This window comes from Mesoplodon mirus (assembly GCF_964341445.2).
Source record: "Mesoplodon mirus genome assembly, chromosome: 6".
Taxonomy (NCBI): Eukaryota; Metazoa; Chordata; class Mammalia; order Artiodactyla; family Ziphiidae; genus Mesoplodon; species Mesoplodon mirus.
Genome location: NC_138982.1, coordinates 20,378,445 through 20,522,623, shown reverse-complemented (window position 1 = coordinate 20,522,623; position 144,179 = coordinate 20,378,445). Strand labels below are relative to the sequence as shown.

The window sequence follows — 144,179 nt, the reverse complement described above, 5'->3', positions numbered from 1 at the left end:
ATAAATGCCATTAATACATCTCAGAATTTAAACAGAGAATTTGTGCAGGGAAAGTGAAAGGAGGAGAAGGCTCTTGTTGTGCCAAAGTTGCCTAATTATTTAAAAATAAATGTTAATTTCTGCCTAGGATTCAGTAACTGTTTTTTCTTTTTTAAAGAATGCTTTTAATTTTTTAAATTGTCTTTCTTTAAAAAAAATTTATTGAAGTATAGTTGATGTACAATATTATATAAGCTATAGGTATACAATATAGTGATTCACAATTTTTAAAGGTTATACTCCCAGTAACATTAAATGATAGAGCTTTATAAAGAAGTTTAGTGTAAGTGATATGGATCCTTGAACTCTTTCATGAGCTTTCTTTAAAAAGGGAATTTGAGTTGCCAACTATGGATAAGGGCCACCTGGTGCACAAACAAGCCAATGGAAAGAACCTGTACCAGGGGAGACCATGACCATCACTGTGACTTGCTAGGAGATAAGTCCACTCTCACACGGCCATGGGGCAACATCAGGAGTCCCGTAGCAGATGTGTGTGCACTGTGTAGAGTTAAAAGATGTCTTTCCCTATGAAAGACTTCAAAGTTTATCCAGTAGGTATAATTCTTCCATGCCACAAAGACTAAACAACAGCTAAAACCAATGGCAGGGAACAAATTTAGCCAGTCAGTTTTAGCAAATGTAATAGATTTATGAGTTTAAATACATAAGTAAATAGTTCTTTTAAGCCACTACATTTTGGACTGATTGGTTACACAATAATAGATAATAGAGCAGCTGCTAATTATCTATCCATAGCAAACAATTAGTTTAATATGCAATGGTGTGAAATAAGAGCTTGGGATCAGAAGTGTACCTTCCAGAATTACTGAAAACATGTTAAAAGACAACCATAGGTTACATCTCCTCCGGAAGTCATCCTTATTCACAACATTGAGAAAGCCAGTGAAATTCCACCTTCAAGTCTAACTCTACTGAGTGTACTTGACAGTTAAAATGCTCACATGCACATTCAAACACACATAGACATGATTTTAGTGTCTTGATGCTCTATGATTATGATTCTAAGTCTATTTTTCATGAGTCTAGGAATAAAAATTTAAGAATAAACAATAGAAGATTCAAATTACAAAATCAATGGACATCACTCCATAGGCCAATAACCAATTCATTTTCTACAAGTCACAGAACGATTGGCCCATTGTAATGATCCTGCATTCTGGCCGCCCTGTGTTAAATTTCCTCTCATGAGAGGCAGGAAGAAACACCTGTGATTTCATCTCAACCTCTCCTCCACCCTGAAGAAGGCTAGTTTGTTTAATGAACACCATTAAGATATCACTTCTTCTCTAAAAATTCTATTGTGGCTTTCATTTTTTTTTACCAGTTTCTTCTTTTTTATAGATTTTTATAAATATGTTTAAATGAAGTTTGCTTGCAGTAGATATTAACTCAGAAAATTAGAAGTCAGAGTCACAATATTAAGAAATTTGTAGAGTCAGGAAGATTATTTCCAAGATGAGGTCACTGCAGCCCAAAGTTTCTAAGGACATGCAACTACTCACCAGTGGAAGTGAAACTAGAACCCAGGTCTTAGAGAATGTATCAGAATTGCTAATATCTTTTTACACAACTATCTACACAATAGAAGAGCAGTCAGTGGAAAAGTGGAAAGATTGCTTTTTATCCACTAGTACTTTTGTCTACACATTATATAAGTAATGGCTGTAAGTTACAGTGTTATCTGTGTAGATGAAATACAAGTTACAGATGTTATCTGTGAAGTCTGGTCATCTCCTCCAGGCAGAAGATGGTAGGGGGATTTATGGTTCCCTGTTTCCCACTCTTGCACTACAAAATTTGTAAGAAACTCCTATGACATAAACCTACAGCAACCTTCAGAGATTTCAACAATAACTAACCTGTCCATTAACTGCAAACTTGTGCAAACTTTATTTTTTTTTACTTAGAAAGTCTGAGATATTTTAATTAAAGACCAGAATATACAACATTCACATATAATTTACTTTTTTAATTAAAAATTTTCTTTATTCTAAAATAAAGTTTTAAAGTAATGTGAGTAGTGTAAAATATTCACATACAGAAATGTGTAAAGTTGAAAGTCTGATGTAATCTACACAGTTAAAAGAAAGCCATTAATAGAATTTTCTGTGCATTATGAACATAAACACATACATTTTTAAATGAGTTCATACTACACATATTTCTAGCAATGGTTTGTTTCACTTAATAAAGCATGGCCACTCTTCCATGCCCATACACAATGAATGTATTTTATTCATTTTAACAGACATGTAGATTTTCTTGTATGGCTGAACCATGTGTTATGTAACCAATTCTTTGCTGATAAACATTTAGGATTTTTTTTCTTTATTTTTCTACCATGTAATTAATTTTTATTCTTAGGTAGTAACTTAACCATTGTCAGTTCCTGTTGCATTTTATCTTCTGAATTGAAAATAATTTCAGTGTGGCCTTGACCTCTAGTTTAATATTTGGATCTGTCAAATGTTGATATTGGTAGATAGTATATTAGGACTCAATTTCAAGTAATAGAAACCCAATCAGAGTAACTTAAACAAAGAAGGGTATTTATTGGTTCACTTAACTGAAAAGTCAATAATTTACTTTTTGAAACATAATTAACTTACAACATTATATATAGTTTCAAGTGTATAACATAATGATTCCTTATTGTATATATTGTGAAATGATTACCACAGTAAGTCTAGTTAACATCTATCATCATACAAATTTTTTTCTTGTGATGAGAAGTTTTAAGATTAACTCTTTTAGCAACTTTCAGATGTGCAATATAGTATTGTTGATTATAGTCACCATGCTGTACATTATATTCCCATGACTTATAACTGGAATTTTGTACCTTTTGTTCCCCTTCACACATTTTGCTCACCCACCTACCTTCTTTCTATGGCAATCACTAACCTGTTCCCTCTACCTATGAGTTTGGGGTTTTTCTGTTTGCTTTTTTTTTTTTTTTTTTGCGGTACGTGGGCCTCTCACTGTTGTGGCCTCTCCCGTTGCGGAGCACAGGCTCCGGACGCGCAGGCTCAGCGGCCATGGCTCACGGGCCCAGCCGCTCCACGGCATGTGGGATCTTCCCAGACTGGGGCACGAACCTGTGTCCCCTGCATCGGCAGGCGGACTCTCAACCACTGCACCACCAGGGAAGCCCATGTTTGCTTTTTTGTTTTTGTTTTATTAGATTCCATATATAAATGAGATCAAACAGTATTTGTCTTTCTCTGTCTGATTATTTCACTTAGCATAAATCTCTCAAGGTTCATCCATGTTGTCATGCAAAATTTTATAAACATCTACCATAATATCAGACAACCTAATTCTAATATTTCTGTTAAAAATCATGTGTTAGAAGTGATACCTTAGAAATCATTCACTTCCTTAGTGATACATGAAGAAACAGCCCTAGAGAGGTGAAGTGACTGGATCATTGACTAGAATCCAAACCCTTTGATTCTCATTCCAGGGTCCATTTGTCATTATGGGGTGAAGGATGCAACTTGGGGGTAGCTATTCAACTTTTTGTTCCTCCACTAAACTATTTTTGATTCAAATGCTTTTGAAATAGTCCTTCTGAAGACAAAAACACCAGCAGAAATGTTTACAACAGAGAGAAACAATTCATTCATTTTACTCATTCATTGAATAAGTGACATGTGCTGTTTCTGGTAGTGGACATGGATCTCTTGCCTTTATGGAACTTGTATTTTAGTGGGGAAGGACAGGATGGAGACAGACAGTCTAAAGAAAATAGATAGAATGAAGAAGTTTATAGAATGATCCATCCTAAGAGGAAAATAGAATGAAAAGAAGAAGCCAACTCTTTGACCCAGCAATCCCACTCCCGGGCATATATCCGGAGAAAACCATAATTCGAAAAGACACATGCACCCCAATGTTCATAGCAGCACTATTTACAATAGCCAAGACATGGAAGCAACCTAAATGTCCATCGATGGAGGAATGGGTAAAGAAGATGTGGTACATACATACAGTAGAATACTATTCGGCCATGAAAAAGAATGAAATAATGCCATTTGCAGCAACATGGATGAACCTAGAGACTATCATACTGAGTGAAGTAAGTCAGACAGAGAAAGACAAATATCATATGATATCACTTATATGTGGAATCTTAAAAAATGATACAAATGAACTTATTTACGAAATAGAAACAGACTCACAGACTTCAAAAACAAACTTATGGTTACCAAAGGGAAAAGGTAATGGGGGAGGGATAAATTAGGAGGTTGGGATTAACATATACACACTACTTTATGTAAAATAGATAATCAATAGAGACCTACTGTATAGCACAGGGAACTCTACTCAGTATTATGTAATAACCTATAAGGGAAAAGAATCTGAAAAAGAATAGATATATGAATATGTATAACTGAATCACTTTGCTGTACACCTGAAACTAACACAATATGGTAAATCAACTATAATATAAAATTTAAAAATTAAGAAAAAAGAAGAGAGTGGCTATGTTCATTTTAAAAAGTTCCTTCTAAGGCATAAATCTTTGCACTAGAAGCTGAATGAATGCAAGGAGCCAGCCATGTGAGGCTCCAGGGCAGCTCAGTCTATATCGTGGAGGTGAAGGGCCTGAGGCCAGAACAAAGCTGGCAAATAATCCAGGAGGAGAAAAGCCAGAGTGGCTGGAAGGTGCTGACTGAAGGAGATGTGGGAGGGGATGAGGTCAGGGGGAGGTAGGAGCCCCGTCCTGTCCATGACGAGAAGCTCGGATTTTATTCCCAGTGTAAAGGAATCCATTCAAAGGCTTTACACAGGGAAACACAATTTCTCAATTGATTTTCAGTTTTTTAAATCACCATGACTGCATAGGTGGAGAAAGATTACAGTGATGCCACGATAATTTGGTCTATGTTTTGCAACATGCAGTGGAGGGTAAAACAACCTAATCAAATAAGACAAGGCAAAATATAACTGAATCATGTGAACTTTATTTTATCCAAACACTGGGGAAAGAAAGTCACAGAAAAAGACAGCTGAAACCCACTACAGTTTAAGAATCTAGAACTTTGAAGATGCTTATTAAAACTCATGGTACAAATTATGTGGTCAAAGTTAGTTTTGTGAAAGTCACAGTAATGAATCTTAATGAGAACATGAATGTGTTATATTCTAAATCTAGCTTATTTTCACATTATTTTGTCTTTGATCATTTATTCTACTTTATCATGACCTGTCCTTGAGGGAACAGAGATGCTCCATAAGCCATTTGCCTCCTTCTCTGGGGACCAAAGCACAGAAGTGTCCTTATAGTATTTTATATATGCCATCTCATTTATCTTAACTGAAAAATTACAAGATAGATTTTTTTTCCATTTTCCAAATAAGAAAGTTGAGACTCAAAGTGTTTGGCAAACTGTCCTGGGTCACACAGCCTGTAAATGGCAGAGTTGAGATTTTAATCCAGAGAGTAAGGCTCCAAAGACCAAAATCTCCTTCTTGGGGTATTCCAGAAAGACTTCTTCATGCTGTAAGAGAACCTCAGATAGACTTCTCCCTTGCCTTGTGGGATGTGGAGTATGTATTAATTTTCAATCATTAATAATCACCTTCCTAATCACTAACAGGAATATTCTTACACATTAAAAAAAATTGAATGATAATTAATTGGATACTAATGGTGATCCAGGAAATTAGGATTAATGTAGCATTGTAATAGCTTTAAAATTGTCTTCTATTAAAAAATTTTTTTAAAGGTTGGATGCCATGTAATAGCTTCCTCCAGTAATATTTATTGATACAAATTATTTTCCTTTTTGTAGTAATTTAATGCTCCCCAGAACTGGCTCCTCTGATTTCAGAAGCTGGCCTCTGAATAGTCATGCACACTGATATGGACTCCCAAGATGAGAAATTCATTTTCTGCTTGACTTTGTAACTGAAATTACATTCTGACACCACTCCTTTCTGCTGTCACTGAAAGGTATTAATGAAACATGGCATCAGAACTTTATTTGCAAGATTGTCTTCTATTATATCCTTTGGTCTGGAAATGCATTTTTAGATCCCTGTAACAAGAGAAGGTGGGGAAAAGAAATGTCTCATGTGTCCTATAATCAAACTTATTGTCTGGTCTCCAGATTGAGAGGAAGTCAACATTTTCAGAGAAGTCTTAAAGCCATGCAGGAGAGCTATTCTCAAATGAAAATTATATCTATATTTACACTCTACCATTGGATTCCATGCCTCAGGTTGTCTTTAAACAGGATGTCCTAATTATCAATAAGTCAGAAATCATTGGAAAGCCTATACCACCCTTCAGAAATGGAAGTTATCTAGATGATGAAACCCATTGTTCAGGGTATGGTTGCAGAAGCAAGATGTTTAGTGTCAAGATGAAGTTTCTTGGAGTATTTCCCTGCTGAATGACTCCTTGTTCTCCCCACTCAGAGACCAAAAATAATCATACTTAAGCAGCAGCAGCCTGTTCAGATGTTCTGATCCAAAGACAAGTCACCCAATACTCCTCGAACAACCTGTCCATATCCTTGCCAATTCACCACAATTTATTAATTACACCGACTTAACCAAGGTCAGCCAGTTTTCTATCCACTCTGCACTCAAGGGTCACCTACATGTGCCCATGAGCTATCCTCCAGTGCCTTACTTCCACATCCAAAGTAAGTAATGTACACCCACATTCTTGTATCGCTATGTTAACACAATAGAGTGAGTGGTTTGTTGTCCTGGGTAACCTTAGTTGGCCATTGAGTGTACCCTTCTTGACTACTGCTGTATCCCCAGCAAAAGCACTTAGCACACAGTAGAGAAACAGAAGATATTTGTTGAGTAAATAAATGAGCAAATAATTCTAAGGTGGTTGTGAAAATCCTTCCAAAGTTGTGCAAACCATATTATGCTTCTAGAATCAAAATTATGGACAGAACCAGACTTAATTTCCATAAAATTTTCTAGGTACTCTTGGGCTTTGAATTAATCCATTTTTCATTATCCTTGTATGTTTGATTTTGCCATTTGGTGGTTGCAGTTTTTACCAAAAATTGTTCACTACTTATTTTTAAAGCAGTATCTGAACTCAAACATGGGTTAATGTTTGGTTCTCTGTAGACTTGATACATTTTGATCTTTCACTTTTACCAATGGCAACACTTATAGACCAACTGGACTTTGATAGTTCATTAAAAATCATTTATTTTTCTGGAATCCTTGAGGGGTGATTGTTTTCCCAGTAGCTCTAACATAACTTCTTCCAATTAACTTTCCTTCATCCCCAGGGCTGAGTTAGATGGTCCTCCCCTGGTTTTCATAACATCCCTTATCTCTGTATTTACTACTACCTTCTGTTATAATTGACTACCAGTCCCTCCCAAACTTGACAGTGTGTGTACAGAGACCCTGTTAACTTATTCACTATTTTTCTTTTTCTCTGGAACTTAGCCCAGTGCTTAATATATAGTAAAGTCTTAATGTAAGTTTGGTGAATAAATGGATAAAGAAAGAAAAAATACATGATAGAGAGATAGAGGTAGAGAGAGAGAGAGATGGAATTTGAGGAGACAAGCAGGTCTCCCTTTGGACTCTGCTATAAACCCTTGACAGGCTTTTGTACACAGTGAATAATTTGATTTTGGAGTCTACTCTAAAAATTGATACCAATGGTCATGGGCAGAGTGGTGTCGAAAGCAAGCATCCGAGGACTTTTTAAGCAACTTCTCATACACTGAGACATTTTTCTCTAAGACTCAAAATTTCACATGGTTTTTGCCCAAGTTGTAAAGATGAGAAAGCATCCCAGATAGTAGTAGTCCCTCAGTGAGGAATCTGAAGAGTCTGATGTAGTTGATAAGTTTGCCCTAATTTTCTGAAACACCTACTGACATGGGGATGGGTAGGCGACAATGATCAAATTCCTCCCTTATGTTCCTAAACAAACCAGTTTTGTGCTAGAAGAGAAAAAGATAGTCAGTTATTAGGTGAATTATTGCAAGATATAATTGGGAAACAGTAATTTTCTCTATCCCAAGTACCCAGTTTCAGTTCTCACTACTTGGAAATTGTTATTATTATTATTATTATTTTAACTGGACTGAAGTATAGTGGATTTACAACATTGTGTTAATTTCTTCTGTACAGCAAAGTGACTCAGTTCTACATATATATATATATATATATTCTTTTCCATAATAGTTTGTCACAGGATATTGAATGTAGTTCCCTGAGCTCTACAGTAGGACCTTGTTGTTTATCCATTCTATATGTCATAGTTTGCATCCACTAATCCCAAACTCCCAATTCTTCCCTACCCTCCCTCTGCCCTTGGTAACCACAAGTCTGTTCTCTATGTCTGTAAGTCTATTTTCGTTTTGTAGGTATGTTGATTTGTATTGTATTTTAGATTCCACATATAAGTGATATCATACAGTATTTGCCTTCTACCTTCTGACTTACTTCACTTAGTATGATAATCTGTAGGTCCATCTATGTTGCTGCAAATGGCATTAGTTCATTCTTTTTGATGGCTGAGTAGTATTCCATTGTCTATATGTACCACATCTTCTTTATCTGTAAATGGTTATTATTAATAACCCCAGGCCCTGGCTGGGCTATGTCAGACTAGTGTCCATCAGCATATTTAATGCTCATGAAAACCCAGTAAGATCTAGGGCTAGTAACATTTTGTGCCTATTGGAATCATGCAAAATTTAATTTTGCAAATCTGAAAAAAATTAATATAAAGTTATCAACACATTATAATTTTATTTACAAAATTTCAAACATAGCAAATGTCTCCTAATTTTAAAAAGCATGAACAGTTGCCACATTTCAATGACAAGCCTAGAGAACTTTAAATAATATTTATGCTTTGGTCACATGTGGATATGTCACAGTTGCTGGAAAAAATAATTGTTAGAATGAAGGCTTATACTTATTAAAAACTAACTAAGCACTTCATAGTTATTTTCCCCTTTATTTTTTACACAAAAAAATTTTATGTGGTAAGACCACTATAATCCTTATTTTGCAGATGAGGAAAAAGTAAATAGCAGTAGAATTTAAATTCAGGGATGCTGGCTCCAGGCTTAATTAATGCCTGACTCACTTTCCAGGATTATTCTTGAATTGTGTGCACTTTGAAGTAATATAACATTTATGAACTCTCTTCTTACATAAAGTGTACTTGCATTTTATGTACTAAAGCTTCAAACTGGTAAAGGAACTTGGCCAAGGCCTCAAAGCTAATAGAAGCCAAACTCATCTGTCAGGAACATTAACTATTATGTCTAGATAAAGTCACAGACATACCCTGCAGACAAATCTGAGACTCTAAGTCCTCCAGTTTTGTGCCTTCGTGTACTCTCAGCTTTGGGCATAATGGGTAAATTAAGGTCATGCAACCCTTCATATTCAATTCCTAAGCATCTTTCCTTCCCCAAGGCCATTCAGATACTAACATTGTCCTAAGAAAAATACACATGCCCCAAATTCCTGACAACCTTACCTTATCTTCCAACTAAATTCCAGACAGGAGGAGCCTCTGGGCACTTTCTCTACACATCTAACAATGTCTGTTCTGTAACACTATCTTGTCAAACAGCAACTGGGATCAATATATGTTCCACCCAGGCAACCATCAGGGGAGGTGGAGAGAGTTAGTCACAGATAACCCCACCTCATGTTCCTGTTATCAAATTCAGATAGATTTTGGCAGTGCTTGTATTCTTTCTAGGTTGGAATCAGAATCAACAAAAACTATGTTGTAAATTGGAAGTTGGAAATTGAGGACATGTCCTTTTGCTATTCTCCAAATGTAGCTCCACAGCTGTTAAAGCAAAGCTTTTGTTTGAGAACAAGCTTACAAAGATGCGTTATGCTGGATAACAACGGGTGACTTTTGCATAGAAGGTGCTGAAGTTTTCTGCCTTTTGCATTGGTGATAGATTTATGTTATATTAACCCAGGTGTGTGTGTGTGTGTGTGTACATGTATACACACATGTGCAACAGAATATGAGGAAGGAACAGTTTTCTCAAGCAAGATGACCATGGCCTGTAAATTGTAAATCCTCTTCGGCACAAAATAAATCCCTTTTCTTTGAAGAACCATAAAATAAGAAAGTCCTTAGCAATACACAGCTCTGTGTCCTGACTACTTCCTAGTGTGTGTGTGTGGGCACTGAACATTGATTTTAAAAAAGCATTTGCTTCCAGGCCATCTGACATAGCTACTGGAGTCAATTGAAACAAAAGAAAACAAAACAAAATATTTTTTGAATGAAGTACACAGCCCAGTTTCTTCTTTCTTATCATCAGCATCATTATTCAACATTTAAAATTTTCTGTTATCTATAAAGTCCTTAACTTATAACACTCATAACTTTTTAATACAATAATCTTATGAATTTCATTTACAGATGTTGGAGTTGGAACCCAGAGAGTTTAAATTACTTGTCCAAGGTCACAAAACAATGGATCTAAGACTAGAAACTGGAGCCCACTGATTACTCTATCACCTCTGCAGCCTCTCTTCCTCAATTGAATGCCAAGAAAGCTCCTGATTTCTCCTGATCTCTGCTTCCAAGAGATCATTATCTCTCTAGGTGGGCACTTTTAAGAAGAGGGCGCAGGGCCAATTGCTTGAAGAAGCCCATGAAAAATAAAGAAATGAAGACAAGTCAGATCAGCCAGCGGGCATGATGTGGGGCAGAACAGCCATCCCTCCCTGTCCTTCTCAGTCTGCTTGAGTCTGCAGGAAACACTGGTCTTTGAAGAAATGTCAAGGAAGTGAGCTATTTGTTAAAGGTCAAGGCTGAATCATTTCAGTTTAGTTTAATTAATGCCTGTTAACTAAAGGACAGTAGTTGCAATTACATATTGATGAAAAGAAGGCAGAGTGTGAAGCTAGGAAATGCAGAGGCACTGGGGCATCTCTACAGACTGAGGAGCAAGACCTCGACAAGGACCTCAGGGAAGAGAGATGAGATTCCACAACCAGGACTGGATGGAAACCCAGCCACAGAAACACTCCGGTTTTCTAGGAAAGGACCCTCTGACTGGCCTGGTGTGGGTCACATGTGGAAGTGAGGTCTGGCTTCCTGCTTATAGTCCTGAGGTGGAATAGATGGCAGGTAGTTAAAAGGAACAAATGGTCACCTCGGCACATTTTTTTAATATCTGAATTTCCACACTTATTTTCAAATAGGACATGTATTACATTTTAAAATGTACTTTCAAAGTATTTTAAAAGCTATTATTTTGTTTGATTCCCACAAACAAACTCATGCTTGAAGAACAAGTAAATATTGGTATTCTTGTTTTTAAGGTGAAAAAAGGAAGACTCAGAGATGATAAGAGAGAAGGTGGCAGTGTCTGCAGTAAAAGCCAAGTGTTTGCAGTTCTGTCTTAAGTGTACCCTTCCACCCCACCAACTCCATGATGTTGTATTGATGATGGTTGATCACGCCAGAGAAATAAAAATGGAATTGGGTCACACCCCCAGATCAACTAATGAGAGTCTCTGCGGGGAAGAATTCAGGCATTTGTATTTCTTTAAAAAGTGCCCCAGGTAATTTTAAAATGCAAGCATAGTAGAGAACCACTGTTCTAAAAAAAAAAAAAATTACTTCATTTGAATGTCAGCAGATCAGAATCAAAATGTAATTCTTGAAACTTGAAATGTTAAAGGTATGCTTATACTTTTGTGGTGCTTTCCATTTAAATGCTGTCCTGTTCCAATAGGAACTTGGATTTATAACTGCCAACTCTGCAAAAGACAATGGTTTGAAAGATGTCGAGGTTGCTAGGGCTATCAAATTACCAAGGAATCCACAGAGCTGTGGAACAACAGTGAATAGAGCAGCCCACAGCTAGAACACTCACTGTAGGAGGGCACACTCTCTTTGTTTCTTTAAGCAGAAATTGAAACATTATTCCTTTACCACTGGAAAAGAGCATTTCACTCTTTGCTGAAAGATGCATTTGTGGGTGACGTTGGTTTTGTATGTATGGGAGAAGTAAAGACATTCTAAATAGAACAAGATGCAACCACAATCCTCTCTTCTTGGAACGATTTGACTTCTGTACTCTTTCCCTCTCTTGTGAAGCTTGTTGCAGGGAGGCTGCCAGTGGCACATGTGCCTACCCACCTCCTGCTGCCCATAGGCCAAAAATAAAACAACACAAAACAAGAATACTCAAAAAAAGGGGAGCACAGAACTTCTAGTACCAAATAGTGGCTTTTGAGTTTTGCCATGGTCAAGCTCCCATCAGATCTGATGAAGATTTGGGGCTGAAGCAATAAAGAGTGAGAGTTTTCCTAGAGTATGCTTTTGCATGTAACCCTAGCTGTGGTTGAAGTGACCTTGGTGTCTTCTGGTCTAGCCTTCAAAGTCAGGATGCTAGCTGTGTATTTACCCATAACACAGTTTGTATATGTTACTAGAGACCTGGCCCACTTATTACCAAAAAAAATGCTTCTATACAATTAACACCCAATGACTGTTAGTGATTATTTTGAGGGGAAAGGAAGATCAGCTGGGTGTGTTTCATGGCAGAAAATAGAATTATCATATACAGTTACTACAAGGTGCCACAGTGCTAGCATATTTGAAATAGAATCTCATTTAACCCTTATAACTATAATCATGATCCCATCTCAATGATGTCTCAATAGCTGATGAACTAAATGTATCCATGTGCAAGTTAGTTATTACTCTCATTTATCAGATAAAATGAAAATTAAAAAGTGTGACTTGTATGAGGTTATACTTTAATGTCTTCATGAACTTGGCCAGTGATATCTGTATTATGTGAAAAATTCTGTCAAGATTTACTTTGTCCATGTATTATTTCTTCAACAATTTGTCCAGTGAGGTGACCAAGGTATAGAAGAAACAACCAATTGATAGTGTAAATGCTTACTTATTGTGGTATTATATATACAAGCGATACATGATACACACAGATGATAAATACATAATTATTATTAACAATAAATAGAATATACATCTACAAAGACTTGTCTGGATTTGTCTGATAAGTCATAAAGAGTTCCCCCACCTATATAATAGTCTTATGATTCTTAGTTTGTATATGTTTTACCTTAAAAATGTAGACTGTTTCTCTGGTATCTGAATGTTGAGGTAGCTCAAAGCTTGTCAATACTTTGAAAGAAAAAGTGAATAAATAATCTTGAATTTTCCATGAGATGACATGGAAGTTTGTGACCTACTTTCTCCTTTTCTTGAACTCCCTGATGTTTATATGTAAACTGTAGTCATTGACCACAAAGCAGGGTGCATTAGACATACACTGAGATGCTCAATGACAGTGAATTCAATTCAGGGTATAAACAAGATGGTATAGACTACCCTGAAATACAAGGCAGTGAGTCTGAAGAATTTGAAAATATTTTGGTATGTACTGGCTAATATTTCTTTAATATTTTATCTCATAACTTTGTCTCTGCCAATTAATAATGTCCAATTATACTTGTTTTGTACTCCACAGTTTACATGACTCATATATAATTACCAGATTTTATCCTTAAAACATCTAGTGAAATATTGACTATATTAATTATTCTCATATTATAAATAAAGGCACTGAGACTCAAACTGGTGAATGATCTGCCCAAGACTACAGGGTCAATAAGATCTGAAGCTGGGATTCAACTCTAGGTCCTGCTAGTCTGATGACCTGTCCAGGAGAGCTTGCAAAGTATGGTTCTCATATCAGAGATTTTGTCTCTTGTCTCCACAGGTAGCAAACTCGAGTGCCAACATCAAGAAGCTCACAAAGGCAATTCTCATTCATTGAACTTGTACAAACCGTGCAAGACCCATTTCTAAGGGACCTGATACAAAGTAAATGGAAAAGCGTGGCATGTGCTCTTAAGATATGCATCAACAAAAAAGATCAATTCTACCTGAAAGTCTCTTCTTGTGCCCAGCAACTTCAGGATGCCCCAGAGAGATAGTCATCAGACATTCACTTTTTAAAAAAAAATTATATTTGGCTGTGTTGGGTCTTCACTGCTGTGCGTGGGCTTTCTCTAGTTGCGGCGAGTGGGATCTACTCTTCATTGCAGTGTGCGGCCTTCTCTTTGCAGTGGCTTCTCTTGTGAAGCACAAGCTCTAGGTGCTTGGGCTTCAGCAGTTGTGGCACGCGAGCTCAGTTGTTGTGGCTCACAGGCTGTAGAGCGCAGGCTCAGTAGTTGTGGATCACGGACTTAGTTGCTGCACAGCATGTGGAATCTTTGTGGACCAGGGCTCGAACCCTTGTCCCCTGCACTGGCAGGCGGATTCTTAACCACTGCACCACCAGGGAAGTCCAACATTCATTTTTAAGGCTCCTGATTCTTACAGTGAGTGGTCAGGCATTACAGGACTTAGGTATTCAAGTAGAAAATACCCATTAATCCTAAAAGTCTTTCCTAAAAGACAGTCGCACTCATATTTCAAATGGCATTTATGTCTAAATCTTAGGTATTGCACTATAACTAATTTCCATAACCTGTTTTTTTCTTTCATGTTTATTTTATTTTAGTTTTTAATTTTTCTTTTATATTGGAGTATATTTGTTAACAATGTTGTGTTAGTTTCAAGGGTATAGCAAAGTGATTCAATTATACATATACATGTATCTATTCTTTTTCAAATTCTTTTCCCATTTAGGTTATCACAGAGTACTCAGCAGAGTTCCCTGTGCTATAAGTGGTCCTTATTGGTTATCTATTCTAAACGTAACAGTGTATATGTGTCCATTGCAAACTCCCAATTTCAGGACAACAGAGGGATTTTCTGATCACCAAAGGGAGAAAATCATATTGCAAAGTGATGCGCACAAAATGTCTGGCCCTGAAAAGCAGGTCAGAGTGCTCTAGGAAAGCTTGGGAAAATGAACAACATCAGAGGTAACCATTGGTTATGCCCACCCAAGCTCTTTACGAGGATGCCAGGCTTGAGAAAGGCTAAGGTAGTGGGGATAGGCAAAGAAGAGACAGAGCACACAAAAACAATTTTAATGTTGGTTTAAACAAGACAAAAACAAGAAGATACATTTTTAGTCTAAGTAGGATGGAAATTATTGTTTACCAAGAGCCTACTACGCTAAACACTTTATATAAAGTTCCTTGAATACCATTCTCCTTAGTTCACCACAAATAATGAGAACCCTTTTGCATTAATAATTACTTGCAGCTTCCAGTAATTAAACTCTAATTTATTTGTTTATCGAACTGAATTTAATGTATTCCTTATGCTATGAGGAAAAGGTAAGAACAGGATTGCCTTGAAGCATTGATGAGAAAGAAGAAACTAAAAACAGTGCGCAAAATTTAAGTTATTTACAACTATTTACTCATTTCAGCATATTCCAGTGGCCTTGGGTATTTGTGACATATCAAACAGTGAATGCTTTTCTATCATACGTAATGAGAATTGTTTTTTTCGTATATTCCTTTAGCGGTATGGTGTTGCTTACTTTCCTAAAAGAAAATAGCACTCATATTTCACATGTCATTTATGTCTAAATCTTAGCTATTGCAGATAGAACTTAAAGATCTTGGTAACCCACCAAATTTCTATCTCCCCTTTTGCATTCAATGAAGAGAAGAAACCCTCCGGGGGCGTACAGATGACGTCACGCTTTTCCTTCTTCCCGTCTCTGCTACGAAGCAGGGAGAGGGATATTCAGCTAACACAGAGCTACTTCCTTTACTCTTAGTGGTTGAGATTCTGAGGAATTCTGAAGCTGTAGAGAATTTTGTCCCCTGTGGGATTCCCCAGAGAAAATAAGAGCTAGCCTGAAGGATAAGGTTTATCTTAGATTACATTTCGGCTATCCAGAGACGGTCTATACCAGTCAGGGTCCAACAAGGAAAAGAGAAATGACTAAGTATTTTAAATAGAGAGATTTAATTCATGTATTTGGTGGCATAGGAGAGAGAACAGCTGGGTGAAAATAGGAGGTGATGGGAAAACTGGAGATCAGGAAAATTAGGGAGCCACATGCACCCCTAGGATAGTGTGGGCTGGTGGTAACGCCGGAACCCAAGGACGAGGTCACTCAAGGCAAACTGGGGCTATGGTGGGCTTGTCCAGCTTGAGCTGGAGCCATGGAGAAGGTAAAACCTGATGTAGAAAAGGTAGAGAATTATCCTGCCTTCTTCTTCCCATGCTCTGGTCTCTGGGAAATGCAGGAATGGATCTAAGGACAAAAAGGTCTGAATCAGCCAAATGCCTTAGTAAGAGAACTATTTCATCATAACATACTTCACATCTTACCTACCAGTGTTGGGCTGTATGAGATGCACCCATGAAGTGCAACACCATCTCACAAGCTCAGGCCACCCCCTCTCTGGCATGAGAAGCAGCTATAGGCCTGAAGTGAAAAGATCTGTAAGAATTGTTTCTGAACTCATATTTGGCACCTGCAATGTCCCCCTTCCAATGGGGATTCCAGAAATCTCTGGGTGAGTTTAGGCAGGGGTGGGGAAGGGGGAGTGCTAGAGGCCCCCCAATACTCAAAGAGGTGAAGTCAGTGAAACTTCAATCATTACCATGATAATAAGACCTAGCGTTACCTCTAGACTGCTGATACCTGGGAAAAGTCAGATCATTCATGCATATGAGATTACTAAAAACATACATCAAAGTACAGTGATCATCATGTCTGTATGTTCTGAAAATTCTCCAATGAGTGTATTTTACTTTTATTACTTTCTAACTTTTTAAAAATAAGGTATCATAGTCCATTCCATTTAGAATACTTGCTGCTTTCTGTTTTCCTGGTTGGACCTTGACTCACAAGACCCTTTCTGGGTGGCTCACAGCTGATTATCCATCTCAAGGCAGTTCAGCAAGGACCCATCTTCCAGAGTGCTGCTTGCTGTCAGCAGATTTTATTGACCTGACTTGTCAAAACCAGGCATTCATGCTCTGATTCTTGAACACTTCTGAAAACCTCTGACCAAGGCATCTTTAATGTTTCCCTTAGCATGACTAAACTTTGGGAAAGTTTCTTCCTGATTAGAGGCCCCTGACCTCCTTTTCTTAGAGCATTTACTTTAGAAAACTAATATTTGCTAATTTTTTTCTCTGCCTCCTTTGAAATATATGTATATATATAAATCTCCTTAGAAGCCTCTCACCAGTTTTAGGATCCAGGAACTGTCTTTGTCAACGACCTGGGAATCATCTCTTTACAATGTAAAAATCTAAGGTGAGAGCTTCCCACCTTCCCACAGTCTCTGGGGGGCGGGGGTGGTAGGAACCTAACTTCTGTGGGTGTCTCACTTCACATTGTAAAACCACCTACTGTCATGAAGATTGGAGAAAGTTTACTTTTCCTTTGGGTAAAGCCAGTTAGCAAACACAAGCGGCTATGATGTCCCCATCCCAGCTGTTACACCCAGCAGAGAAATGTCTGTGAACTCATGTTTGACACCTGCAACATCCCTCTTTCCCCTACTGCAGTAGTCTTGCATGAAGTCTTCCTTTCCTATTTAATTTTTTTCCTGTGCAGTTCTTACTTTGACACCTCCCTGCTCCCTCCTTGGCTCTTCCTATATTTATGAAGCTTTTTTTTTTTTTTTTAACAGAGAGAATTAGGATTCGCAGGTTGACTCCTTCATCTCCTTGGGAAGCTGAGGAAGATGACTTAGGTGCATGCATTTCTTTCCTAAAGCAAGTTGCACTTTGTAAAACAAGTTTCCTTTATTCTCAAAAGGCTTCCAATTAAGAAAATGGTGTTAAGGGGACTTTCCTGTGGCCTAATGGCTCAGGCTTTACCTTCCAGAAAAGGGGCTGAGGTCTTGACAGGGAGCTAAGATCCCACATGTCTCGCGGCCAAAAAACCAAAACAGAATCAATATTGTAACAGGTTCAATAAAGACTTAAAAAAAAAAACCCAGAAAACGGTGTTAGGTTTCAATCTTTTCTTACTCCTCTTTCTACAAACACTACACACACACACGTGCACACTTCTTTCTATCTCATTTGAAATAAGTATGTGCCCTTCTCATTTATTTAGGAAAGAAGCTCCAAGCCAGGAGTATGTGGCAACAACTAGATCTCCCTGCAGCAAAGGACTTGTCACCCAGCAGCTGGAAGGACTGTTGGTGGAAAGCCTTCAGCTGTCATTTTCTTCAACAACTGCCTCACTGCAGACAGTGCCCATGCCTAAGATCACTTGCCCATCAGACACAAAGCACCCTCACTCAGTGATGGAGAGATGCAGGGGTAGAAAGACCTGGGCCTTTGGCCCAACTCAGGACAATTCTTCAACATCCCCTTCCAGCTCCACAGCATGCATGGAATTGACCAAAACTGTCATAGAGCCTGCATCATATTTCAACTTCTCCCTTTGCCACATCCTGCTTTCTTTTCCCTCTTTCTTCCCTCAGTGTTGACCCCAAGAATACTTCATAATAGATATCCTGCCCACTAGACCATCTCAGAATCTGCTCCCAGGAAATGCAACCTGCAACAGGGTTGTTATGAGAACCAAATCAAATGTATGTGATATTCCTGCAGAATCTCGGACAGGGATCCAACTCAAAGGTAAAAGTAATGATGACCACTGATTGAGTACTGTGCTAGACACTTTAATAAACTTTATATAATTCTCACAAAAACTGCAAGATAGATATTTTCTCCTTTATTTTCAAGTGAGAAAGTGAAACCTCAGAGAGGTGCACATTTTTGGCCTAGACCGGGATTGGCCCTGTGGTCTTGGTGCTTCCCCTTCATCCATCTCATCACCTACAACAGCCTCATCTTGGTCAAGACAGCTTCTTGGTTGCATGCCATCTATGGACTTGAGAGCCAGACTTTGAGGAATAAGAGTAATGAGATGGGAATAAAAAAGTGCCTCCAGGTAGGGGGAGTGAAAAGTTCAGCTATCTCCTCCCCAGCAGCTCAAGGATGTGCTTCCTGCTGAGAACAGAGAAAGGTTATCAGCTCTATGAACCTCAGGGAAGAAATGGGGACCCAGCTGCTCTCCTTGAAAATAAAATCCTCCCCAACAGATGGTCGGGTTTAACAAGTCAGTATTGAGACTGAAGCTTCCAAACAGCTCATCTGTATGAAAGCAGAATCAAATAGAACCAAAAAACTGCAGCTAACCCACGTTCTGGGGCTTAGACGTTGGTACCAGGAGTGACCAGCAAGTAAAAGGAGCACTTCTCAGCAATGCCAGCGTCCACAAGGCAGACCGGATGGTTTCACTACTTGATCAAAGGAGGCCTGATCTGGTGACCAGAGACTGTCTAATGTGAGACGATCCTGCAGGAAGACATGATTCACTCTTGAACAATGTTTAGTGGGCGACTATCGTGTGCCAAACACTGGCTCTGGGTCGGAAGTATGCCAGGTAAGGAAGAGGCAGTACTTGTCCTTAAGGAGGCCATGGGTCACTGAGGATCAACAACCAAGAAATAGAAGAGCCATTTCTATGCAGGAGCTTCAAAAAGGCACCAGGAAGAAACACCGGTTCAGTGAGAGAAGGTCGGGGTCATCTTCTGAGCCACTTCTCAGTCAAGGCCTGATTGCCTGAGAGCAAGCAGAGGCTGAGACTTGGAGGATGAGTAGAAGTTAGCCAGGAGGTGTTTGGAAGGGAAGGAGAATGAATGAGAGGCAGAGGCAATTATTTTGCAAAGTCTCAAAAGAAGATTCACATATCTGGGACAGTCTGAGCTCATTTGGGACAAAGTTTTTGGCTGTTCTGTGAAAAATGTAAAATACTAAATACCACAATGTATTATTTTATCTACTTTATGAAGCACGAAGAGTCAATGTAACACTCATTCAACAGGCAGTTATTGAGCTCCTACTAAGTTCCAGGTACTGTTCTAACCCCGGGGGTTACAGTCACCAGTAACAAGAGCTGCCCCCCCTCACTAACAAGGTTTGTACTGAGTGTCTGTCATAAAGCAGAAACTGTAAATGTTACGTAGGACAGAGCCATGGTTCATTTGGAATGGAATATTTGAATCACCTGGGGAGATTTTTAAAGATTTCAGGGGCTTCCCTGGTGGCGCAGTGGTTGAGAGCCTGCCTGCCAGTGTAGGGGACACAAGCTCGAGCCCTGGTCTGGGAGGATCCCATACGCCACAGAGCAACTGGGCCCGTGAGCCACAACTACTGAGCCTGCGCGTCTGGAGCCTGTGCTCCACAACAAGAGAGGCCACGATAGTGAGAGGCCCACGTACCGCGATGAAGAGTGGCCCACACTTGCCTCAACTAGAGAAAGCCCTCGCACAGAAACGAAGACCCAACACAGCCAAAAAATTTAAAAAAAAATTACTTTGGCATTGAAGCTGGAAGTCAGCCTCACTGTGTTAAATATTTTAAAATTTATTTAGGTTTAAATGTTTTCCACTTTAAATGACATTATTGGGTTTTTTTTCTAATTTTACAAGCAATACATATTCACCGCATACAACTGAACATACATAAAAGCGTAAAAAATAAAAATCACCCATAATCCTTGCCCCACAGATAACCACCATTAGCATTTTGATGCATTGCCTTCCAGTTCCTACATTTTTTAATCGAAGTATAATTGACCTACAATGCTGTGTTAGTTCCAGGTGCACAACACACTGCTTCAATATTTCTATACATTACAAAATGATCACCAGGATATGTCTACTTACCATCTGTCTCAAGGTGTTACATTTTTGTAAATTAGGTTCTGGTACTTTTCCAAAGCAAATCTTAATTGTTTTTCATCTCTCCTGATTGCATATTTAGCATATTGACAGAAAGTACTGAGGCTGACGGACCATGAGGCTTTCTAATGCTTGGCCATTTAGAAATTATGACATGGTGGGGATAAAAGTAATGACTGTCGCATCCCATACATTACATTTCCTGGTGCTTCCCAGCCCAAGTGCATTGTCCAGGGCTGATAGAATCTAGCTGTGTGAAAAAAAGAGGGTTGTATAATATCATGAATCTTTCACCACTCTGCCCAGAATCTGGACCAGAGAGTCTTACACAGGCCACTGTTTGTGAGAGATGAGAGATGGGAGGTGGTCAGAGGAAGGTCTGGGAAAGGTCAAGAAGGGCAGGGGATTATCTGAATTAACAAAATTCAGGATCTCCCCCATCTTGTGATTTCTGATTCTTTCCTCTCTCTCTCCCTCTCTCTCTGTCTCCGATCACCAGCACACTTACTTCTGTTTTATTCTATTTGTTAAAAATTAGTTACTAAGTCTAGTCCACATGCAAGCTAAGGGTAACTGTGCACTGTTTCTTAAAAGGAAGATTATCAAAGAATCTGTGGACATTTAAAAACCATAATTCAAAAAGATACATGCACCCCAATGTTCATTACAGCACTATTTACAATAGCCAGGACATGGAAGCAACCTAAATGTCCATCGACAGAGGAAAGGATAAAGAAGATGTGGTACATATACACAATGGAATATTATTCAGCAATAAAAAAGAATGAAATAATGCCATTTGTAGCAACATGGATGGACCTAGAGATTGTCATACTGAGTGAAGTAAGTCAGACAGAGAAAGAAAAACATCATATGATATTGCCTATATGTGGAATCTAAAAAAAAAAGGTACAAATGAACCTATTTACAAAACAGAAATAGAGTCATGTATGTCCAAAACAAACTTATGGCTACCAAGGGGGAAAAGGGGGAGAGGGATAAATTGGGAGATTGGGATTGACATATACACACTACTATATATAAAATAGATAACTAATAAGGACCTACTGTATAGCACAGGGAACTCTACTCAATACTCCACAATGACCTATATGGGAAAAATCTAAAAAAGAGTGGATATATGTATATGTATAACTGATTCACTTTGCTGCACACCTGAAACTAGCATTGTAAAGAACATTGTAAACATTGTAAAGAAACTATACAATAAAAATTTTAAAAATACAAGAATTAAAAATACATACATACATACATACATACCACTACACCACTTTTGCCTTGTTAACAATTTCACATAGACAGAATCTTGTGTGTCTGGCTTCTTTCACTCAACATAATGTTGTTTAAATTCATTGTGCTTTTACCTGTGTCAGTGACTTGTAGTGTTTTTTATTAACAAGAAGTCATCCATTATACAAAAGTGCCACATTTTGTTTACGTATTCACTGATTGTGCTTATATTTTCAGGCACTTTTTAAGAAATACATGTTTTGGATAAGAAAATTATTTTGTATTATGTAACAAACAATAAACATTTTATTATAACTTTACTGCTAGGGCAATTACCTTAGAGTCCGTGCTCTGGAATGTGTAATATGACTGATATTTGGGCAATCAGATGACAAAACATGTCACCTAATCAGAAATCTGTAATTCCATTATTATATGTGGATTGCCTATACAGAGGTTACTTCAAGTAGCAGAATTTTCTAACTTTATACTCAACAAAATGTATTAAGAAAAAAAGGAGAGATTTGAGTTACACATTTTTACAATGTCAGGGTTGGGAACAATTCAGATCAAGTCAGCAAATTTACTTTCTATCATTAAATGTCTGCAGTTTGTTGAATGAATGGACACTCTCTCCAAACCAAATTTCTTTCCAGAATTTAACTTAAACTAAGGGACTTACAACGTGAAGCTTTTCCTCAGGAGCTTGGTTGGAGTATTGGAAGTTTGTTTGGTATGCAGGAAATACTTTTATTTCTCTCTTGCATCTGCCAGAGGAATGGGTTGACTACTCACAGGCCTTCATAGATATGTCAAAGCTCATCTTGCCCAGGCTTAGAGACACCCTTCTGTATGATCTTGGTCAGTCAGAGGTGGCCACCTAAAGGCTATCAAAGCATCAATGCAGCCAGCAGAGGCGACAGGGTAGGAACTCAGCCACAGTCTCAGACAGTCCTAGACTGGAGCCCAGTGGTCTCTGAAGCTCCTCCCAGGATTTAACATGGGTTGAAACATCTGCAGCTGTTGAATAATAATGGTTATCTCAGCAGTTGTTGTCACAAAGTATCAATATATAACACAGAGATAAATAACTCAATAGTTCTCAATGTCCGGTGGAAAACTTGAGAAAGTTACCCTCATATATACATTTTAAAAATTTTAGTGTAGTATAGTTGATTTACAATATTGTGTTAGTTTCAGATGTAAAGCAAAGTGAATCAGTTATACATATACATATATCCATTCTTTTTTAGATTCTTTTCCCATATAGGCCATTGCAGAGTATTGAGTAGAGTTCCCTGTGCTATACAGTAGGTCCTTATTAGTTATCTACTTTATATATAGTAGTATGTATATGTGAACCCCAATCTCCCAATTTACCCTCCCCCTTTCCCCCCTTGGTAACCATAAGTTTGTTTTGTACATATGTGACTCTATTTCTGTTTTGTAAATAGGTTAATTTGTACCACTTTTTAGAGTCCACGTATAAGTGATATCATATGACTTTGGTCTTTGTGACTTACTTCACTCAGTATGACAATCTCTAGGTCCATCCATGTTGCTGCAAATGGCATTATTTCATTCTTTTTTATGGCTGGGTAATATTCCACTGTATATACATACCACCTCTACTTTATCCATTCATCTGACGATGGACATTTAGGTTGGTTCCATGTCTGGCTATTGTAAATAGTGCTGCAGTGAACATTGGGGTACATGACTTTTTGAATTATGGTTTTCTCAGGGTATACGCCCAGTAGTGGGATTGCTGGGTTGTTTGGTAGTTCTATTTTTAGTTTTTTAAGGAACCTCCATACTGTTCTCCATAGTGGCTGTATCAATTTACATTCCCACCAACAGTGCAAGAGGGTTCCCTTTCCTCCACACCCTCTCCAGCACTTATTGTTTGTAGATTTTTAATGATGGCCATTCTGACCAGTATGAGTTGATACCTCATTGTAGTTTTGATTTGCATTTCTCTAGTAATTAGCAATAATGAATATCTTTCCATGTACTTTTTGGCCACCTGTATGTCTTCTTTTGAGAAATGTCTATTTAGGTCTTCTGACCATTTTTTGATTGGGTTGTTTGTTTTTTGATATTGAGCTGCATGAGCTGTTTGTATATTTTGGAGATTAATCCCTTGTCAGTTGCTTCCTTTGCAAGTATTTTCTCCCATTCTGTACCCACATGTATTTTTAAACACTCAGCCTCCAGAGCATGAAACTCAAAGTCAAGGATAGGAAGCACGGCCACAGGCCTCTTTACCCATCTGATAAAGGACAGGGGGTCAGAATTACTTGGTAGTCTCTTGCAAGCTACCACAGGATTACCAAATCCTCCTGTAAAGCTCCTGTTGGGGTGAGGATTACTACCATGTTTAGTCACCTTTATCAATAGGAATGTGTTCTAGGCTTCACACAAATGGGACATGGGGGAAACGTGAGCCTCTTTTCCAAACCTACTTCGATTTACTTTAAGTCATTATTTATTTTACTTTTGTGTTAACTAATATTGAAAGATGCTCCTTTTTATTTTATTTTTTGCATGGGATGAAAAATGTTGAGAACCATAGTGTTTAATAATAACACATGAGCTATGAGAGAAGGGATGGAAAAGTTTAAAAGTGTTAACTTGGGAGTGTTGGAGATTCCTCAAATAGGGAGAATTGGGCAATTCTGGATACCAGTCCAGAAATCATCCTTCCTTCTGTATGCATGCAATATGCCTTCTGGCTGCCTCTTTTAAATTTCACTTGAGACCTGGGCTTCCTCCTTCTAAAAGCTTCCCTTTATAAATATCTGTGTATTTGCTCCTCTCTCTGTTCCAGAACTTCCCTTCCAGGAGAGCTGCCCACCAGACTTTGCCTTGCCTATATGAGCAATGGATATTGCTTTGATCCTCCCAAAGGATTGATGTCATGAGTTTGCATCCGAAACCAAACTTGAGAGACAACATCTCCCATCCCAGGGAGGTTACCGTAATACTTCTCCAGCTGTTATTATATTAAGAAAGGAACTGATTGAACAAATATTCGCTGAGTGCCTAGTATGTGTCAGGTATAGTCCTAAGCACTGGGGTTGTAGCACAAGCATAAAGACAAAGCCCCTGACTTCACGGAGCTTACATTCTGTCATCTGTGTCAGTGCTAGGACTATGTGGGGCCTACCTGATGGACACAGACAACCTATGAGATTTGCATACATGTTTTGGCCCTCATCTCCTCCTCCACTCACTGGCCAGACCTGGTGCTCACATACGGATCAAGACTAAACTCCACAGGGAGCAGTTCTCTGTGGTATGTGCTGTAAACATCAGTCCCAGTTGATGTGACCCAGCCTTACTCTCTGAACCTGGCTGCAGAATTCATCCTAACATTACAGGGCCCTCTGAAGTCTCTCCCTCTCTCTTTTTACAAACACTTAAGTTTCCAGGAAGCATAAGAATCAAATACTCAAGGAGTATTTCCATAGTTGTTATCTTTAAGGGAAGCTCTAAAACAATGGGAAAGTAGTTGAAATGAGGAGGTTTCCTGGTAGAGGTAGCTGAAAGTGCAGAAATCTAAAGAAATTACCAATTAGGGAAATCCAAGCATTAGATACCAAAAGATGTAATCTCCTTGCGTGAGCCTAGATCCAGAGAGAAGAATCGAGCTCTAACCAGAAAGCCAGAAAGAAAGAGTGAGAGAGGGATGGGGTTTAAATGAGAGCAAATTGGTAACAGTGAATAAGAGCCGGGACTCCAAGGCCACCCCCTTAACCCTGGGGGATCCATGATCTACTCCATGTAGGTCTGTGCAGTTGGGATGAAAACAAAATACAGGATATAAAAGAAACTCTCTCCATAATGAGGAGAAGGAACAATTTTCAGCCTGAAATAGAGAAGAAGGTAGAGATTTGAGCCATATAAACTTGGGTTTGAATCCCAGCTCCCATATTTACTAGTTTTATGGCTTTGGGTAAGTCACTGAATCCTTCTGACCTCATAGTCCTTATCAGTAAAATGGGATCCTTTCATATTTGCTTTGCAGAAAAAAATAATAATGTATTTCATGCCGTACATTACATGCAAGGCAATATATTGCACAGAGCAATTCTTCAGTCAATGGCAGCTTTGAGCACTGTAGTGCTGGATTTATAACACAAGATAACACTGCTATCTTCCAAGCTAAGCACTTTACTCATGTTTTTAATTCTGTCAGGAACTCTATAAAGAAATGCTGTTAATATCAGTTTACAGATGAGAAAACTCAGGCTTACAGGGTATAGTAACTTAGCAAATGTCACAGAAATGAGAACAAGTATACTCAGGCAGATTTTCTGCTGAGTACCTTAAAACAGTGCTTGTCAAACACTGATGAACACATGAATCTCCTGAAGATTTTATTTCAATGCTCATTCTGGTTCAGTAGGCCTGGGGTGAGGCTGAAGGTCTATCTGTCCAGGAAGGACCCAGCTGGTGCCAGTGTGGCTGACCTGTGGTGACAGCAAGGATGTGAAAGTGGTCACGGTGTTGCCAAAATTCAGCCTTTGTACACCAGGGCCAGGTTAAATCCCAGAGACAGAGTTTTGAGTGAAGTAGAAAGAGCTTGATTGCTTTGCCCGGCAAAGTGGGCCACAGTGGGCTCCTGCCCTCAGGACTGTGTGCCCTGCCCTGGACGGGGTCGTGAGGAGTCTTAAGCTGTTCAAGGAGCAGGGCGTGGTCAGCTCGTGGACATTCTTCTGATTGGTTGGTGGTGAGGTAATGGGGAGTCGGCATCATCAGCCTTCTGGTTCCAACCGGTCTGAGGTCTACATGTCTGTGGGCAGCAGACAGTTAACTTCCTCCACCTGGTGGGGTTTTCAGTATCTGCAAAACGGCTCAAAGGATGTGGCTCAGAATATTCTCTATAGTCCTGGAGGAAGAACTAAAAGTCCTTGACTCTGTTTAATGGCTAAAGTATTGTTATTTTGTCTTGCTTGACTGTTTTCCTTTCTTTCTGCATTTTCTCACTTCTCTGATTAAATTTATTCGTTGACACAAGTTTTTCTACAGACAAAAGGCAGGCGGAGGACATGGGTGGGGAGGGTCTATTCTGGGAAGGCCTCCTGGGGTCCTGCTAGGTTACTCTGGAGAAGTAAGAAATAATTGTTTCTCTCTGCCCCACAATTGGCCTTAGAGGGAGTGAAGATGACCTGAACAAATAAACAGTCTCACAGGTGCTGAGATTAACTGGCCCTCACCCCAACCCACCAACCACATGTACAATAAGGCCAATCAAAATGCCAACATTTGGAACTTCAGTGAGATAATGATGATTCATATTCCCAGCTGGTAAAATATGTAAAGGCTACAAGTTTTCACAAACTTAGATGCTTATAACTTCTCAGTAAAACCCGCAAAGACTGAGTTGACTAACCGTTCTACTTTCAACTAGGTAAACATACCTCCCTCAGATGCTACAGCATCCTGCTCGGTTACATCTCCAAAGATCACAGAATTAGTAAGAAACAGAGATAAGATTTGAACTCAGGTCTATTTCTCTTCAAAGCCCTCATATTCCAGGTGGTGCCACACATGGTGACTATTAATGTAGAATCTAGAAGTAGATTCATTCTCTACTCTGGTGACAAGGACCAGGGTAAATAGGTGGGAGCATATACACGATTCAAATTAAAGATTTTGATCTATGTTCCTCAGGAGTATTGGCCTGTAATTTTCTTTTCTTGTAGTGTTCTTCTCTGGCTGTCATATCAGGGTAGTGCTGGACTTGAAAAATGAGTTTGGAAATGTTCCCTCCTCTTCAATTTTTGGAAGAGTTTGAGAAGCATTGGCATTAATTCTTTAAATATTTGGTAAAATTCACCAGTGAAACCATCTGGTCCTGGTCTTTTATTTACTGGGAGATTTTTTATGACTCCTTCAATCTCCCTACTCCTTGTTGGTCTGTTCAGATTCTCCATTTCTTCATGATTCAATCTGGGGAGGAGCTGGGGGAGGTGGGAATGGGGAGATGTTGGTCAAAAGGTATAAAGCTTCAGTTATGCAGGATATGTAAGCTCTGGAGATCTAATATACAGCATAATATTATAATTCATAATATTGTATTGTATATTTACATTCATTATGCCAATTAATAAGCCAGGAATATCACCAGTGGAAACCCATATGTTAGTTGGCAATGCCTCTTGTGTTGCTCAGCAATAAAGACAGTGAAGTCCTGAGTGTGAACTTTCTGATAACTTTCTGCTCACCCTGCCTTGAGTAGAATTCCTCTTTAGGGACCTGACAGTACTGATGATGTAACTAAAGTGCATACATGACATTTGGCCCATCCTGAAGTATCTTAAAATAATAAAAGTGTTCAGTAAAAATTTTGGTTTAAATTAAAGGTGTTAAATAAAAAGTGTATAACACATTAAACAATTCTGAGTATCAACATATCATCATTGAGTTACAAAAAATTCACGCAGAAAGTTGTTTTGAACATATAACCATGATTCAAAACCTAGATTTGGTTTGTTGCCATTTCTGAATTTTAGAAAGCTTTTTCATTTATTCTATTTCATTTGTCCTCAAGTGGTTCATTGTTGTTAATTTGCCCACACATTACTGACTTCTAAGTGTTTGTGTTTGGGAATTTTTGTTGATTTTCAATTTGACATTATCCTCCTTGATTTCTGCTCTACTAAGCTACAACTTCATTGGAGCAAATAAGAAATGTGTAATGGTGTTGAAAATATTTCTTAATCTGGCTGTTCTCATGTTATCATTAATCAAGTGTTATGTGCCTCAAAAATCATTGTGTGTTCCTCAATTATCTCTTTAAATCAGTATGAATTTCTTCCTATAGTAGAGAAGGATATCATTGCTGATTTACCACTAAGGAAAATGAGGCATAGATATATATTAAGTGACTCCATTTCTCCCCTGAAGATGGAGGAATGAACATCTTGTTCCATGTATTATGGAATGTCACATCAGGTATGTGGTTTTGTCAAACATTAGGACAAAGACTGAGAATATCCTCTTAGTAATTTTAGTACATAGTAGAATCTTCTCCCCCGTTTCCCACATTTAATGTTCTCCTGTACTTAAACGTCTAGGAAGTACGTCAGAAAAGACAAAGATAATTAATCTCAAAGAATTTCACATCTAGTCCATGAGCTACAGCACTTTTTTTGAGGGCAGGACACAAGCTACTGAATTGTACAGGCAGTAAAATAATAATAATTCTCATTTATGGTGGGTTTCTTGTTACAACTCTAATTCTAAAGAAATATGCCTCTCAGATGATTCTCAAACACAGGGGAAATGAAAATGTGAGAAAATTTTAAATTTCTACTTTATTCTTTACTGAGACACTATTTCAGAGGCCCAAGGCTACCATAAGATTGCGAGGACTTACATGCTTTCTTTTACGTTAGCAACTTTTCGAAGAAAGTAATCACCAGTTTCCATTGTCATCATTAGAAATGAGATATTGAGAATGAAGATGAGTGGTAGGAGAGCTGATAAAAGGGTTGAACAATGGCCTAATTCTGAAGCTGCTAAATAATTTATTGTGGTATGTCCTTATTAGAGGCCGGCATCAAAAATAGCTTCCAGAAATGGGATGAGAATATTGTCAGAATTGAATTAATTTCCCAAAGAGAGAAGAACCCTATTTGGTCAAAGTACAGCAATTTTCTCTTCTCATAAAAATTTTACCTCAATAAAAAGCATGTGTATCATTGCTAATGTTCAAATTTTGCCCAACAGCTGAATGGATATTTTCCATTTTACACAGTATTTCCTATGCAGAATGCCCCAGGCAACTTGTCACTGTACTGAAATTTTCCCTTCCCCTATATTTTAACACTGTATAAATTATGTATTTCATGGGTACTGTTCACTATTTGAGAACTACATAGATATTTCCCAAATTATGCAATTGTTCCATTTCAGAAGATTACTTGTAACTCAAATTTTGCAAGGTCAAAAATATATATATTTTATGCATTCCAGGTACATAATGAGCCTATGGCGCAGAATGGATGCTAAGAGTTAAGTGATATAAATTCTTCAGAGATCTTGGGAAGCACAGAAAAAAATGTTTTTAACATCTTTATTGGAGAATAATTGCTTTACAATGGTGTGTTAGTTTCTGCTCTATAACAAAGTGAATCAGCTATATAACAAAGTGAATCAGCAATATATATACATATATCCCCATATCTCCTCCCTCTTGCGTTTCCCTCCCACCCACTCTATCCCACTCCTCTAGGTGGTCACAAAGCACCGAGCTGATCTCCCTGAGCTATGCGGCTGCTTCCCACTAGCTATATTACATTTGGTAGTGTATATATGTCAGTGCTACTCTTTTGCTACTCTTTAGCTCGTCGCAGCTTACCCTTCCCCCTCGCTGTGTCCTCAAGTCCATTCTCTATGTCTACGTCTTTATTCCTGTCCTGCCCCTAGGTTCTTCAGAACCATGTTTATTTTTTGTTTTGTTTTGTTTTTTTAGATTCCATATATATGTGTTAGCATACGGTATTTATTTTTCTCTTTCTCACTTACCTCACTCTGTAGGACAGTCTCTACATCCATCCACCTCACTACAAATAATTCAATTTCGTTTCTTTTTATGGCTGAGTAATATTCCATTGTATATATGTGCCACATCTTCTTTATCCATTCATCTGTCTATGGACACTTAGGTTGCTTCCATGTCCTGGCTATTGTAAATAGAGCTGCAATGAACATTGTGATACATGACTCTTTTAGAATTATGGTTTTCTCAGGGTATATGCTGTGTAGTGGGATTCCTGGGTCGTATGATAGTTCTATTTTTAGTTTTGTAAGGAACTCCATACTGTTCTCCATAGTGGCTGTATCAATATACATTCCCACCAACCATGCAAGAGGGTTCACTTTTCTCCACATCCTCTCCAGTATTTATTGTTTTTTTTTTGTTTTTGTTGGTTTTTTTTTGCGGTATGTGAGCCTCTCACTGTTGTGGCCTCTCCCGTTGCGGAGCACAGGCTCCGGACGCACAGGCCCAGCGGCCATGGCTCACGGGCCCAGCCGCTCCACGGCACGTGGGATCCTCCCAGACCGGGGCACGAACCCGTGTCCCCTGCATCGGCAGGCGGACTCTCAACCACTGCGCCACCAGGGAAGCCCCAGTATTTATTGTTTGTAGGTTTTTTGTTTTTTGTTTTTGCAGTATGCAGGCCTCTCACTGTTGTGGCCTCTCCCGTTGTGGAGCACATGCTCCGGATGCGCAGGCTCAGCGACCATGGCTCATGGCCCTAGCCGCTCCGCGGCATGTGGGATCTTCCCGGACCAGGGCACGAACCTGTGTCCCCTGCATCGGCAGGCAGACTCTCAACCACTGCGCCACCAGGGAAGCCTGTTTGTAGATTTTTTGATGATGTCCATTCTGACTGGTGTGAGGTGATACCTCATTGTACTTTTGATTTGCATTTCTCTAATGATTAGTGATGTTGAGCATCCTTTCATGTGTTTGTTGGCAATCTGTATAACTTCTTTGGAGAAATGTCTATTTAGGTCTTCTGCCCATTTTTGGATAGGGTTGTTTGTTTTCTTGATACTGAGCTGCATGAGCTGCTTGTAAATTTTGGAGGTTAATCCTTTGTCAACTGCTTGGTTTGCAAATATTTTCTCCCATTCTGAGGGTTGTCTTTTCGTCTTGTTTGTGGTTTTCTTTACTGAGAAAAAGCTTTTAAGTTTCATTAGGTCCCATTTGTTTATTTTTGTTTTTATTTCCCTTTCTCTAGGAGGTGGGTCAAAAAGGATCTTGCTGTGATTTATGTCATAGAGTGTTCTGCTTATGCTTTCCTCTAAGAGTTTTATAGTGTCTGGCCTTACATTTAGGTCTTTAAACCATTTTGAGTTTATTGTTGTGTATGGTGTTAGGGAGTGTTCTAATGTCATTCTTTTCCATGTAGCTGTCCAGTTTTCCCAGCACCACTTATTGAAGAGGCTGTCTTTTCTCCACTGTATATTCTTGCCTCTTTTATCAAAAATAAGGTGACCATAGTTGCGTGGGTTTATCTCTGGGCTTTCTATCCTGTTCCATTGATCTATATTTCTGTTTTTGTGCCAGTAACATACTGTCTTGATTACTGTAGCTTTGTAGTATATTCTGAAGTCTAGGATCCTGATTCCTCCAGCTCCGTTTCTCTTTCTCAAGATTGCTTTGGCTATTTGGGGTCATTTGTGTTTCCATACAAATTGTGAAATTTTTTATTCTAGGTCTGTGAAAAATGCCATTGATAGTTTGATAGGGGTTGCATTGAATCTGTACATTGCTTTGGGTAGTAGAGTCATTTTTACAATGTTGATTCTTCCAATCCAGGAGCATGGTATATCTCTCCATCCATTTGTACCACCTTTAATTTCTTTCATTAGTGTCTTATAGTTTTCTGCATACAGGTCTTTTGTCTCCTTAGGTAGGTTTATTCCTAGGTATTTTATTCTTTTTGTTGCAGTGGTAAATGGGAGTGTTTCCTTAATTTCTCTTTAAGATTTTACATCATTAGTGTGTAGGAATGCAAGAGATTTTGGTGTATTAATTTTGTATCCTGCTACTCTACCAAATTCATTGATTAGCTCTAGTAGTTTTCTGGTAGCATCTTGGGATTCTCTATGTATAGTATCATGTCATCTGCAAACAGTGACAAGCTCAGAGAATCTCAGGGAGGAGCCTGTGGTCTGATTACCCCAGGAGGGCTCCTTTAACAAGTAAGGCTTTTTTGTTGTTGTTGTTGTTATTGTTTTTACAAGAACATGAGAGAAGCCATAGTATGCCATCTTTATTTAAACTGTTCTTGACTTCTCTCCTAACTTGCAGTGTACCATCTCCACAGTCCTAAATTACAAAGATCACCAAGGATTGGGACTGCAATGCCTGCTTGTGCTATCTGGTCATCATTTGACATCTCACTTTAAGGCCTTGATTCAAGCACCTGACAACTTTGATGTTCTGTAGCACATAACACAGTATTGTCTGTCTCTAAAATAATGTCTTATGGAATAAATTGTGTAAGATTTAATTCCTATATGTCAAGAGTTTCATGACTGAAGTAGCACCCTTTTAACTTCCAGAGTAATACGTATAGCTCAACACACACACACACACACACACACACACACACATTACAATATGACATATGAGCCCACCTTCAGTTTTAGATTTGTGCCTGATATATTTTTATATTTGTTATTTGGTGGATTTTTAAATCCATCTGTGCAAAACATGAAAAGAAGAGCCTATTTTGAAAACTCTGTTGATAATTTAAATTGTTGAATTGTGTCAACCAATGTTTAGCAATTGGCAAATATTTTTCTAGAAAATATTTATTGAATGATAGACCAGCTAACATTAGATTTATTCATATTATTTTTACTTGCCAGGTTAATCAAGAAAGATATAGTCAATGAATTAAACATATGTTCATGTCTCAACTAGGTGCTTTACTTTCTTCTAAATAGTAAAATTATCCAGGTTTTTTTTTGTTTTTTTTTTGCTAACTGCACTGATATTCCTGAAAACATAGCAGTAACTGATATCATAAACATAGCAATAACCCCTTCACTGTATTTTTAGATCTCTATGTTGGGGATATATGTCTATCAAAATTTGGTAGCACTTTGACGTCACCCATGTAGAATCATGATCAAAACCAGAATTGTTCACCACCCATGTGTATGAATCAGCGTATCCTTGTTTACGCTGGGCTTGTAATCTGTCCGAGGCAATACAGGTACATATGCATCTCCACTCTCCTAAACATGCTTAGAAATGAGACTGAGAACAGTGAATGCTACAGTATGAACACTGACACCGACTTTAGTACCAAATTTAATAATTTAATACCAATTTAATAATTTAGTACCAAATTTAATTCAGTACCAATACTGAGTCTACTCCTAGTACTAATATTTACTGCATGTCCGGCAACTGATTACACGAAGAATCCCCTTCTCTGTGGGGAAATTTCCCTGTGGGGGAAATAGGTCTTATTATTTTCATTTTTCAGATGAAGAAACAAAAATAAAGAGGACAAATTCCCATCACCAGTTGGAATGGAAGCTCATTTTGAATCCATATTTGTCAGACAAAAGTAAGCAATCTGTCACTTGTCATTTTCCACTACATACTATTGGAAATATCCTCATTATTTTCATTTTAACAAGTTTCCTTAAACTCTTGATTTCTTCTTGCAGTTGCACTCTCCTTATATCAAGGATTTGTAGTTTAAAATATTTCTGCCTCAAAAAAAGAAACACCTACAATGTTTCATTATATTCTGTAAATGTTTGCTGGTTTATATTCCCTGTGTTCATTTCCTGGTCTTTCATTCAAGATTTTTTCTGTCACTTGACCACCTTGCTATCTTCAGTTTGTCAGTCTCTGACTGTCACAGTCCTGGTCATCCTCCTCATTGCCTTGACTCCAATCCACCTTTAAATCATTACTGAAGTTCACACTTTTTTTTTTTTTTTTTTGGTGGTACGCGGGCCTCTCACTGTTGTGGCCTCTCCCGTTGTGGAGCACAGGCTCTGGATGCGCAGGCTCAGCGGCCATGGCTCATGGGCCCAGCCGCTCCGTGGCATGTAGGATCTTCCCAAACCAGGGCACGAACCCGTGTCGCCTGCATCGGCAGGCGGACTTTCAACCACTGCGCCACCAGGGAAGCCTGGGGGGTAATGTTTTATATAGCTTTTTTTTATTGGAGTATCATTGCTTTACAATGTTGTGTTAGTTTCTGTTGTACAACAAAGTAAATCAGCTGTATGTATACCTATATCCCGTCCCTCTTGAGCCTCCCTCCCACCCACCCCCAAATCCCACCCATCGAGGTCATCACAGAGCACCGGGCTGAGCTCCCTGTGCTATACAACAAGTAGCTTTTTATTTTGTTTTACTAGTACCTCACTTTTATGGTAATTTATAAATGTATCAGTCTGCAACAGATTGGGGAGGGAAAAGTGTGGGCCCTTCATTGATATTTTTAAAAATATATGAAAAAACAATCTTAAATTTCAGAAGATAGGAATTGTAGCTCTACTTCAAGGTGAAAAATGAATGCTAAATGAAGGACCTGGCCTATTGAAGGAGTCTTGGAGGATGGCTAGGCTTTAAGAGGTGGAATAGAGTAACAAAATATCAATATAGTTTAGGAAAGAAAAATAACTTGAATGTACAATGTGCTCAAAAAGCAGCAAATACATAACCTTGGTAGCAATGGAACAACCATAAAGAAAACGGGGAATGTGGGTAAGGGTTTCAGGCTAGAAGACATAGAAAGTTCAGAAAGGAATCTGGATGTATTCTTCAGCTATTTAGCAACTGAGATATGTAGATAACAGAGTATTCAAAGAGGTGTGTCTTTTAGCATGCAAAATGGATTAGAAATGTCAGTCCTAGAAACCAGAAGACCAGTTAGAGAACTATTGTCATAGCATGGACATAGGTTACAGGGCTTCATTTGAGGGCTGGCAGGAAGACTATGGCAACAGTTGATTGATACAAGCTTTTGGCAGACATAAACTGTAATTCCCATTCAGCACCATGCACAGTAATTGAGCCCTGGGAGACATTTACTATTGTTGCTTTGTTGAGCTAGAATTGGAATTTCCTCAAAGATCGGGATATGAGAAAAATAAAAAGTGCCCAAAGTCTTATTAGAAATCCGAAAATTTCAGGTCTGAAATGAGGAAAAAATGGGCTCCTTTTTAGACACGGTCCAGGTCACACCTATTTGAAATATGGCATTAAGACAAGGGATGGGGATGGAAAGACCAAGAGTCAACCATTGAGGTTACAGTGTTTAGGACACACCATTTCTAAGAGGAAGAATGGAGGGGAAGGAATAATGCTAAGAAGGACAGATGCCAACTGGAGAGGTGAGAAGAGGGCAAGGAGTCCAGCAGGGAGTCTGCCAAGCATGATGGCAATAACAGAGCCGCAGGATCCACATAGGAAACGTTTCCGGAACATCGACCACAGTTCGTGGAGATCCTGAAGCCTCTGGCTGGGGTGGCCAGAAGATAATTGGCGAGTTTTATTTTTTAATTTAGAAATGACTTGGCATTTATTTCACACATAGTTCCTTTTGGATATTCACCCTTTTAGAGTTTTTTTTTTTAATTTTTACTTTATATTGGAGTAGAGTTGATTAACAATGTTGTGTTAGTTTCAGGGCTACAACATAGTGATTCAGTTATACATATGCATGTACCTATTCTTTTTCAAATTCTTTTCCCATTTAAGTTATCACAGAATACTGAGTAGCATTCCCTGGGCTATAGAGCAGGTCCTTGTAGTTATCTATTTTAAATATAGTTGTGTGTATACGTCAATGGTGAGTTTTCAGGGAGATATTTCCTCAGTGTAGCAAGGGTTGAAACTGAGTTGGAGCAGGTCAGGGCAAGACTGAATAGTGAGAAAGGATAAGCAGAGGATAACGGTCAGTATATATTTTTTTCAGTTATGAAAAATGTGGTAGAAATCTACCTGGGGTGGAGGAAGTGGCAGGACTGCGTGAAGGTTTGGGGATGGAAGTGAGGAGGTGGATAAGGAGGGAGCTATTCGGGAAGGGAAGCTAACTGAGGAACAACCATTTGGAAGAAGCGAGAAGGGGAAGAATTAGAAGCTGGGAAGAGAGGATGAGATGTGTCTTCTGGGGAAGGAGGAGGGTAGAAGAGACAGGTGCCCTACAACCTGAAAAGTACAGAGGAAAACAGGAGGTATTGACCTTTTTTTTTTTTAGAACTTAAGTTTATTTTTAAATTTTTATTCTATTTTTGGCTGCGTTGGGTCTTCATTGCTTAGCACGGGCTTTCTCTATTGTGGTCAGCGGCGGCTACCCTTTGTTGTGGTGCGCGGGCTTCTCAATGTCGTGGCTTCTCTTGTTGCAGAGCACGGGCTCTAGGCATAAGGGATTCAGTAGTTGTGGCACACAGGCTCAGTAGTTGTGGTGCACAGGCTTAGTTGCTCCTCAGCATGTGGGATCTTCCCGGACCAGGGCTCCAACCCGTGTCCCCTGCATTGGCAGGCGGATTCTTAACCACCGCGCCACCAGGGAAGCCCTTGATCATTTTTTTTCTCCTTGATCATTTTTAAGAGAAAATTATTTAAGTGATTCAGCTGAGGTTAAAGGCTTCATTCAGTCAGGATGCTCCTGACTGGAGCCTGGTCAGAGGTTATAGGATAGAAAGGGCCAGCTGAGTAGCTGTCCTTGCAGTGGGGTCATAGGCAGCAGTTTAATTTCATCAAAACTTGGGGTTGGGAGGCTCATTCCTGCTTTTGTGCTCCTTGCTCAAGCTCCCATAAAACACAAGAAGAGTATTTGCCGAGAACTCTTTCTGGGAGCCTTGCAGCTTATCAGCTACTCAAAATTCATGGAGCAGGGGAGCCAGATAGCAAAAAAGAAGGAAAAGGGAGCAATGTGGAGGGGTGCAGGGTATGCAACCCCAACATATGCCTCTGTGGCATATTGATTATTTTAAGCTGGTTATTTTTAAGAAGCAGCAGACCCAGGAGAAGCTCTGAAACCTGGGTAGAAGATCCCCTTTTGTAAGAGATATTTACATCTATAAGGGAAATCTCCACTTGTAAGGGTATCTCCCTCTCGGTACCAGAAATAGAAGGATGACTCTAAATCTCTAGACATTTTTATCAATGGAGAAGGTAACACTTAGATCTGCATAACACCCTTACCCTTGTTTCCTGTGCTTTTCCAGATCACCAGCTCACCTCCTAGAACTGGCTCCCTCCCCCCAGTCCAACATCATCTTGTGCCTTTAGGTGGAGATGCTATTTAAGGTGGTGGACATTTCAAGGAGTTACTCATCTTTCCTGGGTATCTCCCATGTATACAGGAGGAATACATGTTATTAAACTTGTTTGTTTTTCTCTTGTTATTGTCTTTTATTACAAGGAATGTCTCAGCCAAGAATGTAAGAGTAAAGGGAAAATTCCTCCCCCCAGAGAAGTTAGAAAGCAAAGGGAGACCTAGAGGCCTTGTTGTCTGTTTATCCTAGTGCTCTTACAGCTTTCTCTTTCTCTTTCTTTCTTTCTTTCCTTCTTTCTTTTTCTTCCTTCCTTCCTTCCTTTCTTTTTCTTTAGAACAGTTTTAGATTTACAGAAAAATTAGGGAGATAGTACAGAGAATTCCCCATACCCTCCAAACACACACTGTTTCCCCTATAGTGTCTTGCATTAGTATACATTTGTTAGTTAATGAACAAGTATTAATACATTATTATTAACTCAAGTCCATAGTTTACATTAAAGTTCACTCTATGTTGTACCTCCTGTGCATTTTGACAATTGCATAATGTAATATATCTAACAGTCCAATACCATATGGAAGGCTTTCACTGCCCTGAAAATTCCCTTTCCGCCACCCCCATTCATCTCCTCCCTCCCCCCTGAACCCCTGGCAACCACTGATCTTTTTACTCTCTCCCGAGTTTTGCCTTTTCCTGAATGTCACATATTTGGAATCCTACAGCATCTTCAGACTGGCTTCTTTCACTTAGCCATGTGCATTTAAGGGTCCTCCATGTTTCTGTGTGGCTTGACAGCTCATTTCTTTTTATCTCTGAGTTCATTGAATGGATGTGCCACCGTTTGTTACTCTATTCATCTATCAAAAGGCGTCTTTTTTGCTTCCAATTTTTGACAATTATGAATATAGCAGCTATAAATCATTCTGTGCAGGTTTTGTGTGGACATACAAAATTTTCAAAACAATTGGGCAAATACCTAGGAGTGTGATTGCTGGATCCTATGATGAAGCCTATGTTTAGCTTTTCAAGGAACTTTCCAACTGTCTTTCATCATCACATCATCATCATCACATCATTATTTCTTGTACTGCTTTTCTTGTCCTCTCAGCTACCAACTTTATCCTGAATGACTGGCATGAGTAAGTTGAAGTCATCTTTTCCTTGAACTATCTCTCTTCTCACCTTTCAGTCCTCACCTTTCCCTGCTGGGCAGGCAGCACATAACCCTGTGTGGGCTCCTGGACTTACAAGTTGATCTTTTCTCTCTCTGTGCTCCCTTTTCAATGATTGAAAATCTTCATCCTTTCCTAGCTTCACCCGTACTGCCTTTAGTGAGGAGAGCATCATAAAAAGAAGAACATTCATTATTCGTTACCTTTGGAGCCAAAATGGAACTTAAAGCTTGGCTCTCTGCCATTTACACGTTGTGTGACTTTCAACTAGTATGTTAATTTCTCTGATATTCAACTTTTTTCATCTTCAAAGTGAGGAAAACAATTCCTTCCTTAAATGTATTTCAAAGATTAAATTAGATGAAAGCATAGTGGTAAGCTCCTTGTTACATTGTAGAGAACGCTTTATTCTTACTGTGGGCATATGGCTTATTTTACACGGGTCAGTCTCTGCTTCTGCAGCCCTGCCAGAGCTATAATATTCACTGGACATGTGCAGGCAGAATTCTGTCCAGTCTTGAAATTAACTCATGTCTAACTAGGGTCGACCACGAAACACAGAAGGTTGCAAATAAGAAAAGCATTTTTTTGCGGCCTTAGGAATTGCAATTTGGGATTTGGGTAAAACCCAAAGACTATCCTGGGAAAGAGAAAGGGTCAGGGGCTTATTTAGAAAGGCAAAAGCCAAAACGTTGTTAAAGTCATCTGGTAAGAATTATGATTGACTGTGGTGCAAGAAGGGAAATGTCTATCTTTAAGGGATGGGTTGTGATGAGTCACTTAGCATAAATGTCCAATAAGTAGCTATGCTGTCATGAGTTATTTTAGAGGAAGGGTCTGATAAATATCTTGAGTTTCTGGAACATTGGGCAGAGGTTCTGGATGCCTATGTAATGACAGTAAGGGGTCAAAGTTCAGATTCCATCCAGGCTGAGATGTGCCTAAGTCATGCTTCCTCAATGTCTTCCTGGCTCCATTTTGGAGAGCTCTCTTAGCAATACTGACTTCCTTCTGATCTTTTTTCACACTAGAGACAAGCCTAAAAAGCCACTAGTGGCGTCCCTTCGCCTAGAAGGTAGACTCTGGAAAGAGTTGACAACCTTCCTCAGAGTCCTGGCACCTGGAGGCAAACAGACGTGAATGTCCCCTTCACGGACACCCTTCCAACATTCCTTTTTCCCCAGGACATGGCCACTTGAGTTTCCAGTTAGTTCCACCCCCTCTCAGTGCAGAAACTGGCCTTTTTCTGCAAACATGCCCCCTTTAAAATTTTTCTCCCTTTTTCTAGATATGTTCCCACACTCCCAGACTCGCATGGAAGCCTTTAACACATCCACATGGCTGGTGCTTAACTTAGTAGCAGCTCCTCAAGGACAATAAACATTTATTGAGCACCTACGATATACTCAGAACCCCTCTTCAGTGTTTCCTTTTAGAAGGTTGAGGTCACACTTAGCTACTCAGGAAACATCCTCCAGTCCCTTTCATTACTCCCCTGCATTCTTCAAACATATGTTTGTTTCCTCTGGGGGATCCTGCTGTACATGTGCATGTACACAGACACACACATACCACAGAGCAGTGGACACAAATCGGTATCATCAGCGAGAAATCCCGCAAGTGGAGACACACAACAGCATCCCACTCACTTCCATCCCAAAGGTCCTCAAGTCCGCATGGGTGACCCCACGTGTACAGAACAGAAGGAACCTTTTCTATGGCATCAATACTTGACCTAGAACAAGAATGACCACACACAAGCTGCTCCTGATGGGGAAGCTGAGACACTAGTTCATTGGTGCCTGACAGCCTGGAGGCTCAGGCTCAGCCATATGGATCTCTGACTCCCATCCCTCTGTCTCTTTATAATTCTCCCTCTCTTCACATTATTGAACCCAGAAGTTGCAAATTAAACTGGCGGCTCAGATGTTAAATCTAGCCAGCAGATGGCCAGAAGGGTGTAATCATAGGTTTTGGATTAGTTGCTAAAAAAGAGGAGGATTAAACATGAAACTCTGAAATTCCAGATTCCCTCCTCAGTCCTTTCAACCTGCCTAGCCCTGAAATGCATGGGACTTTGAAACCTCAATGTCACACCAGGCTGCTTCTTTTTTTTTTTTTTTTGCGGTACGCAGGCCTCTCACTGTTGTGGCCTCTCCCGTTGCGGAGCACAGGCTCCGGACGCGCAGGCTCAGCGGCCATGGCTCACGGGCCCAGCCGCTCCGCGGCATGTGGGATCTTCCCGGACCGGGGCACGAACCCGTGTCCCCTGCATCGGCAGGCGGACTCTCAACCACTGTGCCACCAGGGAAGCCCCAGGTGGTTTCTTAAAGATTCTTTTATGTACGCTTATTGCAAGCATCTCCAACCCCCCGCCCCCCGCCCCAGCAACCCTCTTATTGACACAGCCTTCCTCTGGCTGACCACGCACTACAAAACGTTTATCACACACAATTCCCCACTTTCTACACATCACATGGATCTGCCTGGCCCTTTTGTCAGAGCAGGACAAGGAGGGTAGGAAACAGCCACCCGGGGTTTTTACAGGAAGCAGGAGCCAGAGGTAGCCAGGTCCACCTGCTCCAAACTGCTTCAATAAATTATTCATTTAAAAATTTCTGCCAAGACCTTGCTGCTGCTTAATTACTTGCTTGCTTTCTTCTTTCTCTTTTCAACTTTCTTTTAATTGAAAAGCCAAGCCAGCCTTGTTGCAACCTGGGAAGTTGGATCACTTGGAGATATGTTCTGACTCTGTCTTGTTAGGTGTCCAGCCACTGAAAAATGTATGATGCTTGGAGAAAAGGATGTAGGAGGAAACAAATGCAAAAAAAAAAAAAAAAAAGCAGACTTATCAGCAACCTCTAATGAGGGAAACAGTGCTTTGAAAAACAACTCGGTTTTCTATTTAACAAGCAAAGTGACAAACTGCACTCACACAAATGAGCTGGGAATCTAAGAGTGACTTCTGGAAAATGATAGTTGGAATCACTAATGGAGAAAACAAACAGCAGGGGCAGACACAGCTGGTACCTCACTGTTGTCTGAAAGGGACTTGAGACCAAACGAGGGCTCTAAAATCTGTGCCTGAAGAACTGGGAAATGGAGCCCATCTGAGCCATCAGATCAGAAATAGGAACTTAGTGTTTAGTACTGGGAAAAAGACTTTGCATTTTACCCAAGCTCATGGGTTTCAGGCTGGGTTCTCAAGATGCCCAGAGCTGGTGGGAGGGCCAGAAGGGGCCAAACAGGTGCTCTTTGATCCTACAGCCATATATCACACTTTCCATATTGAGTGCCAGAAAAGATTTTCTTCAAAATATTTCATTTAATATCAATAGTATTTTATTATAAATTAATGTTAAATATTAGTACTTTCATATTATATTTTACTTATGTTTCTATATAAAACTATTTCAAAATTTAATCAACATAAAAATATTACTGAGCTATCTTATCTTATTTTGTATTAAGTCTTCAAAATCTGGTGTGTATTTAATAATTACAGCACTTTGGACTAGCCACATTTTGAGCACTCAATAGCCACATGGAGCTAATGGCTACCATATTTGAAAGTACAGATCTAGAGCATTTATCTTTTCTTTCATATTTTCTCTACATTATGGCAATGAACCTCAATTTTATCTTCCATCTCTCCTCCTAAACGTTTTATTTCTGCAGTCACTTAGAACTTCCCAGAATGTTTCTGTTCTCATTATTTTTAAGTGAAAAAAAAAATAGTAGAAGGTATCTAGTTCTTATTTAATAAATCCAATAGTTTCTCCCATCTATGGACCCCAATAAAAGATTTTGTTGTATTGTTTTGCTTTACGTCTCTTCTGTTCCATTCCCTTTCCTCTGGTATCAATTTTTGCCTTCGTTTACTTTGGCCTCCCTATGCCTGGTGAGCTCTGTATAATCCTATTTGAAAATCAAGGATTCTGTTGGTGTATCTAGGGAGAAGACGCGGGTTTATTCTGGGGCAGGGGGCTGGCTGTGAGGCTAAGGAGGATGGGGGATCTTTAAGGGGATGCTACCATGGTACTGGCAACCCTAATTGCCCATGGGGTTGGTAGTTTGTTTAGAGATGAGTGCTAGGGGTTTTAGCTGGGGCAAAATGCTACACTGCTGAACTCTGTGATGGGGGATATGTGTTGGGGTAGCTTTTCTAAATTAAGACTTCCTAGTAACCACACTCCCCCAGCACACACACACACACACTTCTCTCTCCTCTCCTGCTCATTTCGAGCCTCGGAGTCTTTCTACAGAGATGACTTCCGCTTGCCCACTGATGACCTAGTCAACATGCCCCTCACACACTGTTCACTATTACCAGCTGCTGTGGTTTGGGGTCCCTAGAAGGAGCATCTGAGATGGGAGTTCTTATGCAAGTGACTTATTGGGAGAGGGTTTTCCGGAGAGGGGGATTAGGGGAGGACAGGAGCTAAGTAGAGTGTGGTCTCAGCTAGAGCCTAGTACCAGCCTGACCCCCTGGGTGCTCTGGAACAGGAATTCCCTGGAACACTTATGAGCCTTTAGCACACTCACAGCACCTGGGGGAAGGATGCACCTACACTTAAAGTGAACTGGGAGGGTCATCAACATCTTCCATACCATGCGATTGCTCCATTAAAAAAATCTTTTTGTTATTTTAATGTATTCTTAGGAGCAATGGGAGAGAGACACAGTGTTCAGTATTCCATCTTGAAACAATAGTCCCTTGATATTGTTTTGGAAAGCTTTGTTCTAACCAAGAAAGGAAAAAGTTCCCTCAATACTATACACAAAACTGTTATTCAGGGAAAAAGGTCTAAATTTCAAAATATCCCAATTTTTCTAGAAAAGAAAGTAATTGTGGTGCAGAATCAACAAATATTTATTGACCACTTACAGCAGCTTTGGCCCTTTTCCAATATATGATGTCATTTAATACTACACCACTATTGTCACTTATTCTTAACAGATGAGCAAACTGAGATTCAGTAAGTATCTGGCTCAAATTCTGTGGTATGTAATGGAACTGGAACTTTTTTTTTTTTTTTTTTTTTTTTTTTTGGTACGCGGGCCTCTCACTGTTGTGGCCTCTCCCGTTGTGGAGCACAGGCTCCGGATGCTCAGGCTCAGTGGCCATGGCTCATGGGCCCAGCTGCTCCACGGCACGTGGGATCTTCCCGGACCGGGGCATGAACCCATATCCCCTGCATCGGCAGGCGGCCTCTCAACCACTGCGCCACCAGGGAAACCCGGAACTGGAGCTTTTATCCTTTACATTTTATCCTATTAGATGCCGTACAATCAGCCTCTCTGAAATGAGCAACTGCCTTGACTGAGTAACAGGTGTGTTAGCTGAAATTCCCATCAAGGAGAAGGTGTCTTGCTGACCAAGGAATTGTACATTTCCACGATCCCATTTTATTTAAAAAGGAAAACAGGTAGAATCCTCATCCTGGGTCACATGCTATTCATTTACTTATAATCTTTCAGTTAATTGTCTATACATATTTATGTTACAATATTTCAAATTCTGAAACATTAAGTATCTTACCTAGAGTAGAACAGGTAGTGAATGTTGCAGCTAACATTTAAATTCCAGTCTTTCTAACCCCACCCCAATGCTGTTTACTAACAATCAAGTAGGTACTAATGCAAGAGCTTGAAAAATCCCCTCAGTGTTTGATGGGTCAAATGAAACCCAGACACGGCACCAAATTCAATCAGTTCATTAATTTTTTTTTAAATTTCAAGTTTTGTAGTTGACGGAATAATGCCTAATCACAATTAATGAAATCTAAGCAGTTTAATGATTCATATTTGTCAGGAGGGTACTGTTCTTGGAAGTTACCTATAGTCTGTTAGTGAAACAGAAACAAATCCTACAACCGTCATCTATTTTCCAGGGGACGGGCAATGGGGATAGAAGTAAGATTTTCTGTTTACTTTCTGCACCCATTTTCCTATTAGCAAACCCAATTTATCTACCCTCACAATGCTTCACTCTGTCCATGTAGATCAATCCATCAGCCATTCCCATTAATCTCCCATCCAACTTGGAGAGATCACCACTGGTAGATGATGATATTGTTTCTGACATAGTCTTATTCTGGGCATATCTCTGATAAGATATTCTCCCCCAGGAATTACCTGGGTAGATGGTTACCCAAACCCTCTTATTTGCACATTTCTTCTAAATAAATTCCATGCAGAAAATGAACAAACATAAACCTTTGCATCTTTCCCAGACTTTAGACATGGAAGTACTTCAATGTGTATCAATGACGCTTTTCACAAGCCCATGAGGATCTAACCCTCCTTGTAGTCTTCATGATTAATATGTTTGCAGCAGAATCAGGTCTCTAAGTGGTTTTTAAATCCCAGAAGAAGATAAGAGACTCCTAAAATAAAATAATAGTTCCTGAGCTTTAGTAGAGCAGAACACTTTTTCCCAGGAATGACATCAAACACGACAAAATGATATCTCTCAACACATCTCAGTGATGGCATCTGGAGAAGAACAAAGGTTGACTCAAGTCTGTTGAAGTGCCAAGTGCAATTTGATCTAATTGAGAGATTACTACTTTCTGTAGGCAGGGGAGTTCAGAAACTGGTATGGATTGCATATTTCAGTAGCAGAACATAGGAGTGACTGAACTAAGAGATGTTTGGGGGTTTCCAGAGGATCCTGTTGTCATTTTCTTTCATAAGAAAGTTCCAAGGATACAGATAAGTAATGTTAGTAAGTTTTCTGAGGGGAAAAGCCATCAGAAACAAACTGTATTAGAACAGACAGCATGATCACAAAGTACTATTCGCATAAAGTCCCCTGACACTCTGCAAGGACTCTTTCTACAGCCATGCACACTTCACAGAGTAAAAAGTAAGGCTGAACCAATAATAAGAGGAATGATAACTGAAACCATCACATACACAATACTGGGATACAGTGGACGTACTTCCCTAACACTGTAATAAAAAACACCGGTACCAAACCATAACTTAACTGCTTGTTCCAGGAAACTGTTGCACCTGGAAGTAAAGGCTGTTAGCCAACCCAACAGTTAACTCATCCAAACAGATGGCTTGCTCATCGAGCCTTACTTCAATACCTCCATCTCTCTGTTACCACCAATCTACAGCGACTACGTCATAAACTCTGTTCAGCCCTAAACAGTTCTCGCCTGCAAGGCCTACCTTAAAGTCTCCCCTCTCAGACCCTAAAGCCCTAAACTCCCAGGACTCTCTCAAGGAACTGTTCTCCCTTGATGCAATCAATCCGATCAATTTAGCTTTGCTGATCAATAGGGTTTGGGGGTAGTCAGTAGTCAACAGTAGCTAGAGCTTTGTTGATTGGGAGCCTGTGATGTACCAGGTACCATGCACTCTGCTTTATGTACCATATTTCTAATCTTTACTACAGCTCTGCAAGGTAATGTTGTTTTTCCTAAGGTATAAAGAGGAAATGGAGACTCAGGGAGGTTGGTAAATTGCCCCATGACACAAATAGGAAGTGGCCAGATCCAATGTCAATCCAAGTCGGTCTGGCTCCAAACCCTTGTGACCCACTGGGTGGTTCACTACTCATTTGATAACATAGCATAGAAAGTCACATTCCTACCTCATTCCTTAAGCTAAAATTGACTCCAAATGTACAAATTACAATGTCAAAAATTACCCTATTATTCCATTCCTCCATTAAATTTTAGTTATACATTCTTTGACAATTTTAGTGGTAGTTACAGATAATAACACCATGTATTGTTGACTTAGATGAAATCATATAATTTTCAATTTCCTAGAAAAACACAAAAGCTCCAGAACTCTTTAACTGCACTTACTTCTTCCTACTTTATGCACCATTATTGTCATGAGTTTTCATTCTATTAACTGTTTAGACTACATGAGATATAATATTACTGGTATATACAGCCAGTATTTATTTTTATTCACCCACATATTTAAACTTATTGGTAACTGTTCTTTCCTGCAATTTTAAGCTTCCATCTGGGATAATTTTTGTTTTTGAAAATTCCTTTATTTTGCCCATATTTGAAGAAAATTGTTACTTGCCAAACAATTCAAGGCTAGCAGCTATATTCTTTTAGCTATATTCTTTTATTCTTTTATGTTTATTTGAAAACATACTTTCATTGCTTTATCTTTATCTCTGTAGAGAAGTCAGCAGAAATCCAAAGTCAGTCTTATTTTTGTTATTTTGGAGACAGTCTGTCCTTTTCCTTCAGCTATTTTTAAATATTTCCTCTTTGTCTTTGATTTCCAACAGTTTTACTATGATGTCTTTAGTTGTGGTTTACTTCTCATTTATTTATTTATTTATTTATTTATTTATTTGCAGTACACGGGCCTCTCACTGTTGTGGCCTCTCCCGTTGCGGAGCAACAGGCTCCGGACGCACAGGCTCAGCGGCCATGGCTCACAGGCCTAGCCGCTCCACGGCATGTGGAATCTTCCCGGACCGGGGCACGAACCCGTGTCCCCTGCATTGGTAGGCAGACTCTCAACCACTGCGCCACCAGGAAAGCCCCCACTTCTCATTTATTTTTGCTTGGGGTTCATTGTTCCTCTTGAATCTGAGGCTTAATTTTTTTTTTTTTTTTTTTTTGCCTTGGGAACATTTTGACCATTATCTCTTCAGCTGTTGCTCTGACCTCTCTCTCTCCATCACTGTTGGTATTCCAACTGCATGCTCCATGAGCTTCATATACAGTTTTCTATACTTTCCTTCACTTCACTTCTTTGCGAAGAGATGCAGATGTGGACCCCTGGGATTCGGCTGAAGAGCACTGCAGTGGAAAAGCGCAAGATGCATGAGCAGAGCACAGACAGCCACTGCCCTATGTCCTAAAACAGGAATTCCCTCGTTCCTTGGCTTTGGGTGGTTGCAGACTTTCCTGAGCCCTGTCTGGATTGGAAAAGGAAAGCTCTAGCTAAAGGGCAACTTGAGGGAAACTACAGACTCCATTTTAATGAGCACCTCTTCAGGTGACTCTGCACACATTTTTCCTAATGACATCCATGGAGTTGTTTCATTCCCAAGGCTTTGTGCACGGGGGAAAGATGAAAGGAAGAGGCCGACCACAGCATAATAGACATTTTGTATGGGGTCCTTACTATGGGTCAAACATTGGGTTAACTGCTTTCTATGCATTATTATCCTTTAACAACACTTCAAGCTAGGTATGAGGCAAGGAAACTAAGACTTAGACAGGTTAAGTAAATGGAAGACCTGGGACTTGAATCCAGTTAGTTATAATCCAGAGAAAACACTCTTCACCCCCATGTTAGGTTGGGCTGTTTTGGAAGGAATGAGCTTAGACCTCTCATTTCAGCCTTGTTCTCTTCCTACGTCACTGATCCAAAGGTACAGGCTGCCATCCAGGGGAAGACAGAGCCTGAAAACCTGGCACAGAAGACAGCATTGGAGCAGGAAGAAGTGAACAAACACAAGGCTTCCTTCCAAAAGGAGAGATACCCCCAAGAAGGGGGACTTTCTGCTCAACGCGGCCCCTCCTCTGAATCTTGGCACCTGCAGCTTCAACATCGTGGAAATAACAGAAGCCTGAACACACCTCTGTGGGCCGGGAGGGGCTACTTAAAGTCCCCCTCCTCTTCCTTCATCTTCCCCCTTGACACGCCTTCTCTCTTCAGGGGAATGCCTAATAAGCATTCTTTTTTCCCAGGCTGAGTTTAGACATCTATAACAGGTGATGTGACAGGAGCACTTTGCAATTAATGGCCTTTTCCAGAACCCAGAGGGAGCCAACATTTTTCTCAAAGGCCATAACAGCTATGGAGCTCTGCCTATGTGCCAACCCTGCAAGCATCATCTGCACAGCTACTCTTTACAGTAGCCCGGAAGCTTCTATGAGTCCCACTTTTCAGATGAGGCACATGGGCTTTCTCTGACCGTGAAGTTTGAGTTTGCTTATTTTTGAAGTTTTTCTAAGATGCCTCGCAAAATCTCCATTCAGGAAGAATGGAATCTATGTTCAGGAATATAGCTCTCGAGACCTCTCCCACAGGGCAGACAAAGGACTATCTGACCTTTGGAGAAGAGAAATAAGATCCAATATCCTGGGTAAAATTATAAACTTTATAAATCCCTTCTGTGGATGAAAATAGATCAGAGGATGAAGTCCTGGGTGTGAAACTTTCTAGGTTAATTGCTTTGATTTTCAGTAGGCACATTTAGGTGGTTTCATCTGAGTGCATCCCTTGGAGAGAGTACGTGCTTAGATTATTAATCAAGGCTGTGTTACGCTGGGGCAACATCTAATTCCATTCAGAAGGTGCAGTGGGAGTATCGTAGCAAGGGGAGCCTGGGGAGATGTGTGCCTCACGTTGAGTCCTAAATGCTCTTTTTTGTGAGCCTAGAATTTAAAGAGAAAGTGGGAAGCCTTCCTTGTTCCCTGGGAGTTCCCCCCTCTTCCCAGGAACAGCATTAAGACTCTTTGGTGTCCCGCGGTGACAGGAAGGACAGCCTGATCCCAGACTACGGCTCACAGCAGCTACTTCCCTGCAAAAACAAACAAACAAACAAACAAAAAATTGGCTGCACATGCATACACCCTTGATGGTTAAGCACCACCCAACACTAAAATAAAAAACATGTCCCTTTCCTGTTTCCTGACCTTTATTTCCAGATAGAAGTATATGTGAATCTTTTGTTGCCTCTCATGGTGCCTGATGTATAATTAATGTCCCAATAATGGATGTATGGCTGGCCAGATGGATTAATGACTAAATGGAAATATGAATAAATGAATGAAACACTAAGCTCTCTTCTTCTCAAGTCATACAAAATGCACAGAGTCAGATACCTGGTCCTAGAGTCTAGCCCCTTAGCAGCTTGGCATGGCTCCTGGAATATTTTAGTTTACTGAACAAACTCAGAATGGCAACGCTTGTCATGGTTCCAGCAGCAGCATAAAACTTGATTAAACAGCCTGAGCTACCAAGGAAAATGTCAGTCTACATAGGAGGAAGGTCTTAGATGTTTGCTTATGACTCAAAATGTGAAGTAATTGATTGTGGTTGCTCTGCCATTTTCCCCTAACTCACTTGTCCATAGAAACCCCTTTGAACAATTCCTGGGACTTCTACTGGTAAGGAATTAGCATGCTAATTAATCTAGACAACCATCAGATTCCTAAGCAATATATTTAGAGACTGGGCTTTCCAAGTTCATGCCCAACTTTCTAAATAATAGTGCAAGAGCAATTTGGTATCATAAATCCATTAAGCCATGGTCATATAGGTTACAAGTTGCCATTCATTCCCTTCCGTGCCTTGGAGTCTAAAAGTTTGAATAGATCCAGAGCTTATAGAGGCTAAGATTTTCTCCATGGAATTAGTGGTACCAGAAGGAAAAGGAACATTCTATTGCTCTTGGCTTTTGATTCATAGGATGTTAGAGCTAGAAATTAGAGATTACCCAATCTAGCCTTTAGATTGTCGCTAGTTCTGATAGTTTAAATATGGAAACTTAACTGTTCTGCTTTCTTCCTTTTCTTTGCAGAATGGAAAGCTCAGGTTTCCCCACACCTCCAAGGAAGATTTGAAAATTAAGCCTGACCTACTGGCTGAGAACAGAGCAACAAGTCCTTCTGTTATCATGGTTCTAGGCCTGCTTTATTTCTCAAGTTTTATCAGAAAAAGGGAGATGATCCTAAGGAAGTTTCCATAGCAGGAGAGGCCAGCCACATAGTAAGAGCTGGGTGAGTGAAACTTACCAAGTTCACTGCATGAATCAGGTGTCTAGGGGCTAAATGGGAGCCGATCTATCACTGCCAACTACCAAATCTTATATGGAGGCGAATATTGCACCAACCAGTTTGGGTGCCTTTACCAAGTGTGCCTCCCCAGGGGTGGCCAGTGAGTATATAACTTTGTCACTATGCATCACTGCCTTAAGGACTGGCCATTGGCAGGGACATTTGATCATGAACCACAGTCCGCTTTTAATTACTCCCTGTGGATACTCCCTATAATATGCAGGGGACTCAGAAGAAGGAAATGGAACCCTATAACTGGGAGGGGCTAAAATAAAAATCTCAAGGACCCCTGAGCTGTGTGACAAATGTCACTTCGGTACTGTTTTATTTTACAAATGAAAAACAAGAGTTCAGAGAGGATTTTAGGATTTGCTTGAGTCATAGAATATAGTAAAAACCAAGCCAAACCTAGGATCCAATTTGCCTGGGTCCATGGTCCTCAAGGCTTCTTTGCTGAACATAAGTCATATGCACATAACTGTTATAACTGGTAGAACTCATCCTAAAACATTTTTTAATAAACAAGGAAATAATCTACAAAGGTCAAGGTAAGAAATCCCAAAGTCTAACTGACTTATTGGTGGACAGACTCTCTGGAAACATTTGACTCTGCCTCACATGAAACCCAGGGTGAATTCTCTTTTGTTCCTTGGATCTTGTGGTCTTTCATCTTGGACTCTGCCCACAGATTTAATAAGCCTCACCTAACAATTATCTCTGTGAGGTGACACCTACCGTTTGTAAATTGTAAATGAGGACCCGCAGTTTTACTATTTAAGTTAAAAGCCTGGGTACCATGCTCAAACAGGGAGAGACATCACTTTTGTATTTGTGATGTCTGTTCCTTTCCTGCTTTTTCGGGTTGAAGCGTTCTCTCTAATTTCTCCTCCAGGTTGCCTCACTCCTGGTCTTTGGAAAAACACGTTCTTTTTTTTTTATCCTTTGTCGTTAATTTTCCATTTGGGATTTCCAACAGCTCTCTCCTTTACTAATTATGAATAAAATGATATTCATGCAGAGACCTTCTCATTGCAAAAAAAAAAAAAAAGCAGAGAAGAGCGGTGCAGAGTCAGAGGTTAAAGTAGCTCCTTTTCCTGGCTCTGGTAGATGGACAGCAGTGCAGGGCAGTGACTTTCGTCATTGTAGTTGATGCCACAGATCTTTGCCACTTGAAGGGCATATTCTTGATGCTTTTTTTAAAGCACTCCTAGCAGAGTTATCTTGAGCTTCCTATGTTCCTTTCCTCCAAAATCTTCATATAACCAAGGACACACTGTTGTAGGGTATCAAAGTCCACAGAGCATGGTCATGCAGAAGAGCATGGTCATGGACACCAACTAGTCCAGAAAAAGAATAAAACTATGACTTTGGGAGGCAAAGAAGGTTGACAGTTATGGTGAAACCTATTCCCATTCCCATTCTTTTCAGGTTTATAAACAGAAAGTCAAAAATATGTTCAAAAGAGTTGAGGCAGTCTTCCAACCCATATGTTTCTGATCCAGAGCCTGTGTTCCATCCTTCACAGCATCTTGCACCTTAACCTAAGAAATAGAGCCAGACATCATCAAGTTAGGCATTTCCTTGAAAATAAGGAGGGGATGTGAAATGGTGGAGTATCTGCATTGACCTACAACCTAGTCGGCTATTTACAGGGGATTTCTGTGTTGATCAGTCAGAACTCCCTGAAGATATGAGCTGACTCTGCTTTTTCTTTAGGTCCTTCAGGTGACTGCCGAGACTACCCTTCAAGGTTTAAAGAAAATTGGCTCAAGACCAGCATTGCGTATCTTGTGAGAAGTCAAGAGTCTTCTCTGAGACAAATTACCATCTCTCCTTTATCCTTCTTCTCCTTTGCCCTCCCTCTCTGTGGCTGGACTGCTCACTCCTTTTTGTTTCAGCTTTACCCAGACAGGGACTCAATCCCCTTTCCTTAATTGTACTCCAAACCTATAATATGATGGTTTGTGTGTTGACATCCTGAGGGGGGTGGGGGTGATGAATATTTACATTCAGAGAGAGGGAGAGAATTAAAGTGGGACATTAGAGCTCTCAGTCCTCGGGTGCCCTTCAAGGGCCCCCCTGACTGCCATCTTCCTCCCGGCTGCCCTCCCAGTGTATTGCCAGATTCCCTCTCTCCCTCATGTATACTCTTTCCCAAATTCTTGTTTATTTCTTATGCAAAATATTTACATAAGAGCTTTATTCTTCATAATACCATTGCCTTCCTAATCATTCCCTCTGGGTTTCATCTTCCACATCTGAAGTGTTCTATAAGGGCTCTTGTCTAAATTGAGATTGCTCTTTCCCTAAGAGAATCTCTGCTGCCAGATATTCAAAGAGTGCTTTTTTATTCACCCTGCTACATTTGTTTGGACATCCCAAATATAGCACCAAATGTGAGCAAAGTGTTCAGCAAGAGAATTTGAAGTCACTTTGTATTTGAAGAGAACAAAGTAAAGAAAAACAGAATCACAACCCATTACTCCCAACATTCTTAAATGCAGGCTTTGTGTATGTCAGTTAAAAAAACTAAGTAAAAGATTTTCTCCCCACCCTCTCCCCGTCTCCCCGTGGGTGTCAAGCTAACAATCACTTTAGAGAGGGAGCAAAAGGCAGGACAAATGGCATTCACACCTCTTAATTGGTGTCATTCCACCCTTGTTTCCAGAGCAGCAGCAGTTGAGAACCAGCCTCCAGCCTGGCACTGTCCTCTCAGGGCCATACCATATGAGAAAGCAGCAGACACTGAATGGCTTCTTAGAAAGCATTGTTCTTCCATGGAAATGGACTTCTCACTGCCCCCCATGCCCCCAATTCTTTGGATCCATCATGCAGATTGAGCAGCTTCACTGAGGAATTTGGCATCTCATTGTGCACATCACACATTCATTGGGCAGACGCAATAACCATCTATCCTGCTTCAGTTTGCCTGATAAATTAGTAGGCATCTAATCTGTATATGAGCCAGCTGTAACCTCAGAAATGAGTGACTGGATAGACCATTTGGCTGCAGCTCTCTGGCCAAAGGTCAGCATTAAAAGCATATGTTTCAGGGAATATCTCACTGACTTGAGGAATGGGGCGAAATCCAAGATTCTTCAGTGCATCGCACACATTTCCCCAGGTGGTTTGGTAAAGTGATTAAGGACCAGGATCTAGAATCAGACCATGGCTAAGCATCCTGTCTTTGCCATTCAAAGCCTAAGTGATGCTGGACCACTTATCTAGAAGTTGCAAGCTTCATTTTCTCTACTGCAATCACAGTAGAATTACAGCAGCTGCGATACCTCATAGCGTTGTTGCGAATACACGTACTACATGCAGGACAGTGTCTGCCACACAGTGCTGATAAATATGAGTGATTAGCATCATATGGACAAGCAGATTTCTACTAGTCTGTGGACAGAAGATCTGACCTCCATATACTTGGGTTTCTAAGTGAGCTAATGTGATACTGGGGTTGTGCAGCCAACCAGGAGCACTCAGACCCACAAGATAAATGTCCATCTTCCTGGAGTAACAATTTGACTCCTAGGAAGGAATTTAAAAGGATAAACTCACCTATCTGTAGCAACATGGATAGATGTAGAAACCATCATTTTTGAGTGAAGAAGGCAAGCTGCAAATATGTACAGTGTAATCCTATTTATTTTAAAACACAAAAACATGGTAAATGTTCTTAGTGTATATAAATGATTGCAAGTTTGTAAAGATAAACCACAGATAAGTAGTGATTACATTTAGTGGATGAGAGGAGGGAGACAGGGGTTATTGGTTGTGGTCAAGGGGGGCTTCAGCCTATAGGGTTCTAAATGGTTTTGAGGTGGGAGACTAGATCTGCAAATTACTTGTTTAATCAACATTTTTGTTTAAAACATTATTTCATTTTGCAACAATACCAGATATATAATGGAATAGAAAATGAAATTTGCATAGATTTTCAAATTAAAACGTACCTTGAAGAAGTTTTCCAGTTGCAGGATGAACTACCTACTGGAGCCTCCCAGTATACACGTATTTATCTTATTGTGCTATTAAAGGAATTTTGAAAGAAAAGCTTGAGAAAAGATTGAATGAGATCCTACTCCTTTTTCCTCAAACTTGGTTGGTAACACAACATACACCCACTTACCCAGGCCAGAATGTCAGCTAGACATTGTTTTCCATTCTCTTCATATTCAACTACTTCCCAAGGCCAGCTTCTTAAATCCCTTGAAAACTTGTCTATTTCTCTTAATTCTCATTTATCTAGGGTATCCTCATCTCTTGCCTGAATTACGGCAAAAGCCTCCATACTGGCTCCCTTGCCTTCATTCTCATGATCCCCTCCAATCCACCAACACAAAGGTGTCCTCATGATCTTTAAAATGCAAATACCATCAGGTCATTGTGCTGCTTAGAATTCTTTGCTGGCTCTGCACCATCTATAACTCATTGAAGCATCTTAGTAGCAAAGGCAATTCATGACATGAAAGAGGGGCTCACTGACCACCAGGCTGTCCTTGTCTTCATTAGCATAGTTTCAACTTGCAGGCAGACGTCCAGAGGAAGCTGATTTGGTAGATCCCCTTGCACCTACATAGGGCCAGGTGACAGGTTCTGACCATTGGAAAGTGAGCTAAAGTGATGGAATCCTCTATGGTCCACAGCCTCCTTGCTTTCTTTCCTCTTCCGCCAACTGGATGAATATCACAGGGCTCTGGGGAAGGAAGGGGCCTGGGTACCTGAATCACCACGTGGAGGCCTACTACCTGCTGATCAAGAACACTTATCAAATTGTTACATGTGTAAGAAATCAATTTCTATTACAGTTGAGCTATATGAAATAATAAGAAATATATTGGTCCCTTCCTCCAGTTCCTGGCACAGAGCTCCTAAAACCCTTATAATTTCCTATGCATCTAGAACACTAAGAGCCTCTCTTGTTCTAATATTTGGTCTTTGGCCTGTCCTTGACACAGGGCTTCTAAATCCCTTGTAATTTCCTAAGTGACAAGAGCACTAGGAGCATCTTTTGACTCTGGGTGACTCTGGGTGGCTCCTGGTTGTGGGGGGGCTGGTCATCAGAAAGATTAAGCCATGATGATAAGATTAGAATCTTCACTCCCCCAATACTCCAGAGAGGGGAGAGAGAAGGAAATGAAGTTAATAACTGATCATGCCTATGTGAGGAAACTGCCATAAACTCACAGCAGTACAGCATTCAAAGAACATCCAGGCTGGTGAACACATCCACACCAGGAGGGCAATGCATCCCAACTCCATGGGGAGAGAAGCTTCTGCCCTCAGGACCTTGTCCGAGCTATCTCTTCATCTGGCTGCTCCTCTGTATCCTTTATCTTATCTTTTAATAAACTGTAAGCATAAGTAAGTATTTCCCTGAGTTCTGTGAGCCACTGTAATAAATTAATTGAACCTCAGTAGGGGTCATGGGAACCTCTGATTTGTAGCCAAATTGGACAGAAGTTGATGAAGGTACCAGTTTAATAAGACCCATCCTGTCTGCTTAATCTCCACTCACCACCTTCCTTCTTATCTCACCTACCCCTACTGGATTCCCAAAGAGTGGCTGGAGAGGAAAAAGGTGAAGTACAGGGCGGAGAAGTATAGGTGGAGCTATCACACCTCACTTCCTCACTCACAGACCTGCCACCTGAAGCCGCCAATGATGGGGTGGGGGGAGAAGAGTCTCCATTACAGTCAGTTCAGAGTTTTGAATAGTATCTTTGGGCACTGTAATCACTCAAACAACCTATTTTCACTTGTCTACTAGTTAAAGTGAACAGAAAATTCTTAGACTTGTCAGAGTTTTCCCTTGGAAAAGAAAATGATCTCCCCTGAATAAATTTTTAAAAGATGGTGGAAAATGAAAATAAATGTGTGCTTTGATTTGTGAACTTGAGTTTCAGAAGTTCTGCATGTATGGAGGTTCCTTAAAAAATGAAAAATAGAACTACCCTATGACCCAGGAATCCCACTACTGGGCATACACCCTGAGAAAACCATAATTCAAAGAGTCATGTACCACAATGTTCATTGCAGTTCTATTTACAATAGCCAAGACATGGAAGCAACCTAAGTGTTCACTGACAGATGAATGGATAAAGAAGATGTGACACATATATACAATGGAATAGTACTCAGCCATAAAAGGAAACAAAATTGAGTTATTTGTAGTGAGGTGGATGGCCTAGAGTCTGTCACACAGAGTGAAGTAAGTCAGAAAGAGAAAAACAAATACCGTATGCTAACACATATATATGGAATCTAAAAAAAAAATGGTTCTGAAGAACCTAGGGGCAGGACAGGAATAAAAATGCAGATGTAGAGAACGGACTTGAGGACACGGGAGTGGGGGGAAGCTGAGACAAGGTGAGAGAGTAACATTGATATATATATACTACCACATGTAAAATAACTAGCTAGTGGGAAGCAGCTGCATAGCACAGGGAGATCAGCTCGGTGCTTTGTGACCACGTAGAGGGGGGGATAGGGAGGGTGGGAGGGAGACACAAGAGGGAGGGGATATGGGGATATATGTATACATATAGCTGATTCACTTTGTTATACAGCAGAGACTAACACAACATTGTAAAGCAATTATACTCCAATGAAGATGGTAAAAAAAAAAGTTCTGCATATTCCAAACAAGGTCCTACTGTATAGCACAGAGAACTATATTCAATATCCTATGATAAACCATAATAGAAAAGAATATAAAAAAGAATATATGTATATATGTATAACTGAGTCACGTTGCTGTACAGCAGAAATAAACACAAAATTGTAAATCAACTATACTTTGATTCAAAAATAATAATAATAAAAAGAAGTTCTGCATATTCCATAAACCTGTTCCATCACTGTCAGCACCACTAGGATAATCATAATTCATAGTCAAGGGTAGACTGTGGAAAAATAGGTTTTCCAGAAAATAGGAGTATAAAGGTGAAGATATTATCCAGGCCCACTTAGGCCTGACTATACTTTCTGGATGAAGAGCTAGTCTTTATAGTACTGAGGATGAGTCAGAAGCCCAACGTTTTTGAACATCCTCGTAAATGAGGATGTCTAAAATTTTAGCGTAGGGCAATGGTTCTCAAACTGTGACCTTTAAACCAAACCATTGTCAGCATCACCTGGGAAGTGATTAGAAACAAATTCTTAGGCCCCATCCCAGGCTCACTGAATGAAATTCATGGAGTGGGCCCGGCAGTCTGCGTTTAACAAGCCTTCCCGGTGATGCCGACACAGCGAACGCATGAGAACCACAGGTGGAGGATATTTCAGAATATTGAACTATCTGAAGTCCTCATATCAAAAGGCAGTGATTGAACAAAATTTCAGGTTAAAAAAAAAAAAAAGATTCAGGTAGCAGGGAGGACAGTACCAGAACTAGGAGAAGGTTGTACCAAAATACAGATGGGGGCATCTAGACACAGCTGACCGGAAGAGGCCTGCAGCAGCTGGAGACCATTCAGGAAATTATGCCAGCCATTTGACAAATGTTTTCTAAGCCAATAAGCAGTCAGGTGGGAATAAAACTGAGTACAAAAATGTATTTATTCATACAAGTCACATAAATATCATGACCATGACTGTTATGCATGTGCAGCTGATTTTAAAAATTAGTTAGATTCTTCACTGGACACTTGAGAATCCAGGTAAAGAGTTTTCTATATATGAGCCATACAACTGCACTATTTATTAAATGAGCTGGAAGCTTGTGGTGTGTTACATGTGTAAGTAGCTGAATTGTGTCCTTCTCTCTCCCACGCCCTACTCACACAACACACATCTATTTATTAAAACCTGCAGCAGAAGAGGGAGAGGTGGAGGAGGGAAGAATTGGGAGCTTGAGATTAGCAGATGCAAACTACTATATTTATGATGGATAAACAGCAAGGTCCTACTGTACAGCACAGGGAACTATATTCAACATCCCGTGATAAACCATAATGGAAAGGAATATGAAAAAGAATGCATATATGTATACCTGAGTCACTTTGCTGTACAGCAGAAATTAACACAATATTGTAAATTAACTATACTTCAATAAAATAAAAATTTTTTAAAACCTGCACCAGTATATAAGCAAGTGCAAAGCTACAGCTAGGATCAACCTGATGGGGATGAAACAAGTCAAGAGTCTCAGGTTCCTCAAAGAACAAGACGCCCAGTAGCATTCATTTATTCAACTTGCATTTATCGGGCACCTAACTACTTGCACCAGCATCATTACAACATTACTATAGCTCATATGTAATATACCTCTTTACAAGTCAGGCATATCATGCTTCTAGGGATTTTCTCATTTAACCCTCATGATAATTCATCATGGGGATACCATTATCATTCCCATTTCAGAGGGGTAACTGACACTAATTGACACCCACAGTCACCTAGCTGGGAAGTGGTAGGCAGTGTATTGTCTGATCTCTTCAGCACTACACTATAGTGTTCCCTACAACACTGAGTGTTTTATACATTAGTCTGTAATAACATATAGTCTCTGCTTTTTGCACATAGATTGTCCATTTTCTGCCTAAAATGTATCAAGCTCTGGATATGCCATTTACTACTTGTAGGAACTGGGGCAAGGGACCTAATCTCACTGAGCCAAAGGATTCTCTTCTAGCTTGTAAGGCTGTTATAAAGATGATATGACGTATGTACAGCACTTGGCACATAGAAGGTTAATAACATTCTTAGGAACCCTTTGAAGAACAAGGGTCCACCTCCACCATGAAAGCCAGCTCCCTGCTGGCTTTCCCCAAACTGTAAACATTAAAACAGTGAATTATGTATTGGAGAAATAACAAGTAATTACAAATAAGACTACTTGATAAGAGACAGTTCTCTGTTGATTCGTCTTACTATAGTCAGGGAGATGTTCCCAGATATGCAAATACTGGTGATTTTCAAATAAAAATGTCTCTTCTGTTTCTAATTGCCCTCCTGGGAAATTTCCTTTGAAAAATTCATTAGATACAATACACGAATCAGTCCTGATTCAATCAAGGCAGACCTGTAAAGTCTAAGTCAGGGGAGGGTCATCCTCTATATCTCCTCTATATCACTATTAAACTGATCGACTTAACAGTGTCTCCTGTGAAAAATGTGGCGTTGTATATATAACTGAAAGAATCTAAGTCTATCAACACCCCCCCAATCACACGAAGGTGCATGCCAGGGCCAGAGGGCCACAAGCTTCTATGGCCCAGCTCAGGAATTCAACCAGGCCCTATAACGACGGCTTGTTTACACTACCTTATTTAATCCTCATGACACTGAGCTTGGCAACATTCTCGACACATTCTAGATGAGAAAATTAAGGCACAGACCACAACTTGCCCGTATGGTACATCGGAAGAACTGGCATTCCAACCCAGGCCAGTCTTAGTATAAAAGTCCAAACTATTGCCTGTAAATGACACTGACTCCCTAGTACAAGGACACACGTGGGTTATGCATCATATGAAAATTAGACAAGCTTCTGTTCTTTACCATTAGTGTAAATGATTAAGTAAATGACTAGTATCACATTAAGTTTCCTCTGTAGGAGGTAATACATCCTTGTCACGAGAAATGGGTTTCCTGACTGGGCAGTGGACCCTTCAAATGTATGGGATTAGATTAGTGCTTTCCAGTTCTCACGCACTTGTGTGCCACCTTCATGGCTTTTGCTATTTCCAAGTGTTACTTGTAAGGGACCACCATTATTACCTACCACAGATAGAAGGAAATCATAGAAATAAATACAAAGAAAATAAACAATGACATTACACCCTAGCTACATCATATTTCCTCTCTTTTTGTGAAAATAGATTTAAAACATTAGAAAAGTGGCAAACACTTACTAGCATCAACCTGAAACTTTCTGCTTAACATAATCAGAACAATACTATAGTATTGAAAAATAAACACCATTCAGTAGGTGATTTAGTATCATTTAGTGCCTTGCCCAGTTGCCAAGTCATCTCATATGTCACCGAAAAGCATTCATTGTGGCCCCAATGGTAACTAACACACTTTAGGAAATAATGAACCTAAAATATTTTCAGAGCTCTTTCTGATCCTTCGACTTTATGGAAAATTTTCCTACTTATGCCTCTGGCAATCCACCTACTACCTAAATTAAGGTACATTCAAGCAGTGCTCAGCCATGCATATGTGTGTGTCATAAATACTGGTAATGGATAAGTAATACAATCCTCACACTGACACTCAAAAGTACACTGACAATCAGAACACAAGAAAGCAAATTATCCAATTCACCTGGAATTTTAACAGTTCCCTGAAGCTGAGTCTATACTCAGTGACTGGAAACAAAGGCTGGAAAAAAAAAATCTGCCTGTCAAAACAACACAGCTCACATCAGCTCAGAACAGTGTGAGGAAATTGTGCTGGCTATTCTCCACGAGCAAAGAGCACTATCAAGTCACATCTGGAGTTTATCTGTAATGAAGAATTGCCTTCCAAACGTTCCGTTCTGGCTCCCATGAATATTTTATTTTTATACAAGAGATAAGATAGACAATTCTTAGGAAGAAGGAAGAAGCTATGCAGAAAAAGAATTCACCTATCTGCTTGCTCCCTGCTGGCTTTCCCCAAACTGTAAACATTAAAACAGTGAATAATGTATTGGGGAAATAACAAGTAATTACAAATAAGACTACTTGATAAGAGACAGTTCTCTGTTGATTCGTCTTACTATAGTCAGGGAGATGTTCCCAGATATGCAAAAATGTCTCTTCTGTTTCTAATTGCCCTCCTGGGAAATTTCCTTTGAAAAATTCATTAGATACAATTATCACCTCCATAAATTTTTCTGTCCCTTTCATAGACTTGAGAGTCAGTGGAGATCAAGTATAAATGATTTAGTAAAGCAAGTGACCAAATGTTATGCTTAGTTTTAAGCTATATCTGAGAACACCATGCCAAGTAACCTGAAGATGCTAATGGAAAAGTCAAGGAGAAAAATCTTGCAAGGGGATCCCTCATGTCTACTGTGATTATATCTTTATCATCCAAACAGGGATGGAGTTATGAAATGAAGAAAGAATGTATCAGTTAGATACTACTGTGTTACAAACCACACCAAAATTCACTGGTTTAATAGAACTATTATTTATTATTTCTCTTGAGTCTTTGCATTGGCTAGGGGTCAACTGATCTAAGCTGGGCTTTGCTGGGTGTAGCTCTGCCCCATGCGTCTCTCCTCCACCTCTGGGTCGAACTGGCTGGCCTGGACATATATCCTCATGTCCATGGGGGAAATTCTCTTCATGGTCTTTCTACATGGTCTTTCCTTAAGCATTTGTGCTTAAGGGTAGTCAGACTTCTTACACAGCTGTTCAAGGCTGCAATGCAAGTGTCCCCAAAGAGAGCTAGACAGCACCTATATTACCTTTTCTCATCTGGCCTTGGGAGTCACCCCCTATTACTTATTACTACATTCTGTTTGTTAAGGAACTCACGCTGTCCCACCAGTTTTAAGGGGAAAGACAGACTCCTGCCTCTTGATGGGGGTTTGGCAAGGTTCTAAAAGGGCATGTGGGAGAAGAAATATTGTTGTGCTTATTTTGGGAAAATACAATTTGCTAGAAAGGAATAATGTCATGGAGTATCTCATCATTTTGTTGGCTACTCTCTTCTTTCCCATTCCTGTCCTCTTACTGCATTCTTCACACATTCTCTTTGAGCTCAAAGTTTTTCTTCTTCTGCTATGCAGAAAGTTCAGTTCTCTCCCAAATCCTATTTCCTGTCCTAGTGAGAACAAAGGCACTCCATTCCCCAGGAATTTTAACCTCTACCTTCTTTAGAAAGCACTTTGTGTGTGGGGGGCGGGGGTGGGCCTTCAAGATGGTGGAGGAGTAAGATGTGGAGATCAACTTCCTCCCCCCAGATACACCAGAAATACATCTACATGTGGAACAACTCCTACAGAACACCTACTGAACGCTGGCAGAAGACCTCAGACCTCCCAAAAGGCAAGAAACTCCCCACGTACCTGGGTAGGGCAAAAGAAAAAAGAATAAACACAGACTAAAGGATAGGGACGGGACCTCCACCAGTGGGAGGGAGCCGTGAAGGAGGAAAGGTTTCCACACACTAGAAGCCCCTTCGCGGGCGGAGACTGCGGGTGGCGGAGGGGGAAGCTTCGGAGCCGCGGAGGAGAGCGCAGCAACAGGGGTGCAGAGGGCAAAGCTGAGAGATTCCCGCACAGAGGATCGGTGCCAACCAGCACTCACCAGCCCAAGAGGCTTGTCTGCTCACCCGCTGGGGTGGGCGGGGGCTGGGAGCTGAGGCTCCGGTTTCGGTCGGAGTGTAGGGAGAGGACTGAGGTTGGCGGTGTGAACACAGCCTGCAGGGGGTTAGTGCACCATGGCTAGCCAGAAGGGAGTCCGGGCAAAAGTCTGGACCTGCCCAAGAGGCAAGAGACAATTGTTTCGGAGTGCACGAGGAGAGGAGATTCAGAGCACCGCCTAAATGAGCTCCAGAGATGGGCGCGAGCCGCAGCCATCAGCGCGGACCCCAGAGACGCTAAGGCTGCTGCTGCCGCCACCAAGAAGACTGTGTGCGAGCGCAGGTCACTGTCCATGCCCCGCTTCCAGGGAGCCTGTGCAGCCCGCCACTGCCAGGGTCCCGGGATCCAGGGACAACTTTCCCGGGAGAGCACACGGCCCGCCTCGGGCTGGTGCAACGTCACGCCAGTCTCTGTCGCTGCAGGCTCGCCCCGCACTCCGTACCCCTCCCTACCCCCGGCCTGAGTGAGCCAGAGCCCCCGAATCAGTGGCTCCTTTAACCCCGTCCTGTCTGAGCGAAGAACAGACGCCCTCCGGCGACCTACACGTAGAGGCGGGGCCAAATCCAAAGCTGAGCACCGGGGAGCTGTGCGAACAAAGAAGAGAAAGGGAAATCTCTCCCAGCAGCCTCAGGAGCAGCGGATTAAATCTCCACAATCAACTTGATGTACCCTGCATCTGTGGAATACCTGAATAGACAGTGAACCATCCCAAAACTGAGACAGTGAAATTTGGGAGCAACTGTAGACTTGGGGTTTGCTGTATGTGACTGACTAGTTTATGATTTATATGTTTATATTAGTTTAGTTTTCAGCACTTGTTATCATTGGTGGATTTGTTTACTGGTTTCGTGAATCTTTTTTTTTTTCAATTATATGTTTTACTTTTTAAAATATTTTTATAAAAATTTTATTTTAATAACTTTATTTTATTTTTCTTTCTTTCTTCTTTTCCTTACTTTTCTTCTGAGCCATGTGGCTGACAGGGTCTTAGTGCTCCAGCTGGGTGTCAGGCCTGAGCCTCTGAGGTGGGAGAGCGGAGTTCAAGACATTGGTCCACCAGAGACTTCCTGGTCCCACGTACTACCAATCAGCGAGAGCTCTCCCAGAGATCTCTGTCTCAATGCTAAGACGCAGTTCCACTCAACGACCAGCAAGCTACAGTGCAGGACACCCCATGCCAAACAACTAGCAAGACAGGAACACAACCCAACACATTAGCAGAGAGGCTGCCTAAAATCACACTAAGTTTACAGAAACCTCAAAACACACCACCGGATGTGGTCCTCCCACCAGAAGGACAATATCCAGCCTCATCCACTGGAACACAGGAACCAGTCCCCTCCACCAGGAAGCCTACACAACCCACTGAACCAACCTTACCCACTGGGGGCAGACACCAAAAGCAACACAAACTACAAACCTTCAGTCTGCAAAAAGGAGACACTAAACACAGTAAGTTAAGCAAAATTAGAAGACAGAGAAACACACAGCAGATGAAGGAGCAAGGTAAAAACCCACCAGACCAAACAAATGAAGAGGAAATAGGCAGTCTACCTGAAAAAGAATTCAGAGTAATGATAGTAAAGATGATCCAAATTCTTGGAAATAGAATAGACAAAATGCAAGAAACGTTTAACAAGGACCTAGAAGAACTAAAGAGCAAACAAACAATGATGAACAACACAATAAATTAAATTAAAAATTCTCTAGAAGGAATCAATAGCACAATAACTGAGGCAGAAGAAAGGATAAGTGACCTGGAAGATAAAAGAATGGAAATAATTACTGGAGAGCAGATTAAAGAAAAAAGAATGAACAGAATTGAGGACAGTCTCAGAGAACTCTGGGACAACATTAAATGCACCAACATTTGAATTATAGGGGTCTCAGAAGAAGAGAAAAAGAAAGGGATGAGAAAATGTTTGAAGAGATTATAGATGAAAACTTCCCTAATATAGGAAAGGAAATAGTCAATCAAGTCCAGGAAGTACAGAGAGTCCCATACAGGAAAAATCCAAGGAGAAACAAGCCAAGACACGTATTAATCAAACTATCAAAGATTAAATACAAAGAAAAAAATATTAAAAGCAGCAAGGGAAAAGCAACAAATAACATACAAGAGAATCCCCATAAGGTTAAAAGCTGTTCTTTCAGCAGAAACTCTGCAAGCCAGAAGGGAGTGGCAGGAAGGACATATTTAAAGTGATGAAAGGGAAAAACCTGCAACCAAGATGACTCTACCCAGCAAGGATCTCATTCAGATTTGATGAAGAATTTAAAACCTTTACAGACAAGGAAAAGCTAAGAGAATTCAGCACCACCAAACCAGCTTTACAACAAATGCTAAAGGAACTTCTCTAGGCAGGAAACACAAGAAAAGGAAAGAGACCTATAATAACAAACACAGAACCTTCTGTGACTGAATTAGGAAGAAATAGAAAATATAAAAAGACCAATCACAAGCACTGAAATTGAAACTGTGATTTGAAATCTTCCAGCAAACAAAAGCCCAGGACCACATGCATTCACAGGTAAATTCTATCAAACATTTGGAGAAGAGCTAACACCTATGCTTCTCAAACTCTTCCAAAATATAGCAGAGGGAGGAACACTCTCAAACTAATTCTAGGAGGCCACCATCACCAAAACCAGACAAAGATGTCAAAAGATGTCAAAAGAAAAGAAAACTACAGGCCAATATCACTGATGAACATAGATGCAAAAATCCTCAACAAAATACTAAAAAACAGAATCCAATAGCACATTAAAGGGATCATACACCATGATCAAGTGGGGTTTATACCAGGGATGCAAGGATTCTTCAATATATGCAAATCAATCAATGTGATAAACCATATTAACAAATTGAAGGATAAAAACCATATGATCACCTCAATAGATGAAGAAAAAGCTTTTGACAAAATTCAACAACGATTTATGGTAAAAACTCTCCAGAAAGTAGGCATAGAGGGAACTTACCTCAACATAATAAAGGCCACATATGACAAAGCCACAGCCAACATCGTTCTCAGTGGTGAAAAACTGAAACCATTTCCTCTACAATCAGGAACAGGACATGGTTGCCCACTCTCACCACAATTATTTAACATAGTTCTGGAAGTTTTAGCCAAAGCAATCAGAGATGAAAAAGAAATAAAAGGAATCCAAAGAAGAAGTAAAACTGTCACTATTTGCAGATGACATGATACTATAGATAGAGAATCCTAAAGATGCTCTAGAAAACTACTAGAGCTAATCAATGTATTTGGTAATGTAGCAGGATACAAAATTAATGCACTGAAATCTCTTGCATTCCTATACAATAATGATGAAAAATCTGAAAGAGAAATTAAGGAAACACTCCCATTTACCATAGCAACAAAAAGATTTAAATACCTAGGAATAAACCTACCTAAGCAGACAAAAGACATGTATGCAGAAAACTATAAGACACTTATGAAAGAAATTAAAGATGATACAAACAGATGGAGAGATATACCATGTTCTTGGATTGGAAGAATCAACACTGTGAAAATGACTATACTACCCAAAGCAATGTACAGATTCAATGCAATCCCTATCAAACTACCAATGGCATTTTTCACAGAACTAGAATAAAAAATTGCACAATTTGTATGGAAACACAAAAGACCCCATATAGCCAAAGCAATCTTGAGAAGGAAAAACAGAGCTAGAGGAATCAGGCTCCTGGACTTCAGACTTTACTACAAAGCTACAGTAATCAAGACAGTATGGTACTGACACAAAAACAGAAATATAGATCAGTGGAACAGGATAGAAAGCCCAGAGATAAACCCACACACCTATGGTCACCTTATCTTTGATAAAGGAGGCAAGAATATACAATGGAGAAAAGACAGGCTCTTCAATAACTGGTGCTGGGAAAACTGGACAGCTACATGTAAAAGAATGACATCAGAACACTTCCTAACACCATACACAAAAATAAACTCAAAATGGATTAAAGACGTAAATGTAAGGCCAGACACTATAAAACTCTTAGAGGAAAACCTAGGCAGAAGATTCTATGGCATAAATCACAGCAAGATCCTTTTTGACCCACCTCCTAGAGAAATGGAAATAAAATCAAAAATAAACAAATGGGACCTAATGAAACTTAAAAGCTTTTGCACAGCAAAGGAAACCATAAATAAGATGAAAAGACAACCCTCAGAATGGGAGAAAATATTTGCAAATGAATCAACTGACAAAGGATTAATCTCCAAAATATACAAGCAGCTCAATATCAAAAAAACAAAAAACCGAATCCAAAAATGGGCAGAAGACCTAACTAAACATTTCTCCAAAGAAGTTATACAGGTTTCCAACAAACACATGAAAGGATGCCCAACATCACTAATTATTAGAGAAATGCAAATCAAAACTACAATGAGGTATCACCTCACACCAGTCAGAATGGCCATCATCAAAAAATCTACAAAAAATAAGTGCTGGAGAGGGTGTGGAGAAAAGGAAACCCTCTTGCACTATTGGTGGGAATGTAAGTTGATACAACCACTATGGAGAACAGTATGGAGATTCCTTAAAAAACTAAAAATAGAGCTACCATACGACCCAGCAATCCCAGTACTGGGCATATACCCTGAAAAAAACATAATTCAAAAAGAGTCAAGTACCACAAAATTCATTGCAGCTCTATTTACAATAGCCAGGACATGGAAGCAACCTAAGTGTCCATTGACAGATGAAAGGATAAAGAAGATGTGGTACATATATACAATGGAATACTACTCAGCCATAAAAAGAAATGAAATTATTTATTTGTAGTGACGTGGATGGACCTAGAGTCTGTCATGCAGAGTGAAGTAAATCAGAAAGTGAAAAACAGATACCATATGCTAACACATATATATGGAATCTAAGAAAAAGAAAAATGGCTCTGAAGCACCTGGGGCAGGACAGGAATAAAGACGCAGATGTAGAGAATGGACTTGAGGACACGGGGAGGGGGAAGTGTAAGCTGGGATGAAGTGAGATAGTGGCATGCACATATATACACTACCAAATGTAAAATAGCTAGCTAGTGGGAAGCAGCTGCATAGCACAGGGAGATCAGCTCAGTGCTTTGTGACCACCTAGAGGGGTGGGATAGGGAGGGTGGGAGGGAGACACAAAAGGGAGGGGATATGGGGATATCTGTATACGTATGGCTGATTCACTTTGTTATACAGCACAAACTAACATAACATTGTAAAGCAATTATACTCCAGTAAAGATGTTAAAAAAAAAAAAAAGGAAAAAGAAAGCAATTTTGTTCCCTTACTCAGATTTAGAAGTTAATGATACTTGGACTTATCCTCTATAGGACTGCAGAGAATGGTGTGAGAGAAAACAAGGAGAATATCAGAAGATAGGATATTCTTTGTGATGGCCATAGTCTTTGATAAAGAATTCTTCTCCATGAGATAGAGCCTGGAAAGACTAAAGGATAAGGGAGTCTCACTTTTTCCAAGAAACAGGATACATCTTCTATAATGCAAGGGAGAAACATATGTGGACAAGACTCCTGAGGCTTGGACACCATCATCTAATGGTCTTTTTGAAGATGGAGGAATTCCAATGCTTCAGGATGGAGTAAGTGATTAGTCAATAAGATAAGAATGTCAGACACAGAAAAGGCCTCAGAAAGAGAAACAAAAATTCTGTAACTGTTGGAGCAACAGCAAAACCTTCCTGGAGAAATCCCCTGCTTCACACTTCCATTTCTTCTCCTGTGTGTATCCGTTTTGCATGTGGGAAAAGATTATTATAATAGTGTCTCTGAAGGTGCCTACTGCATAAAATTGTTCTGATGCAATAGTGTCCTTCACATTGCATTCTAGAAAAATTAGTTTTCCTTGAGAGAACATGTTGAGATGTATTTGTGTCCGTTTAGATTATATTCTGTAGCATGTAAGCACAAATTTAATTAATAATGACAAAAAATTGAGGGTTTTTTCTTATGTAAAAAGAAGTCCAATGATTGCCAGAACAGTCACTCTAATAGTTTTATGATTTCATCAAGGATTCAGTTTTCTTCTATTTTTTCCACTCCACTAAATTTACTGTGTGGCTTTTATCCATGTGGTTTCAAGATGGCTGCTGCTGCTTCAGGCATCACATCCACATTCAAGGTCAGAAAAAAGGAGAGGGGGCTTCCCTGGTGGCGCAGTGGTTAAGAGTCTGCCTGACAGTGCAGGGGACATGGGTTCGAGCCCTGGTCCGGGAGGATCCCACATGCCGCGGAGCAACTGGGCCCGTGCGCCACAACTACTGAGCCTGCGCTCTAGAGCCCACGAGCCACAACTACTGAGCCTGCGTGCCTAGAGCATGTGCTCCGCAACAAGAGAAGCCACTGTAATGAGAAGTCCACGCACCGCAACGAAGAGTAACCCCCCTTCACGGCAACTAGAGAAAGCCTGCGTGCAGCAATGAAGACCCAACGCAGCCAAAAATAAAATTAATTAATTAATTAATTTAAAAAAAAAGAGAGAGAAAAGGAGAGGCATCAAAATCCTTCTCCTTATGAGGCTTTGTCTTTGTATGACAAAAAAAGAAATGCTTCTCAGTGACTTCTGCCTACATCATATTAAGATTTGTCACAAGGCCACAACAAATCAAAATGATATTTTAATTTTCTAGTAAAGGTAGGCAAAGACATAGGATGGAAGTTGCAAATGACACTTGGTTACAAAAGTACAGTGTCTGCCACAGTAGCAGACCAGGAGTCAAGAGTGGTGGCTTGGGCTTCCCTGGTGGCGCAGTGGTTGAGAGTCCGCCTGCCGATGCAGGGGACGCGGGTTCGTGCCCCGGTCCGGGAAGATCCCACATGCCACGGAGCGGCTGAGCCCGTGAGCCATGGCCGCTGAGCCTGCGCGTCCAGAGCCTGTGCTCCGCAACGGGAGAGGCCACAACAGTGAGAGGCCCGCGTACCACAAAAAAAAAAAAAAAAAAGAGTGGTGGCTTCTATCTAATCCTCTATCCTAACAAATATCTAATCATGAAGAAGCCTTTTAACCTCCACAACCCCAGTTTTCCCATTAAAAAATGGAATAATGAAATAGAAGATCTCTAATACTCTATGATCGTCTACACCCAGGATAACTTTAAGGCAGGATGGTTGGGACAGACATTGTTGGTCACCTGCCAAATGGTTATTTCCTACTTGTCTTCTTTATTGGCAGAAACTAGCTCCCACTATAAAACCTGGTGAGGTTTTCTAAGCCTCTTTTCCAGCTAGAGCATGATCATGTGACCAAAAATTGGCCAAGGACACCCAAGGAAAAGTGTATGCCATGGCATCTGGGAAAGATTTTCCACCAGACTCTAAGATGAATGTGTAAGGAGAAGTCTTCTGGCTCCCTCTTCCATCTCTATTCCCATCCAATTACTCCTGTCTTTGGACTCAGCTGTTAGAGCTGTAGCAGCCATTTTGTACCAATGAGGAAACAAGTTAAACACACTGAAAATGATGGAATGGAAGGCTGATAAAGAATTTTAGCCATTGATGAAATCAGTTGTGGGACCACCTTTTTCTGACTTCATTTTATGGGAAACAATAAGGACGCAGTTTTGCTTTGTTTTGTTTTGTTTTCTTTTTCCAGGGTATAGAGTCCCTTTATTCATTTTAAAAAATTTTTTATTGGAGTATAGTTGATTTACAATGTTGCATTAATTTCAGGTGTACAGAAAAGTGAATCAGTTATACATATACATATATGCGCTCTTTTTTTTTAAAGTTTCTTTTCCCATATAGGCTCTAACAGAGTATTGAGTAGAGTTCCCTGTGCTATACAGTAGGTCCTTATTAGTTATCTCTTTTATATATAGTACTGTGTATGTCATTCCCAATCTCCCAATTGACCCCTGCCCCCCACATCCCCTGCTGACAATAAGTTTTCTACATCTGGAAATTTACTTATGTTTTGTAAATAAGTTCATTTGTACCCCCCCATTTTTAGATTCCACTTGTAAGCGATATCATATGATATTTGTCTTTCTGTGTCTGACTTAACTTCACTCAGTATGACAATCTCTAGACTCATCCATGTTGCTGCAACTGGCATTATTTTGTTCTTTTTTATGACTGAGTAATATTCCATTGCATATATGTACCACATCTTCTTTATCCATTCCTCTGTTGATGGACACTTAGGTTGCTTCCATTTCCTGACTATTGTAAATAGTGCTGCAGTGAATATTGGGGTGTATGTATATTTTTGAATTATGGTTTTCTCCAGGTATATGCCCAGTAGTGGGATTGCTGGGTCATATGGTAGTTCTATTTTTAGGTTTTTAAGGAACTTCCATACTGTTCTCCATAGGGGCTGTATGAATTTAGATTCCCACCAATAGCATAGGAGGGTCCCCTTTTCTCCACACCCTCTCCAGCATTTATAGTTTGTAGGTTTTTTGATGATGGCCACTCTGACCAGTGTGAGGTGATACCTCACTGTAGTTTTGATATGCGTTTCTCTAATAATTAGTGATGTTGAGCATCTTTTCATGTGCTTTTTGGCCATCTGTATGTCTTCTTTGGTGAAATGTCTATTTAGATCTTCTGCCCATTTTTTTATTGGGCTATTTATTTATTTATTTTTGATATTGACCTGCATGAGCTGTTTTGTATATTTTGGAGATTAACCCCTTGTCAGTTGCTTCATTTGCAAATATTTTCTGCCAATCTGAGGGTCGTCTTTTTGTTTTGTTTATGGTTTCCTTTGCTGTGCAAAAGCTTTTAAGTTTAATTAGATCCCATTTGCTTATTTTTGTTTTTATTTTCATCACTCTAGGAGGTGGACCTGGTTTATTTATGTTATTTTTGTTTGATGTTCTTACTTGCAGCCCAAAAGATCCTATACAAAACAGTGATCTAATAGAAACAATTGTACATCCTAAACTAGCACACATCTGTCTTACATTTTATGTGCATATGAATCCCCAGGGTAGCTTGTTAAAATGCAGATTTCTGATGCAGTAGTACTGGGATGGGGCCTAAAATTCTGCATCTCTATCAGGTAGGTGGTGTTGCTGCTCCTGCTCTGCAGATGATCTGCACTACAGTTTGGACAGCAAGGTGATAACCCACGTGTGGCTATTTTACAACATTGATCAAGCCACAGCACTTCCTTGGGCCTCAGTTTTCTCACAGGATCCTACTTCTTATGATCTAAGTACTATCAGAAGAAAATAGAGTAATTTATTCCAAAAATGGAGATACACATGAAAAGCAAACCGAGGAAGCATAAATGCTGAGATTTATTTTAATCCCTGTACTGAATGGTCATTCATCTCATTACTTGATACAAATTGCATCCGGGATGAGGTGCACAGGCCAGTGCTCATTTCCATGACTATCCAATAACCGCCCCCCCCAACCACGCTCAGAAATATCTTGGGAACAGAATGTTAACTGAGCTGCATTTGCAGCTGCTCCTTGGAACCTCATTACGTATAATGTGTGTGCTCATCAGAAATTCAATTAATAAAGATTTGAAAAGATTTAGGAGCAATCCATCCTCTTCTCCACCCCTTTTTCAATGGGAATGAAGAATGACTGTGGTTATTTTAATAACAAAAAAGCCATCTGCCTGCAAAGGTGACTGCTCCTTTGTTCCCTCTGACCCAGGTGCTCCTGGCAGCCCACAAACATCTTGGTTCAACACTGAAATCTGGCTGCTTTCATATCTGAGTGTTCTCTCTCTGCCTCCTACCATCAGTGCACTTCACTTATGCAACTGGTGGAAAATAACCTGCTCTACCCTGGTACACTTCAAACCAAAGTCTTGGACGTCCATTTACTATACCCTGAAATATGTCGGGTGTCAGGAAGGGATCGAGCACAAGAGCTCTATGGTACCATGAGTGGAGAAATGAGAGATATTTTTTTTCTTTTGTGTGTATATATATATATATATATATATATATATATATATATTTATTTATTTATTTATTTATTTATTTTTATATATACATATTTATACATATATATATATATATATTTTTTTTTTTTTTTTTTTTTTTGCGGTACATGGTCCTCTCACTGTTGTGGCCTCTCCCATTGTGGAGCACAGGCTCCAGATGCACAGGCTCAGCGGCCATGGCTCATGGGCCCAGCCACTCCACGGCATGTGGGATCTTCCCGGACCGGGGCATGAACTCGTGTCCCCTGCATCGGCAGGTGGACTCTCAACCACTGTGCCACCAGGGAAGCCCTCTTTTGTATATTTTTAAATAAACTTTATTTCTTGGAACTGTTTTTTTTCTCTTTAGTTCTCATTGTGTTATTTTTTCAGCTTTATTGAGACATAATTGGCCAATAAAAACTGTAACATATTTGAAACATACATCATATTTCTGTATTTACATATGTATAATATATATAAGCATACATATAATATATATAATATGTATATATAATTTCATGAGAACATTTACATGTACTCTTAAAAATTTTAATTATACAACATAGCATAGCAACTCTATTAATCACATTACATATTAGATCCTCAGACTTTATTCATCTTACAGCTAAAAAAAAAAATAGAAGTTGGTCTGAAAGAACTGGTTCAGATTTACAGAAAAATTAAGATAGCAGAGTGGTCTCATTTACCACACATTGGTTTCCCCTGTTATTAGCATCTTACATTAGTATGACACTTTGTTGCAAATAATGAACAAATAGTGATACATTATTATAAACTAAAGTTCATAGTGTATTTAAATTTCCTTGTTTTTGTTTTTGTTTAAACCTAATACCTTTTTTTGTTCCAGGATCCCACACTGCACCGATGTTATGTCCCTTTAGGCTCCTCTTGGCTGTGACTACTTCTCAGACTTTGTTTAGATGATCTTGGGAGTTTTGAGGAACAGCGGTCAGGTATTTTGTAGGATGCCAAACTATCAGAATTTGTCTGATGTTTTTATCATGATTACACTGGAGTTATGTTATTAAGAAGAAAGGCCAGAGAAATATAGTGCCATTTTCATCCCATTCTATCAAGCAAACATACTCCAACTGATTTATAACCATTGATGTTGGCCTTGACCACCTGGCTGAGGTAGCATTCTTCAGGTTTTTTCACTGTAAAGTTACTCTTAGTCACTCTTTCCATGCTGCACATTTTGAAACAAAGTCACTATGGGAAGCCTATTCCTAAGGGGTGAGGGTTTATGCTCCAGCTCTTTGAGGATATAGATCTGCATAAAATATTTGGAATTCTTCCATGTGGGAGATTTGTCAATTCTCCCCCATTTTCTAATCTATTCAATCACTTATTTATATCAATATGGACTCGTGTATATTTACTTTATACTTTGAGTTAAAATCTAATATTGATTAATTGACTGATTGAGTGCTCAAATTGGTTTGGCCATTGGGAACTCTTTGAGTTGGCTCTTATTTCCCTGTGGCATATCTCCCATTACTGTGTGTATGTGGGGAGTGGGGGGAGGGAGGTCCTTTTTACTTAAAAAATAATTACTGGAGTATAGTCGATTTAAAATGTTGTGTTACTTTCTACTGTACAGCAAAGTGAATCAGTTATACATACACATATATCCATTCTTTTTAAATTACTTTCTGATACAGGTCATTACAGAGTATTGAGCAGAGTTCCCTGTGCTATACAGTAGGTCCTTGTTGATTATCTATTTTATATATAGTAGTGTGTATATGTCAATCCCAATCTCCCAATTTATCCCTCCCCCCACCCCAGCTACATGTAAAAAATGAAATTAGAACACTCCCTAACACCATACACAAAAATAAACTGAAAATGGATTAAAGACCTAAATGTAAGGCTGGGTACCATAAAACTCTTTTTTTTCTTTGTTTTCTTTCTTTCTTTCTTTTCTTTTTTGAGGACTTTCTTACTTTCTACAAGATGATCAGGGCTCATCTTGTATACTTCCTCTTCCATTTATAGAATCTTGTATATTTCCTCTTCCATTTATAGAATCGGTCATTTTCCCAAGCACTCTGCTTTTTATCTTTAAAATTGGAGAATGGTATTAGAAACCAAGATCTGGGTTCTAGGTGTGTTCATTGCTGTTGGAGTGTCATTTATTTTAGGCCCTCTCAGATAACAGAACAAAACAATACATGTTTATACTAACTCATATATATGTACACAAAATTATGACTATTTCTATATGTAAACATCTGTATCTATATGACACTAAACATGAGTTCATACTGGTGTCCCCAACTCTAAGCCATTGCTTTGTGTCTCATTCTGGCGTCCTCTCCTTGCTTATCGGGAATCTACCACTCCAACAGTGAGAAAACTTGGCTCCCATGATCTGCTATCCATTTAATTAATTCTTCCATTCTAGTATACATTGCAGTATCAGAATTGTTAACCTGTACCCCCATGGGAAACAGTTTTGTCAACTAGGCTACAGGTCATATGTGCAATTCCTTTTGCCTTTAGCTTTACAAACTCAACTCATTTCCACAGATGTTTAGTTCTACACCTCTTCCCCCAACACTTTTCAGTGAGATTGTTTCATCCATTTATAATACAGTTATATGCTCTTGTCACTGTCTATATTTCTCCTTGGGATCCTAAGACTATATTTATATCTTTTTATATTTAATGGTAATTTGGAGTTCAAAGTAAATACTGCAGCTCAATGTTCTGGAAAGAAACTCTTATTTACCCCACTTCTCAAACATCTCCACACAGTGATTCCTCTGCTTCTCATTTCATATCATTGAATTAAATTATAAAATAATATACTGTAACAACCATTGGGAATCTTAAGGGTTTCTTCACCTGTTTAGCCAAGAAATAGCAGGCCAGATAAATTATATGTTTTGTCTAAAAACTGAGCTAGTTAGAGATAAAAGCAGGTATAGGACTCAACTCTCTTGGTTCCCAGTCCAAAGCTACTTTTCTTATATTACCTAATATATAGGGAGAAGAGTGGTTTTTGTGTGCATCTAAGTTCTCAATTGCTGGTGACACTGCACTATGGATGAAAACTCGGGCTTGCTACACTTTGGGTTTTTATACAGTGTGTTAACTATCCTCCTTGTCATATAAGTGTATTGATGACTAGCTGAGCATAATGTGGTTACTTCCAGGGTAGCCTCTAAGTACCTCCCATTGGACATGGATTGGATTTTCTTTCCAAATCCTGTGAAAAAAGAAGGGGAAGAATAAGTGAGGATCCCTTTGGATCAATAAAACTCAGAAATACTTGGTTCTCATTGCTCAGAGCATCAGCTCTGACATTGCCTCTTCCTAGAGCCTTTCCTGACTCATCTCTCTCTGCCCCATGGTTTCCTTTTCTCTGTGTTTCTATAGCATTTTTCACACTACCCTCTGTCATTAGACAGTGAACTCTTGAGGTCTAGAACCATGGCATTTATCTTAATTCCCTCCACAACTGACTTTGTATGTGGCAAGTAAGATCTTTTAAATTAATATTTGTTTAAGTAATTAGTAAAAGATGAATGGATCTAGAAACACCATTAAAAAGTTAGAAACATGAGCAAGATAGGAAAAAGGAAAAACCAATGCCAGCCATGTGAAGAACAGGAGAAGGATGAAAAAGAATAGGGTTAAAGTTGCCTTAAAAACAATAGGGCCCAGAGAGGAAAGGGGATTGAGGCTACCTAGGAAGGAGTCCACACCCTCCACAAATAACATAGATATGGGGCAGTCATGGATGTACAGTCCTTCCAGGATATTAACCACCCATGATATTGGTAAAGGATCCTTCTGTGTCTCCAAGGTAGAGATTGGAAGAAATCTAAAAAAGCTATTTAAAAAAAAATAGCTATTTCACCTAACTTTCTTTCATTCAGTCCTCTACTTAAAACTGCCACAGCACTGTGAATGGAAGTCAGAAAATCACAGGACCCCGGTGTTGAATGAGACAGGGATTCTTGACAGCATCAAAGGCCATGAGAGGAAAAGCCTCATACTCCCATTTAAGACACCTCTTGGCCAAGAGACAGAAACTTGATCTTTGGGTTCAAACTCACAGAACCCCAAAGATCTGTCCAAAACAGTGACTACTGGCTTCACAGAGACATGAGGGGGGTGATGGATAGAAGTTAGACTAGGTTCGAATGAAAAAGCTAATAAAAGAACCACCATGTATTATTGATATTAGACAGAATGATGGAAGAGGCTAGTAATTGAAATAGCTTCAGAAAGGCCAAAAAAAAAAAAGAAAGAAAGAAAGAAAGAAAAAGAAAAAGTAATATAGAATGGCCAAGAATGTCTACAGAATCATATAAACATGAATGCAAATCTGTCCACCTGTGCTCACTAACTAGGTGAATTTGGACATGTTAATTGTACTTCCCTATCCTTACCCTCATTCCTTATAAAGTTAGGATAATGATACTCATCTGGTAAGTTGGTTATGAGGGTGAAATGAGAAAAAATAGGTAAAACAACACAAAATCTGAAAGATACAGAAAATCAACAACCACCAAAATTTATCAAGTACTTATTGTTTGATAAATATTATACTAGATGTATTATGTAGTTTTTATGGTTGGTATATTATTGACCTATCAGTAAATGTCAGAAGGTTCCAAATTTTCCTTCTTACAAGGTCCTCAAATCTGAATAGTTTTCTTCTACCTTGGAGAATTTGTACGAAGCAACCTAAAGGCAAGAAAATGGTAAATGATCCTCCCCCAAGTATTCTGCATTGGCATAATCCATGAAACAGTGAGACATCTAGGGCAATGCTGGTTACAAAATAGACAGGAAGAAAGATGGTGGCATTTGAACAATAGCCCAATCTTCTTAAAGACAGCCTTCAATATCTAGTGCCTTTTATCAGGCCAGAGAGCTGGTTTTGTGAACTAGTTTCTTCTCAGACTCAGGCAGCTGATGACTGACGTTAGAATAAGGGTTGCATTTCTCAGTAACTTGTAACAATTTCTCTCAATGAAGAGGAAAGCAAATTGCCACTTAAAGGAAAAGTTTTTTTTAATAAATTGCAGGAGCAGTAATTTCTATTGCCCTTTGGCTCCCAGAGACTCACGCTGTCTTTCCATGGTGATTATCATGATTACATGCTATTTAATTGTATATTTAGGTCTCTACAGAAATTGCAGACATGTTTCAGCTTTGCTAGAAGAGTTTTTAATAAAAATTCCTGTGAGAATAAGGAATACTCTTCCTTATTCTATATTAAACACAGTATCCTATATTCATCTTAAATGCATGATCACATCCTTGGTGTTTTCAATGGGAAATTTTGGATAGGCATCCAGTCCTCACTGTCACCATCTGGAAAGCCTTGTGGGATCATTTGGTCTAGGTCCTGACCTTTAGTACTAGGCTAGTCCAGTGAGGAAACAGTGGCCAGGCTATACCCTTCTCCCTCACTGGGTGGAAAGAATCTGAAGCTAATGCCAGATTCCCAGTGGTTCACATTAACCTTGTCTGATACAACACAGTAAGACTTTCCTGGCCAAGCAAAGTGACAGATAATCCCTGACAAGTCTTGGAGCCAGGAGGGTCTGTGTCCAGGGCTTTGATGACCCTAGCGTTCCTTCAAAATGGAGATGTAAGTTGCTGAAACTGTTGCCGAAATTCAGCCTCTGTACACTGATGCTGGATTAAATCTCAGAAAGAGTTTTGGGTGAAGTAGAAAGAAATGGCTTAATTGCTTTGCCAGGAAAAGGGGCCCACAGTGGGCTAATGCCCTCAAGACTGTGTGCCCTGCCCTGGAGGGGGTAGTGAGGAGTCTTATGGTGTTCAAGGAGCAGGGCGTGGTCAGCCAGAGGGCATTCTCCTGATTGGTTGGTGGTGAGGTAATGGGGAGTCGGCATCATCAACCTTCTGGTTCCAACAGGTCTGGGGTCTATGTGCCTGTGGGCAGCAGACAGTTAACTTCCTCCACCTGGTGGGGTTTTCAGTATCTGCAAAACGGCTCAAAGGATGTGGCTCAGAATATTCTCTATAGTCCTGGAGGAAGAACTAAAGGTCCTTGACTCTGTTTAATGGCTCAAGTATCATTATTTGGACTTGCTTGACTGTTCTCCTTTCTGCAGTTTCTCAATTATCTGATTAAATTTATTCTTTGACTAAAGTTTTTCTACAGACAAAAGTCAGGAGAAGGACATGGGTGGGGGTCTATTCTGGGAAGGCCTCCTAGGGTCCTTCTTGGTTACAAAACCAGGTGAGGAAAAGAGGAATATGTCAGGTTCCTGGTTCTGTAAGTGTCTGTTTCTTCCTCTACTGACTGGGACTTTAATCCCAAAGCTCAGAGAATATTAGAGCTGAATGACAAGGGTTTACAGTATCTTTCATTGAGTAAATGGCAAGTTAGAGTAAAGAACTCATTTAAGAAAGGGATGACCAAACCCAGGAAAAGGGCTTATCCACTAAACACTACCTCAGGACACATTGGTCCATGAGATGGTATAGTTTGTCCTTGCAGATATCTTGCCAAAAGAGCTCACCCACCTTTCAAAATGACACAGCCTAGGTACTCATTTCATCCATGTCAGAAAAGTAATAACATCCCACATAAGGATCAAATAATTTTCCACAATGGAAAATACATTTCTCCAAACAGGAATTGTTTTACACCAACTTTCCTAAACTAAGTAAGTTTTATTTATGTTTTCACTCTTGAAGCTGGGAAATCCATATTGGTACAAAGAAGTTGGCTATAGAACAGAGAGAATTTGATCTGGCTTTGGTCAAATCTACCTACAGGACTTTTTGCCTTAAAAGCCTCACATGACAAGTTAGACATACATCCACAAGGTAACATTTATTTGTTCAGTGCTAGGAAAGCCTGACCATTGCTAGGAGACCTGGGTCTAACCCTACCTCTGTCACTAACTGAATACATGTGCTTCAAGAAGACATGATCTTCCTGGGATTCAGGTCCCTCATCTATGAAATAAAGCAGTTGCACTAGATCAGTATTTCTCAACACTGAACATATATGAATCACTTGCGAAGATTTTTTTAAATGCCATGCTCAGGCATTACCCTAGACTAATTAAATCAGACTCTCCAGGGCTGGAACTATGTGTTGAAAATTCCTCAGGTGATTCTATTTCAGCCAGGGCTGAGACCTATGAGGCTGCATTATTCCTGAGTTTATACTATATTGACATTTTGTCACTTTCAGGTTTTTACATCACCTCTGAACTTTCTGTCATCTCTGAACTTTCTCTCCTGTGGAAGGAAGAATTCTAAGTTGACTCTCAATTGTATATGCCCTTTTATCAACCCCCTTTGTGTGCAGGTGGAAACTGTGTCTTGCTTCTGGCCAAGAGAATATGGCAAAGGTGATGAGATAATCTCTCTCATGATTAGGTCACATTACATATAGCAGATGGGACAGTGAGATTCTCCTATGGGCTCTGAAAAAGCAAACTGCCGTGCTATGAGAGGGTCTCTGATATGACTGATTATCTGACCCTCCAACCCCATAATTCATAAGCTGACATCCAATCCCCAGCGTGATAGAATTGGAGATGGGGTCTTTGTTAAAATGTTAATACTGTCATACATACATGTATGTATGTAATCTATAAATTGTAGCAATATTTTTTGGACCTGTCTCCTAAAGTTAAGGAAATAAAAGCAAAAATAAATAAATGGGACTTAATTAAACTTTAAAATCTTTTGCACAGTGAAGAAAACCATTGACAAAATGAAAAGACAACCTACTGAATGGGAGAAAATACTTGCAAATGATATTGTTAAAATGTCAATCCTACCAAAATCCATCTATAGATTCAATGAAATCCCTATCAAGATTCCACAGGTAATTTTTATAGAAAAAAAAACTCCTAAAATTTATATGGAACCACAAAAGACCCCCAAATAGCCTGACAAATCCTGAGAAAGAAGAACAAACAGGAGGCATCACACTTCCTGATTTAAAGCTATACACTAAATTTATAGTCATTAAAACAGTATGGTACTGGCATAAAAACATACAAACAGACCAATGGAACATAACTGAGAGTTGAAAAATAAACCCAATCATACATGGTCAACTGAATTTTGATAAGAGAGTTGAGAATACTCAGTGGAGAAAAGAGAGTCTCTTCAATAAGTGGTGTTGGGATAATTGGACATTTACTTGTAGAAGAATAAAGCTGGACCTCTATCTTATCCCACTCACAAAACTTAACTCAAAATGAGATAAAGACTTAATTGTAAGATCTGAAACCATGAAACTCCTAGAAGGAAACATAGGAATAAAGCTCCTTCACATGGGTGTTGGTAATGATTTTTTGGATGTGACACCTAAACCACAAGCAACAAAATAAAAAGTAGACAAGTGAGACTACATCAAACTAAAAATCTTTTGCACAGCAAAAGAAATCATCAACAAAGTGAGAAGACAACCTAAAAAATGGAAAAAAAATTGCAAATCCCTTATATCTGATAAGAGGTTTAATGTCCAAAATATATAAAGAACTCATACAACTCAATAGAAACAAAAGCAAATAACCTAATTTAAAAATGAGCCAAAGACCTGTATAGACATTATTACAAAAATAGTACAAAAGGCCAAGAGGTAGTTGAAAATATACTCAACATCACTAGCTATTAAGTTAATGAAAATTGAAATCACAATGAGATGCCACTTCCTGCTTTTTTGAATGACCAACATCAAAAAGACAAGAGCTAACAAATGCTAGTGGTGGATGTGGAAAAACAAGAACCCTTGTGCATTGTTGCTGGGATTGTAAATTGGTACAGCCACTATGGAAAACAGTACGGAGGATCCTCAAAAAACAAAAATAGAACTACCATAGGATCTAGCGTTCCACTTCTAGAAATATATCCAAAGGAAACAACACTAACTCAAAAAGATATCTACACCCACATGTTTGTAGTGCCATTATTTACAATAGCCAATACCCAAGCCACAGGGTAGATTGATGGATGAATGGATAAAAAAGGTGTGTGTGTGTGCGTGCATGTATATATATACTGAAATATTATTCAGCAGTGAAAATTGAGGAAATCCTACCACTGTGACAACATAGCATAATGCTTTCAACGTCAATCCATCTAAAATAAGTCACACAGGGAAAGGCAAGTACTGCATGATATCACTTATATGTGGAATCTAAAAACAAACAAACTGAACTGAGAAAAAAAGAGATCACATTTTTCGTTACCAGAGGTGGAGGTGGGAGAAGGGAGAAATTGGAGGAAGGTAATAAAAAGGTAAAACCTTCCAGTTATAAGATAAATAAGTAAAAGGATGTAATGTACAACATTATGACTATAATTAGCACAGCTGTATAATATACAGGAAAATTGTTAAGAGAGTCATTTCCAACAGTTTTCATCACAAGCAGAATTTTTTTCCCTTTTTTCTTTTAACATCTTTATTGGAGTATAATGGTTTTACAATGGTGTGTTAGTTTCTGCTTTATAACAAAGTGAATCAGCTATACATACACATATATCCCCATATCTCCTCCCTCTTGCGTCTCCCTTTCACCCTCCCTATCCCACCACTCTAGGTGGTCACAAAGCACCGAGCTGATCTCCCTGTGTTATGCAGCCGCTTCCCACTAGCTTTCTATTTTCATTTCATGGACATATATGTCCATGCCATTCTCTCACTTCGTTCCAGCTTAACCTTCCCCATCCCTGTGTCCTCAAGTCCATTCTCTATGTCTGCATCTTTATTCCTGTCCTGCCCTTAGGTTCTTCAGAACCACTTTTTTTTTTTGGATTCCACATATATGTGTCAGCATATGGTATTTAATTTTCTCTCTCTGATGTACTTCACTCTGTATGACAGTCTCTACGTCCATCCACCTCACTACAAATACCTCAATTTTGTTTCTATTTATGGCTCAGTAATATTCCATTGTATATATGTACCACATCTTCTTTATCAGTTCATCTGTCGATGGACACTTAGGTTGCTTCCATGTCCTGGATACTGTAAATAGAGCTGCAATGAACATTGTAGTACATGACCCTTTCTGGGTTTTTTTAACATCTTTATTGGAGTATAATTGCTTTACAATGGTGTGTTGGTTTCTGCTTTACAACAAAGAAAATCAGATATACATATACATATATCCCCATATCTCTTCCCTCTTGCATCTCCCTCCCTCCCACCCTCCCTATTCCACCCCTCTAGGTGGTCACAAAGCACCGAGCTGATCTCCCTGTGCTATGCGGCTGCATCCCACTAGCTATCTACTTTAGTTTGGTAGTGTATATATGTCCATGCCACTCTCACTTTGTCCCAGCTTACCCTTCCCCATCCCCGTATCCTCAAGTTCATTCTCTAGTAGTTCTGCATCTTTATTCCCATCTTGCCCCTAAGTTCTCCATGACCTTTTTTTTTTTTTAGATTCCATATATATGTGTTAGCATATGGTATTTGTTTTCTCTTTCTGACTTACTTCACTCTGTATGACAGTCTCTAAGTCCATCCACCTCATTACAGACAACTCAGTTTCATTCCTTTTTATGGCTGAGTAATATTCCATTGTATATATGTGCCACATCTTCTTTATCCATTCATCTGTTGATGGACACTAGGTTGCTTCCATGTCCTGGCTATTGTAAATAGAGCTGCAATGAACATTTTGGTACATGACTCTTTTTGAATTATGGTTTTCTCAGGGTATATGCTGAGTAGTGGGATTCCTGGGTCATATGATATTTCTATTTTTAGATTTTTAAGGGACATCCATACTGTTCTCCATAGTGGCTGTATCAATTTACATTCCCACAAACAGTGCAAGAGGGTTCCCTTTTCTCCACACTCTCTCCAGCATTTACTGTTTGTAGATTTTTTGATGATGACCACTCTGACAGGTGTGAGGTGATACCTCATTGTAGTTTTGATTTGCATTTCTCTAATGATTAGTGATGTTGAGCATCCTTTCATGTGTTTCTTGGCAATCAGTATAACTTCTTTGGAGAAATGTCTATTTAGGTCTTCTGCCCATTTTTGGGTTGGGTTGTTTGTTGTTTTAATATTGAGCTGCATGAACTGCTTGTATATTTTGGAGATTAATCCTTTGTCAGTTGCTTGGTTTGCAAATATTTTCTCTCATTCTGAGGGTTGTCTTTTTGTCTTGTTTATGGTTTCATTTGCTGTGCAAAAGCTTTTAAGTTTCATTAGGTCCCATTTGTTTATTTTTGATTTTATTTCCATTGCTTTAGGAGGTGGGTCAAAAAGGATCTTGCTGTGATTTATGTCAGCATATGTTCTGCCTAGGTTTTCCTCTAAGAGTTTGATAGTTTCTGGCCTTACATTTAGGTCTTTTATCCATTTTGAGTTTATTTTTGTGTATGGTGTTAGGGAGTGTTCTAATTTCATGCTTTTCCATGTATCTGTCCAGTTTTCCCAGCACCACTTACTGAAGAGGCTATCTATTTTCCATTGTATATTCTTGCCTCCTTTATCAAAAATAAGCTGACCGTAGGTGCGTGGGTTTATCTCTGGGCTTTCTATCCTGTTCCATTGATCTGTATTTCTGTTTTTGTGCCAGTACCATACTGTGTTGATTACTGTAGCTTTTTGTAATGTCTGAAGTCCGGGATTCCTCCAGCTCCATTTTTCTTTCTCAAGATTGCTTTGGCTATTCAGGGTCTTTTCTGTTTCCATACAAATTGTGAAATTATTTGTTCTACTTCTGTGAAAAATGCCATTGGTAGTTTGATAGGGATTGCATTGAATCTGTAGACTGCTTTGGGTAGTATAGTCATTTTCACAATGTTGATTCTTCCAATCCAAGAACATGGTATATCTCTCCATCTGTTTGTATCATCTTTAATTTCTTTCATAAGTGTCTTATAGTTTTCTGCATACAGGTCTTTTGTCTTTTTGGTAGGTTTATTCCTAGGTATTTTTTTCTTTTCATTGCAATGGTAACTGGGAGTGTTTCCTTAATTTCACTTTCAGATTTTCCATCATTATTGTATAGGAATACAAGAGATTTCTGTGCAGTAATTTTGTGTCCTGCTACTTTACCAAATTCATTGATTAGCTCTAGTAGTTTTCTAGAGCATCTTTAGAATTCTCTCTATATAGTATCTTGTTATCTGCAAACAGTGACAGCTTTATTTCTTCTTTTCCAATTTGGATTCCTTTTATTTATTTTTCTTCTCTGATTACTGTTGCTAAAGCTTCCAAAACCACGTGGAATAATACTGGTGAGAGTGGACAACCTTGTCTTGTTCCTGATCTTAGAGTAAATGGTTTCAGTTTTTTAACATTGAAAATGATGTTGGCTGTGGGTTTGTCATATATGGCCTTTATTATGTTGAGGTAAATTCCCTCTATGCCTACTTTCTGGAGGGTTTTTATCAGAAATGATGTTGAATTTGTTGAAAGATTTTTCTGCATCTATTGAGATGGTCATATGGTTTTTATCCTTCAATTTGTTAATATGGTTTATCACATTGATTGATTTGCATATATAGAAGAATCCTTGCATCCCTGGTATAAACCCCACTTGATCATGGTGTATGATCCTTTTAATGTGCTGTTGGATTCTGTTGGCTAGTATTTTGTTGAGGATTTTTGCATCTATGTTCATCAATGATATTGGCCTGTAGTTTTCTTTCTTTGTGACATCTTTGTCTGGTTTTGGTATCAGGGTGATGGAGGCCTCATAGTATGAGTTTGAAAGTGTTCCTCCCTCTGCTGTATTTTGGAACAGTTTGAGAAGAATTAGTGTTAGCTCTTCTCTAAGTGTTTGACAGAATTCTCCTGTGAAGCCATCTGGTCCTGGGCTTTTGTTTGTTGGAATATTTTAAATCACAGTCTCAATTTCAGTGCTTGTGATTGGTCTGTTTATATTTTCTCTTTCTTCCTGGTTCAGTCTTTGAAGATTTTGCTTTTCTATGAATTTGTCCATTTCTTCCAGGTTGTCCATTTTATTGGCATATAGTTACTTGTAGTAATCTCTCATGATCATTTGTATTTCTGCAGTGTCAGTTGTTACTTCTCCTTTTTCATTTATAGTTCTATTGATTCGAGTCTTCTACCTTTTTTTCTTGATGAGTCTGGGTAGTGGTTTGTCAATTTTGTTTTCTCTCAAAGAACCAGCTTTTAGTTTTATTGATCTTTGCTATAGTTTCCTTCATTTCCTTTTCATTTATTTCTGATCAGATCCTTATGATTTCTTTCCTTCTGCTAACTCTGGGGTTTTATTTTTTGTTGTTGTTCTTCTTCTTCTTTCTCTAATTGCTTTAGGTGTAAAGTTAGTTTGTTTATTTGAGATGTTTCTTGTTTCTTGAGGTAGGATTTTATTGCTATAAACTTCTCACTTAGAACTGCTTTTGCTGCATCCCATAGGTTTTGGGTCATCGTGTTTTCATTGTCATTTGTTTCTAGGTATTTTTTGATTTCCTCTTTGATTTCTTCAGTGATCTCTTAGTTATTTAGTAGTGTATTCTTTAGCCTCCATGTGTTTCTATTTTTTACAGATTTTTTCCTGTAATTGATATCTAGTCTCATAGTGTTGTGGTTGGAAAATATACTTGATATGATTTCAATTTTCTTAAATTTACCAAGGCTTGATTTGTGCCCCAAGATATGATCTATCCTGGAAAATGTTCCATAAGCACTTGAGAAGAAAGTGTATTCTATTGTTTTTGATGGAATGTCCTATAAACATCGATTAAGTCCATCTTGTTTAATGTGTCATTTAAAGCTTATGTTTCCTTATTTATTTTCATTTTGGATGATCTGTCCATTGGTGAAAGTGGGGTGTTAAAGTCCCCTACTATGATGTGTTACTGTCAATTTCCCCTTTTATGGCTGTTAGCATTTGCCTTATATATTGAGGTGCTCCTATGTTGGGTGCATAAATGTTTACAAGTGTTATATCTTCCTCTTGGATTGATCCCTTGATCATTATGTAGTGTCCTTCCTTGTCTCTTATAATAGTCTCTATTTTAAAGTCTATTTTATCTCATATGAGAATTGCTACTCCAGCTTTCTTTTGATTTCCATTTGTATGGAATAGTTTTTTTCCATCCCCTTACTTTCAGTCTGTTTGTGTCCCTAGGTCTGAAGTGGGTCTCTTGTAGACAGTATATGTACAGTTCTTGTTTTTGTATCCATTCAGCCAGTCTATGTCCTTTGGTGGGAGCATTTAATCCATTTACATTTAAGGTAACTATTGATAAGTATGTTCCTATTACCATTTTCTTAATTGTTTTCTGTTTGTTATTGTAGGTCTCTTTGCTTCTCTTGCTTTTTCTGCCTAGAGAAGTTCCTTTAGCATTTGTTGTAAAACTGGTTTGGTGGTGCTTAATTTTCTTAGCTTTTGTTTGTCTGTAAAGGTTTTAATTTCTCTGTTGAACCTGAATGAGATCCTTGCTGGGTAGAGTAGTCTTGGTTGTAGATTTTTTCCTTTCATCACTTTAAATATGTCTTGCCACTCCCTTCTGGCTTGCAGAGTTTCTGCTGAAAGAGCAGCTATTAACCATATGGGGATTCCCTTATATGTTATTTGTAGTTTTTCCCTTGCTGCTTTTAATAATTTTTCTTTGTATTTAATTTTTGATAGTTTGATTAATATGTGTCTTGGGGTGTTTCTCCTTGGATTTAACCCATATGGGACTCTCTGTGTTTCCTGGACTTGATTGACTATTTCCTTTCCCATATTAGGGAAGTTTTCAATGATAATCTATTCAAATATTTTCTCAGTCCCTTTCTTTTTCTCTTCTTCTTCTGGAACCCCTATAATTCCAATGTTGGTGTGTCTAATGTTGTTCCAAAAGTCTCTAAGACTGTCCTCAATTCTTTTCATTCTTTTTTCTTTATTCTGCTCTGCAGTAGTTATTTCCACTATTTTATCTTCCAGGTCACTTATCCTTTCTTCTGCCTCAGTTATTGTACTACTGATTCCTTCTAGAGAATTTTTAATTTCATTTATTGCATTGTTCATCATTGTTTGTTTGCTCTCTAGTTCTTCTAGGTCCTTGTTAAATCTTTCTTGTATATTCTCCATTCCAGTTCCAAGATTTTGGATCATCTTTACTATCATTACTCTGAATTCTTTTTCAGGTAGACTGCCTATTTCCTCTTCATTTGTTTGGTCTGGTGGGTTTTTACCTTGCTCCTTCATATGCTGTGCATTTCTGTCTTCTAATTTTGCTTAACTTATTGTGTTTGGGGTCTCCTTTTCACAGGCTGCAGGTTTATATTTCCCATTGTTTTTGGTGTCTGCCCCCAGTGGCTAAGGTTGGTTCAGTGGGTTGTGTAGGCTTCCTGGTAGAGGGGTCTGGTGCCTGTATTCTGGTGGATGAGGCTGGATCTTGTCTTTCTGTTGGGCAGGACCACGTCTGGTGGTGTGAATGAAAGTTGCCTTTGTCCAGTCTCCATGATCACTGCAAGCTTTATGATCAAAATTAGAAACAACTGAAACATGAGAACCATGTTCCGAGGTACAGTTAGCTCTTGCTCACAGAAAACAGAACATTATTGGAGGTCTTCGGGGATATTTTCTGGTTCACTCTGCAGATGAAAAGCTGAAAACAGAGCTGTCTAGAAGGCTTAGAAAACAAACATGATTACAGAAGGGGAAAGGTGGGGGGAGGGATAAATTATGAGTTTGGGATTAACATACACCTACTACTATATATAAAACTGATAACCAAATAGGACCTACTGTAGAGCACAGGGAACTCTACTCAACAGTCTGTAATAAACTATATGAGAAAAGAATCTGAAAAAGAATGGATAGATGTATATGTATAACTGAATCACTTTGCTGTACACCTGAAACATTGCAAATCAACTATACTCCAATATGAAATAAAAATTAAATTAAAAAAATAATCTAGAAAAAAAGAAAGCTAAGGAGTGAGAGAATAAAAGGAGGAAAGAAAGAAGAAAATCACTGGGAAACTGTGCCTGAGATAGCCTCTTGTCACTCCTGTTGTGGGCGATCTTAGAAGGAAAAATGAGTTTTAGGACCTACCACACACCCCGCACATCCCCTTGGAGACATCTCTCCACATTGGAACCCAAGGACTGAGTCAAGGGACTCCAGGTGCAGCAGGTTATGGAAAACACATCCCAAGTGTTCTGAATGTTCTCGTGGAAATTTCGGGACCACATCCACACTTTTCTTCATCATTTTTCCAGGTCTGATACTTCTCCAAGTAATTAGAAAACCATCTGTTAAACCCTGATCATGTCTTACATCAAAACTGAATTGAAAAGAATAACATCATTGTCTTCCCTTTTTGAGATGACAGAGGATGTGAGAGTTGAACCTGTGTGTGGCTTGTTTGCATTGGATTCCCAGCAGGTAGCCAAATGTATTCAACAAATGCACTAGAACATTTATTTTCTCCTTTCACCCAGGAGAGATGAAAACTGTCCATTAATTTCTCCCATAATTCACAAAACTGGCGGCTAATTAGATGTTTTCTGGATCCATGATGATGTGTAGGACTTTTAAATTTTTTATAAATATTTTATGAATAATCAAGTTGCAGAGTAAGAAGCAAAATAACCAATATACATATGAAAATTGTTAAGCCTCATTTATAATCAAAGAAATGGAAATGAAGACATTGGGAGAGCATCCTTCTTATAAAATTGATAAAATTGGTGAGGATCAAAGACAATAATCATATTCATACGCTGCTGATGACAGTGCAAAGTGGTACAGTTTTCTGTGGGGAGGAGGAGGATTTGGCAAAATTTATCAAATGCTTTAAAAATTCACATACCCTTTAGTTCCAAAATTCCACTCTATGAATGTATTCTAAGAAAATAATGGATGTGCACAAGCATTTGACTTCAAGAACATTCAGAACAGTATTTTTTCTAATAGTGAAAAAGCAGAACCTAAAAATTTTAAACAGTATCGGTTAAGCAAAATATTGTATATCCATATAAGAGAATGCCATTTTGCTATTGAAAATTACATTGAAGGGTTTTTATTATTATTATTATTGTTTCAAAGACATACTTGTAGCATATTTTGGTTAAAAAGCAGTTTACAAAAATTATGACTTTATTTTTGGTAAAAGCAAAGTGTTAAAGGTGAAAAGGTAGATAGGGTTTTGATGGTATTAAGTACTAATTGGGCCAGGGAACACAAGAATGCCTGGCTTTTGCCCTGCCAGATTTCCCTGTTTCTTTCAGTTTTCTCAAAGAAGAGAAATGCAGGGAACAAATCAAAAGAGTAAACAGAGTACCAGCTTATTAGCTGGGTCAGTGCCTGAGAGGTCCTTGAGATTTCTTAGTTAAAGGTGAAGGGGGTACCTATATGGTGCTTCTGTCTCCCCACCATAGCCAAAAGCAGGGACTCTACTTAGGCAAACATACAGAGAAGAGGAAGGAAAGCCAGGCTTGCATAAGTTATTGATCTCATTGCATAGAATGAGGAGAGTCAATGAAAGTAAACTACCAAGACACCACTTTTTCATCGGTCACCAGGCCCACTAGTAAACACAGCCTAATGAATGCCATAGAATTCCATCAATAACAGTAGCAGATTTCCTTCCCTGGGGTCATGAGGCAGGGTGGGGAGGGAGGTATGCTTACAGGTCAGATGAAAGACCCAGAGCCACAAGGTCCTGCCCGCACTGCACCATTTCAGCAATCTGCTGCTGCCTACCAAATTGCTCCAAACTCAGCAGTTTATGACACGGTTCTGTGGGTTGGCCAGGCTCTGACATGCTGCTCTGCCCCGTGGGGGATAGCTGAGTTTAGTCACACAGCTGCATTCAGCTGGGTGCTTGGCTAGTGCCAGAACCTCGCAGCTGGAATCTCACACTCCATAGTGTTACCTGAATCTCTTCGTGCATGGTGACCGGCTTTAAAGAAAAAGTGTTCTAAGAAAATAAGCCCTGTCCTGAAAAGGTACCCAGGATTCATCATAATCAGGTATGGCAAGACACTCAGACACAGAAATGATTGTCATGAAGAAAGACGTGTATACTCAAGATCCCAGGAACAAGGGGCAGGGGGCACATTGGCTTGGTGTGTGAGAGTCAGATAAAGGAGCTGGTTGGAGGTGTGGGCTCTGGATTGGTTGGTTTATACATTAAAGTTGTTCTCACAGGGAAGTCATTTACAATCTCTAGGAATCAGAGAGCCTGGGAAGGTCAGTGTCTCCAGTATCAAGGCCCCAAATGCCAGTGCATCAAGAATACAGAGAAAAAGAAAATATAGTCCATACAAGCCCCAGTATGCAAGCTCTTGCCAAGCCTCTGCTCCCATCATGTTTGCTAAGATTCCATTGACAAAAGCCAATCACACAATCAATGCAAGAGATAATATAGGAGAGAAGTAAACAAGGGCATGGATTTGGGAGATATTACCCATTGACGGTCATCAATGTCATAGTTACTTCATGAATATTGCTGAATGAAAGGATATTTGCCAAAGTCAACACTGGTCACCCTTTGAGCCTAGAGTTATTTATTTCGTTCTTTTATTCTATTTTGTCCTTTTCACCCTATAAAATTTCTTATTTTCAACATGAACATGCATTATTTTTGTAATAAGGACAGAGCCAAAATTAATCAACTAAATAAATACTACTGTCTTAGATCAGATTCCCTAGAAGCAGAACCTAACCTGAGGATTCCTGTGCAAGTGATTTAGTGCGGCCATGAGAAAACCAACCCGAGGGAAGTGAGAAAAGCAGAAGAGGACCAGAGAAGGAGCTGAGCAAGAGTGTGATCTCAGGTGAGGTCGAGTAAGGAGCGCTACAGGATGACCAGCACCACGGAGCTGACTCACCTTGAGGCGATGTGATCAGGTGTTTGTACCTCGTTTAGTCATCGTCTGTGGCTACCCCTTGGGAAGGGGGTATAACCTCTCAGACATCTCCTGGAAATAGAAGTCCCACAGTGGAGAGCAAGTCTCTGGGGAAGAACGCAGCTTTCACCCCTTAGGAGGCAAGCTCTGAGCTGCTGGGGGATAGGTGTACCCCATCTATAAAGGGGACCACTATCATCTACTACAGCTACTCTAGCTTGTTCCACAGGGTGATCTGGATCTTCTCACATGAGTGCCTCTGAACCCCACCACACAGTCCAAATATGCCCTCTAAACAGAGAAGAGACATCAAGTATTGTATACTGATGAATGGATGTTAAGTATGTGGAACTCAGACTTTCTCTGTTATGCATATACTATGAATCCTTTATGACTTCAGGGCATGGGATTCTAGGGAGCCCACCAGGATATTATAGATAAAACATCGCTCTTTTCTCTTGGAATAGCTGTGACTCTGATGATAAGGCAGATTTTGCCAAACACTTCCCCCATAATTTTTTCCTCTGGGCTGAAATCATGCATGAGAAATTCCAAAAGAGATCAGTTTTTTCTAAAGGTTACAGGCCTAAATTATCAACTCAAGTCCATAAGTTAGAAGTCTAAAAATTCTAAAAATAGGGGTGGATAATTAGAGTGTTTTCTCAACCAAAACCACAAACTTCCCTCTGCTGCACTCAGAGAAAGCAGAAGAAACTCATCTTTCTCCCCAAGTGGAAAAATGGGAAAGAAAAATCTACCAGATGCTTTGGATTTTGTGCACTGGCAATGTATTTCCATCAACCTCATTTATTTTTGCTTGAAGTCTTATTTTCAGGCCATTACATTCAAATACTGAATCAGGCCATATCCACAAAGATGCTCTGGGAGAAGGAAATGGCCGTTTATTAGCAGGCATGCTTGTTTTCTGGTTTTTACCATCGGTGATAACATGAAAATGAAGGAGGGAGAAGTGATGGCTGATAGAATCTTCAGTAAGCAATTTTTCTTTTTTTTCTTGCGGGATCTTCGTTCCGTGACCAGTGATTGAACCGTGCCTCCTGCAGTGGAGTCGGGGATTCTTAACCACTGGACCACCAGGGAAGTCCCTTAAGTAAGCAATTTGATGGAGGTTCCTGGAAACATGGAGCATCTGGAAGTCTCTGCTAAGTGAGCTATGGACAGAACAGAGAATTGCCTTGTCAAAAGGGCTCCAGATTCACCAAACTGAGAGATAAACAGCACTGCCATGGTCCAAGTGAGATGGAGTGTGAGGCCAAAATACTGCCACCCAGCTTCTTCCCAAACCCCACCTGCCTTCAACAACTAACCTATATGACCAGCCAGAAAGAAAATAACTGAGGCCAGGAATTTAAAAAATTAAATTAAAAAGAAATGGGCATATAGCTATACAGCTGGCTAGAAAGACAGCAAAAACTGTAATCCAGAAGTATCAATATAATGATCTTTCTAAATCGTTGTTCAACCATTGATTAAATAGAATTTTATTCTTTTCAACACAATAGGTTTTACACATTTTTAGAACTTTTTTATATACATAAAGCCACAGAAAACAAATCAATCGATTGTTTTACACATGATATTTCTTGTTTGGGATTTGGACAGTTCAACTGCTTTAATTTTCTCATGGGAGATTAGCATGGAGGTACACAGTTAGCAAACTAGTCTTGTTTCCAAACTTCTAGTTCTAGTTCTTTCTCAATTTCTCCCCTCTCTCTCCCTCTCTCAGTCTTTCTCCCTCTTTTCCTCCTTCCCACTATCCTCATCTCCACTCCAATAAAAAGTTTGACAGATCCATCCGTTCCCCTTCTCACAGGGGCTCACTACAGGCCATCTGGTCGTGTGATCTATGGTCACCTCTCTAGGAGACTCTGCAGGTTAACAACAGTCCTTTGAAGAAGCCAGTGGCTCTTCTCAGTCCTGGGAAGTTGAAGGAGTGAGCACCACATGCTAACACTTCCTCCCCCTGAGAAGCTGGCTTTGGAAGGAGAGGGAGATCAGCAGGGCTTCTCTGATGCTGGCCTGCAAGTGACTCCACCTGGCAGGGGTCAAGGAAAGAAAAGTCCTTGGGGGTCCTCCCCTGGGTGTTGCCCATCTTCCAGTGGCAGGACACAGCAGCTGCCAGTGGACAGAATGAAGAACACATTAGAGATTCCACTCCCAAACCAGAAGTTTCAAGCTAGTTCTAGTTACTTCACTTGGAATATATTAGGCGAAACCCCATGACATTGCCAACAGTCGACTGCTTTGACCTAAAAAAAAAGGTCAAACCGAATCTCACATGTGTCACCTAATCTATCCTGCATGACGTCTCTGAATGAAAGGAAATTGTGGCAGTAAAAGAAAACCTTTGAAGGGACTCCATTCATCACGTCGACTGCATCACTCCCATGCTCAAAAATATTCAGTGGAATCGCCATTAACCCCACGATAATGTTCACATCCATCACTGTGGCCCAAAGCCCTCTTCAAGGGCTTCAGCCCACCTATCAATAGTATTCATTCCTACTTCCCAGTACCCACCCAATCTGTCTTTACCTTTCCAAACCTTTCTCTCCCTCCACCTCTTGAAGTTCAGTGTAAGTCATAAGTGTTTGCAAAGTTTCCAACTTGCCTCCACTTGTTTTACACATTCAACATAACTGTCTTCCAAAAAGCAAAGGATAACAGACAGGAGAACTATAATCAAAGCATGATGATGAACTTGACCTTCTTTTCCAGAGCTTGAATAGTTATTTGAAATTGACCTCACAAATTCAAAAGACAATTCTGAGTTTCTGTTGAAACAATAATACATTACTTGCTCTTCAACCAATAAAAGGAGAGAGATGACAGGATAAGCCTCAGTCCATGGGACTCTTCCATGGGGTTGAGGAAACTGACAGCTGTGCATCTTCCAGGACAATGCCACCCAGAATTCCTCGGAGGAGAAGATAAATGTTTTCTCAGTAGCTTAGGTGGGGGCACTCATGTTGGGTCTTCCTTCAGGAGTTCCTCAGGTGATTGAATTCACAGAAAATTGGCCTTTCTGGCACCATATTCTTCCACAAAAGTGATGGACCATCTGAATCATGAGAAGTCGGAACCCAAATGACCCTCTTGCTAATACTCACACTTGGAGGTTACCAGGCTGGTTAGGAACTGCAAACATGTCCACTACAGAGGCCAGTGCTCTTGACTGGATCTCTTCCCAGAGATTCTACAGACCATATTTCCTTTGTCATACTCCGACCCTGACAATGGGCATGTGGCTTATTTTCTGGGACATTGCTAATGAGAACCGTGTTTTATCAGAATTTCTACCCCTTCCTCTTTGCACCGATCTCTTCTCTTACTTTTTTCTAGTAAACACATTTCTTTTAACTTTCAGATAGGTTGAATTGGGGGTTGATGAAAGCCTATTTTAGTTTGGGTTCCCCCAGCCACATGATTCATGCCCCCCAAGACATGGATTCGTGTGAAAGTAGTTTTTCTGGAAGGCAATGCCAACAAATACGTGCAGGGGACTGGGAAAGTGAGCTAGGTAGAAAAAGGAGCCAGAGGTTCAATGTCAATCAAGTTACCCCTGAGGGCAACTGGAGCTTACACAGCTGAGGAGGTCTGAGAGCCAGTGTAGGACACATGCTTCAGAGTTTTCTCAGCTGAGGGGTACCAGGGAACCACAATATATATACTTACCCCCTCCGTCATTGGGGGAGAGCCACTGAGGAGTGGGGGAGTGGTGAATTCTGCAAATGTCCGATCATCTGGCAGGTGTGCAAAGGGAATTTTGGGTCAGAGAGAGATGTCAGGCAAAGTAAACGCTGGCAGTTGGAAGGTAAGGGGGTGAGAAAAAAGAACTGGGGGGAAGGGTGCTGACGGTGTCTGCTACAAAGCTAAAACTCAATTAAAGAAGAAAAGAGCTTTTTCTTTTCTGGTAAGCAGCCTGAGATGACCTCTTAAAATGGTCCGCTATTCACTCGACCCCGAAAACCCCAAAGCAAGTCAAGAGGTTCAAACCTTTGTGTTCACTTTAAGAACACTCGTGAAACAGCCCAGGCCATTAAGGGTATGCATATCTGAAAAACCACCAAGTATCTGAAGGGTGTCACTTTAGAAGCAATGTGTGCCATTCCATCATTACAATGGTGGAGTTGGTAGGTGTGCCCAGGTCAAACAGTGGGGCTGGGTGGAGGGTCGGTGGCCCAAAAAGAGTGCTGAATTTTTACTGCACATGCTCAAAAATGCAGAGTAATGCTGAACTTAAGGGCTTAGATGTAGATTCTCTGGCCATTGAGCACATGCAAGTGAACAGAGCCCCCAAGATGTGTCACAGGACTTACAGAGCTCATGGCCGGATCAACCCATACATAAGCTCTCCCTGCCACATTGAGATGATCCTTACTGAAAAAGAACAGATTGTTCCTAAACCAGAAGATGAGGTTGCCCAGAAGGAGAAGATATCCCAGAAGAAACTGAAGAAATAAAAACTTATGGCCCGGGAATAAATGCCACAAAAAATAAATGCAAATAAAAGTAAAAAAAAAAAAAAGAAGGGGGCTTCCCTGGTGGCGCAGTGGTTGAGAATCTGCCTGCTAATGCAGGGGACATGGGTTCGAGCCCTGGTCTGGGAGGATCCCACATGCTGCAGAGCAACTAGGGCCGTGAGCCACAACTACTGAGCCTGCACATCTGGAGCCTGTGCTCCGCAACAAGAGAGGCCGCGATAGTGAGAGGCCTGCGCACCGCGATGAAGAGTGGCCCCCGCTTGCCACAACTAAAGAAAGCTCTCGCACAGAAACGAAGATGCAACACAGCAAAAATAAATAAATTAATTAATAAACTCCTACCCCCAACATCTTCTTAAAAAAAAAGAAGAAGAAGAAGAAGAAAAGAGGCAAAGACATCAGGAAAGACAAAGCGAGAAAGATGCTAATCAGAAAAGCAGCTCTGGAGCCTGGAGCCTGTTGTGGGGCTGGGTCTTGATGCCAAAATAGTGACCTCTGGGAGAGCTCATGCTGATCAGTATTCTCTGGGGCCTCCACCACCAGTGTCCTTGCCCCCTCAGTGAGCTACACGCAACCCCCTCCTCCCCAGGAGACCCTCCAAGACCTCTAGGTAGGTCTGGCCCAGGCTGATATGGAGTCACTGCTTTGCCCTGGGTCCCAGTGCACGTGAAGCTTTGTGTGTCCCCTCCAAGAGTAGAGCCTCTGTTTCCCCCAGTCCTGTGGAGCTCTTACTCAAACCCTGCTGGCCTTCAAAGCCAAATGCTCTGGGGGCTCCTCCTCCTGATGTGAGTTCCCCAGGCTGGAGAGCCTGACATGGGGCTCAGAAGTCTCACTCCTGTGGGAGAAACTCTGTATTCCTAATTTCCAGCAAAGACCATCCATACATTACACTGAAATGTTAATTGTGGAAAAGCAAGCACTATGCTCCAAATTTCCTAGTTGAATAGTTGAGGCTCCATCCCAACCTTTTCTCAGACTTGGTTTCCCTCATTTTCCAACTCTCACCTCTTTTCTTCAGTGAGACCCATCCCCGTCCTGCCCTGGGTGCTCATGCCAGGCTCACTGTAACTGCCATGCCTTCACTCACACTGCACAGCCTGGCTGGGGTCCTCTCCACCTCATGAAATCTCCCCACCTTTAAGATCTAACCCACACTGTCTCTGCTCGGTGGGGTCTTACCTTTGCAGATTGTTCCCTCCCTATAGATCTGTCCTTGCTGGTGCTTGTGGTGGGCAGAACGATGGCTCCAAAGAAGCCCAAGTCCTGATTCCTGCAATCTGTGAATCTCACTTGGCAAAAGGGACTTTGCAGGTGTGATTAAATTAATGCTTTTCAGTTGGGGAGATGATGTTCAATTATTCAAGTGGGTCCAGTGTAATTAAAAGGGGCCTTTAGGGCTTCCCTGGTGGCACAGTGGCTGAGAGTCCGCCTGCCGATGCAGGGGACACGGGTTCGTGCTCCGGTCCGAGAGGATCCCACATGCCGTGGAGCGGCTGTGCCCGTGAGCCATGGCCGCTGAGCCTGCGCGTCCAGAGCCTGCGCTCTGCAATGGGAGAGGCCACAACAGTGAGGCCCGCATACCGCAAAAAAAAAAAAAAAAAAAGGTGTTGGGCCAGATGGCCTCTGCACTCACTGATTCTATGACTTCCAGAGTCCTTGCCTCAACTCCAACAGAAATCTTTCACTTTTATTTATTCCTGTCTCCAAGACTAAAAGCTGTACATCTAATTGGCCATCACCAAACAAATTGATGAAAAGAAATATTTAATCTTATGAAATGAGAGGCAGGGCTTACCACATTAAGGTGATGCAACCCCACCATCTGAGCTCACCAGCATTTTACAGCTTGAAAGTCTCTTTCAGGTGGTGACACTCATAAACATGTCCCGTGTGAATAAGGGATGCTATGTAGGATGGCCTTCTCCTGCCCCATAAGGACTTTTTGTCTACCTACAATGTTAACAGAGTTGGTATCACTGCAAGAAAGTGGCATAGTACTCCTGTGGCTCTCCACTCCAGCTAGAAACTAATAAGCATTTAGCCAGGAAATTTGAGAACTGTCACAGAAAAGGAATACAATGATCTTTCTGACAGTAAATTGTTTTTGTAAGACCGCTTGGTTGTGAGATTGCCTGACAGGCCAGGTTGATTCTGGCTGGCCATGACCAAGAGCATTTATTCAATCTAAATGAAAGTAGATATGGATTATGAAAAAAGAGTGGGAATAGAGAACAGTAGCCAGTCAAAATAAGCCAAGATTTCTGCTAAAGGGACGCAAGATCCCTAGTTCCTGAGATCACACAAGGTCTTTCCAGTAACATGTATGGTACTGGATGATCACAAACATCCACAGTCATCTGTATACACAAAGATTAGAGTCAAGTGCACATCCTTGAATACAATTATGCACACACTGATTTATCAAAGAAGTTGTGAACCACAGGCATCTCTGGATACCGCAGGATACCGCAAACATCCAATGTCTCAAACCAGTCTGCCAACTGTATGTACCCTGTTGCCTTGGCAACAGGATGCAAGCAGGCATGGAAAAATCCTGTTGCCTCGGCAACGGGATCTCAAAAAAAAGGGGTGGAGGCCTTAAGCTGTGACTATGGCAAATGCTGTAGGTTCAAGACAGTAGGTGAGATTTTAGTCCCATTACAGTGAGAAATACGGAATTTATGCTAAGATAACAGTCATTCATCTATTAATTGACAAATATTTGTGGACTGGCCTCTATGTGCAATACACTGTGCCCTACGGAATGCAGAGATGGACCAGACATATTCTGGTATGTTCCAGCAAACAGTAATAAATATTAATGTTGAATCAATGGATGTTCTTAAGAAGGTCATAATACAGTGACCAAAGCTTACTAGGACTTGAGTGTATGTGATAAAGAAAGTGAAACTCCTGTGTGTACTACCAAATTCCACTCTACAGGATAATTTATTTGTAAATTGAAATAAAATGCTATGACACTGAATTAGAACCACTGACATATATATCAACTGAATAAGACTATAAAACCTAGACAGAAACTGGTAAAGGCCAAGCCCATTTGTAATTATCTCCCAGCAAGTAGTAATGCAGGCAGAGGATTCTAGATCACTTAGATCACTGAAAATGATTAAAGTTGGAAATTTCAAAGAAAGTACCAATTATTGAATTTTAATTTCTTTTTTCTTTCTTTTTTTTTTTTTTTTTTAATTTTTTTTTTTTTAATTTTTTATTTATTTATTTTTGCTGTGTTGGGTCTTCGTTTCTTGTGCGAGGGCTTTCTCTAGTTGTGGCAAGTGGGGGCCACTCCTCATCGCGGTGCGTGGGCCTCTCACTATCGCGGCCTCCCTTGTTGCGGAGCACAGGCTCCAGACGCACAGGCTCAGTATAATTTCTTTTTTCTTGACACATTTCAGATTTTGGCTAAGTCTGTCAATATGCACAAAACATCAAACAAACATTAACAATAAGAATATTTATATCATATGATTATTTCAAAGTAGAATATTTTGTGAGAGTTTGACCACAAAAAGTGAATTGAATTTTCCCTCTTACTCTTTATGACTTTGGAGATGCACAAATCAAAGATGGTTTCCACAAATACTATAATTCACTTCAACCTCTCTCAATACACACATAGAGTTCAAATCTCTCAAACCGAGAATGTGAAAGGTACAACCACTCTAGGAAACAGTTTGGTAGTTTCTTCAAAGGTTAATTATACAACTATCATATGACCCAGCCATTTCACTTCTAGGCATTTACCCCAAAGGAAAAAAAAGTCTGTGTCCATACAGACACAGATGTTCATCACAGCTTTATTGATATTTTCAATAGTCAAATATGGGAACTCAAATGTTCGTTAACAGATGAATGGATAAACAACCTGTGATGTACAATAGAAAACTACTTAACAATAAAAAGGAATGAACTATTGATACACAAAACAACATAGACAGATCTCAAAATAATGATGCTGACTGAAAGAAGTCAGAGGTATGAGAGTATGTGCTATATAACCCCATTTATATTGTTTTAAAATTAAAACCAATCTACAGTGCAGCAAGCAGATCAATGATTGTCTGGGGTGAGGCATAAGGGGCACAAGCAAGGGGCACAAATGGGCAGCAGGACACTTTTGGATGGATGTGTTCACTGCCTTCATTGTGATTTCACAGGGATACACATACTCAAAACCTCAAATTTCACACTTTCAATAAATGCAGTTGATTTTGTGTGGATTATACCTCATTGACTCTTAAAATAATTTCTCACACTCTCAAGAAAAGTTACTCAAACAGACCATCACATGATCTGAATGCATTCATTAAAAGCAATATATAAAAAGACACCATGCACTTAGTTTTTGTCTGCCTCTTACTACTTACTAGATGGCACTTAAATGAAAGTCAGATTTAGTTATCGGTTGGAGCAAACATGTGGTTGGAGCAAACATTCAGTTGAAGGAACATTTTAATTTTCTTCGTCTAGTCCTCTATTAGCTGTTCAAAGTCTTCCTGTTTCTGTGCCTTAGAATTGTTCATTCCTGCTTCTTGGGTCCACCCTGGTCTGCTATCTTAGAACCTGAAATTGGGAGTGCTTTGGATACCCCTTGCCAGAGCTGAACGTGTGCTTCTCAGAAATGTTTCCAATGCCTAAGCTCTTACAATGGGCTTCCAATACCAGCCTCAGTCCTGCCCATGGCTAGCCCTGTTACAAACCTACGAGCACCTTCGGAGGCTCAAGCCTTTCCTCAGAAAACCACACAACCTCTTTCATACCTCTCCCTTTTTCTGTCCCAACACACAGATCCTTCTCCCTCAAATTATTCTCAACTGAGATCATTAGAAATGTACTTAAACACTCACAACTAGCTTGAGAAAAAGCAGCCAACTCAAGATTACAGAAATAGCTTGTAAGTGCCAAAAGCAGGATCTGCAGCCAGGTCTATCTACTACCAATACCCATCCTGTACTTTAAAAAATGACTCTTTGGGGCTTCCCTGGTGGTGCAGTGGTTGAGAGTCCACCTGCAGATGCAGGGGACACAGGTTCGTGCCCCGGTCTGGGAAGATCCCACATGCCGTGGAGCGGCTGGGCCCGTGAGCCATGGCCGCTGAGCCTGCGCGTCTGGAGCCTGTGGTCCGCAACGGGAGAGGCCACAACAGTGAGAGGCCCGCATACTGCAAAAAAAAAAAAAAAAAGACTCTTTGGGGCTTCCCTGGTGGCGCAGAGGTTAAGAATCCACCTAACAATGCAGGGGACACGGGTTTGAGTACTGGTCCAGGAAGAACCCACCTGACACATAGCAACTAAGCCCGTGTGCCACAACTACTGAAGTTTGCACACCTAGAACCCATGCTCCACAACAAGAGAAGCCATCACAATGAGAAACCCGTGCACTGCAGCGAAGACCCAATGCAGTCAAAAATAAATAAATTAAAAAAAATTTTTTTAATAGAAAATGACTCCTTGACTTAAACAAATTTCAATCTTCCCTTTGGTGTTTCAATGGAAATTTCAAGAATATAATTGTAAAATAAGTTATGTTGGGTTATTTCTGCTCATTCATGATGATTCTAGAAAGTGACACATTGTTATATTTAAGGAATTCAACTGGCTTTCTAGTTTAGGATACCTGGAATAAAAAAAAAATTAAAATCTGAAAAAAAAAGCATTCAGTTTAAGGCTTTCTCCTCCTGTGACTCTTTCTATTCTTTTAGCTTGAGAGCCTTTCTTTGTTTGAGGGTTGAGGCCATTACAATGTTTTCAAAAGGTGCCTCCAGCAAATACACAATCGTGTAAAAGGGAGTTGGGAGGGAAACGTGCAGCTTGAACAATGGAATCTGGCTGCTGTCATCCGTTTTTACTTTCTAACTACTTAAGATTTTTCTAGGAGTAGGAGAGGGAGTTAACTCACATCTGCATCTCCTAAGAAGGATGGACACATTCTGTGCATCAATATAGCAGGAAGGAGAAGACAGTGCAGACCAGACAAGAAAATTATCACTGATATGGGAATCATCACCATTATAGGAGACACTTCCTGTTCCAGTGCTGGCACAATTATGTTTAGCTTGGTTTTGCTCATTATAATGTCATTTTTAAAATGTGTGCAGCAGATCATAATATATTTTCAGTTAAATAGTAATTCTAACAGTAACAGACTGACACTGCCCAAATTAACTGAGACAGTAGGGAAAGAATTAAGAGAGCCTATTTTATTAAGACTAGTGTAATTTTATTTTAATTGCCCAGAATGTTAGTTTTATAGGAAGAGAGAGAAAGAAAAGCAAGAAACAAATATGAAGCATAACACCAGTTATATCTTGTGGAAGCTCTCCTTTAGAACCACAAACAATGCACTATTTCTTCTGTGTTCTGAAATATTCATATTCTATTTCAGTTATAGCTTTACCTAGTTTCTTCCATGCACTCTGTTAATAACCGTGACCTTAAATACGTACATTTAGGGCTCTCCGGTGCTGGATGGAAGTTCATCGCACGGAGGTGATCGCTTCTCAGTGAAAAACCACATTCCATGCTATTCATGAATGATAGCACAAAGAAAATTCAAAGTAGGAGACAGATCACTGACTGCATATTATTGTACATAAACTTAGTTCCTCAATTTCAAGGTATTAAAAAAATCAGCCAGTGTGGTCAGATGACTAAAGGAGCCACTCTGGGAAACTGGCTTTGTCACTATGGACTCGTGGGCAGATGAAGCAAGCATGGAGCAGGTTGTTCACTATGTAGATGGAGATCTGTTAGCTCCAAAGTCATTTGAATTATATCATTGCCTAATTTTATTTATGAAACCCTAAAGCGTGCTCCTTCTTCTGTGCCTCACTTATCAAGGAAAAGAGCAATATGTTCAAACTAAACCAGGAAAACTGGTGTCTGGAGCCCTGAAAGTAGCTAAATCTATAAATATTATATAATGAAGGAAAATGTCCTCTTCAAGTTTAGATGTTAAGGATTATTTTGCTTTGAACTTGAAAATAATTATACAAAGCTAAACATTTTGCTTTACTATAATTAAATGCATATAATTATGATCCCACCATTATCATGATACTTTCTTAATTAGAACTTCTTAAAAGCACAAGATCATATTAATGAACTGTCACTAAATTAAATAGAGAATGAATTATTACAATTAGATCTAAAATTTGAGTATCAAATTTACCATACTTGATAATGTTTCACCGCCATCCTATAATTAACCTAGTATCCACAGTGGGTTCTCTATTAGTATTACTAATTCAAAGACAAGTTTTCAAGAAGCAACGATATTAGTAAAGATGAGGAGAAGAATAGTGTCATAATCTGAAAGTAAAACTTTCAAAATACAGAAGATATGGTGTACATCAACAGTTACTGACCACCATTTTGTTTGAAGACTACATATAAAAAAGGAAAATAACTGAATGTATATGTTAACATTTCTAAAAGCAATTCAAGAGGCCAGAATCAGATAATTCCTCTCAGCTTATAGAAGAAACAATACACAGAGAATCATAAAATGGTCAAGTTTTAAGACATTCTAATTTGGATTGCTCAAAAACAAGAAATGCAACTGAAAACCAGCAATGCGTAAGGCATTAAACAGTCTGGAATTAGACATGAACACTGTAAATGAACCCCACAAATTAGAACGAGACTTACTCTTCCATTTTTAATGCAGAATTACACGAGGTCTAATTCTGGTTAAACTGCACACTACGTACATGACACCTAATCATCTAACTGATTGTCCATGGGAAAAGAATTAAAAAATGAAGGAAAAAAATTTTAAATTATTATCATCTTTTGCCTGGTCCACTGAAATCTTCTCTTAACCAATCTCACTACTTCAGCTCCCGGCTCTCAGCAAGCTATTACTAAACTGCAGCCAGATGCACCTTTTTTAAACATAATGTTGCCTCCTTTCTCTAAACTCACATCCCTTGTCTATACCATGGCGGATAGCCACCTCACCTCCTGCTGTCTCTCCTGCTTCACTGAACTGGAGCCGCAGAGGCCTCCTTGCCCACTCCCTGAGCCTGTCAGGCATGCTCCACCTCAGGAGCCTTGAATTTGCTGTTTCTTCTGCCATGAATGCTGTGCTTCCAGATATTTGCATGACTTGCCCCTTTAATGTATTCAGGTTTCTGCTCAAATGTCACATAATTACAGAGGCTTTCCCATTCCATTTTGACATTTCTATGCAAAATAGTCTGTCTCTCCATATCTACCAATTACTTTCTATTATCTTGCCTTTTTATATTTTTGTCCATAGCACTTAAATATATTTTATGTATCTATTATATGTCTCCCCCCACTATGAAGGTAGGGGTTGTCAGCTGTTTTGTTCACTGTTATAGCATTAAACTAGAATAGTCTCCAGAAAAGAATAGATGTTCAATAAATTGTGTTGAATAAATGAAATAAGAGACTGATTTTTCAAAGTGTTACAAAGATATTCTCCATGTTAAAACAAAGGGCAGAAATCAAAACTAGAGCATGATTTTTCAAAGATTGTCAAATGGATTCTAAAATTAATAAGGAAATACAACAGGCCTCCAAGAGCTAAATCAAACTTGACAAAGAAAAATGAATGGGAGGACTTACACAATCTAATTTCAAGATGTATTACAAAGCTACAATGATCAAGACAGTGTAGAATTGGCCTAAGAATAGACATATAGATCAATGGAACAGAATAGAATTCAGAAACAGATCCACACATATACTGCCAAATTATTTTCAACAAAGATGCCTAGTAAAATCAATGTAAAAAGATTAGACATTTTAAGAAATGATGCTGGAAAAACTTGATACCCACATGGATACCCTCTTTATTATTCTATGTACAAAATTAAATCAAAATGGATCATAGACATAAATGTAAAAGCTATAGCCATAAATAATTTATTTTTTAGAAAAGAGCCTATTTTTGCAACCTTGGGATAAGCAACAATTTCTTTAATATGATGTAAAAAGCACTAATAACAACAAAAACTAAATAAATTGGACTTTAACAAAATTAAAAATCTCTGTTCATCAAAAAATACCATTAATAAAATCAATAATCAAGTCATAGACTGGGGAAAATATTTTCAATATGTATGTTTGACAACAGATTCATATCTGAGACATAGAAAGAACTCCTACATATCAACAAAAACAGACAAATAATTCAATAAAATAATGAGGAAAAGATTTGAACAGATACTTCATTCACATACAAGTAGATATATAAATGGCCAATAAGCACAGGTAAAGGTGTTTAACATCCATGGTTATAGGGGGAATGCAAAAAAAAAAAAAACCCCAAAAAACCCACAAAGAAATACCCCTTTACACCCACTACAAAGGCTAAAATAAAAAAGACTGGCAATACCAAATGTTGACAAGAGTGTGGAACAATTGTGGAACTCTCATACATTGCTCCTGAATGTTTTAAACAGTATAATTTTGGAGAATTGTTTGGTAGTTTCTTTAAACATACAATACCTTATGACCCTGAAATTCTATTCCTAGGTATTTATCTAAGAGAAATAAAAATATATCCACCAGAATCTTATAGAAGAAAATTTATACCAATCTTATTTATTATAAAAGCCCAAATCTGAAAATAACATAAGTGTTCATCAACAGGAAAATAAACAAATTGGGATAGTCATATGATGTAATATTACCTAGCAAGATAAAAAAATTATTGATATTCACAGCAACATAAATGAATCTCAGAGATGTTATATCATGTGAAAGAAGCCAGATGCTGAAGAGTAGTACATACTGTTAGATTTACATGAAGCCAAACAACAGGCAAAAGTAATCTATAATGACAGAAATATTAAGTCTGTCCATAGGCAGGGGATTGCACACTTTATTGTATATAAATTATATCTTAATAAAAGGGGGTGTAGCATGGATGTGAGAATTGCATATATATATATATATATCTCTGTGGGAAGCTATAAAGCTTTGCTTTATTTTCTGAAAACCTAACAAGTATAGAACATTTCCAAAACAAGTCATGATTTTTCCTGATATTTCTTTCACTGCATCATTACTTGTTGCATTTTCACAGACTTGGGGGAAATTCAGCCAACAATTAACCAGACAATAAAAGCAAAGATGTTTACAAAAATATTGTCCTTTTAAAATATATCATTTTCTACATGGTTTAATTTAATCTCTTAGCAGAGACCTGCAGACCCAAGCCTTCAGTGGCATGCTCAGCAATTTTAAATGACATATGGTATAATAAAAGTAAAGCAACTCAGATAAAACATTAAAAAAATTTTGCACTAAGAAAATGAGAATCAGGTGCTTACATATTTGCTCAATTCTTAAGTGGTCAACTTTAAAGATATGTGAAAATTTAAGAAAAAATAACAAATGCCTGTGAATAAAGTTTGCTAAGAACATATATAAAATGTATTATATAACTACAATAAGAATTCTAAAAGTTAAAAAATTATAAAAGTAGGAAATCCAAAAAAGAGGCAATATATTTATATGTATAGCTGATTCACTTTGCCATACAGTAAAAACTAACACAACATTGTAAGGCAACTATACTCTAATAAAAATTAATTTAAAAAATTAAAGGGCTTCCCTGGTGGCGCAGTGGTTGGGAGTCCGCCTGCCGATGCAGGGGACACGGGTTCGTGCCCCGGTCCCGGAGGATCCCACGTGCCGCGGAGCGGCTGGGCCCGCGAGCCATGGCCGCGGAGCCTGTGTGTCCGGAGCCTGTGCTCCGCAACGGGAGGGGCCACAGCAGTGAGAGGCCCGCGTACAGCAAAAAAAAAAAAAAAAAAAAAATTATAAAGTTATTATGAAGGGTCTGTGAATTTAGAAAACAATTTTTGCTGATAAGTACTCTACTAGCTGCCTGGGTCCCCAAAGTAGATGGAATTTAAGATGATGATTATTTGTGCCATGTTTCAATAGTGTGACAATATCAGATTATCATAGAATTCTTTCTTTTTTATTTCAAGAAAAGCTTAGAATAAATTTCTAGGACTCACTGTATAAGCACTTAATTTATCCAGATAAGACGTAATGTTTTTGAAATATGATATTTGTGGTCACATAGGGAGAGAGGGAGATGCTAGTAAACTGAGTGGAATGGATTCAATCTTTTGGAAGGTCATCGAAGCAGAGCTGACGCTTCTCTGAGTTGAAAAAGAAATTATATCCGTGGACAGCAGTTTCATCTCGTCCCCACAGTTTCAGCCTTCCCTAGGGATTTCTGACTTGCTGAGCTAGCCCCCACTATCATATAAGCCAATTCCTCATGATAAATCTCTGAATATGCATCTCCTACTGGCTTTGCTTCACACACTTTGTGTAGGACTGTCCTGCACATGGCATAGTATTAGCATCCCTAGCTGCTGCCCCTTACGTATCAGTAGCATTCAGGGTCATTGTGATAAACAAAATGGCACCCCTCAACACATATACCCATTTCCTAATGATCCCTTTTGGACAGTATAGACGTGGTACCCTGAATCACTGCTAGGAGTGGGGAAGAGGCTAGAAGCAAGAAAGGTAGATATTGTAATGAGATAATAAATAATGAGAATGAGATAATGAGATAATATCTCATGAGATAATGAGAATGAGAACTGAAATAAGATAGATTTGTCAGACATTTCAAAGATAGAATTGGTAAAAGTTTGCTAGTGAAGTGGATGTAGGATTTGAGGGAGAGTGAATTGAAGAAGATGTCAAGGTTCTACTTTAGGTGATGAGGTGTAGAACATGACTAGGTTCAAGCCATCCACTGTGGGAGTTGCTGACTATGAGGTACCTGTTACACATGCAGGTAAACATCCAGTTCAAAATTAGGTCTGGCACACAGGAGAGGCTGAGATCAGACAGATAGCTTTGGAGGTCTTCAGAATATGAATATGGAAACTATGTTGTAAAACACACCCCAATGTATTTTGTTGTCTTAGAAAATGTTGTGTACTTCTCTTCCCATGGCCCTTATGCTATTGAGACCATGCCAGGAGGCTGAGGCTTATAAACAAAAGGGTAAGGAATACCCAGGGAGAGAGAAGTACATGATGGAAGAGCAATTTCTGGCAGAGTGGATGGGGAACTGGGGAGTCTTTCTGAAACTCAAAGAAAACATCTGATAGAAAGAAAAAGATGAGAAGGCAGGTGCAAGCATCCTTGTTTTTCCTTTGCATACCCACTCCAGCATGGCTGAGCCCCAGCAGTGGGGTAGAAACACACAGAGGATTTGAGGGGGACAAACCAGGTCCAGCCACAAAAAGCTAGAAGCTTCAGAGAAGTTTTGTGATCATAATGGCACTATATACTCTGTGGTTGGTATGGGCATTTAATATAAAGCTCGTGAGGGTAGACTCCTTGTCTGTTTTGTTCACTGTGGCCTAGCACATAGAATAGTGCCTGACACCTAGAAGGTATTCACTAAGTATTTGTTGAATAGATAATTGAATGACTGGCACATGGAAAAGAAATATAGTTGGGAAGTATGAAAAAAGCACCTGGGCTGGTGGTGCCCCTGACTGCCAGTTTGTTCCCCCTGAGCTGTATGTGGATGGATGGGAATTCAAAGCTCCCCTGTACCCTACTGGGAATGTAAAAGATGGCTGTAGTGTTAGCTAGCAAGTTCACCAGGCCATCATCACTGCATTGTGGGGGGCGGGCACAGAGAAGACAGCTCAACCCACGAACACCAAGGTAGGTTCTCCAAAGCCACAGAGATGGGTTCACCCCACCTAAGGTCAGTAGAGGCCAATAGAAGAAGGGGGGTACAGAGCCCCTGGCCCTCTTCCAGTGGCATGGGGTTGCTGAAGCTTCCTCCTGCCCCGGCTGCCATCTTGAGAGAAATAAATGAAGAGGTGAACCCTTGAAATGGGAAAGAGACTTTTAGGCCAAAAGAGACTAATATAATTGAAAATGACTCCATTCAAAATTTCTGCCATCAGCAGGAAAAGGAGTTCAAAACAAAATGATACATGATTATAAAAATAAAGTTCCCATTTTGTACAACTGATTTTTATGCAAGTTCCTATGAAATGGAAAAACACTGGGCTGGATGGATCTCACTCAAGGGAAGAGCAAGAAGAGAAACAAAACATGTAAATTTAAGAAGCCGGGGTTGAAAGAAAAAATAAGAGACTATTCAGAAAGGTAAGATGGAAACCAGGACAGAGAAGTATAGTGGAAATTACAGAAAAAAAAATCAAGAAGGGGATATGAACAATAAGGATGACTTAGCCTTCAGTTTGATAATGTAGTTAGTTGGTAGCTGTTTTGGAGAAATTCAAGGTTTTAGTCCACACTACCCAGGACTGAATTCAAACACCTTAACTAAGGCATTCACAAACATCAGCCTGCTATCCCAGACTTTTCAAAATATATATGTAAAAACATAATACATCGTAGGTAAAAATATGCATGGTAAATCAGGAGACCCTAGTTTCGGTTCTGGGTCTGTCACTAACTAACTCGGTGACTTTGAATAAGTCTCTTAACATCATTGGAACAGAAGTGGTTAATCCCTGCAAATCTCACACGGAAGAACATGCTTTTCTCAGAAGTACTCTCCAGTCTCCCTGGAACATTCAACTCTGCTTCATTTGTACACATAGAAATATGCTTTATTCACCCTCATTAATACTAGTCTAAAGCTGGATTCAGAAAATCCTAATAACCTGAATGAAACTGAAGTTTTCCATTGATTAGCCAGATTTTTCCAGGCTGGATTTTTTATTTTAAACACTCATCCTTATATTTGTTGGTGAAGTCTAAGTAGCACACCCTTTAGAAATGTCTGTAACAAATTTTGCTGTCTGGGATATAAGATAATATCCAAAAGGTAATTATGTTGAGTTTAACATGTTGTGTACAGTGTCAAAACACCAATTATGATTTTGATTATTAAAATGCCACAATGCCCTTTATATTACAATAGCCTTTTATTACTACACACTTAAGTAAAAATTGTACCTCATTTTTCTCTGCTTACTTCTTGTCAGTTTGACTCTGTGCTCTCCTTATTATCTCTCATTCTGAATTATAAAAGTTAGAAAGCTTAACATCCTTCAAAATAAAAGTCTTGTTTCACTTTCATATAGGATAAATCAGAGTACACAGGCGTGAACTTTATGAGTGAAGACTTCTCTGTCCTCTTGAAACATGTATCAATTTTATTTCTTTACTGGCCTGTTATGCAAATTGCCATTACTAAGAATAAGCTAACATGTGAAAATAAATAGCATATGTTCTATGAGACAGGAGCCCTTAATACTTCTTATCAATTGTTTGCTTACCCACTAATGGATCTCCTTATTGGTGCTGGGAATTTATACAGTTCTACTGAATCCATTAATTTCTTTCTTTTGACTATTATTCATCATTGGATTATGTAATTATACTGTTGATATGAACTGCTCTGGGAAAACATTCCACTCTATTTGAAAGGAAACAATCATAATACCGTAACACTGCTTAAGAAAAAAAGAAACATCAAATTTAATACCTATAACTTTTTCACCAGCAATGGTGTAAATGTAAGTTATAAAAAATAATAATTGGTACCCGGTGAAAATAATGCCAATTAACTACATGCTGTCTTTTGATAAAATATAATCATATTTCCTTCTCAGTTCTTTAATAAAGCTGCAATTTTTCCTCTTAGAAAACGTTTCATTAATCTTGAAATGAAAAAATTATCAGTATGCCTAAAATAGTGCAAGAGAAAAAGGTATTTTAGGGCTCCTTAAAATAGGAGTATAAATTTTGCTTTGAAGCAAAGTAGTTCTCTAGGGTCCCTATAAGATGAACACTCCATGAGGCATTGTGGCTGGCCAGTAGCCAGTGCTCAAGAAATATTTTTAAACTGCATGAATAACATACACAGATGTAATACTAATGGGCCAGTTAGCACTAAATTAACAAGTTGCATCAACAAACTATTCTCTAACATAGGCATTGCTCATTTTATAAATTGGTGCTATCTTATAGTTTATGTCATTTTAAAAATTTCACAGTATATTTAAACACATTAACTTACTTAATTCTAGTGCCCTCTGCAATAGGTAATATTTCCCCCCTGATTTACAGATGAATACAAAACCTCTAGAATCTCAAAAATCCCTCCATGACTGTAGATCTCACCCTCGTGGCCTGGGAGCTAGATTTCTCCAGTTAAAATGTCCCTGCAAACACATATGGAAATATTGATGGATAAAATGGTATGGAACTTTGCATCTGTTTCAAAACAATCTAAGGATAGCAATGATAAACGATTGGTCCAGAGTACCAAATTTTTGGAGCTGTGGGTGGGTACATAAAGCATTTCTCTTTACTTCTGTAAATGTATGAAATTTTTCACAATAAAGAGCTTTTTTAAAAAAGCTGAGAAGAATAAATAAATAAATAGGTCCGTCTCAAGGTGTTTTGCTAAAGATAAGAGGGTTTCTGCTATTTGATATTAGATTAACTCTACCCGCTCCCACATCAGCTACGTGAATCTAATACAAATCGCTTCTCTTATATCTAACTGGAAATTGGCTAAGTAGCTTTGCAGTGCAGAACCTAATAGAAAACCCCCAAATACTTAAGATATAGAAATAGATAAGTCTCTTGCATTTGAGTTTACTGGGAATACTATACTCTGAATGCAACATGAGATCCAGAGAATGATGTGTTTCTCATTGTCGCCTAGTTCTTACAGAGTCTGGTAATACAATACCGAGCAATGTGCACTCTGACTCCCCTTGTATAACATTTAACTGAGCTCTGCAACAGCTGTAACTCCAAGTTATATGCTCCTAGACATAAACCTGGGCCTTAGATATCATCATGGATTGTTCTTTGAAATTACAGCTGGGTTCAGCATTTAAGGCAATAAAGATAATAGGGTTTTCCCCCAAATAAAACTATATTGAATCTTTAATTTCTGGATTCCAAGTATGTCAAGACAAACCCACCAAACAGTAGTGCTTTCCTTCTAAAAAAAAAAAAAAGGAGTTTGCTATTCAAGATATCAGAATGGCTCTTCTTTGAGACCAAATTCTTATATAATTTTCCCAGCTGAGGCAGAGCAGGTCCTTAGGATCTTGGAAAGGAAGTTAATGACCAGGTACCCTGGTCAAGAATGGGCATTATAATCCTGTTACTAGATCCCTGCTTTGGGGAAGCCCAGGCACGACTGAAGGATGAGTTATGGGTCATGATACAACAAGGGCACACAGGAAGGAAGATAAGGCATAGCAACAAGAGCATCACCAATACCATCACTTGCACACGTGGAAATTTGTAGCTTTAGCTATGCTCAAAATAGCATTAAATACCAAAATAATTTAGAGGTTACTGGCAATAAAATAAAAGCACATATTCTGATTTGAAGCATGATAACATTATTACCACCACAGATAGTAATGAAAGCAATTACCCCATTCACTGCTATTTATGCAATGATCATATTATAAACTTAAATAATTTCTAAGAGATCTTATTGATACCTCTGGTTTTGTTATAGACAATAAATTATGGGTTAGTCCTTTGGAGCACCAGTTATATGACTTAATTTTAAGATATCAAAATGGATGCAAATATGTACCTAAACAGTGGTGAAATATTACATGTAGCAATTAATATTTTTCTAACTTAAGATGAATTTTCCTTCAGACAATCATGAACAACTTCAGACAGCCCATCAGAATACATGCTGAAGAGACTGAAAGATTCCCACTTACCTGAGATCGCAGAGTCAGCTTGTGCTGACATGTGAGAGCGTTCTGGTTAACTTCCATAAAATACTCTGTGTGGACCTCCACTCTCCTTCCAACTTCTTCTCCAAGGCCAGCTGAGATGGCATAAATTGTCTACATACTTCATCATGACATTCGATATCATGGAGCTGACTTCTACAATATCTGGGTGGGCTTCTGCATCAGCAGTGAGGCATCTAAGAGAAGATAAGCTAATTACAGCCCTCTGGTCAAAGTTGGGACCAGGCCCCGTGATGTGAAGGGTCAAGGTTAAAATCTGCTGTGTGTCCACCATGGTGTTTGTACCCAAGAGAATCTGAGGTAAGATGGACATCAAGCATAGTTTTGAATCCAAGACTTCTCAAAAGACATTTGGAAAGTTTGGGAAGGAGAGGGAGCTGCATGGCTCTCTTTGCATTTGAGCTGGTGGGCGAGAGTTACAGGCTAGACAGGAAGCTGCTCCCAGTCCCAGCATGGGCAGGTGGGGTCTGCATCTCCTGCATCTAAGTGGCCAGTGGAATACAGAGGGGTCCCAACAATATAGGTCCTGATGGTCACACCTGATACACCAAAAGGAAGGAAGGGTTCTGGGGGTCACACTTACTGGCCTTTTCCAGCTGTCTGGGGGCAAAATCAACACAACTTGATTAGTGAGAGTCTTACAAAACATGACATCACAAAAATAAAACTCAACCCAGTTACTTAGAGGTTTAAGATGTGTGTAGTAATTTTTTTTAAGTAGCAAGTTTGACACATTGCATGGCAATATTTTCTGTGATTTTGGAGGTAGGGAACACCAGACATCCTACTACAGGGAACACTGTTCTTGTCACAGCTAAACCCTAGGAGAAGGCTATTCTAGATACCTGTGGAACACATTATCAAGACCATTGGTTATCATGCTTTAAATACTTCTGGCACTCACTATTATATTTTGTCTATTTTTTAATTCAAATTCTCGAACACTGAAGTCATGTGTACTTCCCAATAAAATTTAACTTATTTGGACTTTGAGAAAAAGATCTAATTTTCACATCTTTGATTTCACAACCCATAGTTAATACAACTTTCACCTGTACTGATGTCTCCAAGCAAGATTTAAGAATTATTACGCACAATTACTCTTCATAACAGAAGTCAAAATAAAACTCTAACTTGTTAATTTTTTAATTGTTCTTTCTCCAGTTTCCCAAGTTTATTAACCATGAGTAAAGTGTACACATTATAATCAGATTTTAAGTCATTATTTTATCATTTCATGCTTTATCTATATGCTATTTCTTTTTTTTTTTTTTTTTTGCGGTACGCGGGCCTCTCACTGCTGTGGCCTCTCCCGTTGCGGAGCACAGGCTCTGGACGCGCAGGCCCAGCGGCCACGGCTCACGAGCCCAGCCGCTCCACGGCATGCGGGATCCACCCAAACCGGAGCACGAACCCGCGTCCCCTGCATCGGCAGGCAGACTCCCAACCACTGCGTCACCAGGGAAGCCCTATTTCTTTTTAAGTCCTAAAGAAGTGGTTAGCACATGGTTATGACAGACACTTGCTGAATTCATATTTAACAAAGTTCAGTCAATGCATTTATTATATACAAAGTAAGGCAAGAGAAAGTGGACACAGTGTCAGCTACATAATCTGTGGGGTGGCCCATGGAAAATAAAAATGTGGCCCCCCATCTGGGAGTGGGGAAGTCAATCTCCCCTTCCCACATTCCAGCATCCCAACTGGAGGTAGATGAAAGAGCCCCAAGAGATTGCAACCTCCATGCCTGCAGGACGTGGGCAAGAAGCCACCACTGAATTGCCCACCAAACAGGCCATGGTGCTGCCAGCCCGGTCAGGGATGGCCTCTTCTTTGCCCCACCTCAAGATGTCACAACACATGGCACAAGCTCCAACCTGACCTTCTCTTCACCTGCATTCATACCTTACAGGTGGAGGAGAGTAAAGGTGAAACACAGGTCTCCCCTGCTGACACACCCAATCACCATACCAGGTAGAGGGCAGCAGCAGTAATCAGACAGGGATGGGGAGATGGAGCTGGAGGCCAGGCAGAGGCCCAGGGGGCTGGGAGCAGATGGCTGAGAATCTAAGCCCAGGAGGGTGGGCACTGTAGGGACCACACATGAGCTAGGGTCCAAGCCCCCAACACACGTGCTCCCTGTCCTATCAGACTTCACTTCCAATACACAGATTCAAAGATGAAATTATTAAGAATTTCATGACCTCAAATGCAGAGCCTTAAACTACAAACACAGGGCCATTCTGAGTGCAGGGGCCCTGTGCATTGGTCATAGTATGTGAAGCTGTCTTTTGTGAAAATGACATATCTGTATTAAAGTTTCTTACTTTTGCTCAAAATCACAAAAGAAGCTGTGTTGAATTTCATTTTATAATGAAATCAGGTTCTTCAACTACTTTCACTTAATTAGCAAAAGGGGTTAAAGATGTTAAAAATGCCTCGCCGACCTAGTGTTGGTTATGACTATCATGTGAACAAAAAACCCCAGCATACAAGTCTTTTATGAGTGCAGATATTCTCAATTCTTAGTCAGCAGATATTTAAACTGATTCAAGGTAATATCAGTTGAATTATCAGGTGAGCTTTTTTTTTTTATCCAAAAGGCAATGTAAGTTGGTTTTGCAAATTATGTAGTTACGTATGATGGTAAGTGGGAACCAGAATAGCCTCTGTTCTCTCATTTAGTCATCAATTCTCCTACAGTTTCTCCTCATCTTCTATTGGCCATGAAGGGAAAAGGAACCACCTGGAAGATGCAGTTTACCATCATAATTAAGCCTGCAGGCCCTGGGTTCAGATTGCTGGGGGTTAAATCCAAGCTTACTCTTTATCAACTCTGATCTTGGGCAAGATTTAGCTTCTAAGTTTCAGATAGCCCAACTATAAAATGGGATAATCATAGTGAGAGATGGTCCTTCCCCTCCATGTTCTCAGCCTAACTTTTGTCTGTGAAAAAACTTTAGCCAAACAATAAGTTTAATCAGAGAAGTGAGAAAATGTAGAAACAAAGGAAAACAGTCCCACAAGACTAAATAATAATAGTTTAGTTATTAAGCAAACTCAAGGACTTTTAGTTCTTCCTCAAAGGCTATAGATAATATTGAGCCTTATCCTGTGAGCTGTTCTGTAGATAGTGAAACCCCACCAGGTGGAAAAAGTTAACTACATCATGGCCAGACTGTAGCCATGACATAAGCTGCCACAATTCCAAGAATTGTCTTCAAAGAAATAGGAGAAAACCAATCCTGGAACTGAAAATTAAATGTACCTAAAACAATCAAGATGATGCTGATCAAACCACCGCATGACCAATTTCAAGATGACTGTCAGAGCTGACTGTGCTGTTTCTGCATGTAGCCCCTTCCCTCTGTCTATAAAAGCTCTTACCCATGGATTGTCAGTGGGGGCAGTTGGCCTTTGGACAGGAGTGCCCCCACCCCCAGTTGCCAGTCTCTGAAATAAAACAAACTTTCCTTCCCACCAGCTTTGCCTCTTTATTGGCTTCAGAGCAGCGAGCAGCCGGACCCCCACTTTCAGTTACAGTTTTTTGGCACCCAATGTGGGACTGCTGTGCTCTAGCGATATCTGGATCCTGGAGTTTTCCGAGCAGAGCTGAAGCCATGACAATGCTCTGGGATGGCTGCAAGGAGACCGCTGCTCATGGCTTACTGGCCCTTAGAGGGGATTTTGGGGAGACGTTCCTAGCAGCTGCCGAAACCATTTGTTTCAGGGATCCTCCCTGTTTCTCCCCTGCTCGACATTGACTGCCAACTGATACTTTTCCTTGGTGAAACAGAAAGATGCTTCTGGATGAGCTGATGAGCTCCAGGACCAAGTAAGTCCATTGGTGTGCACCTGGGCTAACTTCTCTTTTGAGCACGAAGTGCTGTTGGGCATTTCGCTAGTTGGTTCTTACGTGTGTCTGACGTTGAGGACCGTTTGTGAGCACTGAGTGTCATTTGAGCATTTTGCCAGTTGGTTCTGATGTGTGTCTGATGTTGAGGACCATTTGTGTTGGAAAAGTGTTTGTTTGGGACTCCATATGGGTCATCCTCTTGGGAGATTTGTGACAGTTCTGCCTTCTGGTGTGCGAGTGTATATTCCATTTGTGTGATTGGTATCATTGTTGTCTTTTGTAAAATGGGAAATTCAGGTTCAATTCATTAGAAAAATTTTAGCTAAGAAATTATGAATAAAGAAAAAGGAAGATAATTTTTAAACAATGTATGGCAACAGTATTCTTCAGACTCCAGAGCAAGTTGGTTAAAATGAGATTCTTTTAAAACTCCAAAACTGGTTCCTTTTGCATATGCAGTTGAAGAAAGCCAGCTTGATAAAATACTGTTTTCAGAATTCTGACCCTGACAGAATAAATGTAGGCCTAAGAGAAAGCTTGAAGTTAACTCTTATCATGTCCTTGAAATACACACACAGCCCACATTGCCTGAAACTTTAGCGTTGGGTTAATTAGTAGAAGTTTAAAAGATGTTTGGGTTCACTAAACACACATTTCATTCCATATTAAAGAGAAACTGTGCTATGAGAAAAATGTATGTTTTTAGAGGTTATGGAATATATTCTTAAATTTGCCAATCAGAAAATGCTGGTATAATAGTTCAATTAGTTGTCTCTTGGTTTTGTTAAGGTCTTTTAAAGGTGAAAAAATCATAATATGTAATTAAAGATACTAAAATGATAAGGGAAACAGTTCAGTGTGTAAAGCAAATAAGATATGTGTTGTTGGCAAGAGAAGATATAAAGACTGGAGATATTTTTGTAGAGGAAAGAAAGGAGAAAAATTTTGTCCTGGAGCTGGTTGCTTATATATGGGGAAAATAAGGGACTAGTTAATATAGATCCAGAAAGTGATAAAATGTTTGTAAACAAGGAACTTTGAGAAAAGAATTTTGTACATTGTCAGGATTAAGATTAGATTGAATTCAATTAGATAAATGAATTTTGTTATTAATAAGAAGCTGGTGCAGGACTGGAATTTGGTTTTCTCTCTCTGTTAAGAAAACAAAGTGTTCCTGGAATATTAAAGTGCTTTTGATAACAAATTGTAAGTTTCTTCTCTAACTATTTTTGAGTATTCCTGAACCATCTCAAAAGAGACATTAAAGTAACTAGGATTATTTGGTACATTAAGTTACATGGAAAACATTTTCAAATAATAATGATAAACATTCTTAAGTTATACTGAATAGGTAAATGTCATTAATATTAATGTTCTAAAAGTTATTAAACAAATATAGGTTTTTGATAACTATCAGATCATACTGCTAAACTGAGTTAAAATTTTAAAGAATTTCAATAGAAAGTTATTATTTTGCTTTTAACCATATTTTTGATACCAATATTTAGGATGAAAAAAATTGTCTAGTGAAGTTTTCACAGAATATAACTAATTATGATGTGTATCACTGCTGGCTTAAAATTTACTGCTTGAAGCACATGTACAATGTTTGCATGACAATTGGGTATAACTGATAAAATGTATAGCCTATAAAATATTTCCCCATCAGCATACCTCTGTACTTGTTATGTCTGGTTAGTTTCCCCCCAACATGGATGACTAGGCAAATATATAAGCAAAACTGTAGGCCTAGCACTGAGGGACATGAACGGACCCAGAGCAGGCAACTGAACCACTCTGGCAATGTTGGAAAAATATATTGATTATCAATGCTTTCTATGGAAAGATTTGCAAATAGAAGGCAAAAATGATGGAAGAAAATTTTACATATTGAAGTATGGGGAAGTCATTCTGGCTTATATATGATTTAATTTGAACTTTAGGCTAACCAAAACAGCCTGTCTGTGGCCATTAAACATACACTGTACAACTGATTTAACCATTAAGGGAAATAATATTGACACGTTCAGAGAATAATACAAAGATGCATTTTAATTATTATCCTCATTGTAATATGCCTACTAATTATCAAATGTCCAGGTACTATGACAAAGTAGTCAAAGAGAGAGGTAATATTTTCATAATACAAAATATTGATGATAAGCTTGGAACCTGAGATTATTTCCAACTCTGTGTCCAGTCCCAAAATTAGTCAGGACTGAGCCCCACTTCAGCAGGAAGTAGCCAGAGCAGTCATCAACCCAGCCCCATTCCCTCAAGGGTTGGGGAAAATTGAAAAAGAAATGGAACTAAAACTGAGTTCCTCTGCCATGTTTATGATTAACCTCTCTATTCAAAACTTTATTCCCTTTCTTGTTCTATACCTGTCCCTCCTCAAGATTGAGGAGCATCAAAGAAAAGGGAGGATTGAAATAGAGCAGGTCCCTCAGCCTGCATTTTGTCTGTGAAAAAACTTAAGCCAAACAATAAGTTTAATCAGAGAAGTGAGAAAATGCAAAAACAAAGGAAAACAGTCAAACAAGACCAAATAATAATAGTTCAGTCAAGGACATTTAGTTTCTCATCAAGGGCTACAGATAATATTCTGAGCCATATCCTTTGAGCTGTCTTATAGATACTGAAACCCCCACCAGGTGGAAGAATTTAGTTACATGATGACCAGACTGTAGCCATGACATAGCTGCCACAATTCCAAGAACTGGCCTCAAATAAATGGGAACAAGCCAACCCTGGAACTGAGGACTAACTGTACTTAAAACAATCAAGATGACACTGATCAGACCACTGCATGACGAATTTTAAGCTGACTGTCAGAGCTGACTGTGCTGTTTCTGCATGTAGTCCCCTCCCTCCATCTATAAAAGCTCTTGCCCACTGATTGTCAGTGGGGGGAGTCAGCCACTGGATAGGAGTCCGCCCTCCCCTCCAGTTGCTCACCTCCAAAATAAAGCAAACTTTCCTTTCCACTCCTTGCCTCTTTATTGGCTTCAGAGTGACAGGTAAACAGACCCTACTTTCAGTAGCAATAGTAACTACCACATCAAGCTGGTTTGGTGATTAAATGAAGCCTTCCCTGAAAAGTGCTGGCACATTGTAAAAGCCTAATAAATTAAAAACGAAAATCCACAATTTTGTTTCTCTTCCATACCCTTCCTCATTCAATTAACACCAAGTTCCATGGCTTCTACCTCCTAAATATTTCTTGAATCCATATCCTTCCCCTCTAATCCCATGGCTATTGGCCTATTTCATTATCACTTGCTTGGACCATTGAAATAGTGTCCTAGATGACAGACATGTCTTTTTTTTACCTCTGATCCATACTGTAAACTGCTACCATAAAAATATTCCAAAACTGACGACATCACACCTCTGCTCAGAATTCTTCAATATCTCCTCATGGCCCAAGAAAACAAAATTAAAACTCCCAGCATGCCGCACAAGCCCCTCCTGAACTGGCCCTTAGCTCCCTCCACAGCCTCACCCCTTCTCCCTCCCCGTCAGCAACACACCAAATGCTCCTACCTATTCTCTCCCAAACAGCCCTGTTTGGGAGAGAATAGGTGTATATATTCCCTGGACTAAAGGTGAACTGCAAGCCATAGTCAAAGATTTTCCCAAAGTAACTGAAGATCCAATCTCACAGATTTGATGAGGAATTTAAAGTAGTCATTCAAACTTAACAACTGGGTTCTCTGACTTACATAAGTTAGTCCATATGCTTGTCAATAAATACAAAGCCCAGCATTGGATGAAACCTTCTAGTTGGAAAAGTCTTGAAAGGTCTTTAGAATTACAGCTGCTAGACTAGCCCACTAATTTATCATAAGATCAGGCTCAGGCAATCACTAGGCAACTTCATTGAGCAATTCCTAGGGTTTTTCCAAAGCCTGTTGATAAGAACAAAATTCAGGCTTGCACATACACAGAAAAAATATGATGAATCTGTTCATGATTATTACTGACTTCAGGTTTTTCTTAAAGAAAATTCTTGTCTTCCTTCCTTCAGATGTTGATTCTACCAGTAGCTTTTAAGTCTATATTTATTAATGGGCTGAACTGGGACCTTCCTCTTCTAGTAAAAAGGACCAGAATAGAATGGAGAACTATGTCCACTCCAGATTGAGTTAATCTGGCAAACCAGCTCTCACACTCTAGATGAATCACCTCAAAGGAAAACCACCAAAATTCTTAATCTTCAGCTTTAGCAAATGAAAGCTCCCAAACAAAACTAAAACCCTCCTAGTTTCTGCTATTACTGCAAAAAGCCAGGACATTGGAAAAGAGATTGTTACAAATTTAAGCACTTAGATGCCTTCATCCCTCTAACCAGCCTTCCAACATCCTCCCAATCCTCAGTGGTAGAGTTCTGAGGAGCTACAGGGGCTTTTCCCAATCTTCCCTCTTAATCAGTTTGGAGAAACACTTCACCAGATTGGGAATTAACTTCTTCCAGTCCTAACTGACACCAGAGCCACATTCTTGGTGCTCACCCCCACTACTATAAAGCTGCCCCTGCCTCCGAGTGCTAAAACAGTTCAAATAGTGGGGAGCTCTAATGAACCTCAAGAAGTTTCTGTCTCTGAACTTATTCCCTTTTGTTTAGGCTCTTTGAGAGATACACACACATTTCTCCTTAGTTTCTCTGCTCTGTCCATTTATTAGGCCAAGACCTCTTAGAGAAGTATCACTCCAGAATTTCTTTCTCCCAAAAAGGGGAAGTTACAAAGTAACTCTCCAGATGAATTAAATGACACTTTGACCTGTTTTATTTGTCCCATCCCTGATGGTACTAGTGCTGATTCTGGAAATATTGATCATTTGTCCTTCTTGAATCAACTGCCACTTTCCTTATGTGCAAAATCTCCAACCGATGTTGGCAAAATTCGCAGTGTACCTTGCATAAAAATTCTAACAGACCCCTCAATACCTCTTTCAAGGATTAATCAATATCCTATAATTAAAGAAACCCTTCAAGGCATAAAGCCCATAATAGAAGATTACAAGGCTCAAGCCCTCATTTTCTCTTGTACCAGTTCCTGTAACTCTCCCATTTTACTGGTGAGAAAACCTAAGGGCTGAGGATGGAGGTTTGTCCAGGGCCTTCAAGCGAGAAACAATATTCTTATCCCATAACACCCTTTTGTTCCTAACCCTTATAAAGCTCTAACATCCATTCCCACTGAAGTAAATTTTTTACTATAATTGATTTATGCAGTGCATTCTTTAGTATTCCAGTTGATAAAACTAGACAATAATTTTCTGCCTTCACTTGCCTGTTTTACTGGTAGTCCTTATTTCTCAAAAGTCCTGAGGGCTGGTCTGGATCATATAAAGTTCCCTAGAGGTTCTACTTTTTTGCAGCATGTGGATAATATGTTTTTTGCTCTCCTTCTCAAGCCGTCTCACAGGAAGACAGCAACCACTTTCTTTGAGCTAAGCCTTAAAGGAACATGAAGTCACCAAAGAAAAATTGCAGTTTGCCCAAACCCTCTTCCTCTCTTTTGGCCAAATCTATGTATGTTTTACTCAAAAATGGCAATCCAAATTTTATGGGAAAAACTGAACTGCATAGCCTTCAAGGCCTTAAAGGAGAGTTTGATGAACTCACCTGCCCTTGGGCATCCCAATTATCAGGTTCCCCTTTTTCTTTTGTATATGAAAAGGAAGGGAATGTCCTTGGGGTATTCACCTCCAAACATGGGAACTGCCATCAATCCATAGGGTATTTTAGCCAGGAACTGGACCTCTAATGCCTTAGAGCCATTATAGTCTCTGTCCTTTTGGTTAAGGTCACTGAGAAAATTGTTGTGAGATCCACTTTAACCATTTTTGTACCTCCTGTATTAGAAGGTCTCCTGAATTCTCTTCATGATCAATATTTCTCACCAATGGCCTCACCTCCTATGAAATCTTTTTGTTAAACTCCCCTTACATAACTCTTTTACATTGTAATAACCTTAACCCAGCTACTCTTCTCCCCTTTGTCAACAACAAAGTCCTTTATGACTGCTTAATGCTGGTGGACTACCTCCTGACTCCTCATAATGATCTACAGGAAATTCCGTGGGTAATGTTGACTTCTTATAGTTCACTGATGTTTCTTATTTAAAGGGTGATAATGGAAAATACTGTGCTGGATATACTTTTACAACTCCTTTTGATATTGTTGAGGCAGCATTTTTACCTGTGGCTATTTCAGCCTAACAGGCTAAATTATATGCTCTTACATGGGCTTGTACTTTAGCCACATACAAAACTGCCAAAATTTATACTGATGGTAGATATACTTTCAGAGTAGCTCATGATTTTAGAATGTTGCAGAAGCAACATGGCTTCCTTACTTCCTGTGGAAATAAAATTTTTAATGGCCCTTATGTTCAGAAATTGTTACATTCAATACCTTTACCTGCCATTTTAGCTATTAAGATTCTAGAGCATTCTAAACTTGGCTCTCTGGAAGCTAGAGGAAATCATCTTGATGACATTTCCACAAGGAATGCTGTCCTTAATGGGATCCATGGCAGCTAAACGTCTGTCATGGCTCAAAGGAATATTTTCCCAAATGATGATTTAGAAAAACTGGCTAGAGAAGCCCAATAGTTGGCCTCTGAATAGGAAAAACAAGATTGGAAATTCAACGATTTTTGGTTTGATAAAAAGAGAAAGCTCTGTTTTGGACCAAATAAAAACCCAGTCCTACCAGAGACTAAAATTCTCACTCTTCACTGGTGAACATGCATTAAACGATTGGTCTACTGACACAATGACAGCCTTCATGAATCAGTACTGGTGCGGAAACATTAACAAGGCTGCAAAAACTGCCTGCCTCACTTGTCTCACGTGTCCAAAGTACAACCTCAGGAAGTTCGTTCATACTCTTCCTGGATATTTTGAATTGCCTAATGGATCATTTGAAGTTTCACAAATGGATTTCATACAACTTATTCCATCTCATGGATATAAATATATTTTAGTCATTGTCTGTATGTTTTCACATGGAACTGATGTCTTCCCTTGCAGGCAGGCTACTGCCTCTTCTGTCAGTAAAATCCTTTTGGAAAAGTTTATCCCTACATGGGGAACTCCTCTCAAAATTCATAGTGATAAAAGGCCCCATTTTTTTTTTTTACTGGCCAGGTGCTTTAACATGCAAGTTCTGTTTGGCTGGATATACAACTGCATTTACCATCCTCAATCCTCTAGTCAAATACAATAGTGGCATTATTAAGACTCAATTGGAAACATTCATAGAGGTCCTCCAAATACCTTGGCCAAAAGCATTGCCACTGGTCCTTTTAAATCTCAGATCCAACCCTCTTGGAAGTCATAATGCTCACCTTTGAAATAGTCACAGGACCCCATGAACTTGGCTTCTATCTCTTTTGATCCACAACAGATAAAAGGAAAGTTACTTCAATATTGCAAAGATCTAACTGATCCTGTTAAAAATAACCATGTTTTGGTAGAGTAGTCTTTTCACAGTGTGCCCTTGGGAGATGAAGACCTTAAGCATCACACCTTGCAACCTGGAGATTTCATCTATTGGAAAAGCCATCTCCAGAAGAACCTTCTTCAACCTAGCTGGACAGGGCCCTATCAAGTATTGCTAACCAACTCTTGTGCTACCAAACTCCAAGTAACAGACTCTTGGGTTCACTGTACACACCTAAAGAAATTACCAAACCTTGACTGGACTTGCACAGCATCTGGTAACCTGAAAGTAAAGATTTCCCAGAATTGAAGCAGAGGACATCTGATGAGAGCTTTCCCAAGATATCTGAACAAGACCTATGGGAAGTTTGTCATCCAACTTTTGATGATGACATAATGCTTCAGAAGATCTCCTGTGACTATGATCTTGGTAATCTTTAACTCTAGATTAAAAGTGCTTGAGAATTCTCCCTCCTACCCACACTTGTTACTCGAATGTGCCCTTAATAGGTTTCCAATCTGTGTACTTTTTCTCTGACGCGAAACACTACATGCAGGAAAAGACCTTCTTAACACTGAAAGACCAAAAGTCACTGAAATTAGAACACCTGACTCATGATCAGTGATACTTTCAGAGAAAGATATTGAATAAAAGAGGGAAATGCAAAAATGAATAAACAGAAACTTCAATTAAATAGAATCAGGAGACCAGAAAGGGGAGCTCTTACACCCTGCAACAATAGCAGAGCCCAACAGGAAGAAGAAAGACTCCTCTTCTTTCCTGGCAAGGACTCAGCTCATGACAAGTCCTAGACTCTTTGTTTACTATAGCCCTCTCAACTTTTTGTCTCCCAAACCCAATCCCGATATAAAAGTATTCTCCTTCCCTTGCTGTGTGGGGACTTTTCTGTGGCTAAACATGGTTGTACACCCTGAATTGCAATTCTCTGCTGATCCTGAATAAACTTGTCTTTGCTGGGGAAACATATGGAAGTCTATTTTTTTCAAGTCAGTGGAATATACTGTTTCTGTAATAAAGAAATAATAGAAGAAACTTTAATCACCAAGTTTTGAAATTTTCTGTGATATGAGGGTTTTGTTGGGTTTTTGTTTGTTTGTTTTATCTTTATTTATCATTCTTTAATTTTTAATTAACTTTTTGCCCATGAAGCCTCCAGAAATAGTTTTCCGATAATTCTGCTTTTAATGGAATCATAATATATATACTACCGGCAACCTATCTCTTCACTTAATAATATATTGCAGATATGTTTCTAGGTCAACAAACACATTACTGTACTACCACTTACCATTATTTACTTAATCAATCTAATCTGCTCCCCCATTTCACTGTAAAATAACCACAGTAGCTGAAAATGAATTAAATAAAATATCAAATATACACAGGAACAAAAAGAAAAATTAAAAATAAGTAAAAAATGATTGTGTCCAAAAATTATGTAAAGATTCCTGAAAATTGCCAATAAATTTTAGAAATCAGTGATAAAAATATTCATTTATAGTAATTTCTTTATTTTGATTACATTATCACCACAACCAATTTACTTTTAACCAAATTCTTTCCAAATTGTCTGAAGCTCAACTGATGTAGGGAGGCTCCAGGATTTGTAGTGAAAGGGCACAAATTAAATGGTCTTTTTCAGGTTTCTCTAATCCTACTGCTTTATAGTCTCTATTAAGAGGCCTATAATGGCAACCAATTAATTGTAAATACAGTGAGGAGCCTGGGCAATTAAACAAATGGATTACATTTACCCAGTGATTACACTCTAGCCATCAAATGATTATTAGTCACTGCCTACTGTGAGTCACAAATATAAATTAAATTAAGATCCAACAGCCTTGAAATTTCTCATTGTATATCAACTTCTCATTGTATATCAACTCATTGTATATCAACTGTATATCATTATCTCTAATAATGTATAAAAAGATAGCTGGCATATAGATTGACATCACACATTCTGTATCTGTGTTCAAGCTAAATAACACCAGCTTTTAAAAATCAAGTATATAACTAAATAATTATGGTGATTTCACAAAGAAGGATAAAACAATCTCTCAATTACAATATATCAGTATACAACTCTTTCTCGAAATATAAATTCACATAAAAATGTATATTCTGGCACCCTAACAAAACACTGATTTTTAAAAAAAGAAGTCAAGCAACCTCCAAGTAAACAATGAATGGAGAGCCTTTATACAAGGAAGCAGAGACTGTCACAGAGAGAAGATTATTACCTGCTTGTGATTTACAGTTATTACTCTCACATCTATTTTTAAATGATAACTACATCATCAGCCTCATATTGCCATCCTATTTGCAAAGTCAGTTCCAGCAGGGGCAGCCCAGAACTATAAGAGACAGAAAGTTTCTCTGGATGAGACTGTGGGAAAAAAAAAATTCTCAACTCCATCTAACTATGAAGAAAACCTAAAAACAACTGTCCAGGTTTTCTTTAATTACTTCCAACTATCAACATAGAAGAATATGTCCAGAAGGAGTTGGGAAAGTTTAGATTTGTTTAGAGAACAGAAGAGGATCAGACAAACAGCTTCTGCCTGGCTCACACAGAGGCTGTGAGGCCATGCTGTAAGGGTGTCTGTAATGCACCAGTTCAGAGCTTTTTACCTTGTCAGTCCAAGCAGGTGCTGTAGGTGTCCTTCCCACATTCCCTACCCTTACTTCTTCACAGCACACTGGCCTGAATGCCAGCCATTTGTAGTTTTGTCTGAGGATTTTCTTTAACTCCCTGTACCTTCTCTGCCTACAGCACAACAAGCCTGAGGTGTCAGTGAATTCATGTACACCCAAAACAGCCCTTTACCAGTGAGAAGTATGAGCTGTTGTACAATCACGCCAATCTCCCCTTTTAGGTGGGGTCACTGAGTTATGCATTTAAACAGGCTCCAGCAGGTTTGAGCTCCAGTGGCCCACAGTGGTAGTTTGCCACAAGAGATTCTTTATCGGCTGCCTTCCCTTCCCTCTCTCATGTCCCAACCCCTTACCCTTGTTTTCTAGGCTCCCTTTCAGAATAAACCACTTGCACTTGAATCTTTATCTCAGAGTGTGCTTTGGAGGCCAACCCAAACTAAGAGACAAGTGAAAGGAGCCCAGCAAGGTCAGGCAAATAGAGGAGTTTATCAAGAAGCTTCTGTCACTACAGGAAGAAGAAAGCTGCAGCTGGGTCTTGGGGAGAATGTAATCTAGGGCAGCACATGGCCTGGCTCCTTCTCTTCTTCTCTCCAAGTGCTGGCCTCATTCTCTCAGACTGACCTCCTCTATGGTTGCAAGCATGGCCACCAAACAACCCTGGGCCTTAGAACCTCCAAGCTTTATCTTTTTACTGAGCCCTGCTAAATGCATTCTCAGGAAAGAATTTTAATTAGATCTGCTTGAATGAAGGTAAGACTCCTAGCATTTCTGCCAACAAGGGCAGAAATGCTAGAACTGGGCAGCCTGGGGACAAGTGCCAAGTCTGGACAAAGCAAATATGGCCCAAGAGACAAATTCTCTGAAGCATGGGAGTCACTTGGAATGGAGTAGGGGAAGAGTTATTTTCCTAAAGAATGAGACTGTTGCTCCCAGCATAATAGCAGTTAATCTTTACAGAATCCCTGCTATACTCCAGTACTATTGCTATCTACCTCTATCTACAACTATCTATCTATCTATCTATCATCTATCTATCATTTATCTATCTATCTTTCTAATCCTCATAACAACCCTATGAGGTAGGAACTATCATTATCACCACCAGCACCACAGTTTCAAATAAGGACATTGAGGCTTACAAATATTAAGTTGCCCAAATTCAAACAGGGAGGTGTAGAGTCAGGATTGAACCAAGGCTGTCCAGGTCTAGAGTCTGTACCATGTCATATTGGCCCCTAAGGGGGAGGGACAGCCCTGCAGGCAAACCACTGACATCTCATTACTTCTCTCACTGCTACTGTTTGGGGCACTGTTTACTAAGTTTATGTAAGAAATACAAAGGATTATCAGAGATAGCTATGAACAATTATACACCAATAAATTGGACATACTAAGACATATAGATAAATTCCTAGAAGCATACAATGTCCAAAAACGGAATCAGGGAGAGATAGAAAATATGAACAGACCAATTACCATTAATGAAATTGAATCTGTAATAATAAGAAGAATAATAAAAACTCATAACAAACCAAAGTCCAGGAGCACATGGCTTTATAGATGAATTCTACAAAATATTTAATGAAGAGTTAACACCTATCCTTCTCAAATTATTCCAAAAAAATGATGAGAAAGGAGTGCTTCTGAATGAATTCTACAAGGCCAGCATCATGTTGATAACCAAAACCAGACAAAGGATGTCACACACAAAAATTACAGGCCAATATAAGTGATGAACATAAGTGAAAAAAACATAAAAAAAAGTCAGCAAACTGAATTCAACAATACATTAAAAGGATCATACTCCATGATCAAGTGGGATTTATCCCAGGGATGTGAGGATTGTTCAACATCCATATATCAATCAATGTGATATGATACATTAACACATTGAAGAATAAAAATCCTGATCATCTCAAAACATGCAAGAAAAGTTTCTGGCAAAATTTAACGTCCATTTATGATAAAAACTCTCAACAAAGTGACTATAGAGGGAACATACCTAAACATAATAAATGCCATATGACAAATCCACATCCAACATCATATTCAGTGATGAAAAGCTGAAACTATTTCTTCCAGCTTTAGGAAAAAGACCTGGATGCCCACTCTTGCCACTTTTATTCAACATAGTATTGGAAGTCATAGCTACAGCAATGAGACAAGAAAAAAAAAAGAAAGGCATCCAAATTGGAAAGGAAGAAGTAAAATTGTTACTCCTTCCAGATGACATAATACTATATATAGAAAATCCCCCAAACAACCCAATCAAAAAATGGGCAGAACATCTAAACAGACATTTCTCCAAAGAAGACATACGGATGGCCAACAGACACATGAAAATATGTTCAACATCACTAATCATCAGGGAAACATAAATTGAAACCATAAATGATATTATTTCATACCTGCCAGAATGGCTATCATCAAAAAGACAACAAATAACAAGCATTAACAAGGATATGGAGTAAAGGGAAACCTTGTGCATTTTTGGTGGGATTGTGAATTGGTGCATCTGCTACAGAAAGAGTATGGAGGCCCCTCAAAAAATTAAAAATGGAATTGCCATATAATCAAGCAGTTTTAATTCTGGTTATTTACCCTCCCAAAAGCCAAAAACACTAACTCAAAAACATATATATGTATACCAATGTTCATTGCAGTATTTTTTACAAAAGCCAAGATATGGAAGCAACCTAAGTTCCCATCCATGGATGATCAGATAAAGAAGACATTGTGTGTATGTGTGTATATATGTATATACGTGTGTGTGTGTATATATATAATGGAATATTACTCAGTCATAAAAATATGAAATCTTGCCATTTGTGACAACATGAATGGATCAAGAGGGTATTATGCTAAGTGAAATAAGTCAGGCAGAGAAAGATCAATACCATATGATCTCATTTATATGTGTAGTCTAAAATCAAACAAACAAACAAAACAAAATGATAAAACAGAGAACAAATATGTAGTTGGTGGTAGCTGGGGGAGGAGGGGAAAATACATGAAGGTGATTAAGAGGTTCAGAACTCCAATTATAAAATAAGTAAGTCACTGGTGTGTAATATACAGCATAGGAATATGATCAATAATATTGGACAGTTGATTACTAGACTTATCATAATGGTCATTTCATAATGTATGCAAATGACAAATCACTATGTGGTATCCCTAAAACTAACATTATGTTGTAAATCAACTACATATCAATGTAAATATAAAGGGAAAAAATAAAATAAAATTATATTTCCTAAACGGGGGAAGGGACAGGGGTTTAATACTGGTATACCAAGGAGTTCTTCTACCATGTCACTTCCCATTGTTCCAAACTTCCTACCCAATGCAGACCCTACCCTGGATGAGATAGAGTGAATATATTTCTCTTTCTCAACAGCATCATTATTTGATTGATTTCTATTGGTGGGGTTACTATGATTGGAGCTTCAGGATGAAATTTAACACCTGATACAGAGTACTTTATGAATTCTGGATAACTCCATATCTATGATACAAGAATATCATGTCACTCTAGGACATCTATCAGTAGAAGGGATTATTGGGGACACCAAAGTTCTTACTAAATACTGGCTCTTCTAAAATTATTTTTCAATGTGGAATTTGTTTCTGATTACTCTTACTTGGGAAAATGGAACTTTACACAAAGTTCTAATATTAAGTAGGAGTGATAAGGGTCAGATTCTTACAAAAGCAGGAAATCAGGGGTTCTCCCTCTCTCTCTCTCTCTTTCTCTCTCACACACACACACAACACACACACACGCACACACGCACACACTGCGGCATGATTCTAGAATCTAAAATTCTCCAATAGCTTCAGCACACTTATGAAGTTGGGCAGATTGATCAATCAGATGTGTAGTACCACACACTGTTGAAGTAGTCTCTGTAAAAATAGACACTCCCACCTACTCACCATGTTGCTTCAGAGAACACACTTTGGGAAAACTCACACAATGAAAAAATAATGTGTCCAGAACACATCAGATTCTACTCCCTAGATTAAAAATTTCTCAGAGGAATAAATCATATCCCAGGGCTTCCCTGGTGGCACAGTGGTTGAGAGTCTGCATGCCGATGCAGGGGACACGGGTTCGTGTCCCAGTCCGGGAAGATCCCACATGCCGCAGAGCGGCTGGGCCCGTGAGCCATGGCCTCTGAGCCTGCGCGTCCAGAGCCTGTGCTCTGCAACGGGAGGGGCCACAACAGTGAGAGGTCCGCATACCGCAAAAAAAAAAAAAAAAAAAATCATATCCCAATATGCCCATATGAAAACACACACTAAAATAACCTCTACTTTGTTATCCTTCATCTTCAGTGTTTTTATATGGCCACATATATACCTAAAAGGCTTTATAAGCCAAACATTGGGGAATTTTTATTTCCAATTTTTTCCTGAGGTGGTGAAGATTTGGTGTCTCCATATTCTCTCTCCCAGCCAACTGTCTCATCAGAAGAGGCTAACAATCAGCTGGCCCAGGGTTAGGAACCCGCCCTGCTCTTTCTCTCTACTATTGTTCTCATGTCTTCCTCCAAGAAAGTACTATTCAATTCTCAGAATTGCAGAATGACCCACTAACAGTGTGAGAATCGTATACAAAATTGGGTTTGACTGAATTTGCTTCAATATTTCTTCATTTTACATGACCCAATGGTAATATAAGGAAACTTGTTTTTTTTTTTCGGAACATGAAAGCTATATGAGAGAAATTCCAGAAATTCTATGGCTACCCTTCCAACAACAGATGCTATGAGGGTACGCCATACAAATGACTCAATATTCTGTAGTATTTTGAGAACACTCAAAGTTCTGTGTCAGCTCAAACTCAAATAGACACTATACCTGGTTAACAGGAAGTAGACCACAGAACAGGTTCAAGGCAAGATAGGTCAAGAGACCTACAAAAGCCACAAATAGAGTCATCATATACATATTTACCAGGATATTTTACAGGTGTATGAGATAACATACATATAAAGACTTTGAGTTCCCTATCAGAAGAGCAAAACTAATTCCTTTCTCCTGTGAGGACACAGATTTCTCAGAAGCAGCTGAGCCAACCAACAATTAAAATCCTCAAATTCTCTAGAAACAATTAAAGTGCGAAGCATTCTGGCAATACAAGATAGATCTAATTTGATTTCTCAAACTTTGCTGGTATTAAAGAAAGTAAAATCTTTCATTTCAATACTTTTGGTTACACTGTTTGCTGACATGACAGTGGGAATCGCTTGTATCTTTCCCCATTTATGGACCCGATCTCCACCTTTATCCCTAATTCCTCCTGCATTAAAACACCCTTTTCAGGCAATCTTAGCTATCATATCAAGACCTCGAAATTAATTCACTCACTTACTCATTCATTCTTTTATATATTTATTCAATAAATATTTATTAAGTACTCACAGAGGAACAAAGTCAAGGAAATTGGTTTCCCTTACCTCAAGAAGGGGATGGCAATAAACCAATGTCTCAGGTGCTATGAGCAAGGCAAGCTCAATGTACTAAGGGAGCCCAGACTTGGAACCTATCAGATGTGGACATCGAAGATGCCACCTGGAGGAGTAGCATTAGAAGTGAGTAGCAGCAGGTCATTCCAGACAGAGAGCAACATTTTGGAAGCTGCAGAACAATACAACCACAGCCTGATCCATTCAGGAAACAGCAATCTGTCCCATGAATCCAGAGCAAAGGGCAAGGGTGAGATCAGGAAGAAAGGGCCTTGAGTGCCCTAAGGAATCTAAACTCTATCTTAAAAGTCATGGGGAGCTACTGGAAGAATTTTAACCAGGAATGGATATAATCAGATTTCTAAATCAGTATGTCTAAAATCCCACACCTTAAATTTCCTCAACCAATTCTCTTCCAATGATGTCACAATCCCACAAACTCAGACTCTTTCTCAACTGTTCTCACACCTCATTAACTGACCAGCAAATCTTTTTGATTCTGGGTCCCAGTTAACTGCTGAATATAATCCTTCTGCCACATCCTCTTCTCCTTGTGCCGTAGGTAAAACCCACATCATGTTTTTACGAAAAATGTCAAGAGGTTTTAGTGGCAAGTGCCATGAGCTAGCTCTCCAAAAGTCGTTGCCCAGCCCCACTCCCTTTCTCATCTGCAACTGTAGAAGCTGGGAGCTCACCTACAGGATCTCCTTTACAGCCAGGGGGATCACATAAATTGAATTGTCCAACGGAATGTAAAAATTTAACAAGGGCCTCTGTGAAAGATTTTCTTTCATGATAAAAGGAGTAGGCATTAGAAGAGCAGAATATTTTTTCATCCTAGCTGCCACCCTGCTTCCTGTCTTTGAATTTGGTAATGATATCCGGAGATCTGGACAATCTGCTGGGGAAAATGGAGAGAAAGGATAGAAAAACCTAGATTGTGGCTGACCTCCTTGAGCTGCTGAACCAGCCCTGGCACAGCCCACATCCAGTCCTCTTGTTATGAGATAACTATGTGTCCTCATGGATTAAACCATTGGTATTCTGGCTTTTTGCACCCAAACACATCCTAACTGATACGTCTCCTAAACTGGGGATCTGTCTCCAATCTTTCCCCACAGTGCCCCCTCACCTGCCATAACAATAATCCCTCCATCCCAAATCTAATTACAGAATTTCCAGTCTGAACCTCTGAACAGAGGTCGGTGTCCCATTTCTCACCCACCAAATCCTCCATTGAGCGTCTTGCTACTAGGCACACGGTACTACTTCAGGTCTCTAATCCTTTACATTTGTTGTACCCCTGACTGAAACGCTTTTACCTCTCCTGGCCAACTCTTCACCAAAAGGCCCCACCCCTGGGCAGAGTTAGTCACATTTTTTCCCCTGTGCATAATAGTCGTGGAAGATTATATAACTGCTCACTCCCATTCTTTCCAGGGGAGGAACACCTCCTCACCCTGGCAAACTTGGCTTGCTTTGACCAGTGACTTCTGAGTAGAAGTAATATGTGACACTTTGGGGCAGAAGTTTTAGGAGTCGAGGTATGGTTTGCCATGCTGTCTCTTTTCTGCCTCTGATATGGAAGCAGGTACGGAGGGCTTCAGCCAGTCTGGTCTCTTGAGCACAGCTCCCTTACTGACCTACAGTGCTGGTGGACGGACTTTTCCTATAAAGGGCCAGATGATAAATACTTAAGCTTTGGGAGTCACATATGGTCACTGTCATATGTTACATATTTTTTCCTTTTAGCACCATTTAAAAATATAAAACCCTTCTTAGCTCACAGGACATACGAAAACAGGCCACACCTGGATCTGTCCCACAGGCTGCAGTTTGCCACTGTTTTAAGCTGCTGAGACTTTCAAGTTACTTGTTACCACAGCCAACCATGGCCCATCCTGACTAATGTAACAGTATTTTGCCTAGACAATACTCTAGCCTTTATCACCCTATAATGCCACTATAAGCTCCATGAAGATAATGATCATGTCTGGCATATGTGTCTTCTTCACCACAAGATGCTATAGTTGAATGAGTTTTGTTTTTTCCTTTTTCTTCCTTTTTTATTTGGGAGCAGGGGGGAAAAGAGGACATGCAGGTTTTAGATTAAAATGTGTATTTGAAAAGGTCAAGAATGTAAACTGGTGGGTTCAGAGGCAAGTTCACTTTCAGCAGATTCCCTCCATCAGAGTCACTCTGTAATGGGACGGTGCAGCGTGGAGCCTACTTGGCAGGTGTCAGCATTTAGGGCCAACTTTGTGCCTTATCCAGTCTGCCACTGTTCTTTGGGCCACAGTCAGGGTCTGTTCCCTTGTGTAGCCTCCAAGGCTGCAAATAAATTCAGGGGTGAGACCTGGGTATGTTTCACAGCACAGATCATTAAAAGATACAGTCTTTTAAGTGGAAATATATTTGGACATTAAATTAGATACCATTTTCAAAACCATACATCCCCAATTATGTTATTACTTTCTACTCTGCTGCCTGAAAAACTCCAGCCAGTACACTTACTATATAAATAATAGCAAACCAGCCTCAATCTTTACAAATCTAATTTACCTATGCCAAGAAAAAAAAGAAAAAGGGAAATTTTCATTTTTCTGAAACTTTTTTTTTTCTGGTCACATTTTCAATACATTTTGTCTCATGTAGCTTAAACATCACTTGGCAATTCTGTGATTCTTTTCTGGGAGTAAATAAACCTAGCACAAGGAAAGAGAAAAATAAGACAAGGCTGCCCCCTCGTGGTGATATGCTTTTGTGCCCAAATGCACACACACACCACAGCCTATTTTTACAATCTCTATAAATTCCAGCTTTATTTAAACCTCCCCCAAAGTATGATTTGGTTTCAAATCAATGCTGTAAGATTTTAATTTAACCATAACATAACCCCTCTTAAAGTTAAGAATCTATAATGTCCATATTTATATCCATAGTGATAGACACTGAAAAACATTTCATCACTATTTTATTTAAAATATTTTTAAAAATCATGTCAGATTTCTGTGGATTATCTTCTTGTTTTATACTCACTGAAAATAATGGCACTTCATCAATGCCCTTTCCATACAATATCTTTAGTGGAGAGAAACTGGACCAGGATAAGATTCTGTTCTGAGATTTATCGCTGTTTCTTTATTTGAAACTAGAAAAATACTGCCTCACTTAAAACTAAAAAGTCTTGAAAACTGAAAATAAAATTTAAATGAATAACTCCTGAGTATAAAATAGCAATAAAAATAAATAGTGATAAGTATAAGTTTAGGCAGAATGGCAATGAGGGGCAAGACAGAATCAAAGAAAAGTTTGCTTATTCATGTAAAATGAAATAACTTTTTCTAGAGAACTTTTACAATTTGAATGCAAGTAAAAATTATGTTTCCATTAAAGTTTGAGAGTAAACATGAAAGTGGGATATTTTGTTAAGTTTAACATGTAGACTTAATAATGAAAACTGCCTGCCCATTTTGGGTTAAAGGGTGGCTTGACAATATGCATTTATCTCATCTAGCTCTCAAAACCTTGTTAAAATGAAGGAAAAGAAATTTTATTTGAAAAGTTACTCAGAGGGACAATGAGAACATGCTTGGTAACAATAGAGGATGAGATATTCCAATGAATTTTTGGAAGATGAAAAGTAGATGAAGAACAGAATTCCCAACCCATGTGTCTGAGAATAGGAAGGCCCAAAGGGAGCCCATTTAGAGCCCAGGGATCTTCCCAAAGGAGAAATGAAGTAAAAAGCTAAAAACATGAAATCAAGATCAAGTCCCCAGGTCCCGTCCCAAACCCACACATGGCACTACCAGTAAACTGAGTTCCCTTTGCCACTAAGAGAAAAACAGATTGATTTTCCAAAGAAATTGAACCAGAAAGACACCAAGCAGAGAGAGGCTGAACTCATAGGAATTCAGTAAAAATCTATCAACCGAATGTGGCTCTGTGAGATCTCTTCATCCACACTGCTCCCAGAATGACAGCAGACAGATGGACATTGCCTCAGGAAAGATACTGGAGGTGTATTATCTGGAAAAAGTTTAAGTACTGACATGGGAGATCTCCAAAGAAAAATGTCCACTGTGCTCTACGGAAGTCCACCAGATGACAGCCTTAACTGGAACACACAGAACTTCCAACAGCCTTTTCAGTGTCTTCCTCATAAACATTAAGGGCCAGCTTAGATCAACAGACATTTGAGGAAAATCTCCAACAGAAAATAGAGTGCAAATGAAACAGGAAAGAAAGAAAGAAAAAAAAAATGGACCCAGAAGATACAGAAAAAATGCAAGGTGCTGAAAAGTCTATATTATCCTGAGAGAGAATAAAAGCAGCATTCCATGAAAATGGGATAAAGAACAGATGAAATTTGGGGGGATTAAAAATATGACCATCAAAGTAAAATATTCAGTAGAATCAGCAGAAATAACTCTAAAGTACTAAGGGCTGAAAACTAAGAGAAGAATTATTTTTTAAATTAGATAATTTAGAATACAACATCTAAGACTAATGGGAATTTTAGAAGAGGAAACAGAAAGCAGAGAGAAGAAAAGTAGTGAAGAAACAATGCAGGAAAAATTCCCAGGACTGAAGTTTTAAGTCTCCAGATTGAAGAGCACACTTAGTGCTCTAGACATATTGAATGGAAAGAGACCCATCCAAAGCAGTGGATACAAGGAGTATCCTAACATTTCCAGAGAGATAAACAACTCATGTATCAAACAATGGAAATAGGAATAGCATTGGCTTTCTTAAGAGCACAGCTAGGTACCAGAAGACTGAAGTAAAGCCTTCAAAATTTGGAAGGATTATGATGTTCACTTGGGAATAGTACACCTAGCCAAACTACCCACCAAATATGAGGGTTTCCAAAATATTTTGTGATATGCAAGCATCTAAAAATTATAACTTCAAATGGTGTTGTGAAAACTGGACAGCCACAAGGAAAAGAATGAAACTGGACCCTATCTTACACCATACACAAAAATTAACTCAAAATGGATTAAAGACTTGACGCCAAACTGTAAAACTCCTTGAAGAAAACATAGGCTCCTTGACATAGGTGTTGGGAATAAATTTTTGAACTGACACCAAAAGCAAAGTAACAAAAGCAAAAACAAGTGGGACTTCATCGAACTAAAAAGCTTCTGCACAGAAAACAAAACCACTAACAAAATGAAAAAGCAGCCCACTGAATGGAAGAAAATATTTGCAGATCATATATCCAATAAGGGGTTAATGTCAAAGTATACAAAGAACTCGTACAACTCAATAGCAAAAAAAAAAAAAAGAAAACCCTAACAATCCAATTTAATAATGGGCAGAAGATCTGCATAGACCTTTTTTTCTGGTCACATTTTGTCTCATGCAGCTTAAACATCACTTGGCAATTCTCTGATTCTTTTCTGGGAGTAAATAAACGTAGCACAAGAAAAGAGAAAAATAAAATATGACAAGGCTGCCCCCTTGTGGTAATATGCTTTCATGGGTGTGTATGCGTGCGCGCGCGCACACACACACACCGCAGCTTATTTTTATAGGCTCTATGAATTGCAGCTTTACTTAAATCTGCATAGATAAATACCATCAGAGTAACTCGGGTATTAATAAGTACAGAAGGGCAGTAGAAAGCTAATACATCATTCTAAGCTAAGAAGTTAATTTTAAGTTATGATTGAGAATTAGACAACTGTGGGTGAAAAAACTCATTTTCTCATTTGTAAAATTTTACGTAGCATTAGGACGATCTGCTACAGTTGAAAATATTGTGAGAAAAACTGACTGTTGATGTATTTTTTATAGCCCTTGATATGTGCATTTGTCACTCACATGTCATATATTATTACATAGCTCAACAATGTTCTTCTGTGGTGGTTGAAAAGCCTGTGTTCATGAAGTAGTGTTCTACAGAAAGAAAAATTCTAGAAACCATTTATTTGGGAATTAAATGCTCAAGCACCCTAAGGGTACTTTATTCTCTCATTTGGGCAAAATACAACTCAGTCATTAAGAACTACACTAGTCATTGTCCAATAAGTAGCCACTAGTCATATAGGGATGTTTAAAGTAATTAAAATTTAATAAAATTCATATCCTGAGTCACATTAGCCACATTTCAAGTGCCCAATAGTCACATGTAGTTAGCGGCTACCATATTAGACAATACAGATATAGAACATGCCCATCACTGCAGAAGAGTTGCAGTGATATATATGTCATGGAGAAGTAATATACAGCATGGTGCCTATAGTTAACAATAATGTATTACATATTTGTAAGTTGCTAAGAGAATAGGTCTTAGAAGTTCTCAACACAAGGGACAAAAACTGTAACTATGTAAGGTGATAGATGTTAACTAGACTTATTTTGATGATCACTTCATAACGTATATAAATACTGAATCATTATGTCGTATACCTGAAACTGATATAATTTTGTATGTCAATTACACCTCAACAACAAATTTAAATAAGAATTTTTTTGTAAAATAAAAAAATGATAATTCCAAAGCACTCTTTCTTAGGAAAGTACTAGAAGATACACTTCAGCCAAATAGGGAAGTTAAAAAAGAAAAAAACACAAGATGTAAGAAATAGAGACTACAGTTGGATAGGGGCATGAAAGTTCCAGGACCGTGTCTGTGCAGCAGACCTGAAGTCAAACCCAGTCTACATGACAGCAAACAGCTGCAGGAAATGAGCGTCCAGAAAAACAACATTGAGAGTAACTGTCATGTTGACTATGTGGAAACAGTACAGAGAGGGCTTTTATAATCATTTTGGAAGATCTGAGAAGAAGAAATAATAGGTACATAGAAAACTAGGAACACAAACAACAAAAAAGGCAATTATTAACCCCAAGAAAAACAAAATGGCCTATGAAGAAGGAAAGGTAATCAACACTGAACAATAATTACACAGTAGTAATAATGTAAACATAGAATATTGATTTAACCCCAAATTGTGCTGTAACTGTATTACAGGTTGGTAGATGGGGAAGGAGAGAAAATAAGAAAACTGAATCCTCAACTATCACAATGGAAAATCAAATATCAGAAGAAAGAGCTAAAAATAATTAAAAGTGGTTGTTTTAGGGAAACAGAACTGGGGGTTGCAATGGGGTAGGTTTTTCTTTATAAGCTTTTTAGCACTATTTTGTTTTGTAAACCATTTTGATGGATGGTGCTAGTTAAAGAAAATAAATATAAAAATTACTTTAAATAAGTTAATAAAGAAAACAAATCAGGCTACTGCAATAAAAGATTAACCTCAGTGTATTTAAATGTACTCAAAGGAAATGAATACGGCTAACCTTAGTAAGAAAATGGAGTGTGGAGTCATCCGTTACTCAGAAAATATGGCCTGAAGAGTCATTTAAGAAGGGTTAACAAAAATAAACAAATGGGACCTAATGAAACTTAAAAGCTTTTGTACAGCAAAGGAAACCATAAACAAGACCAAAAGACAACCCTGAGAATGGGAAAAAATATTTGCAAATGAAGTAACTGACAAAGGATTAATCTCCAAGATTTACAAGCAGCTCATGCAGTTCAATAGCAAAAAAACAACCCAATCCAAAAATGGGCAGAAGACCTAAATAGACATTTCTCCAAAGAAGATATACAGATTGCCAACAGACACATGAAAGGATGCTCACCGTCATTAATCATTAGGGAAATGAAAATCAAAACTACAATGAGATATCATCTCACACCGGTCAGAATGGCCATCATCAAAAAATCTAGAAAAAAATAAATGCTGGGGAGGGTGTGGAGGAAAGGGAACCCTCTTGCACGGTTGGTGGGAATGTAAATTGATACAGCCACTATGGAGAACAGTATGGAGGTTCCTTAAAAAACTACAAATAGAACTACCATACGACCCAGCAATCTCACTACTGGGCATATACCCTGAGAAAACCATAATTCAAAAAGAGTCATGTACCACAATGTTCATTGCAGCTCTATTTACAATAGCCAGGACACGGAAGCAACATAAGTGTCCATCAACAGATGAATGGATAAAGAAGATGTGGCACATATATACAATGGAATATTACTCAGCCATAAAAAGAAACGAAATTGAGCTATTTATAATGAGGTGGATGGACCTAGAGTCTGTCATACAGAGTGAAGTAAGTCAGAAAGAGAAAAACAAATACCGTATGCTAACACATATATATGGAATCTAAGAAAAAAAAAAAAGGTCATGAAGAACCTAGGAACAAAGACACAGACCTACTAGAGAATGGACTTGAGGATATGGGGAGGGGAAGGGTAAGCTGCGACAAAGTGAGAGAGTGGCATGGATATATATACACTACCAAATGTAAAATAGATAGCTAGTGGGAAGCAGCCGCATAGCACAGGGAGATCAGCTCGGTGCTTTGTGACCACCTAGAGGGGTGGGATAGGGAAGGTGGGAGGGAGGGAGACGCAAGAGGGAAGAGATATGGGAACATATGTATATGTATAACTGATTCACTTTGTTATAAAGCAGAAACTAACACACCATTGTAAAGCAATTATACTGCAATAAAGATGTTAAAAAAAGAAGGTTTAAACAGATCTATTAAACTATTAAACAAGTCTGTTTTATAGTGTTTAATATTATATATACTATTTGCTATGAAATTCAGACACAATTTGTAATAATTCTTATTAATATAAATTGAAATACCTACATGTGTATAAATAGTAAAAAATCTTAAGGAAACAAGTCTAATTTATATAAAGAAAAACAGTAAAAAGCTTATGGTAAACAAAATATAATTAATTTCAAATAATTAAGCCAATGTATATTCAAGATGAAAATTCACAATTAATTGGTCTCATTTTGTATTTCACGAAGTACTAGCTTGAAATATTTCCAAGTAACTTTGCATTGAAAGTCATCTATAGAGTCTCTGTTTTGGGTTTTGGTTTTGGGTTTTTTTTTTTTTTTCAAATTGATGTAGCATACTCTCCTTATAAAAATCTGGACAGTAAATCTAATCATTGTTAATGAAGACACGGGTATGGTACCTGTGTACATTTGGAATTGCGCTCATGAGGAATCAGATTCTTCTAAAACTAAGAGACTCAGCTTTAAAGTTTTGTCATATGTCTTTTGCATCAGCAACCTTTAGGACAGTGGTCTCCAAAGCTCGGTGCCTAAGGCTATCCACTGGGGAGGGTGCAGAAAAAATACCAAAGCCTCCGTTTTGATTTTTAATGCACCACTCTATATTTTATTCCTGTAGACTTTATGTACTATAGAATAATTGTACAATTATATAGGTATAGAATTTATAAATGAGCATACATATATTAGCTGTGTATTATCAAAAAATTTACTGATGGAATGACATGATTGAAAATATTTGCAAACCACTGATTTAGAGATTTCTCCCTACTGTTGTTGGTCAACAATTAATAGTCCATGAGAGTAATTGTTTTATCAACCAGATTTTATGTAAGCCTTGTGGTAGTAAAAATCTAGAGTAGATTCAGGAAAACATACAAAAATGGGGAATAGAATACCACAGATTTACAAAAGTAGGCAGAAACAAAGAGGAAAAGAATCAATGGGAATGCAAACAACCAGAAAGCAATCACTGAGATGGCAGCGGTCAGTCCTTACATTTCAATAACCACTCTCAGTGCTAATGAAGTAAATTCAAACAGAAGACATGGGTTTGCCGGGATGGATAAAAAGAAGACCCGACTATATGCTGCCTGCAAGAGATGCACTTCAGCTCTAAAGACACACAAAATCTTCACACAAAAAGTGAAGGGGTGGGAAAATATATTCAACAGGAGTGAAAATGAAAAGACAGTGGAGGTAGTAATACTTATATCAGCCAAAATATACTTTAAGCAAAAAACAGTAGCAAGAATCAAGGGAGGTCATTATGGCAAAGGGGTAATTACATCAGAAAGATACACCAATCGTAAGTCTGTATATACACACCCACCATCGGCACAGGTAAGCATTTTAAGCAAATATTAACAGATCTGACGGAGGAAATAGACAACATTACAAAAATGTAGGGGACATCATCTATTATAGTAATGATCAGCAATGAATAGTAATATTATTATTAATTATTAATATAATATCAGTAATCATTAATAATATGGATGGTTGTTAATGATTATTAATAAAAATAAGCAATGGACAGATCCAGACAGAAAATCAGTAAGGAAATGTTGTAACTGAACCATACTTTAGACCAAATTGAATTAAGAGACACATATAGGACATTCCATCCAACAGAAGCAGAATACACATTCTTCTCAAGTGTGCATGGAACATTCTTCATACATAGATCATATGATAAGACACAAAACAAGTCTTAGCAAATTTAAGAAGATTGAAATCATACCAACTATATTTTCTGAACACAAGGGTATGGAACTAGTAATCAACAAGAGGAAAGCTAGAAAATTTACAAATATATAGAAACTAAACAATACAATTTTGAACAACCAACATATCAAAAAATAAATCAAAAGGGAAATTTTAAAAATATATTGAAACAAATGAAAATGGAAATATAACATATCAAACCTATGGCATGCTGCAAAGCCAGTTCTGAGATGATGTTTTAGTGTTAGATGCATATGTTAAGATATTAAAATGGTCTCAAAGAGAATAAATTTATACCTCAAGAACTTGAAAAAAAATTAAGCCCAATGTTAGCAAAATGAATAATAAATATCAGAGTGGAAATAAATGAAACACACACCAGGAAAACAATAGAAAGGATCAACAAAGCTAAAAGCTGGTTCTTTGAGAACATAAACAAAATTGACAAATTATTATCTAGAATAACTAAAAGAGAGAAGAGAGAGAGAGGTTTCAAATAAATAAAACCAGAAACGATACAGGAGACATTACAACTGATACTACAGAAGTGTATAGGATCATCAGAAGCTACTATGAACTATATGCCAACATATTATATAATCTAAAAGAAATGGACACATTTCTAGAAACACACAACCTACCAAGGATGAATTATGAACAGAAAATCTGAACAAATAACAAATAAAGACATTAAGTCAGTCATCAAAGATCCTCCAAACACAGAAAACCACAGGACCTGATGGTTTCACTAGCAATTTCTATCAAACATTTTAAAAAGAATTAACACAAATCCTTCTCAAAGTCTTGCAAAAACTTGAAGAGGAGGAAACACATCCAAAATTATTCTACGAGGCCAGCATTACACTGATACCAAAACCAGATAAGGACATTGCAAGGAGAGAAAATGATAGCCCAATATAGCTGATGAACATACATACAAAAATTCTCAACAAAATGCAAAACTTTTAAAAAAAGCAGTGTCTCTCTGAAACAGGCAACTTTATATGTCTATTTAAAGTTGAACATAGAAATGGAACACACTTCTGTGTTTGCTGTGTGAAGTAAAACGTTATTCTTGTATGTTATCAAGTTGTAATTATTGGCAATATTTGTATGAAATACTTGGGAAATAGTTATACTGAAATAAGTATTCATTATTTATCTGACTTCATATTTGACTGAGTGCCTTGTACTTTAGGTATCAACCAAAATCTACAGGAAGTGTGGCTCAACTGTTCAGGCTCAGCAGCAATGACCTCTAGAATCTCACTGAAAAAGATGCCATTTGATAAT

The 144,179-nt window shown here is 39.1% G+C and overlaps 1 pseudogene across 1 annotated transcript; it reads left to right on the top strand.

Moving 5' to 3' along the window:
* Positions 1 to 95,754: 95,754 nt before the first annotated feature.
* LOC309806472 (large ribosomal subunit protein uL22-like) lies at positions 95,755 to 96,335 on the top strand (annotated as a pseudogene). Its single transcript has one exon. The product of its transcript is annotated as a large ribosomal subunit protein uL22-like (transcript).
* The last annotated feature ends 47,844 nt before the right edge of the window (positions 96,336 to 144,179 follow it).